This window comes from Chionomys nivalis, chromosome 21 (assembly GCF_950005125.1).
Source record: "Chionomys nivalis chromosome 21, mChiNiv1.1, whole genome shotgun sequence".
NCBI lineage: Eukaryota > Metazoa > Chordata > Mammalia > Rodentia > Cricetidae > Chionomys > Chionomys nivalis.
The window spans coordinates 43,412,501-43,543,794 of NC_080106.1; the positions used below are offsets into that span (position 1 = coordinate 43,412,501).

Genomic DNA, 131,294 nt, shown 5'->3' on the forward strand with positions numbered 1-131,294 from the left:
CAAACAAAAAAGTCAAATATACCAAACTGTAAATAGTTTAAAATATTTCTAAAATGTAATTTCCTTAGTTTGTCAATAATAATTTATTGTAATTTATTTAAAATAAATTGAACATTCATTACAAGCAAAAAAAAAAAAACACAAAAATATAGGCTGGGGAGCTAGCTTGCTGGATGTAAAGGCTTTGCCATGCAAAGACCTGAGTTTAGATTTCAGCATTCACGTAGACCCAGATGTGTTTGTGGGCAGCGGGAACCTCAGTGGTCTTACAGCAAGATGGGAGGCAGAGACCAGAGAATCCCAGAAGCTCATGGGTCTGGCAGCCAGCATGACTCTGGCAAGCAAATCCAGCAACAAGACTTCATCATTATGTTCAATAAATTCGGCAACCTTCCCTGAGCACAAGAGTCACTCTCTTTTCTAAGAAACTGAGGACCATCAGATGAGCTCTAGAGACCCCTCTCTTCATCCACTCCAAACAGACATTCTCCTCCTCTTCCTTCTCCCTGTCCCTCCCTGTTTGGGTCACAACCCCCTCAGGCTTCACTGTGGTTCTCACCAACTGCTAAGGAAGTTCTCCGGCACGCCTTCTCACTCAGTACCGTCTCCTAAAATGCTGCAGTTATCCTTGTTTAAGCCCCTTTCAGCTTGAAGTCAACAGTGTAAGTTGCTGGGCCATTTCCTTGTCCCATTTAAGCAGAATGATTCTTGAAATAGTGATCTAGACTCAAATAATCAATTCCTCCCCTCCTGCTCTGAAACCCACTCCTGCCTGCCTTTCCTTGTTTTAGCACCTTTCCTGGCCAGGCCTGCAGGTCTGACCCACTCCACTGTGCTGCAGGTTACCCTGAAAGCCATCAGGATCCGCATCTCTGCCAGAGCTCCCCATAATTCCCGAATGTGAGCTCAAGTGGAGTGGGAGCTCCTAGCTTCAGGGAGTCAACACTGCCTCCACCTCCCTTCAGGAGCCGCTGCTAAACTCCAGGGCTTATACCCTGGGTAAAATGTGACTCTCCACTCCTCAGTATTCCAGATAAGACAGTGGAATTCAGTCAACAGAAATGATACTGGTAGCTCCCCAGGAGCTGACGGAAGGATCAGTTGTGAAAGACTGTACATGGTCAATCCACAAGACTCAAGCATCTCAGTTCCATTTCTTACAAAACATGAGGTTTTTCCAAAGATCCTGGCCTTCCATGACATATGCAGGAACTTGGAGCTCATTCATTATGCCTCCCTGCATTTATGGATCAGTGAAGAAACGGAAGGAGACTCACTGACTTACAAAATGAACTGCACCTGAACCAACAGAGGTAGAAAATATATAGTACAAATTCAAAGTTTATGAATATTTCAATTACGACCAGATAGAATTAAAATACATTTAGGAAAAAAATAGAAAATATAATGACTAAGTTAGTTCTGTGTAATCCCAATTAGAATATGCTGTGTTGTACCTTCTTGGCTGAAAGCAAAAACACAAGGGCAGTATCTCTTCTTTCATTTGAGTGTATCAGAAATGCATGGCTGCCCATAATACTCAGAGACTAATCAATGTAATTCACCACAATGTTAACTTAGTGGAGGCTAGAAGCCAAATGATGAACTCAGTAAGTTGAGAAAAATCTCATGAGATTCAACTTAATAGTAACTCTCAAAAAATAAAAATGAAAAACCTAGATATAGAAAAGCACTTGACTTTATAAAGAATACCTTTAAAAATATTTAAGTAGGAAGTAGAGGCATATGCCTATAATCTCAACTCAGGAAGTTGATACAAGTGCATTTCCATGTCTTTGAGGCCAACTTAGGCTATGTCTGTTCTAGGCTAGTCTGGGTTACAAGGTGGCTGCTTATGTTAAAATAAAACAAAATAAAATAAAGCAATAAAAAATACCTACATAGCTAGTCACTCTTGGTGGTGACATATTGAACAGTTTTGCCCCCATTTTAGATGTGAAGAAAAGAAATACAAGACTGTTAGGTGATTCCTGGATTCTATTTGCCAGTGCAGTAAGATAGCCAAGCCAAAGAGAACTGACCACGACAAATATTGATGACCATGCGACGTCACGGGCAGTACCATTTCTCACGGGTGGAAGGATAAATAACCCAATCACCTTTGGAGGCAAAATGTCAGTTTCTTTAAGTTAGATAGACCACATTATATCCCATCACACATCATCTTCACTTCTAAGTGGAGAATAGAAAAGAAAAACACACACTCACAAAAACCTACACCCCAAAATGTTATAGTGGTTAAATTTACAGTCTCCCAGATATGTAAACAGTCCACTTTGACACAGAAAAGGCTAACTCACATGAATTTAAACCCCCAACATATATTGAACCCTGCATGTGCAAAACAAATCTAGAATAATATAAACCCAAACAATCTTTGCCTTAGTGGAGAGGTTATTTACCTGCAAATAGCAAATAGGTTACTGGAGAGGTTCCATTTATTTGAGTGATGGTTTTATGGATAAATATTTTTGGTAGCTATAGACTGAACTATACATGTAGGATGTATGACACTTCTATATGAAATATATACACTAATAAAATAAGTGTATAAAAGAAAAAGATAAGAAAGAAGAAAATAAATCAACCAAGTTTGTATATTCTATAGTTTTGAATGCCCTACGTATAAATAATGGAGTAAAGGGGGGAAAATATAACGGGAAAAGGGGGCGGGACTCTGGTAGTATTCAGTTAGCATACGTGCTTCTGATACCAGCTTATACTGGTATAAAAGTAGAAGTTTAATTTTTATCAATAATAAAAGAATATGCAGGAGAAACTGAAAATCTCATGACGTAAGAGAAAGAGAAAGACAAGGGGGGAGTGCTGGCCTGGGACTTAACAATTAAGAATAGTGATTACGAAAGGAGGTTTACAGTCAATAGCAGGGTGGTGTATGCTGTGGTGGAAAAGCAGAGACAGTTAGAGCTGACTGAGACATTTTCCCTTCCACTCCCTATCTTTCTGCCAATCAATAGACTTTAAGGGCTTGTTTGCTTTCTTTTCTCTTGATCTGGATAACCATCCCTTCATAAAAAATAACGTATGACCAGTACTATCAAATAAACCTCTTAGGACATGAGAGAGTAAAAAAAAAAACAACTTGGGAGGTCTTCTCTCTTTGGATAACATCTGGGTTATAAGGCTGTTCTCCTGTTACAGACTAAGCAGTTAAGGTTTGAACCATGGACTATTTGATACTGACCTCTTGATTCTAGGCAGGACACTCACCCTTCCTTTGAGAAATGAGCCTTAAGCTCATTTTGAAAGTGAGAGGCTGCCAGTGAAAATGATTTAATGGAGAAATAAGATCAGTTTAATATTAAAAAAATACATTCCTGTCATATTTACTTTTAACTTCAAGGCATATTTCATTTTGAGGAACAGATTTTACTGTTGGACTGCAGAGTTGGTTCCAGGAATGCTAACATGTTTGCACAAGAATCTTGGCCATTTCCCATCTCTGTTTTCCCATTTGCCTACAAAGGTAAAGAAGTTAGAGTTGATACATATAATCTTGGGAAAGTTACTTCAGCTCCTCGAGTTCCTTTTCCTTGGAAGTAAAAGTTGATGGACATGCATTACCAACCCAATACGCTGTTATTCTGAAATATTCAAATACCCTCAAGCCTCAGATTTTCACATAGAATAATTTAATATCATGATATCCAGAAGGCAAACTTCTGGAGACAAGGGGTTTTATGGAACGGAATTCAAATTAGGCAATGGAGCCATAATGTCATAATATGTTGAAGGCAGATTCTACTAGGAATTGAAATAAAGCCTGTATAAAAAAGGAAGGGCTTTGGAAAATGCTGTCTTTCGAAGAAAGCAAGTCCAGGATACCTAATTATCTCCATCTAAAGCAGCTGGCAATTAAAAAAATAAAACTTAAAAAGCTAAAAAGGCTTGGCATAGACAGGTAGACTGTATGACAAAATGCAGGGTAGTGCCACAGGGACCAAATGAACGGTTTGTTCGTTGTTGATTGCTGTTCATTCTTGTGCTTCTGTGCTTTAGACGCCAGGCCATAATTCTACAAATTTCACAAAGACTATTAAAGTTAGGCATTGCCAACCCAAATTCTGTGAGCATGAATAAGAGGAATGAGCTGCAACAGATAGAAATGTTAGGGACTGTGGCAGGTAGAGGATCTGTGCAGTCCGGAGGCTTCCTGGAAAGCCCAGCAAATTCTGTGGTGTATACAAGTGCTTGAGGTAACAACCTTGTTTAAACTGCCTTATATTTCCAGTGGAGCTCAGAAAGGGATGGGTGTCTCTAGTTTAATATTAACAGATTGTGGGGAGCCCAGCTCCAGTGAGTACATCCACATCATAGCTCCTTCATCTGTGGCTCAGGGAACACCACAGAACATGGGGTGGGAAGAATGCGGCAAAAATCTTGTCTAGAAATGGCTACATAAATAAGACCAGAACAATGACATTATCAGTGGATGCGTTAAAGCAAAAGAAGGAAAATTTTGAGGTGTTCCACACGTAGACAAAGCACCCCAGGCAGCTAACAACTTCTGGGAAAGGGAAAAATACCTCTCACAGGGATGAGCCTCCTTGTTGTTTGTCTAATGCAGAGAGGTCAGCCTTGAAACCATATATGCACAACCAATAAAAATAGACGCAGCCAGTTATATATATGAATATGTATACGTATCTGTATGCAGGCACACACGCTTATATTATTATTTGTGCTTACATATGTGCAACTGCCAGTTATATATATGTGTGTGTATACATGTATGTATATATGCACACATATATATTTGTGCATACAGACATGCATAATGTGTGTGTGTGTATACACATCCGTGAAAATACTAATTAAATAAGAAGAGGCTATCACCCTGAGAGTGGTGGGGCACGGAAGATATTGGTGGGATGAAGGAGGGTAAATGGGAGGGTTGGAGGAGGGAACAGAAGGGACAGAAGGGGGAAAGTCATGTAATTCTATTTCAAACAAAGCACAGTTTTAAAAAGGACTGTCATTAAAACAGTGCAATTTGACAAAAGACTGCTCTATCGGTGAGTGCTAAGCTCTGTCTTCAAAGTACTGTGAGTTGCATTCTTCAAAAATACAGGGAAGAAATCGGGCCAGAGGTCGGCGTTCGAGGTAGGAGTTGTGTCGTCGATAAGTTCGAGGGGTTTAGAGGTCCAGCCACAATGATTGAGGTGGTTTGCAACGATCGCCTAGGAAAGAAAGTCCGCGTCAAGTGCAACACCGATGACACCATCGGGGACTTGAAGAAACTGATAGCGGCCCAAACTGGCACCCGGTGGAATAAGATCGTTCTTAAAAAGTGGTACACGATTTTTAAGGACCACGTGTTTCTGGGAGATTATGAAATCCATGATGGGATGAACCTGGAGCTTTATTACCAGTAGACGGGAATTCCTTCTCCTTGCCTACCCTGCCTTCCTCTCCCACCCTCATTTGACACTGGTATAGACGTCCATTTTTAACAATTCACATGAATAAAAACTTCAGTGCTGCTTTGTTGCTGTCAAAAAAAAAAAATACAGGGAAGAGGCCGAGTACCAATGGGCATTTCTAAGTAAAGGGGACTTCACGTCAAAACTCTGTATCCTGAACGCACGGCTCTCAGTTCTGCACTAGAGAACGGGAGAATCAGGGAGTGCGAAATGGAGGAAAGCAAATCCGCTCCATCATTCTGGTGCTGAGAGCAGTATAACTCTTGGCTGAAACATGAGAGTGACCAAGAGAATGATGCGGGGCTCGCTGATCCTCGTGGAGATGCCGGGACTGGTCACAGGAAAACAGCAGACATTGTCACCATGGAGCTTGGTCTACAAGAGCTAGTTCCAGGATAGGCTCCAAAACCACAGAGAAACCCTGTCTCGAAAAAACCAAAAAAAAAAAAAAAAAAAAAAAACAACCAACCAGGCCTTGTGGAAATCCACCTATACATTTGGGGAGTTTTCACTTAGTTTCTTTTGAAATTTTTATTTATCTAAATTCCTTTGGACTCTATTTAAAACATCCAAAGTTAGTTCCCCTGGGCCCACCTGGAAGCTTCTCTCAGCGTGGTGGAGCTCTTTTCTTTGAGTTTATAATTCAGAAGGAAACTTCATCAAAGTCATGAATTCTGAACTTTTTCTTGACTATGAGTAAGTAAATGTTTTCTTTAATATCCAATGTATGCATATACAAGCATATGGCAAAAATATCACAACTCAATACTCACAAATCTTCTAAACGAAAGGCATGTTCTCACAACTATTCATCAGTGACCAGGAATTTGAAAGGTGCAGCTAGAGAGTTCAAAAAGAGACAGGATTGTGTCTGTGCTCTTGGGATGAGAGGAAGTAGGGCAAAGTGGGAACATTTGTTCTCTCTCCCATTTCTCTTCAATGTTCAGCAATACCTTTGGAAACACCCAGAAAGTATTTCATGATTACCTAGAAAGGGCAGGTAGCCCCAGCCTTTTTTGTTCTCCTGTCAGTGTGCAGCAGAGGGTCCAAAAGCACCTGCTTCAAGACACCCTCACCAACATGTGAGGCTTTGCTGTGGGCGGTCTCAGAGTCAGCTGCCCACAGGATTTGCCCTGATGGACTGTGTTGTGTATCATCACATAGCATGTGGAGAGACTTGGTAGGTGTCTCAGGAGGTTCACATTTCATCAGGAATAATTTTTAAATATGGGAAGGGAAAAGCACCGGATCTAAGACAAGGCAGGAGACACTTATGTGGTCATAAATGGAAGTAAAGAGCTGCCCATTGTGGGCAGAGCATCCTGAGAGTTTGATGGGATTGCAGGCTGTAGGTTGGAGATCATAAAAAAAAAAGATCTTAAGATAGAGGTTCTCAAGCTTCCTAATCCTGAGACCCTTTAACACAGTTCCTCATGTTATGGTGATCCCCAACTATAAAATTATTTTCATTGCTACTTCATAACCATAATGCTGCTGCTGTTATGCATTGTAATGTGGTTTTCTGAGATGCAATCCCCATGAAAGGGTCATTTGACGTCCCAAACGGTCATGACCCACAGCTTGAGAATAGTTGTTTCAAGGTGAAGCACCACCATCTTAATGAAGCCATAAGATAATCGTGCCCAGGTGTCAGCATCTTAGATCAGAGGGTGGAAAGGCGTGTGCAGGAATCCTGAGAACACCAAGAGCAGTTCAAAGATGCTGTGCCTATGTATATACAAGCTCCTGTCTGATGTGGGATTTCTCTCTGTATGCTTGATTACCATTAATGAATAAAGAAACTGCTTTGGGCCTATAGCAGAGCTATAGGAGAACAGAGCTAGGTGGGGGAAACTAAACTGAATGCTGGGAGAAAGGAGGTGGAGTCAGAGAGAAGCCATGGTACCACCGCTGAAGACAGACATGCTAAAACTTTGCTGGTAGGCTATGACCTTATCGTGATGCACAGATTAATGGAGATGGGTTAAATTAAAATGTAAGAGTTAGTCAATAAGAAGTTAGAGCTAATGGGCCAAGCAATGATTTAAATAATATAGTTTCTGTGTGATTATTTTGGGGCTGACCAGCCAGAAACCAACAAGCGGCCTCCGTATAAAACCTGTCCAGCTCAGCTACCTGTCAGATCACAAAGGGAAGAAAAAGCAATCCATGGTCAAGGGCTGGCATAAGAGGAGTGAATTGTATCTCAAAACTACATATCCTAAGGGTTTCTGTGAGTGGAGGAAATAGTCTTCTCCAGAAAGGGCCCTGAGTTAGCTATCCACTATCATGTGCTCAGCCCTGAAATCTTAGATACAGGTAATATCATACAGACTGATCAAATTTTGCTTATATATTTAGGAATAGCTTTATATGTATACATATATATTATATATATAATATATATATATGTGTGTGTGTGTGTGTGTGTGTGTGTGTGTGTAACAAGAATGTAAATAAAGAGGCCATGAATCTGAAAGAGAGCCAGGGAAGTACAAGAGAGCAGTTAGAGAGAGGGAAAGGAAGAATTGGTATAATTATAATTTCAAAAAGCAAAAGAAGTTTTTCTTAATTGGAGTAAAAAATTAAATTGTTATAAGTACATAAATGCCTATTTATCAATTTCTTGGACTGCCTAACATTTATTGAGAAGAGACTAAGCATTTTATCTATAATCTCAATCTAAATCCTCCATCTACTTCCGTAATTTTCTTCTTATGTTTGTGCTGAAAAAAAATCCTCACCCGATAATCTATAGATAAGGCTGATTCATTCTTCACAGTTCTAGAGGATGAAGAGTCCAGCACCAAGCTACCAGTAGATTCTGCTTCTCAGATGTCCTTACATGGCAGAGGACAGCAAGAAAAATGTCATATTTTGAGCTACCCAAGTCGTTTCTATGTAACATTAGTCTCGTATATGAGGGAGAACTCACAGAACTCACCCCAGAAAGGTCACACCCCTTAATTATGCAACATGTGAAAGCAGGTTCCAGCATTAGTATGAAAAGTGACACAGACATTCAAAATATAGCAGCAGGGTTCTGGAGAACAGCTGGGATCATCCAAGAGGAGACACCCGTTCCCTGTACATCCAGATTCAGAACATAGCATCAGGGTTCTGGAGAACAGCTGGGATCATCCAAGAGGAGACAAATACTCTTTGCACATCTAGCAATTGTGTGAGGGAATTTCTAGCCACACTTAAAGTGTTGTTCAGAATTTCTTCATTGCTCTATAAGCTCACCAATAATAAGTAAGAGTTAAAATCACTTCATGTGTGTATGTCAGAAATTGTTAGTTGAACTATGTTACATTTGCTACTAAACATTCTTTCAAATTGAGTTGTGTGTTTCAAATCTGTCTACCAAAGGAAGGCTATGGAGCATAGAATTTCCCTCTAGTCCTTTCATGATGATCTGAATGATTGCTGTTCTGGAGCATTGGCCTTACATATGTGGTAAATTGGTGGTCAATGGCAGTGTTTAGATGACCATAATAAGGAGTTTCTTGTATTAATCAAGCCAACAGAAGTGTGAGTTCTTTATATAGACTCAAGTTTTCACACATAGCTATGATATGAATGTTTTCTAAGGTTAAACAAAATAATTTTTTCATAGCATTAAAATACCATTTTTAAATTAAAGCATTTAAGAGGGCGTTCCCGGGATAAGAAATCGGAGCTCCAAGTCTAAATTAAGCGCCTATTGCAAATACCAATAGTTATATTTCAGTCTAAAACACCCACAAATGTTTGTTCGAATCATGGCCTTTGCCAGAATAATAGGCCATGTACTAAAAACAGGCAGAGATGTTGATGTGAGCGTTAAAAAAGATTATGTATTATAGTAAAAACTTTATTGTACTTTGTTAGAAAAATTGTTAAGGCTTAGTAGTTCTTTTTACGTCCATCTGTTGTATGCATGTAGTGGAGTAAATGACAAAAAAGGAGAGGCAAGGGATCATCCCAGAGCACATTAGAAATAGGACGATTAGCAGGAAGAAATGAGTGGTAGAAAAATATCTGTATTAGTTTTCAAAATTGGAGTCTATACTGAGGTACCAAGTTCGTTGGAAGAATAGAGTAAGAATACAAGTATCAATACTCAGAAGAGTGTCTCCCTGAATGCCAGGTTTTCTACTTACTCACTGATAGTGCTGTCTTATGTAGTCCTTTCTAGGAGAGACGGTGGCACAGTAGACATCCTGGTATTCTGGCTCTTACCGTCTTTCTGTCTCCTCTTCTGGGATGCTTCCTGAGCCATTGCAGGAGCTGTGTTGTAGATGTGTCCATTGCAATGAAATGTGATGGTTAGTGTCAGTTGTAAGTTTGACAAAGCATAAATCATCTGAGAATGGACCTCAGATAATGTCTATATCTTGGTTGTATTAATTGAGGTGAGAATACTCATCCACTTTGAAAAGCACCATTTCTTAGGCAGTGGATCCTGTACTAAGGGTAGAGAGAACATGCTGAGAACTAGCACCCAAGCATTAATTCAGTACTCTGTTCTTTATTGTGGGTCTAATGTATTGACTGTTTCGAGTCCTTGCACCTTGATTCCACCACAGAAAGGATTGTTGCCTGGAATGGTGAGCCAAATCAATCCTTAATTCTTTATTCAAAAAGTTGCTTTTTTTTTCAGGGGATTTATTACAGCCACAGGGAAAACATGTGAGACAGGAAAAGTCAACTGTTTCCTGGCAGTTTGTGTGAACACCACTAAACATTGCTCACTCTTTCAAAGAGTTGGAAGTGGGTATCAGAAGCCCAGTTGAGTAAAGAATGAAATAAAATGAAAAGCTAGAAAAATGAGGAGTAAGCATTGTTAATTTCCACCTAAGTATTATCTGGAAAGACGAGAGTTAGCTAACCCATTTTAACTCAAATAGCTCCAAAACAGAATCATTCCTAGTCATTTGGTTTGCCATCTAAACTGCTGACTAGGATGTGTTTTATTCTATGTTTGCAAAGTATCTTATTTTTTAACAGTCATGTTGTTTCACTATAATATTTACTGATTCTTGGTTCCCATTTCTAAAATGAGGATAAGGAACCATTTAAAGCTATTGGAAATCACCAGTCACCTCTAACTTATTTCAGCCCTAGGCTCTCAGCGTCTTGGCTGGAAGATATTGCCTCCCAAGCAATCAGCACACATTCTACACAATTGGAGAGTGGTTGGCTTGGCTGACTTCAGTAGGTTCATGGGGTTATTACTCAGTTTTGGCCAGCAAACGATGGTTGCAAGTTTTAGGATGTTTTCCTTCTTAGCAATAAAAAGAAGACTCGGGGTTCTTACAAACTGTCTTTTTCTGGCTTTAGATTCTGTAGAGATATGAGGCCTTGGGCAGAAGCTGTCCTCTGTAACCACGATGAATCTAAGGATGCCAAGTGGACTGTTGGGGGGCATTGATATTTCTGCCCTTGAAATCCATGCGCTGAAACTGTAATCTCAAATTAATGGTACCTGGTGGTGAGGACTCTGGGAAATAACTAGGAGAACTGTAATTAAATTTGTATTTATCATTAGTCATATGACCTAGATAAGATTATACTGAGTGAGGTAACCCAGGTCCAGAAAGACAGTGGACTATATTAGAAGAATCAAACATGAGCGCTCATAAACACAGTCATGTGATATTTGATAAAGTGGCAAAAGACACACTGGAGAAAAGACAGCTTCAACCAATGGTGCTGAGAAAATTGAATTTTGAATGTAGAAGAATGAAATTAGACTCATATCTATCACTCTTTACAAACAATAGATACAAATGAATCAACTATCTCAGTTTAAACCAGAAACACTACAGTCCTTGATCATAGCAACCTACAGTGGGCAGCTGGTCCACAGCTACCTCAAACACACTTCAGACCTGAAGGCACAGGTCAGCCACGAAGATCCTTCCATTTCTAGATGATTTTTCTGTCACTTGCAAGTAGGTGGGCTATATAGATACTGAGAAAGAAAGGATCACTAATATGTCAATGCAATCATCTGTGTTACAAATGAAGTCAATAATACAAGAAATTTGTAAATACTGAAAAGTTCCATGACTTCTACAGCTGGAAATAAATACAGTATCAATTACTGTCACACTCCTATCAAGGTTTCTTGTTTTAGGTGTGGGTAGACAAACTATAGTAAAGTTTTTTTATTTTATTTTAGTTTGTGAATATTTGATGTTTAAAACTCATTGTCAGCTTGGCTGAAATTATGACCACCTAGTAGATGCACATTCTGGTGTGCCTATGAGGGCATTTCTGTCTACCTTTAACTGTGCTTAACTAAATGTACCTATGAAATAGTCACACCTTCTCCGACAGTAATAAATTCTTTTAGAAGTATCCATTGAATAGGACTGTGTCAATGGAAAAATATCATATGTGACCCAATAAAATGGATGTGGGATTAAACAAACACACAGCGTCTCGATTGGTGAAAGTGTCTCCGTGTGAGAAACGGAGGCCCTGCAATAGGGTGATAGGATGTGGAAAATGCCATTCAAATGTCATGGGAAGTGAGGACTGTGTGGCTTGAGCTTTGAACTTCCTATTCACTGTGTTCTTGATGGCGGCAGGCTCCGGAGGGAATGAAACCGCAGGTGAGAGACCCAGTAGTTTGCCGCGTTAACTTTAGAACTAGAGATGACTCTGGATGACGCTGTTAGAGTAGTTGAGCCATCTGTCTGTAGTCACACAAGCAGCCCACAGGATCCTGATCGTTTCTCCATGTTTATCAAGACCATGGCTTGCAAAATTCATGACCATTGTTCAGTGGTTCAGTGGGCTCATGAATATGTGTTAATCTCATTGTTGTTTTACATAATTCAAAATGATTTCTTATAGAGCACACTTTCTTAAATTTTTCATACAAATCTATAGCTATAAATGTGTCAAATATTTGTATACATATGTTGTTTTATAGTATATGCTGTGTACTCTATAGAATACAAGCATTGTAGTCTCCAGGACCTGCCATTTAGCTTCTGGGCATTCATAGCTCCCACTTCTGAGAATAAATTCCTTCATTTCTCTCTCTCTCTCTCTCTCTCTCTCTCTCTCTCTCTCTCTCTCTCTCTCTCTCTCTCTCTTATGAGTAGAGTTTATCACGGTTCCACTAAAAAGGCTTCTCCTAGGATGCTGGCCAGTCTGTTTTTGTTTGTTGATTTGTTTGCTTTGCCATAGCTTCTGTTTCTAAACATTCTGTCCTGACTTTATCTCTCTTAATACTTCGAAGACTACATTATAAAGGACCTATTACTTCCCAACAAGTTGAGAGAGTTCATGCTCTCCTTGTTCTGGAACCTCAGGACCTCAGTAAGCATTTATTGAGAGACTATTGTTTTGTTAAGCAGTGTAAGGGATTGTTGCCACTTTGGATTCATTAAGAATAATCTGAATCACCAGTAATGCCTTGGGGAGCATTAGAGACAGAAATCAATAAAGCACTTCTCCTTGGTGTCCCTTAACTAAGAGTGAGCCAAGAGTTGAATTCTTTAGTTTGCTTTCCATGTGGCTTCTGTCCTGTCTGTGTGTTGTGTGAGTCTGTGTTTGCCTGAATACTGTCCTGTGACCTCGCCTGTGTCTGAGTGCCTGTCCCTCACAAAAGGGCGTTGCTCTGTGTTTATTGAAGAGTACGTAAAGCATCACATGGGTTAGAAATGGCACATTTTACAGATCTCTTTCATTGGGGTCTTAGAAGAGGACATAACTTAAGATTGCATCTATGCACTAACTTAGGTTGTAAAAGTTGATTACATGGAGAATCTAAGGCAAGTAAGATTGGCTATTGGTTGTTACATTGTTCTGTTAAAAGCAGGTTAAACAGACTGATTGAATACACAGTAGGATGACAGTGTTAGGTCTTTTTTCCCTTTAGTTTTTGGAGACAGGGTTTATCTGTATAACAGTCAAGGCTGTCTTGGAACTCGCTTTTGTAGATTAGACTGGTCTCGAACTCACAGAGATCTGCCTGCCTCTACCTCCTGAGTGCTGGGATTAACGGTGCACATCATCATTGCCCAAGGGATCTAACTATCCATTATTTGACTGTGAGGTCCAGCAAAAGTTCCAGTCTCTTAGAACATATTTTCTTCTCACACTGTGTTGGTCCCAGAGCTGGGAAAGATCTACTGTTAGATGCTGATCTCTTTCTGAAGGGGATGGATAGAGCACAGTGAACTCAGGCAAACCCTGCAAGCACTCAGACCTCTGATGCTGCTATGTGGTGTTTTGACACTGCCCTCAAACAAGCCCAAGCCTGCAGTGTCATTGGATCACTGACAAAGAATGACTGCAACTCTAACCTCTCTAGCATCCTTAGGGAAGTGTGTTTCTCTAGCATTGAACATTGTTAACTGGGTCTTTTTGTTGGTTCATTCAGTGACCAGCATCAAAGTATAAAATCCGAGATATGCTAAGAAATAAGAGGAAAGTCACAGGATTGAGTCAAAAGTGACAAACATTGGTATGTCATTCACAGATTCTGGGAAGTAAGGTGAGACACCTTTGGGAGGCCATTGTTGTTCTTACTATAGATAGAGAATATCATTAGTGATACGGATTACAAAAGACAAATTTCTATTGTCTTTGAAAGTAAAAGCATTCAACATAAAAATGTATAATAAAAAATTTCTTTAAAGAATTTATTTGCAGAGAAGTAGAACAGATCACAGGAACCAGAAATCATGTTTGGCAAACTTAAAAATGCTTAAAAAGATACACAACATTTTCACTGATGCAATGATATTAAATTCTAACTTAGGACAACAAAATATTTTCAAATAATCAAAGTCATCCACAGGTCAAAGAATCACAATGTTAACGAGACCAACTTGGCTGAGAAGTTAATGAAAGCAGTGCATTTGGATAATACAACCAGAGTCCCGGGAGAAAACTTTAGGTTTTGTGTCTACAATACAGAAAAGAAAAGGTATCAAACCCAACAGAGGGTCCACAGAGTGCCCAGTTTGGGAATTTTAAACAACTCTGACTGATCTGGTGAGAACTGTCTCGGTCTCTCTTCCTTTCTCTAATTATGACAGACTAGGCAAGTCTCTATATTGCACACAAAGTGGTAACTATACCTCACAATTTAACTGATTGAAAATTAAAGACAGAGGTGGTCATATTGACTTGACCTCTGGTGAGGATGTTGTGATGAAAACATCCCCATGGTAGGATCATAGCCAGAAAGACATGGTGAGGCACAAAGCCAGAGAACTGTTTTTTTTTTTTCCCAAAGCAACTAACTTATTCTCTTAAGAGATTAATTCTTCAAGATCAGTATTGTCCCCTCTGTGGGCACTCCTCCGATCCAACTATGATGCTGTGGGCATGTTTCTATTTCACAAACTGAATTCCAGAAGTAATTCAGAGAAACCAACATCATTTTCAGAAAGGGTTCCCCTCCTTACCATGACCACACTATATTTCAATATTCATACCCCTGGCAAAATATCTTAAATATTGTAAATCATAATAGATTTTAATGAGATAGTAGATAAAATCATAATGATAATGGATGCCACAAGTAGAGAGAACCAAATATAAAAAGAAAACAAAAGGAAATTCTAGCAATTAAAACCCCGAAAGTGAAGAGTTCCACAGATGGTCTTATTAGTAGGCTTGCCACAAAGAAAACATCAGTAAGTTTGAAGATGCGTTAGTGAAGGATTTCTCTTAAGGATGAAGGAACAGAAGAAAACAGTTTACAGAGGAGAACCCAGTATGCTAAAGTGGTGGAAAAACCATGAAAACATGATCTCTGAAAAAAAATATTCAGGACTTGGCAAGCGCTTCAATAGGCCAAGTCGAAGAATCTAGGCTAGGCAGCTCCCCTGTCAGTCTCGTCCCAGGCAGCTCCCCTAGTCAGCCTCCTCCCTGGGCAGCAGTTTAGTGCTTCTGGGACTTTAGGTCCCCCACTAATCCTGTAAGTTTCAGGCTGCCCAGACACCACATTTATTTACTTTCTAAGCATCTTCATCATGTCTTTCAGTTCTGAGAAAAGTGCTTTACAATAGGTGTGGGGAAAAGCAAGTAGTCCTCTGTCTTATAATTAGCCTTGTGTTTGCAGTGGACATGGGCCTCTGTCCTGTGATCAGTGGACATGGGCCTCTGTCCTGTGATCAGTGGACATGGGCCTCTGTCCTGTGATCAGTGGACATGGGCCTCTGTCCTGTGATCAGTGGACATGAGCCTCTGTCTTGTGATCAGTGGACATAGGCCTCTCTCTGTCCTGTGGTCAGTGGACATGGGCCTCTGTCCTTTGATCAGTGGACATAGGCCTCTCTCTGTCCTGTGGTTAGCCTCTGCAGTGGACATGGGCCTCTGACTGAGCAGTGGGCAATGGTTTCCACTTCCCCTACACCTTTCATTTGGATAAGAAGTAATGAAGACCCAGGCTACAGACTTTACCCTTCCTAACTTGGTTAGATTCCAGCAAGGCCTTTATCGGTGAGGCTGTAGTGATATGTTTTTTCTTAGAGAAGAGGTTTGTTGGGGGATACAATATACTCTGGCCATATTTGAAAATATCTATTTTCACTTCTCTTATCTGACACAAGAGAAGACTTTTCCTGTGTTCTCTATTCTGCCAACCTGGTTAAGTTTCTGTCACTAAAATCTTGAAAGATGCGAGATCAACCCCACTCCTGTGAGGCAAAAGCTCAGCTCTTTTAAATCTGTTGAACTGAATCCATAATTAATACCAAGAAATTCATCAGTTACACTTGAGATATTTACTGTGTTGGGTCCAGGCATCACACAATGATGGGGGACAGATTACCACCAAAGTCTATTAAACCAGAAGCAAGCTTTATTCTAGGGGAAAAAAAATCACCATAGGGCACATGAAGCTTATCAGTTACAGCTGTGACCACAGCCAGAGATGGGTTTCTGTAACTGTGACAATGGGTGGATTCCAATCACTCCTTTTTATAGCCAGGAGCAAAACATTTAGACATAAACAAAAGAATTTTTACAATCTTGAGGTAAAAGTCAGATACAAATTGATTTTTTTTTTTTACAGTTTCCATTAACAGGGTTTTTAAGCTAAGCTAGTATTTGTATTGTTTCTCTCTGGCACTTTCTGGTGGAGTTTACCAAAGCTCCACACTCCCCTGATACTGCCAGTTTTTCATAGCAAGGAAGAGTATGAGACAATGTACAACCAAAAAGTCAGTACATCCTGTCATTTAAAGGATAACTCAGCTCACATCAGATCTTGGTCACAAGAGGCCAGGGGTATCTAAAAAGCTGACCCTCAATTTGCAGAGAGCAGCTTCAGCCTTGCAGACAGAGCTATTGGTTATAAAGCAAAGTAACCCGCTGTTAACAGTTAATTCTTAAGCTACTGAGAAAGCTGCTGATTGTCTTTCATCATTCTCTGAGGCTTACAACTTTATATTCTTTGTTTTTTCCTTTCTATTTCTGGAACCTACATTTCTATATTCTTATTCTTGGTCTCTTCATTGTTTCCTATTCTTTCCTGGAAAAGTGTGACTCCATGTCGTCTTGTCTATCCAGTTTAGAGGAACTCGTCCCTTGACATCGATTCCCACGGTTGTCAGGCCTTGCTGGTCTTCAGTTTGGTCAGCCACTTTCACGTGAGGAAGAGTGTGACAGCTGACTGTAATCTGCAAGTTACAATGGATTCAGAAAGTCATTCCTAAGGTGTGCTTAAAACAAGAAGTTGTACATTGTACAAACAATATCTCCATCCGGCTCAAAGACAGGTTTGCATGAAATAATACAGAAAAGTCATTAATGAAGGGCTCTCACAGGCCCAAGCATGGAGAACATGGCTCTGGTGGCCTTGCTCTTCCCTATCCTCTCCGCCTTGCTTAGAAGTCATTAGATCGCATTCCTAAAGCCAGCCACCAAGGTTTATTCCCTCGTTCGAATAGTTCTTCCCTCTGAGGCTGACTACCAAGGTTTGGTTATCAAAGTATTGACATCCAAAAATCAGTGGCTTCCCAAACTAACCTGTCCAATCAAAATTAAACACCTATTTGTGACATGAGGTTTCTCCCATTACCTTGATAAACCACATCTATCTATGAAGCACATTTATCTTCTCTTTATCCAGACCCCTTTGTCCCTCTAGGACAAATACCACTTCCTCTTCTCCCTTACCCTCTATCTCCTGTCTCTGTCCTTAGTGCTGCCCTCTTCCCTGGGGAAATAAATTTTCTCTGTGCTGAAAATCTGGTCTTGGGGTGTCCTATGCCAGTATCCGACCTTTCAATTAACTTGATGGGTTTTCTTCCATCCTTACTGAAGGGTTTACATCTTCCCGCTTTCATAACTGAATTTAGGTTTCACTTCTCTAAGAGTGACAAAATAGGTTTCTCTCCTAACATTTATCAACCACACCCTTACATTTAGGGATGAGGGACAGAGCTCATACAAGGTCTGAGTAAGCCCCACAGTGTCTCACGGACAAATCCTGCACCCCCTGCCCCTTCTGAGTCACATTCAGACTTGCCCAATCTTGCTTAAGTATGTCCAAAAATGGTAAAACTGAAGCTCAGACAATTAAAATTAACTAGTATAACTGCTGCTTGCCTAACCAGTTCTGTTTGCGGTGACGAAACCGTTTGTGAAATCCTCCTAGTCGTGATTCAAAGGAGTCCTCTCAGAGCCAGCACCATTTTGTACAGGTGCTCGGCACCTGCGCACTGGTAATAAATTTTCTTTGTTTTTTTATTACTGTTTGAGTCTGGGGTCTTCCTTCAGCATTTTCTCGGACCCTTACCCTTCCATAGAAGATGCAGGCTGCCGAAGTCTGAGCGTGTATTTCATGCATGGTGTTCACTGGGACCCACTTGATCACCACAAGACCTGAGGTCAGAAAGCTAATTCAAATATCCTTATGTGAAGGGTGTTAATGGAACTATGAAGAATAGTGGGTTTGTTCTGAAGACTTGACTTAGCAGTTAAGAATCCTGGCTGCTTTTACAGAGTACGCATGAATTCTGTTCCCAGTTGGTGGCATGGTGGCTCTTAACAATCTGTAGCTCCAGTTCCAGGGGCCCCACCACTTTCTCTTAACCTCTGTGGGCACCAGGTGCACATATGGTGCACATGCATATTTGCAGGCAAAACCACTCACACACATAAAATAAGATATAAATAAAGAAGAAGAGTAACATCTTTTGCTTCTGACTTAGAAGTCTGAAATCCACCAGGATCAAAAAAAACTATTTCAGGCAAGCTTCTTTGGCAGTTAAATAAGGATAATCTTCTAGGCTTTCCCCCATTCTGAAACACACACACACACACACACACACACACATATGTATGCACGCAGGCCCACATGCAAGCATGCATGCATGCACCAAGAAATGCTTTAATCAGAATTATTGCTTTTACTTAGCTATATTCATAATGAAAGCCATTTGGAATCATGATACCCAACCAATTCTGAGATTTCCTGGAATGGGTTAATACTCTGAAATGTAAAGGAGTTCACACACAATATCACATGGAAAAAAAAAACCCTACAAATTATTCAAACTCAAATAGTAGAGGCAGAGAACAGCAAATCCTGTGTGTTTTTAGTTATGTGAAACTCTGTAGGCATCATAATTAGTTTATGGCTACAGAAATCACAACAGTGTGACCAGGCATTTTGATAGAAATGAGCGCTGTTTTGGTGAGTATGTTTTCCAAACAGATTAGAGTTTAAGTTGTATATGCAAGGTATCTGTAATTAATTATTACAGAAATTAGACCTTCACACATAATTAAAAACCTAAATTATAACTACTAGAAAATAAAGATTTGATATATAGACTTTCCAAACTGGAAAAAAAATCTAACTCAAGTCAACAATTACAGGAACATATAAAAGAAAAAAAAAATAGAATATACATAAACAAGCACAAAGGAGAGGCTCAGGGAGTCCCAACACACTAACACAGTACTAATTATACAACTAAACAGACACTTTCAAATTGTGCAGATAGCAACATAAATGCAAATATTATAATCTCATCCATTAACATTATGCAAGCCACTTCTATAAAATACTATGAAGCCAAAAGGATCAAAACTAGAGATTTAAAACAATGTCCCAGACAAATTTCTTACTAAAAAGAACACTTCCTGGTGATTTCAAAAAACACACATTTTTCAGTCAGATAAAATAAATTCAACATGACAGTTTTATATATTACTATAAGGCACAATATACCAAGCGTGCTATTATTCATGAATTTTATATGTGCCTGACACCATGGCTTTAAAGTAAAAGAAAAACCATTAAGAATGTAAGAAAAACCTGACAAAGAAGGTACAATTGTGTTTGGATGATTTAGCACAAAGAATAAAAAAGCAGTGTTTCTGGATTATTCTGTTAACATAGCACAATTTAAAAAAGGTCTTCTGATGTCAATTGAAAAGCTGAAAATTTCACTCATAATAGATCACAAAGAAAATTGCAATTACTTTCATGAAAATTTGTAGAGAAGCTATTGAGATTTTATACTGTTGATTAAATAAATGATAATAACTATAAGACAGTTTGATGTTTCTAGCAAGATTCAGCTTTGAAGCATGATTAATAAATCTCAGAGACTGATATTGGGGTTCATCCTGAAGGTCAGAAAAGTGAAACAGCCACTGACTCTTACCAAAACCTCAATCTAAAAATGGCAATCCTGTCTCCAGGAATCTCAGAATGAGACTGAGGGTGAGAGCTGTCTCTTCCCATTTTATAATCCTCTCTAGGGCTGGGATTAAAGGTGTGCACCACTGAAATTAAAGGCATGCACCACCTGGTTTCTATGACAGGCTAATATGGCTGCTGAGATGTGTGTTGCCACTGCCTGATCTGTAAGGCTGACCTGTGGGGTTATTTTCATCTCTAATCTTCAGGCAAGTTTTATTTATTAAAATACAAATGAAATGTCATTTCATTTTCCCTCTTTAATCTAAAATAAAAAGAAGTTTATAACTAATATAAGAAAAATCATATACAATAAGTAAAATAACTATATACAATATATACAGGCAATAAATACATCAACAATGTCTAGTCCATTGGTATTTGATAAATTCAGAGAAAATACTCCATATCTATCCTATCTTAATGAGTCCAAAGTTCTGTGCCTAATTTACTTCCTATCATAACGTGCTTTCTGTGTCAGGTAAACAAGGAAAACTATAACTCTAAATATCTAGTTTTCAACTCCCTTAGAGACCCAAGAAGGAAATAATATTAACTAAGTAAGCAGGAAGTGAAAGCAAGTGACTTCCAAAAAAAATGTGTGTGATGACAGAAACAGCTGGTTACCTGGACAGTCATCCAAAGTTCCTCATCAACATTGGGGCCTACAGACCTAGCATATCTGACAGACTTTTCTGTGAAGCAGGGTATTCAAGAAGCTGTCCCTCCTTGTCTTGACAACATTTGGTGGTCACTTTCTTTGGTGTCCTGGTTGTCCAATTAGGACAGCACACTGTCTGCAGTCGAGGCAAGGGCATTTTTTCCCCAGTACCATACTTTTGCCACAAAGAAAGTAAACTCGATGTGGAGTTTCTTCGATTCCCATTATCTTCTCTGAAGTAGATTGGTGCTGCCAGGAGCAGACATGTCTCATTGTCATAAAAAAGAGCCTATGTTATTAAAACATTTTAAATGCCATATTCTATAGATCTCTGAAGTGTTTGAAGATGACATGTCTTTCTCAAATATATCTCTGTTTGACCTGGAAAACATACCTAATGTGACTACAAGTTTGATTATATTAGGTGACTAATTACTAGCCTGCATTTCCTTATTATCCTAAACAGTTGGTAATAATAATTTTCAAGGACTAAAGATTTACATTACCATGTTAAATGAGATGTATAGGTACAATACCTTGAGCAAGATTAGAAATATATGTACAATATGTTTTTAACAAAATTAACATCAAATTTGTATTAATATACAAAATTTGTACACAATATACAAAAGTCCAATCCAATGTAAAGCATTTAAAACTAGCAGCTGCTTTTTAAAAGTAGATTGAATAATCTGCCTTTTTATTTTATCATATTTATATCCTCCATTTGTCTTTTCAGAGTAGATTCAATAATATACCCTTTTATCCTATCATATTTGTATCCTCTTTTTTCCTTTTCATAATAAGAACCTTGAATCTAATTTTCTTTGTGTGGCTTTTTTTCCTGACCATTATCCATAACAAATTGTAACCAACACACTAAACAAAGGCAACCATCCATAATCCATTTTTTGAGAATTTGGGCATAGTTGTCTAGGCTACTTCCTGCTGATTGGGGGCTCTGATAATCTTATGGGGACCCAAAGAAAGTTTAGGATTTTAGATTTTAGTGTACATGCGCCTATTGAGTTCGTATTGCCACCTGCCACCACACTTTGTATTTATGATTAGTTTGGGACTTTTTCCAAGACATAGAGTCACATATCAAATGCTTAAAAATATAGTTCCATCTAAAATCATCAACTTTATAACTTTTAAGACATCATGACCTGCATCTTAATATGGGAAAAAATAAAACCATAAATTTTGAATTTCAATTTAAATGCATTTTTAACTGTAGATTTGAGTTTAGAACATAACACAAGAGCAGCCAGAGTTTTTAACTGCTGGGTCGGGTCATCTCTACATACCTGACAACTCACATACTTTATAATCAGCCATGTCTTCACAGCTCAGTATCCATTTGAGGAAAAGAACAGACAATTTGAAACCGAAATCTTTGAGGTTCATTGCAGAAGTATCACAGAGAGTTATCAGCGATGTGGGTGTGCTAACTGGGCCATGTCCAACTTCACAAACCTCTATACCAGATAGGGTCATGCTCCTGTTCCCTCCTGTTCCATTGTTATCTGCAGTACTTTTCCATCGTCCTAACCCTGGAAGCTCAACAGCTTTGTAGAGCTAATGAGATCCTCTAATGGGTTTTAACATTATCTGGAACGGAAAATGCCCTGAGCTCCTATTTGAAACAGCATGACAGATACAAGACAAGAGCATGCTTCTTGGAAGTTTTCAAGTAGTCCTCCCACCCCACCTCTGTGAGTTTGTAGCAATTGACCAGGCACATTGACTCATGGCGTGGGAGCAACAGGGCTGAATGGGTTTGTTCATTCTGATAGGCAACTCTTCTGTCTTATGGGTGGATTCTTACATAAGAAATTATCACCTGTAGTAAGCAGATTTCAAGAATCATTACATTCTTAAGTTCTGTGTTCTTCATAATGAAAGACCAGGCCATCCAAAGTTCCAGCACGAGTAAGGGCGGGGCTTGTGGAGTCCCACCCATAGCTGAGGTGCATAAGCCAATTGATGGTTCCTCGGGTTGGGGAATACATTTTCTTAAGGGAGGCAGCCCTGGTAGATTGTCTGTGTGCCAATGGATGGCTCTCCACCCACACATATTCTGCTGGCACAAATTCAACGCAGTGGATTAAAACTGTTACCTTTGATTTGGAGGGCAGAGTGATATGGGGTATTGAAAGAGTAGGAGGGTCGGGAGTGAGGGATGAATTTGAGCAAAACCACATTCCCAAAACACTCAAAACTATTCACAAAGTGATAAAAAAGCAACATAGAGAAAAGCAAGCGATTTGAAGTGCGGTACACATGTGTATCTACTACTAAGTCCTAGGGATCAGCAAGACATATAAGTTCCCTGAACCTCGTTCTATGGAGTCTAAAGTTCAGCAAGTGTTCCCTGTACCTCACTGCCGAGATAGAGGATGAGAGTGTGTACAGATATTTTAAAGAGGTGCCTAGTGTATTTCAGATGCTCACTAAACATTTTCTATTAATATGATGTCATTTTGTTATGAGTTAGTTGAGTCTGAAGAAAAGTTTCAAAATGATGAGGTTTTGGTATATAAACATACATGCACACACAGAGAGACACACAAATATATATATATATATATATATATATATATATATATATATATATATATAGCAAATTATATGTGTGTTTGTGTGTGTGTGTGTGTGTAAGAAAGAGAGAGAGAGAGACCAAGAGGTTTTTAATTTCAAGCATGTCACCTTGTTAAATTAGGACATTGAGACTTAAACATTCCAGAACTAACTCAAACAGATCACAGTCATTTCTGAGTTTTTCATCTTGTTTAACACAATATAACATGTTTTAAAAAACAAATAGATATTAACCTTTGTTTATTGTACATAGCTATAATCCCCAAACAGTTGATTCTAAGCATTTTCAGAAGAGTAAAGTCCCAGGAAATTATGACCCACACTGACAATGTGTTAGCTTCTTAAGTGTTTTAACACTTTGTCTTTATTGTCTGAGACAGAGTCTCCCTATAACCTGGACTGGCATGGAACTTGCAGCAATCCTCATTTCTGCCCCCCAAATTCTGGTATTTATAGGTGTAAGTCAGCAACCTGGCTTTACACACTGTACAAATTCCACCTTATCAAAATAGCTTAACTATGTATATATCAGATTGCATTTGATAAAATTATATCTAGTATAATATTGTACTCACTTATATAAAGAATAAAGAACAAAACCTTTTCTTGAATCTTCCATATTTTCCCCACTTATTGCAGGTTCTGATGCTTTCTTCCCTATGTCCGTCAATTTTTCTTTCATTTCTCTGAGTGGAATAACTCTCTAAATCTGTGGTGTCCCCTCCTTTTTGCCAAAAGCACACCACCCCCTGGGAGAGAGGGAAGAGATGAGCCAGGGAGCCAAAGACTGCTACAGACCCAGATCCAGAAGCCGAAGAGCCAGCTGGTGGTGGGAGCTTGCGAGCTTGGTCCTTCTTATCAGTGGGCAGGGCACCTGTATTCGTGCCTTGCTTAGTATGTGACTTAAACATTAACCTCAAAACCTCTTAGTCAGACCATCACCGCTGTGTGAACTTCAGATCTGCCTGAAAGAGTAAGATTAGTGTCAAGTTTGCCTACCCGCGGCTGAATGACAGAAAAGTACCTCACTGTGTTGAGCGATCATCGTTCTTCCTGGGGTCTTTGACTTCAGCCAATGGCAAACAGAGCAGCTGTGTGACAGACAGCACAAAACTACAGAGGTCCGGTGTGACAGAGAGTGCAGAATCATTGCCATTGAGAAGGTGGAAGACACACTCCGAAACTGAGTGAAATGAACACGTTAGCACAGAAAATGGAAAAGCAATGGCAACCAACCACGATGCCCTTAAGAAAGCAGCCAAGTACCTAGACACCTGCAAAGGGACTGACGTCCTTCCAAGAAGAGTCAGAGCGCTGTGCTCTGTGTCCTGCCCACCTTCCCACCTCTGCCATGGGCCCACACAGAAGCAAAACCCCTTCATCTGGTCAGCATAGAAAGATTATTATGCTTTCTCACGGAGAATCTTTTTTTTTTTTATTGAAATTAAATCTGGTTGGGGCTGAGGAAAGAAGGCAGACATATAAGGAAGAAATCAGCCTAGGGTAAGGGGGTTGAGATACAATCACAGAGTGCAGTCTATCAAGAAAGACTTTTCCTAGTGGTCCATTGTCTTGGCCACGTCTCAACGTGATAGTCCGGGACTTCATATGCCCACTCAAGTCAAAAAGGATCCTTACGGAATGAGAACTCCACAACCGTCACACAAAACCACTGTTTCTAAGCAATGTTAAGAGTGCTACAGAATTCTAAAACATACCATAAGGAAAGCCAGAAAGTATTTTGGATGTATAAGACAGAACTAGCAATGTTACAAATTAATGAAACCTGAAGATGTTAATAGAAAATCTCTTAAGTCAAGAAAGGAGCCCAAGTCTCACAGGCAAGGTGCAACTGCCCACTGACTCAGGTTATGCAATTTGGTCAACTTAGAGCTCGCTCTGTCTCAACTTCAATATCATTCCCCATACATCATCCCTATACAACATATTTTGTTATAATGTTTATTAGCTGTAAGAGACTGTCACACACTGGGTGTATTTTGAACCTATTCATCCCCTCAACCCCTCCCATTACGCTGCTATTGTCCCTCCCATCGCTTCTCACCCAACTTGGAGGTTACTCTTTTAAATGTCCTCATCCCCCTTCTTCTCTGGTTTATATTGCCCAGTAAGTCTTGGGTTTGGTGTCTGTTCTGGCATGTCCACCCGGCCTACGAGAGTTTACATCATTTAAAAATAAAAGCAAACAAACTGACTTTTCCTCTCCCAGATTCCCAGATCCTCATGGCTCTTCAGCTAGGGGTGAGTTTTTTTTGTTTTTTTTTTGTTTGTTTGTTTGTTTTTTTTTTTTTTTGTGTGTGTGTGTGTGTGTGATAAATTTCCTGAAAACAATATCTCTTGTTCCCGAAATGATTAAACATTTGCTGGGCCTTGCAGTCAAGTTAATAACATGCTTTGAGATCACTTGGGACTATGCACCCAGCCCTCTATTCTGCTGTGTACCTAGTCTGTTTAAGTTCAACTTGCTTAAAGAAAACAATGTAACCAAGCTTCCTGTGCCTTGGATTGCCCATGTCATCCGCTTTACAGCCTAAGTTAAATGCATAGCTTTCATCATGTGGTCATGCCCCAACTCAGCCATGTGCGCGCGCGCGTGTGTGTATGTGTTGTAGCAATCATTTGCTGAAAGCAGCCAGTATATTGAAAGCAACCTTAAACAAAATAAGCAAACATCCCATAAATGTAAGCAGCATGAGAATAGAGTTTGATAATATCTGCGTGTGGTTTAGAATAGTACTTTAGGTTTGTTGAAGTCAGTGAAGTAATTCCTTCCCTCATTAAACTCCTTTAGAAATCTCTGTAACAATTATCCCTCATTCCTCTCCTATATCATGTTTCCTGTGATAGCCATTAAATACTGCAGGGACAGACAGATCAGACACACCTGACAGACAGGCCGGCAGCCGCACACTCCAGACAGAAGGAAGGCATGAACAGACACCTATGATGTCTGTTAGGAAGGATATGCTCAGGAGAGCATAGTTCATGAAGGAGGGTCTGAGATGTAGAAAGAATTGATGCACATAGGAGATTATCTGGGGAAGGAATGGTGGAGCTTCCATGGCCTGGGCAATGTTACATTGTACTACATGGTTATGTAATAATGTTACATATGCTACATACATCCATGTGTGCCAAATGCCACACAATTTTGAAAGCAGGTCAAACTCATCTAATGAATTTGGCAGAAAAAGTATTTCGACATAAGATACTGTGTTATAGCTACACTAGCCCAAAAAATTTACTTATAAAATAATGTCAGTTGGATGATAAAGACAGTTAATAACTAAATCCCTCTGCAGTTATCCATCTTATTGAAAAATGCTTATTTCTTTCCTATAAAGAATATTATTTTTCTAATTCACAGCTGTAAGAGCACTGAAGGTTAAAACAACAGAATCATTCTCAATAGAAACAATACCGGCACATCCCAAATTATTCTGAAAGAATTTTATTCAATTCGTTAGCTATTAGGAGAGTGTTAACAAATATAATATATGCGGATGGTAAGATACCCATTGGTCAAGAATATTTTAATTTAGATAGCGAAACTGTCTTACATTTCTGATCATTGGCACGGTACAGGGTCATGGTGCTCTCATAATAATATGTAGGTAATAATTTTTAAATTTTTTAAGATTTTATTTATTTTATGTGTTTGCCCGAATATATGTCCTTATACCACATGTGTACAGAGGCCAGAAGAGGGGGTCAGATCCCCTGGAACTGGAGTTGTGACACGATGTAGATTCTGGGAGGTGAACCTGGGGCCTCTGGTGGTTTTGACTACTGAGTCATCTGCTCGACTGCTATAGGTAACAGTTTTAACTAATACTTTATTAATAACTATGACTACCCTAAAATTAACCCAGTACATGCCAAAATACATATCTACAAAGATGGTTGCTATGGTGCCAAGTACAAAATGTTGCAAAAATGTAGTATTTCAAAATGTTCCATAAAATAATAGTACTTATTAAAACATTCTACTACATATTTACCAGGCATGGATTTTGAAAAATATTGGCTCATATGAGAGTGGAATGTTAATGCTTAGTGAAAAGGATACATATTATTTTATACTCTGAAAGTATAATATTATAATGAAATCCAAGTGAATGTTTAGAGTGTGGTCATCACAAGGAAAATTTTAATTCTTCTCTTAAGATTTATTATCTTTCAGTGCTGAGGTCACAACCTACTTCTATGTCTTTGTATATTAATTCAAATGAGGGGGACGGTAGGAAAAGGCAGGAAGAGAGATGGAGGAGAGGGGAGGGGGATAGTCTCTGAGCTTGCTTGGCTCACCATGAAAAGAAGAAATATACATATCTGAAATAGCCTGAAAAAATAATATATGTATGCCAATTCAAAACTGAGTATTTCAAGCAAGGACTTATTAGGAAGAAAGATGAGCAATGACTGCAGCCAGCACGGGAAGTCTCCCCGAAGGAGAGATGTCTCAGTAAGAGATAGGAGGGTTTGCTTTAATGCGTCAGCATGGACTGAGAAGTGCTTTGTGTCAAGGAAGACTCTGTCCTTTGCCTGAAGTCTCAGGAAGCAGAGAGCAAGACAATGAGCTCATTAGGATAATTGCAATTATATAAGATAAAAAAGAAATAAAATCTAGTAGATTAGCTAATGAGAATGTCTGAAACAGCCGCCAAGAGGTTATCTGTGGAATGCATCTTGTCTCTGGACATGACACGGCAGTTGCACTCTGGAGCTGACACCAGCTGTGCTGTCTGCACAAGGGCTACACTCTCCAGCTCCAACCAGCCCAAATCCCACATAGATGGGAATTTATTTCCTTTATTGGGTGGAGCTATTGGCAGTTGATAGCTCCTGGGAGAGGAAATATTTTTCCTTAGTGTAGCCACTGGTGGCTTTGCAGGCACCCACCCATTTATGGGCAGGTGTAATCAGACCTAGTGGGTTACAAATATAAAAGAGATGTGAAGTTGAGAATGGTAGGTGTTAGGGGTGCCAGGGAGAGTTGGGGGAGAGGATGTGGGAAAGGCATATGTAATTTAATTTCGTCATATGCATCTTTGAAATTCTCAAATGTGGTTAATTAAAAAGCATATATAGAAAACGTTTTACTGAAAAGAAACATTTTCCTCATTGTACTTGACAATAAAGCTAAGGGAAATTGTAGACGTAAAAAATGGTATGTTCAAAGATAATAGGGGTGGGTACCAGATTTTATGGACAATTCTTTAAAAGTTCAGCTGGGCATGAGGTTTGGCTTTACATTAAAACTGTAGTTTGAATTCATAAGCGATCTAGTAATACAGTTATGAGCGGAATGAGCTCTGAGCATCCAGAAAAGAAGTGATTCACAATTACTTTTGAAGTAATATGACAAAATTATTTTAATTGGGTGCTTTTTTTGTGATTGCTAACTAGCGTCGCCTCCAAGAGAGTATATAAAAATCTGTGTACTGTAGGGAAACACTAAGCAGAATTTAGGAAATAGTCCTCTATGCTATTTTTTCATACATATATTCATTGAATTCATCCAAGAAATCAACAAAGATAATAGACAATGTATATGTAATATTGTTATGGTGAAATTTAAAGTAAATAAAAAACTATGGGGCAATGTCTTTGGAAGGAAAGAGTTATGCATACAAACCCTGTGTTTACAGGCCCCGCATATACAGACCCTGTGTATACAGGTCCCATGTATAAAGACCCCGCCTATACAGACCCTGTGTATATAGGCCCCGTGTACACTGACCCTGCGTATACAGGCCCTGTGTATACAGGCCCCATGTATAAAGACCCCGCCTATACAGACCCTGCGTATATAGGCCCCATGTATAAAGACCCTGCCTATACAGACCCTGTGTATACAGGCCCCATGTATAAAGACCCCGCCTATACAGACCCTGCATATACAGGCCCTGCTTACATAGGCCCTGCGTATACAGACCCTGCATATACAGACCCTGCGTATACAGACCCCGTGTATACAGGCCCGGCGTATACAGGCCCGGCGTATACAGACCATGCGTATACAGAAGCAACAATCAGAAAAGAGGAACCAAAATGCTGTGATAACGTTAGTTGAGGTCTGTCAAAAGCCTGCTTTTATTCTATGGATCTTCTCAAATGTACTTAGCTATGAATACAAATGAGGGGAGATTTTAAGAGGGAGACCCGGAGACAAATGAGGGGATACGCGTGGAGAACAAGCAGCAAGGAGCTGTTATGACTTTGCTACCCAAGTTTGACTATTTATGTGCGGATGGCGGTGTCTTCAAATACACAGATTCTTACGGCACGTTTTCCATATTTTTACTGTTTGAACACAAAAGCCAGCTTTATGAACATAAGATTTTGCTTTTATGCTCAGCAATCTCATTTCTAATTCATGCTGCAAACACAATGAAAATGTCAGGCCTCTACTTTGAAAGCCATTTCTCAGGGAAATGGCCACTCAGTGTTTGGGTGAGTCTCTCTGTGTACCAACAGGAAAGGTTTGGATGTCTTTTGTTTTCTTGGGAAGTAGCACATCTTCTATTTTGTTTGGCTAAGAACGCAAATGCTATATCACCTGCCACCAATTTAACCTGCTCTTCAAACTACATCAGAGTAATTCTTCTTAAATTTTTAATCCACTACCAAGTTTTACAACAAAGCAATGTTATTTTCTATCTTACTTTATTCCCACACTATTTAATATCTATTTATATTAAGTTCAATTAAGAAATATTTTATTATCTTTGGTGGTGGCTTCTAGTGACATGGTCTCCCTATGTGGTACACACTGACCAACAACTCAAAGTCTCTCAGACTTAAACTTGCAAATGCTGAAATCACAAGCCTGTGTCATCATGCTTACTCTTTATTTTTAGTTGACACATACAAATTACACATATCGATGATGTATTACTTACTTTTCTGTTTATGTAACAAAATACCATGGCCAAAGCAACTGGGCGTGGGGAGAAAGGGTTCACATTAACTCATGGTTTCTGTAGAGTAGGATCCATCGTGGGTGTGGAAGGCACAGCAGGGTTGCAGGAGCAAGATGGCTGATCACATTTCATCTGTCCACGAAGCAGGAGTGGGGGCACTCTACAAATCCCTCAAAGCTCACCCAGTGAGATACCTTCTGAAAATTCCACAACCTTCCAAATCTTTGCCACCAACTAGGAAGCAAGTGCTCCAATGTGCAAGCCAATGGGGGCATTTTTCATCTGAACCATCAGGTGTACCATGTGATGCTTGATGTGTGTGTGTGTGTGTGTGTGTGTGTGAGAGAGAGAGAGAGAGAGAGAGAGAGAGAAAGAGAGAGAGAGAACGCCATTGGGGGCATTTCTCATTTAAACCATCAAGTGTACCATGTGATGTTTCATGCATGTGTGTATTTATGTATATGTATTCACTATATAGTATTTAAATTAAATTAAATTAATCAATCTTCCCCCTCCAACCACTATCACTTTTTCATGGTGAAGTATCCAAAGTCCTCTATTATAGTTTTCTTTAAGTACACAGAGATAATATGTTATCATCACCTGTAGTTGTCATTCCTTATAAAACTATCAGAAAGCCTTTCTTCCCTCAGACTGTGACTTAATTTCTATGGTTACGTTTTTCTCATCCCAGTTTCATTCCCAAACTTCTAGTAATCATTGTTTTAGTTTCTATTTCTAGATGAGCTTTTTGGACTCCTCATACTAATGGTATCAGGCGATGTTTGTCCTTCTTTGCCTGGATCATTTTACAGAACAAAATGCATTCTGTTTCTATTCATTTTTGTGGCAAATGGCAAGGTTTCATCCTTGCACAGATGGTGAGTATTTATCCATGGTTTCTGTACCATGTAATCTTTCAAATATACAACCTCCTTGCTTCCTTTTCTTAGTAATGTCAATAGTGATGTGAGAAGGCCAAGAGTGCAGACACCTTTCTCAGATTGACTCAATTTCTTTGTATACATCCCTGATCAGGGTTGTTGAGTTGTGTGATAGCTGTGTGATGTTTTTAAGAAACTTTTGTACTTACTCCACAATGGCTATAATTTACATTAAAACAACAGTGTGCAGAGTTCTCCACTTGCCCACAAGATCACTCGCATTATCTTTTGTCTTTTTAGTAAGAGTCGTTCTTATTAACATCACGTAATACTTCATTGTGGTTAAATTTGTGCTTTCCCAACTTTTACAGATAAAGAGCTTTCTTGTTTTCATGTACCTCCTGGCCATTTATGTGTCTGCCTTGAGAAAAATGTCTGCTATGATACACATTTATTTAAAACTAGGAACTTTGATGCCTGATCTATTGATGTTGAGTTGGACATTTTGGTTATTGACCCCTTATAAGACTGCTATTTTGCAAGTATGTTCTCCAAATCTGTGAATTATTTCTTTATTGATTCTCTTTTTCTATGTAGAAGGTTGTAAGTTTAATGGAATCCATTTGTATATCTTTGTTTCTGTTTTCTGTGCTCTGGAGATTTGTTCTAAAAAACTGCCTTGAAAAGTTTGTTATATGATTTAAAAAAGAATTTCATTGTGATGGTTCATTTTGGTTGTCATCTTGACTAGATCTGTGTAGGCAGAGGCTGCTCGTTTGTTTTTCAGCCTTCTAGACCCAAAATAATCACACAGAAACTATATTAAAACACTGCTTGGCTTGTTTGCTTAGGCTTTTTATTAACTAACTCTTACATCCTAAATTAACCCATTTTTATTACTTTATTTTTTACCATGAGGCTCATGGTTTAATGGTAAGATTTCGGCGGCATCTGTCTCCTTTTGCAGCTACATGGCATCTCCCTGACTCTGCCTTTTCCCCTCCTCTATCTGCTTGGAATTCCTGTCTTACTCTATTTTGTCCTGCCTGTAGGCCAAAACAGCTTTATTTATTAGCCAATAAAAGCAACATATATACAGAAGGACTTCCCATACCATTTCCCATTTTTTGTTCAAATAAAAAGGAAAGTTTTAATTTTAACATAGTAAAATTACATACAATGAAACAGTTATTAAGCAAGAATAATAGTTAAAATATTTAGTCTATCTACTTTTGGCTAATTAAGAAAAATATTCTATCATTTCTCCTATTTTTGTGAGCCTGAAGTTTTATATCTAATTTATTTTTTATAATTATAACTATCTTTTTAACTCCAAAAGGATATAATATTACCTAAGTAAACAAGAAGTGCATTGTAAGCAACTTTTAAAACCTTAGAATTAACAAAGACATCTCACTGTCTGAACAGTCACCCAAAGTTCCTTTGTAACATTTTGGGGGACCCATCTTCACCCTACAGGCTCATAGTATTTGGCAGATGTTTTTATGAAGCAGGAAATTTCAAAGACAGTTCCATCGATATCTGCAGTTTATCAGTCACTTTTTTCTGTGTCCTGCAGGATGTCCGGCAGACTCTATTATGAAGCAGAAACCCTGAAGGAATGTCTAACATTCTTTAGGCAACTTTAACAGTCATTTTTTTTGTGAGCCCTCCTTGTCCAGTTTATACAGCATACCGTCAAGCAGTCCAGGCAAGAGCAGTTGTTTATTATTGTTTGTTTGTTTGTTTTTGCCCAAATGACTAGCCTTGTCACAGTGTAGACAAATTTTATAATAAGTTTCTTCCATGCCTTTTAACCTCTTGGAAGTAATTGGTGCTGCCAGAAGCAGACATGTCTCACTGTCATGAAAAGTCCTAAGTTCTTAAAACATTTTAAATGCCACATTTTGTTACTTTTTGAAGGTTTGAAGAACACCTATCCATCTGAAAAATATCTCTCTACATCTAGAAAACCTAACTAACATGACTACAGTTTGACTATAATTAATTATAAATAATTATCTATTAACTTGTATTTTTCACAATAAATTACATTTTAAATGAGCTGCACAAACACAATACCTTAAACAAGAGCAGAAATACATATAACAAAATTGACCTTCTATTTGTATCAATAAACCAAGATCCATACCAATGCAAAGTATTTGTCTCCACAGCATAGCTCCCTTTAAATGTAAGCAATATTTATGGTGAGTTTAATGGAATCTGTTTATATATTTTTGCTTCTGTTTTCTGTGCTCTGGAGATTTGTTCTAAAAAAGAAAAACTGCCTTGAAGAGTTTCCCTTATGATTGAATAAAAGAATTCCTTTGTGATGGCTCATTTTGGTTGTCATCTTGACTGGATGTGGAGTTGACTAAGAGGCAAACCTCTGGGCTCCTGGTTTATCCCTTGATCAGTGTGATGGCCACATCTGCAGTTAACTGAAACCCAGGTGGCTGGGCATACCCATGAGGGAATTTTTTTTTTTTCTGGATTGTATCACCTGAGGTGGGAGACCCATCTTAAATGTGGCCACACTTTCTGGTGGCAGCCTACACAAAGGGCGTACAGGAAGGAAGCTCTTGTTCTTTGCCTGCTTGCTTCCAGTCCTCCACTCCCTGGCAAGTCCATTCCCTCACTGGTATTGCTGCCACTTCTTTGGGATTGGGACATACACTAAAAACCAACTGAGACATCCAGACTCCTAGACTGAAGGACTTTTGGATTCTTAGACTTTCCAATGTACGACAGTCGTTGTTGGAACGGTCAAGCCACAGCCTGTAAGCCACTCTATTAAATCCCATGTATCTAGAGAAACAAAATCTACAGTCTAGATAGTCCTGACTAATACAGTCAGGTTATTTGAAGCGGAAAGAGCCACCTGAATGTGGCACCTTCTGGTATGAGGGAAAAGCCTGGCTTTTCATCTGACTGCATTTCTGATTCTTTCCCATTGTTCTGCAAAGGTCATTTACCCTAATTGCTATTGCTGCTGCAATTCCTTTAGTAAGCTCTTAGCTTCTTTGGCCTTTCAAACATTGACTAAACACAAGTGACATGCCAGGATCTCCAAGATCCTAAGAGTCAGATGGGTCAGCTGAGGTAGGCATTCAGCCTAATACACCAAGCAGCTACTACCATCTCAGCTTCGTTAATGTGAAGATGGCATCGTTAGATTCATCTCTTGTGTAAGCCAATCTAATAGAACGTCCTCACATATATATTCCATCCTTTCTGCATCACTAGAGCAGCTGTTCTCAACCTGTGACCCCTTCGGCAAACCTCCTGCTCCAAAAAAATTTTACAGTGCTATTTTAACAGTAGCAAAATTATGGTTACAAAGCAGCAATGACAAAAATAATTTTATGGTTGGAGGTCACCATAACATGAAGGACTGTATTAAAGGGTCCCAGTATTAGGGAGGTTAAGATCCGATCTAGAGAATCGTGATTAATGTGCATTTAGTTACATAGTTTTAATTTTTTATATTTATGCCTTTGATGAATTTGAGTTGATTTTGGTATAAGGAAAGAGGGGAGGGAAAGGGGGGCTCAGTTTAATCTGAACGTAACCCCCAAAGCAGTTTTGTGATCATTTTGCTGAGAACGCTGTTGCTTGGCAAATCAGGGCACTGCAATGTGCTGTTCTCTTACCGAGTTCCAGATGTGTGCCTGGCATGTGCCCACGCCTCCACCCTCATCTAATAAGTAACAGCAACAAAATAAGTCAGACAATAATTTCAAGCATGTTTGTCATTGCCAACAAGTGTATGTGATGCAGAGTATTGAAATAAATGTCAACAATATCGATTTTCCTCTTTATATGCTCAAGTGAGAAATCTAGGAGGGGCAATTTATGTATTTTGCATTGGATTCTGATTGAGAAGGTCAATTTTAGAAGCCTGTTCAGAATAGGTCTGTTACCAAATGAATTCACACGCTGTTTCTATTTAAATCGCTTGTTCCTCCTGCATGTGTTCTGAGATACCTATGAAACATTCTGCGTCTATTCCTCCCCACCTTGAACCAGGTGTCATCTCTTACTTTGCCATGGATCCACCCAGATATCACACTTCAATACCGTTGCCCATCTGATTAACAACTAGCAGCAACCTGTCTGCCAGTGACTGTGTGCTTTTTAACTTTTCAGCAGCTCTCTGCCAGCCTGCTGTCAATCACTTTATTCAAATGACCCACGTTTGAAGCAGGGCTGCCATAGTCAGGGCACTTTCCTTACAGAAACACAAAGAGCTCAGCAGGTGGAAATTCAAGGCAATTGATGAGCATCCTCCTGCAGCTAAACTCCTTGAGAGAGCACACCTGTGAGGCCCAGGATTATTTCATCTCCAGCCTGTGTTTCAGAAGCAGCCGCATGCGGTTAACAGTGCAGAAGAAGCAGAACATAGAGGTCCGTTCTCAGGCTAGATATCTTAAGTTCACGACCTCATCAGTCAACTGCCATGCAATGTGAGGTGCATGGAAAAGAAAATCAAAACAGAAGAAAAATGAACAAAACAGTAAGAGAGAAACAAATACAGAATCACCCTCTACCCCAATGTAACATTGGTAAAATAAGATGGTAATCTCTAATATACCTCTGAATGTTGCTTATGAGCACACATGTGCTTATTTGTACGTGTACATAGAATTTTATAGTATATGTACCCCATTGGTGTGTGAAATGAAACTAAAAAATTTAAAAATACAGTGGGACCAGAAACACGGTGGAAGATATACAGAAGCAATAGTTAGCACAGCTCAGTTTCCCAAGGCCCTCAAGATGATTGAAAAATGAGCCCATCTTGACAAGCAAGTGAGATTCCTTACCTTGGGGGAGGTAAAGAGGGAGAGAGGGGAGGAGTGAAGGAACGAGGGAGGAAGGAAGAAGCGGAGAGGAAGGAGGAGGGAGGAAGGGCCACTGTATCTTTCAGGCTTGCACATTTTTGACATAATATCAAGAAAACTTGAGTTAGGACAGGCCACTTTCCAAAGACCAACGTATTCCACCCCTATTACTAACTAACCCTTAGGGGACTATAAATAATATAAAGGATAAATAAATCAGCTATGGGCTGATTCATTAAATCATATGAGCTAATATTTAACTTCTTTTTTTTACTCAAAAATCTATTGAAATTATAATTATTAAGTCATTTCTTTTCTTTTTTTTTTCAAGGCAGCGTCTCATGCTGTAGGCAAGGTAAGCACTGAACTTGTGGCTCAGAATCCTAAGCACTGGCCGATGGACACGAGCCACCACACTCATCTGGCAATTTATTTTAAAGATGACAAAGTTAATCTTCAGAGAACAACCAGACATTTTATTTAGCTTCCTAAACTCTGACTTCTCCGTTCATCCTCTGAAAATCGCTGCTCCGGCCGGCTCTGCTGGCTTCAGATTGTTGGCTCTCAGTCCTTTCCATGTCTTAATGGCCAAAGCTCTCCTAAGGCGATGCTAAGACTGTTTCATCAGCCTTGGTCTTTTCTTTTAATTTATGTGGTGGAATTTATTTGCTCACTGGAGTGAGTAATTTTCGATATCTTGCCAAACAGCCTGTGGCAAGTGAAAATACAGGCTGCATATATTAAAACTTTCTGTTAGAATAGAACGCAACAAAAGCAAATTATGCCGCGAAGTGAACGCCATTGGACTGCAGGCACTCGTGAGTAATTAAAAACTTCCTTCTTATCTGTAATTAAGAAAGCAAATTTGCCGTACGTATTTGAGAGGCACTAGAAGGACACAGTGTGCCCTGTGGCTCCAATGCTCCATTTGACTTTGTCATTGGCGTTATTTTTACCACGGATCTGCATAAATGCCTCATATGTCATCCAGCACCTTATTCAGAACCCACTGCGTACATCCACGGAGTACCCATATCCATAGACATCTCCATATGACATCCATGGAGTACCCATATCCATAGACATCTCCATATGTGTATGGAGTTAGTAGTTTTCGTCCGGTTTTACTGTTTTTATAGACTGAGATCACTTTTTAGATGAAGTGCTCTCTGGTTTCATGTAGTGTTATGGAAATTCTCCATTAGTTCAGAACTTTAACACGTGGTGACGGCTGCCGCTGTGAAAAGTGTCTTGTCAGGCAGGCATGCCTGGTCAGTCCTGGGGACAGTCAGCATGGCCTGGATCGCAGGACTGGTGGAAGTCTGACTGAAAGCAGCTGCCCCCGTGGAGCACACCAACAGAAGAGGACATTTTGGGATCTATTGTGTCTTCCGGTGGCAGCAGCATCTGGCTGTGCTAGGAGGCACTGGCTGTGGTCCAGGCATTGAGTCCTCTCCCAGCTGCAGAGCACACGGAAGCCATGAAGAGCTCAAGGGAGGTATGAGAAGAATCACCATTGCAAGAGCACACACAGCTCTGTCGCAAGTGGACCAAGCTGAGGCTTGGGGGAGTGACCTGCTGGGTCACCTCTAGGTAACTCATGCTGGAGTGCTCGCTGCGGTTACAGCCCTGGGATGGACATCAGTCCAGCTTCAGGCCGTTCTCAGCGCATGCTCATTTGGCAAAGCGGAGCTTCAGCTTACCGTGGGAAAAAAGTGATAGGGCTGGAAACTCATCGGCATTGTTCAAGAAAACTCGTTATAATGTTACATTCAAAATATGATTCCTCTATTTTGATTTTTTTGTTTTCTTTTTATTTATTTATTTTTTTATTGAAAAAAAAATTTTCCGCCTCCTCCCCGCCTCCCATTTCCCTCCCCCTCCTCCCGCCCCTCTCCCCCTCCCCCCACTCCTCTTCTCCTCCCTCTCCAGTCCCAGGAGCAGGCAGGGTTCCCTGCCCTGTGGAAAGTCCAAGGTCCTCCCCCCTCCATCCAGATCTAGGAAGTTGAACATCCAAACTGTCTAGGCTCCCACAAAGCCAGAACATGAAGTAGGATCAACACCCCATGCCATTGTCCTTGGCCTCTTGTCAGCTCTCATTGTCCGCCATGTTCAGAGAGTCCGGTTTTATCCCATGCTTTTTCAGTCACAGTCCAGCTGGCCTTGGTGAGCTCCCCATAGATCGGTCCGACTGTCTCAGTGGGTGGGTGCACCCCTCGTGGTCCTGACTTCGTTGTTCATGTTCTCCCTCCTTCTGCTCCTCATTAGGACCTTGAGAGCTCAGTCCGGTGCTCCAGTGTGGGTCTCTGTCTCTATCTCCATCCTATTTATCTTCCCTGCCTCCCCGCCCCTTCTCTGTGGGCACAGGTCAAGTGCAGGTACCTCAGGAGGCCAGAGCTGTTGGATCCTCTGGAGCAGGAGTTACAGGTGATTGTGGACCGTCTCAGGAGGGTCCTGGGAATGGAGCGTCAGTCCTCTGCCAGAGCACCAAGCATTCTCAACCACACTGGGTCATTTCTCCAGTTAGATTCTCACATTTCTTTAAATGCAATTTATAATGGTAGTAAAATTTTGAATGGTTGTAAAAATACGTGGTTTCACTTTTGATGATTATACTCAAGTTTGGTGTGATTGTTACCAAAACGTCTGTTAGTTACCGTTTCAGCTGTAAATGCCAAGATAAGCTTGTGAAAGCGAACTCCTCATAAAAATGATTTTATGAGGAATGCCGTGCAAGGCAATATTTAATTATTCGAATATTTTAGTTTTACCATTTTAAAAAAATAAAACAAAGAGAACATAGTTGCATTTTCAACTAGTTCTCGTCATTTCTCCTGGCTTTCTTAAACGTTTTGGAAAACCTAAGCCACTGGGGCTTTTCAGTGATTCATATGCTCGGAGGAGCCTGCAAAACTGAGAATCCAGGCTCTCCTGCAGCCTGCAATGGACTGGTAGTTGACGCTGCCCCATTGCTACAACCATTCAACTACAAATCAGGCTGGAAGAGTAATCCAAGAGGGGTCCATTTAGTGGAAGGTTACTCTCCTTTCCAAAAAGTCCCCCCAGATAGCTTCAAGTAAGAAGAGTTCAGAAACTTCCCTCTTCCTGACTCTGCAGCCGGTCAAGGGTTGTTCTGGAGGCCCGCCCATTCCAGACCCAATCATCCTGGTGCTGGCTGAGTACAGTTCTCAGGGTTTTTCTGGGGAAAGCCTTCCAGCCGCCCTCCAAGGCTTCCAGCCTTCCTCCAAGACCAGTTGCTGTGGGTGCCCGCAACCTGTGAACTCACGCCAGCTCCCTGAGACTTCACAGAAGGCCAAGGCGTTCCAGGACACACAGAGGCTGTGGCCAACTGCCCAGGGGGCGGGGAATGTTCTCTGCTCTCAGTTGCCCTTCAGGTTCTGTGCCCTGGGGGCCTGGCAGTGGCAGAATCATGTGGGCACCTGGTGCGGTGGCCCGGGAGCGAGTGCCCCTCCCGGAGGCTCCTCTAGGATGTTGATCTCGGACTCAGCTTGGGATCTTTTTCTTTCACTTTTCTTTTAGCTGGGGTTGGGACTCCCCAGCTGGAAAGCGAACTGGGAAACCGGGGAAACCCCAGCTGATTCGCCCCTCGTACCTTGATTGCTCACACTGGCTGCCGCCTCGCACCCTGCAGCCAGAAATCGATGGAGGTACAGAATGGGAGGCGGTGGTGATGGTGGTGGTGGATCAACAATGGAAGTTTTCCCGAAAGCCTACGCCCGGGGGCCCCTCCCAGCTCTGGCTCTGCTCAGGCACCCTTCTCCCCACCAGCTGCGGGCCAAGGCGCCCCGCCCTCTTGACCGAGACTTCAGTACTCAGTGGTACTATATGCAGAGTGTTTTCCCTTCTGTCCAGCCATTCTTCTCCGGGGTTCTCCTCTACATTTTCCCCTTGCAGAGTAGGGCAGCTTGCCGGTCCTCCTGCGAGTCTTACCAGCCCGCTGCGCCCTGCAGCTTGTGGTGTACCTCGCTCCGCGCTGCAGGGACCTTGCCAGGGCAGGCCCAGGGGGAGCAACGCGCGGCTGTCTGCCCCCGCCCAGCTGCAGAGTTGGACGAAGACAGGATCCTGCTGCTTGGAAGGCTGAGTTCCCCATCTATCCGAGGAGCTCAGAGAGGTCAGGAAAGGTACCAGCGCTTCTCTCCTTTCCACATTCCCGTTCCAAACTTCTGCTGGCCCTGGTGAATGGATGCATGCTCTGGACTCTCTCTCTCTCTCTTTCCATTTTCAAAACTCACCTCTTCCTTGATGAAGATGTGTATTCTAAGGGAAAGAAATGAGCAGGGATGGCCATAGGTCTGGGTCTGTATTAGCCACAACTTAGCTCGAATCACCTAAAGCTTATCACCATAGTTGTCTGTTTGTAATGTCATACCGAAAGGAAGCAATGCTGGAAAATTGTCCTGAAATCGAATCCGTACTCACGGGGGCGTTAGATGAAAACCTGGCTACCTTTTTCAAGTGATTTTGAGGCTGCAACTCTGCAGGAATGCGAAGGTCAAAAGAATTTCTATAACCCCGGTGTTGTTAAGGTTGTGCTGACTTCCCAGGACAAGGAAACATGTAAATACTGTAAACAATGCAGGTTCCAGACTCTTCACAGAGTCGTCAGAGTGGGAGTGGAAGCAAGTGACTGTCTGCAGCTGCTTCCACTGGTGACTTAAACTGATTTCTGATCTTCTCCTTGGCGGCAGGTCTCTGCCAATGCCTATCACCCACCCTCACCTTTGTCTGTAGCAGGAGAGGTCTGCTTGTACTTGCTGGGTTCTCTGTTTTGATTTGGTAAATAGTCAGATAAATAAGATTAGCCATCTTTCTGTGTAGAGGCTGCAATTTAGATCCTTATTAGCAATGAATAATTTAGAGGATTTCCTGAAGAAAGCTGGGTGGGCTTCATAAAGAAGGGAAGCTACTCCAGAAGGAATGCCTATAGAAAATAAAGGACGAGAGACAAAACAATAGTCATTTGAGGCTTTTAGCGTGAAAAAAATAAAAATCAGGAATTTTACTTAATGTCGGAGCATCAGAAAGTGCTTCAGGCGTGTTCTAAGTGTGTGAGCTGGTCCTGATTTTATGCTTCTTTCTTTTTTCTTCTGGGAGTTTGCAGTTGGACTCCCATGGGACCTCTTGCCTTGTGATCTGTTTTGGAACATGATAGGGGGTAGGTTTTCCCTAGCTCAGGTTTCTGACAGTCTTTTCATAGTTTGGATGTTATTGCTGGGGACAGCTTTACAGCGTGATGGGCAGCTAGTTCTGGTGGGTTAGAGGAAAAATGCTACCGGGCTTTTTTGTTTAAATCTTGTTTCAATGATAGAAAATGTCAGTATCTGTATTGCATGATATAAAATTTGTCAGTGACACATATTTTTATAAACTAATTTTGAAGATAAAAAATGGCTTAAGGTTATTGAAACAGAATTTGGAGACTGAAGAATTTTGACCTTGGCAAGCACTTCTGCTAAGGTGTGCGGCCCCTCAGCAATTTCAGGAAGGCTGAAAAGGAACTCTGCAGATGTAGATTTTCCGGAGGGAAATGTTTGTGATGCTAATCAACTCTATTGAAGGGCGTCTGATCCTAGCCTTTTAAAACATTTTAGACTTTAGACCCCTGCCTGGTGTCTCCTAGATTTCTCTGCTCTTGCATTTTGTCAACCATTCTTCTGAACGCTGGCTACTGACCATACGGGAAATATAGTCTTCAGTCCATAGCCTGAATCCTGTAGTAACATGCGTCAACGACTTAAACTCTAAGCTCTAAATATTGTTCTAAGTATACCCATGCTTAGAAAGTGTCACATGGAGCACCCAGTAAATATAAATAATTGTGCATTTAGTAATCACTCTGTAAACTAACTCCAATAATTTATGCAAGGAAACAGGGCTTGGGAGGCAGATCTCTTCTGACCCAGACAGACCTAAGATTGCAATGGTGATAAAAAATGAATTATTCCCATTGAACTATTTCCCACAGTTTGATAGTGACAATTACCACTTCATTTGGACCAATGTTATGATGTTAGTTTGGGTTTCAAGTTACTTCTGCAGCTGATACTATTAATTATATATTGAAAGATCATAATCAAATAATTTCTATATGTGTTTGATCCCTTGGAAAAAAAATTATGGTCCCTGAATGAAACTATCTGCTAGTGTGTATCAGTTTTTAAATAATGGCTCATAATGGGCAAACCTGGATTGATTTCGGTATCTCAATCCCTCTGCTTGTCGTTTTATCCATTCAGGTAGGAAGGTAGGGCTCAAGGAGAGACGGGAGCGGAAGATTCTCCTGCTGCATCATGACTGAGCATGAGTGGTTGTTCTTTGAGATGTCTTCTTTAGAAAGTCTAATGTGGTGGGGTTGGCAAAGAGTCAGGTTCCCTCTTCTCTTAGCCTCAACATTAGATCTTCTGAGCCTCTGTGCAGCTCTGGCAACAGCAGGGGTGGCTGTAACTCAGTGTTAGTGTGAGGGAATGTTCTGTAGAAGTGTTGAGAGAAAATGAGTGGGTTTTGTGAGAAAGTGGAAGGCAATTAATTAGTAATTATTTTATATTGTGTTTCATTTAACTAATATCAAAATTACATATACATGCACTTATGTATCTTACAGGTTTGAATATGTCCATGTGTGTTAGCAGTTATCAGCAGATAGAAGGACTATTTTAAATTATATTTGGGTTATATTGGATGGAAAAGCAAGGATACTCTAGATATCGTAACTGAGATACTGAAGTAAAAATTGTTAACGTGTTCAGAAGGAAGCAAAGGTGAGCCCGAAAGTTACCAACAGAAAGGCTCTGGTGTCTCCGGCACCATGTTGGCATGCCGTAGGCACAGCCCCATTGAATTCTAATGCGTTTCATATTTGTTCCTACTGTACAAAAAGGAAAAGAGCAAAAGGTGGTGCTTCCATGTCCTTCCATGTGGAGTAGGATCCAGCTAGCCAGGCATTGGTCTACTTAGGATCCAGCTAGGGAGACACCATCCCTGTGGAGTAGGATCCAGCTAGGGAGACATTGGTCTACTTAGGATCTAGCTAGTGAGATGTTGGTCTACTTAGGATCCAGCTAGGGAGACACCATCCCTGTGGAGTAGGATCCAGCTAGGGAGACATTGGTCTACTTAGGATCTAGCTAGTGAGATGTTGGTCTACTTAGGATCCAGCTAGGGAGAAACCATCCCTGTGGAGTAGGATCCAGCTAGGGAGACATTAGTCTACTTAGCATCTAGCTGGGGAGACATTGGTCTACTTAGGATCCAGCTAGGGAGATATTGTCCCTCTGGAGTAGGATCAGCTAGGGAGACATCGCTGAAGTTAAGACTGACTCTATCACTGCTGTTTTTGTGGGTGTCAGGCTCTTTGTGTTCAGTGCAGTGAGGTATAAAAACACATGTCTATGCCAGGAAGCAGGCATTGGCCATCATTTGAGTGATTGTTTTGCTTTGTATTAAACAGTGTTATCTCTTTCTAAAGTGTTATTTTGGGCCAGCAAGGTGACTTGTCGAGTAAAGGAGCTAGCTATGTAAGCCTGGTGACCTGAGTTCAAACCACGAAACTGCGAAAAGGCTGAAAGAGAGCCCACTCCGTGATGGACCAGGGCGCCTGTGACTCCGGTCTCCATCGTGCATACACACAGAATGATAATAAAAACTGATTAGAAGTCAGGTATTCAGTGCTGGGGTCAGAATTCGGAAGGTGGAGTTCATTGGGTCTGGACACATTCTCCAGAGTGGAGCCAGAGTGTTGAGATGCATGGGTTTGAAGTGTTCTAGCCCACTGCAGGGTAGAGGTCCATAGCCACAGTGTGATGGCGATCTATGGATCTGAGTGTAGATATGTGTGCTCTCTCCAAATGCTCGTTTCTTCTACGTCTTCAGGGGTTGCAGAACACGTTAGGAGGACCATAGAAATTATTGAGTCAGATGAAGAAATAGAAACTGAAAATAATCAAGGGTGGGGCTTGGGGAAGGGATGAGTATGGGGCTGGTGGGGGAAGGGAGCTGTATTCATTGTTGTGACACAGAAAGAGGCCCTGAGAAGTCCCTGGCGTCCAATAACATTGAGTCACAGTTCTTGGTAGACACTTTACTCCTGTGCTTTCCGCCTGAAGTGTTCAAAACGAAGCCGCCGTTGGAACCGCATGACCAAGTTCTGAGGTGATCAAGGAATCTTTCCCTTTGTGGAAAACCTTCATAGTTAAACTTATGTTTTCCTGATTTTGTTTTCTGTTTATGTTGGGTATAGGAAGGTGTGTGTGTTATTGTGTGTGTGTGTGTGTGTGTGTGGTGTGTTTTGGGGGGGATCATTCCTCAGGTATCCATCATTAATTTTCTCTTGAGACAGAATTTCTCATGGGCTTGGAACTCATTCATCAGGATGGGCTGGTTGGCTAGTAAGTTATAGAAATCTGCCTGCTTCTGCCTCCTCAGCATTGGTCGGATTGCAGTCTCAGGGGAATGTGCCTCACTCTTTTGAAATGTGTGTTCTGGTGATCACACTCAGGTTATCAGGCCTGTAAAGCAAACACTCAACAACTGGACTATCCTTCTCTAATCCTACTGTTTCCAACTTTTATTCTTAATTCTCCACAAGAAAATTAAAATTAAATACTACTACTGTTTTGGGATATTATTTTTAATATTTTTAGTGCATAACACAAATAACTCTTGTACTTTTGATAAGTAGGAACTAGTTATAAACCAAGACCATATTGGAAATATGTATCAAAGCAGTGGACAAGATACTAATGTCAAGGCTTTGACTGAAGGCATCTCCTCTATGAACATTTCTCCTGTCTGTGGCACCGTGGAGGAGACTCTGAGTGGGAAGAGTGTGCCTTTCTTTGCAAAAGAGGGAAAGGGTAATCGTGAAAAGGGAAGAGGAAAGGGAGAACTCAGGCTCATCTATTGAAAGCTCCTCTGGGTGCAGTGGGTGTGGCTTTGTGGGTTTGGCTTTTTAGTTCCTTTGGTACCTTGTGCCTCCCTCCCCTAGGCACAAGTCCGAGGGTAGGCGGGAGAGCTCTGATATAGTTCAGCCTTAACTTTACCCTCCCTCAAGCTTCTGGACAACCAGGAGAGTGGGAGTATTGAAGATCCTAGGTTGATTGCTATGGAGCATCCCCTGGTGATTTGGAACTGAGTGTCTGGAGGCTTGGGTAAGCTATGGTTCCTCATGGTACCTTCTAGACCCAGCTCCTGCCATGCTGCCTCTGCTTTTCCATGTACTTGTTATTCCACGTGCTGACTTCAGTGAGAGACGCTGTTTCAAAAGCAAGGGGGAAGGAGGAGGACATCTCATGCTCATCTCTGATTTCCATGTACATGTGCACATTCAGGCTTGTACACACACATGCACACACATACATAGCAACACACACACACACACACACACACACACACACACACACACTGATGGAACAGTAGAGTCTTTATGCCTAGCCAGGATCTGGCCATAGGGTTGATTTGTATTAACTTCAATAAGAGTCAACCACATCATCCAAGAGTTTGACGGCTGAACAAGGCTGTAGAGGAAATCAGAGACAGAAGCCATATGGGGAAAATGGCCAACTAAGGTGATAAGATAGGTATAATTTGGGGGTAGAATTAATGATGGAAAAGACAAATTAAACCTAAGGAAATCTTCTGGAAATTCAAGTAGTTAATTCAAGTGTGCTGTCTCTTGTCTGTTGTGGTCATTCAAGGACATAACTCTAGTAACCGCTTCGGTCCCTCTTCCCCTGACTTCTTTCTTCCTAGTGGACCTTCCCTATCACCTATGTCCTGATTTCTTCTATTAAGAAAAAATTATCCTAAGGTTTTTTGTTATATTTCTTTCCACTATATCTGATATTTCCCAACATATAAAAAAATTTCCCTATTCTTAGACTCTTTTAAAACAAATCAATTAAATTTTATGCTCTTGTGTGAGAAGAGTTTTCCATGTGGAGATACAACACACACACACACACACACACATTAGAAGCCCATAACTGGCCAAACTAAGTATACCCCAAAGTCCCACTTTTTAAAAATTGGGGTTACTTACAGAAGTATGGGTGAGGGCTGTTTTTAGAAGCAAGAACTACTCAAAGAGAGCTGCATCACCAAAGCTCACTTCAGCATGGGTGGACAGCTCACAAAATCTGCCATCCCGCTGGCAGCTCAAAGGGGTGGAGAGTACCCTTTCCAGGTGACTAAGTTTATCTGAGCCTGCTTCTTCCAGGCAGTTGGTCTAGTACGTTATGTAGCTTGACTTTTCTAAGATTATCTCTCAGCAGTCGTGATTGTTTATTATGGGAGGGAGGTGCCTAGCAAGTCTGGTGAGTCTCAGGGACTTCCTGGAGCGATTTTGAGTTGTTTACTTTTTTTCTTAAGGAGCTTTCCTTAAGGAAGAAAGAAGGTTTGGGATCTGGGAGGAGACTGCTACACAGCACATGCCCACTTCTCTGAAAGTGTACTTGTCTTGTTAAAGAGTCAAATAAACTAGGTGTAGTTGACTCCACAGGCTAGTTCTTGGCTCTCTTCCCTACCCAGGCCCTATCTTTACCATACTAGCAACCATTTCACGCGTTAACTAGTTGTTTATTTCTCAATGTGAAAATACAGCAAAGTCTGAGAGTTGGGCCCTTAAACCTGATCTCTACTTGGGCTTCCTGTCATGGTGATCTCATCCTGACGCACGGATTTTAATGCTTTCATGGGCTGATGATTCATAAATTTATGCCTCTAGTCATGACCTACAGCATGAACTCCAGACTCATATTCAAAGTCTGTACATCATCCCTGATTAGATGTTTAACACATTGGATTCTCAACTTTACTCCATAATCTACCTGTCCCAGAATAGTTTCTTGTGATATTTGGTGACAATCCCATTTAAGTTCTGTAAGTAACCAATGAGTAAATCAGTATGAGTTATTCTTAATTTCTGTTGTGCTTATGCTCACATTGACTTTGCCACCAGATTACCTTTGAATGGCATTCAATATCTAAATGATAGTAATGATGGACTTTGACATTCTTTGCCACCTCCTGTCTATGGCTTATTATATCACTGTTTGCAGTTCAGCCTTGAAGATTTTAAATTAGATCTTTAAATTATGATTACATATTTTTTCTCATGCTGTTTGTTCCCTGGGTGCTGAGATCTCTGACCTTTCTTCTGCCCCCAACATACAGCGACACGATATAAACAGGACAAATTACAAGAGAAGGTGCCATTTAAAAATAAGAAAAAGAAAAGCTGGGATAACCACTAGTCCATAGAAATTCTCAACCCAGCCAGGCCTAGTTCCTTGCTTCTCTCTGCCCTCAAAGCAGAAAGTGTGCCTAATAAAAGCTCATATTTGTTCCCAGAGAGTCAGAACAGAGTCCAAGAACGGAGTCCTGTGAAGGGAATTCTGAGTGTGTGAAAACCGTAACAAGACTTGCAATCTCAGTTTCTTGAGAACACAGAATTATTCTTGGAATCTACCTATGTGCTGCTCCAAGGCTTAGCATATAGGGGTGAGTTTGCTTCAGCTGTTGCTATTCATATAACTGTATGGAAATCGTGTTTGCCGCATGTAGCTTGTCCTTGACTTTGAATGTTTTACTCGGGTGACTCTTTTTAACCCTCGAAGTATAAATTGTCTGATGCCCTGAATAAAGTTGGCCATTGCATGAGACTTTAGGCCGCCTCATATTACGGCCTTGTTCTCACAGGTTCAAGGCTCCAACTAGAGTGGTAAACACCAGAGAATAGTCCTCTTGGCCTTTTATCTCCACTCTTTGGATATTTGGCTCCTTGGACCTTTTCTCTTCTTTCCCTAAGAAATAGCTCATATTCTCAATTAAGGTTTCTCCTTCCTCCTTTTAGAGTTAGACTACCTGTATATTCTTATATGTAGTTGATGGTGTTCTATTTTTGTTTTTAAGTTTAAAAATCTTTAAAACTTTGGGGTTTTCTTTGAGTTTTATTGAGGTCCGTTCCACTAAGAAGAAATACTGCACAATGCCTGAGACTGGCTGCTCTTTACTTTTCTATGAATCAGAAAATTGTAGAAGGAGCCCATGGGTGTTTTGGAGTCTTTTAGAGTGACTGGCAAGAGCTATAAGACGTGACCTTAAAACTTTCTCAGGTGTTAATGAGAGGTTCACATACACAAGCGATTTGTCTTTAACCTGAGAGTGCCTGGTTCTAATGGACCTCAGATATGAACTTTGCCCCAAGACCATGTGTTTCTTTGATAATTTGTTGTCTAGACAAGCAAGGAGGAAAATCAGTTTTGTTTCTAACTAGGCAAGGACTTTGTTTTTAAGACAGAGTGTCATGTAGTCCATGCTGCTTTGGAACTTTGCTGTGTAGCTAGACTTTTCTTACTTTGTGATATACCTGCTCTGCCTCTCCAACGCTGTGACTGCAACCATGGCCCCACAGCCAAGGTGAAACTCGCCCATTTTTCTGGTCCCATATTTAGTCTTAGCCTCAAAATTCAGCCAGTTGTCATTTTCAGAAGTCCATTTTTTTTCTTCAACATTATTCTAGGCCACAGTGCTACCAATAACATTCTGCAATGTAATGTAGCATGATTTGTCCTTTCTTTAGACTCCAGGAACATGACATCACCACCTTACTAGTCTTTACTGAGAGTGTCTTTACCTTTTCTCAACTGTCTATTGCCTGATCTATTAATTTCAGTATCATCAATCCCTATGTAAATTGATACCCTAAACTTATTATCATAAAATTAAAAAAAGTTTTTTTGGGGCTAAAGATCTGTACAAGGGACTATAGTGATGATTTTCTCTCCTTCAGTACTAGCATGCTCAGCAAGAATGTCTGTCCATTCAAGGCCCTGGTGGAGAAAGGCCCATCTGTGTGGAGCATAGTATCTGTTGCTTGGTTGGCTTAGTTGTTCCCCACAAGGCTTTCCCCTTGGCTGAGTGGAATGTCCTGACAGCAGGAGGAGTTCAGGATTGTCAGACTTGCTTTTGTTGTTGTTTTTAGTTGAAAAAAAATATTTTTTTGTACAATATATTCTTTTCCTGGTTTCCCCTCTCTTGGCTTCTCCCAGATCCATTCCACCTCCCTCCCCATATAACTCCATCCCTTTCTTTCTTTCCTTACAAAGAAAACAGACAGAAAAAAAAAGCCCACCAAACACAAGAAACACACACACACACATAAGGTCCATAAAAACACAACATTGGAATCCATACTATACAAGTAAAAGACCACTAAGATCAAAAATTCCCAAATAAAGTAATATGAAAAAAATCTACAAAAATACCCCTCAGTTCATTTTGCGTTGGTCATCTGTTGCTGGGTATGTGACCTCCTGTTAAATGTGGTAAACATACCATTGGAGAAGATTATCTTTTTCCTTTGTAAGTGGGTGTCAATTGCAGACATCTTCTTGCTAAGGGGTGGGAGCCCGTACCCACTTACATAACACTCAGCTTCTGTAAGACAGGAAGTAGAAACTGTCAACAGGCAAGGACTGAGAATTCAATTCTGACTGTCACACTTGTATCATTCTGCTGGGGAAAAGTACTTGTAAGGCCATACTCTACTCAAGATTAGAGGACAGAACATTATTTCTTGACAAGTAGCCCGACATGCATAGCCAGAGGCTGGAAGCCATTGCTTTATGCTACCTACTTCTGAAAATTAAATTCCACAAAGGGTGGTATTGTAAAGAAGCTACTTGGGCCATACTGCTGTTGTTTTCCAAACCCTCCTCTAACTCCAATAAAATCCAAGTTCAATTACAATGACTGGTGTCCTTGTCACATCTGTTCTTCTGGGTTCAGTGATTTACTATCACAGACACCTTTTCTATTTATCAACACTAATGCCACGTTCTTGCCTTAGAACCTTTAAACTTGGGGCTACTTTTTTCTCATGAATTCTCTTATCTGAGATATGACAATTCTCCTTAAGGTCTTTTGGGGTTTGACTCAAGTACCTCATTTACATAGACGTCTTTTGTGATTGATGGTCTTCAAACTGCATGCCCAGCAGTAGTGCCTGCTTCTCTTCTCTTCACTGCTGTTGTAGTCTGACATAGTCCCGTGGGTAATACTTCTGAGGCTTAGAGGGCTAGTGGGTATTGCAAATACAGGGCTAGTTTCCAGGTATTCAAAATTAGAGGGTGTCTTGTGGTGCAAGTGGCAACAAGAAAACTTACTCAGATACCAATTCAAAAGTGAACTTATTCAGATGTCAATTCAAAAGCAATTTATAAAAAAGTAGATACATATCTGTTCATGTTTTATTAACTGATGTGTAAGGTAATACTCAGTTTTCAGAGCTTTATTTATGTTCATAAAAAGGAACTCTGGACTTGGATATAAGAATTATTTAATGAGTTGTGAACAGTTCTCTTGTGCTGCAGAATAAAATGCAATGTAGCACATATTTTTGTGATTTTCTTCATTAACCAAAGCCTTGCCATTTGTTGGTTCTAGATTATGGGTGTTTCTAGTAGAAACTTGAATGCATGAATGAATGAGTGATGGATGGATGGATGGATAAATATATTGCTACCAAGGACAACAAAACTGTTAAATATAGGAAAGGCTAGGCATGGTTGCCTATACCTGACAATTCCAGTCCTCAGTTGACAGCGACAGGAAGATGTTGAGTTCAAGGCCAGCCTGGGATATATTATAAGGCCTTTGTTTCCAAAACCCAAGCAACCAACCACACATTTAACCAACCAATCAACCAGTCAAGTAAACAAACAAAAAACTACTGGGAGAAAAAAAGAAGAGTTATTTTCAGAGAGAATCTAATTGCTGACTTTATACATTAATTGTTTTCTTCAGTCACCAGTACTGTCAAGAGCCTAGAATGCATAGGCTGTATACTGAGCACTTGGCAGGTTTTGAGTCAGTGGGGCACATGAGAGAAGAGTTGGGGTGTTAACATAGTCGTCCTAAGAGCTAGGAAAATAAGAGCTAGGGATTCCACCTAAAACCAGAAAAGGAGAAACTGATTTTGGAATCTCCAGACTGTGGTTCTGCCATGAAGTTGAAAGTGTTAGTCACTGGATTCCTGGCGTGGAGAGTGGATAGCCTAGAGCGTAGCCTGTAAATTAGCAAGGGGAAAATGATCAGCCGTGGCCAGTTGTGAGACGATTCTCCAGGAGGCAGAGAGATATACAGAAGACACCAGTCACATACACAATGGCTGTCACAGAGCTGGTTACACGGGGAGAAGCAGTGCTCAGAGATGGTCTTCAGGATAGCCATGGTCAGTTGCAAGGTCTTCAAGAATGAAGGTGAAGTTTCACATACTCTTGCTTGCCTGCAAAGCTTGCTCTGCCTGATGTCTTCTGAAGCTCCTTCTATCTACCTATAGCGATTCTTACATGTCTAGCTTGAAAGAGTTAATTTCTAGATGAAGTTTTCCATGAAAAATCATACTTTAACACAATTTCCTGTCTTGCTCTTGGAAATTTGTTTACATTCTACCTTTGCAATCTTACTAAACAATTTTAGCACTTGGTAGGTAGAGGAAGAAGGATGCTGAGTTCAAGACCAGCCTGGACTACATTGATAATATCTTGTCCTCAAAACCAGACAACCAACCAACCAAACAACCAACCAACCAACAAAACAAGTACACAGATACAAACATCACACACACACACACACACACACACACACACACATAAAACTTGGAAATGAAGAATGGTTAAATCAAGGATAATTGATTTATTAATGCATATTATTTATTTGCTGATTTGTTTTTGCTTCAGAACTGAATGCATGGAAAAAACTTCAGATGATTCTTAATTGAATGGAAACATATTTATGTAGCTCCTCCTCTCAGGTACACAGGATGATCAGAACTGTGATGATCGGGTTGGAAGGATTGAGGTTGGGGAAACAGTGATTCCTTATACACCTGCCACCTTGCCTACAAGCTAGTAGGGCTTTTCAAATGTCATTTTTGTTGCCTTTAAGTCACTCCTCGTTGCTGAGTATCTGAGAAAATGTGTTCAGCTATATTTGACTAGTAACCTAATCAGATCGCATGGAAATTGAGAATTCTTCCCAGTGTACTTCTTATTTCCAGAGTCAAGAAGTGAACTGAAATTTTCTAGGTGCCTAATTTGAAAGAGGATACATATAGAATATTTGAATTCATTATTAGAAATGTGAATGTTTTAGAATCGAAGAAACAGCAGAACCAACTCAGGGCTGTTTAATATTTCATGCGTGTTTTCTTATTTTATTTCAGAGTGGATAATTTTGCAATGTCAAAGAAAACACTTTCATAAATGAAAGGAAAGTGAAATGTGACACACTCTAATCTCTAAATTCATTCAAGCAAGAGTCCTTTTGTTTTCTTAATTCTAGTTGCCAAGTATTTTAGAAACAATTTGGCATAAGAGGATGAGAGAGGTTTAAAAATCTAGATATATTTTTAGTGTAAGAATTATCTAGTGCCTCTTCTCCTAAGAATAAAAAGATCAAACATAAAGTCTTAGTATTATTATGCTACTTCTACGTCTATCTAATAATCAGATTTACAAATCGGTGTCTTGTGGCTTTAGACGCTACTCTTTTTTTTTTTTAAGTCTTTTTTTTTTAAATATTTATTTTTTTATTATGTAGACAATATTCTGTCTGTATGCCTGAAGGCCAGAAGAGGGCGCCAGACCTCCTTGCAGATGGTTGTGAGCCACCATGTGGTTGCTGGGAATTGAACTCAGGACCTTTGGAAGAGCAGGCAATGCTCTTAACCACTGAGCCATCTCTCCAGCCCCTAGACGCTACTCTTATAGAGCAATGTCCCAGCTGTTGCTCGAGAAGAAACTTGAGACATGGCTTTGCTGAAAATGTCTTGTTTGACTTGGCATGAATGTATTTACCTTATTAACCTTGGCCTTTCTTATCTGCAGCCACTGTTATTTACCAAATAGGTCTTCTAAGCCAGATTTCAATTCTGGAAGACTATCGGCAGGGCAGAAGTTGTGTTATACATTGTCCCTGTGTGCCGACCACTTCCTTTGGGCATGGTTCTCTACCAGCGTATGTGAGAGACAGAGTGACCACGAGATGCTCCAGCGACATATCATCTAATGAAAGAGTAAATAGTTGTATGTCTAGAGTTGAGTAGCCTGTGTGTGGAGTGAATGACTTTATACGCACTGTTTCCTTTCCTGGCCAGCAATCAGGACTCGTGGGGCATGTGCCATTTCATCTAACAGCCCCTCCTCCTGGCATATGGCCAGTTCTTCCTCCTGACACAAACCTGAGCCAGTGGCCTTAAAGCTTCCTAGGGGAATATTTCCATAAACTGGGTTGCGAATCTTTCACTCTTAGCTTCATTCGGTAATATTTCTACACATTTCTTTCTCCTCCACAGTGCCAAAGATCTTAATGTAATCAACTCCTCCAACTCATGAGGGCTAATTTCATATTCATACACTGAAGCACTATGACTCGACCCACTGAGTGCTCTCTGTGAGAAAGTGGTAGAAATGGGATTTGAACTCGGGTCTCACTTTAGATTCTGCATTCTTAATATGGAGACTATTACTTGCTAGTGATCCCCACTGGTAACAATTATAAAAATATAAAGAAGAATTTATTAAAATTTCATAATTTATAAATAAAAGCCATGTGAGATAATAGACTAGTAAAATTTATTAGAGAGTTCAGCAAGTTTACCAGAGAGGTATAAAAATAGGACATTTTCAATAGTGAATTATCATTGGCTAGTATAATACATTTAGTGAAACAAATCATACAGCCCCCCACAACAGGGACACCTTCTCAACAACAAATTGTGGTTTACTTGAGGGCGGAATAGACGACTCAGATTAAGAAAACCTACCTTGATTTTCTTAGTAATGAAAAAACAAACCAAACAAAAAAACCCTAGTATCAAGTGACAAGGAGAGCAAGAATGAATGCAGTCTTCAAAACTGGAGAACTCTGCATAATAAGTATAGCAAATGTTGAATTTAGTGCAGAAATGTAAAAAATACTCTTGGGATGTGATGAGTAGAACATCAGTTCGCCCTTAAAAGGAGCGCTGACGACAATGAGAACAGGAACGTGAGATAGAACGCTTACGGTGAGCGTGTTGTGGCTTGAGCATGCGCAGGGGAGGAAGCGCAGGGAGGAAGGGTGGCAACTGGCCACTTAGAAGGATCACTCTGCATCAGTGTCTGGTTCGGATCCTTAAGGAAGCTGTTAGCGAATCGTAGTCTGTGTTCATAGCAGGGCAGCAACGTTCCAGTCATAGCAGTGATGGTGTAAGACACTTCATTCTAAGACGTAAAACAGAAAACTAAAAGTCTGCTAATAATCACCTTTTTATATGCAGTCAATCTTGTGGAATTGCAAGCCAACCACCATAATTCTGGGTTATTAGGTCAAGCTGCATCTATCTTAGAACTGAAGTTAGTGTGGGCAAACTGGTATAATGCTCACATATTCGTGGTAGTGTATGTGGCGGGGGGGGGGGTGTTGCCCCAAAACGTATCGTTAAACCCAAAGTTTGCCTCATTGTGCAAATCTAGACTGCATTTGCAATCTGTGTATTTTCTCTTCAGGAAAATTATGGCGATAAGACCAAATTCCTGGACTGTTAAATCTGATATTCTGAAGAAAGAAAAAATATAGCTGGATTGAATACATGCTGTGATTGCCAACTGTGACCTCATACATGGCACTTAGATGCTGAATTAGAATCACCTCCACTATAATTTCCTTATTGCAAAGATAAAAGGTCAAAGGTCATGGAGCCAATGGAAGTCTGAACCAAGATTTGCATTCATGTTTCTTGACTTCCCGTCTACTTCATAGTTCTGTAAAAGTTTGGGAGAATCCAGATTTCATCAAGAATTCCCCAGCTTCAGTGTGATATGAACTATTATTGTTTTAGTAATTCAATGGGAGTGTGATAGCATGCATGAGAATGTACTAGAAGATGGTAAAGCCTCCACCATTGTTCACACAGCACATCCAAAGGCAGAGAGATTCTGCATCCTAGAAAAGAATTCTTGGCATACCATCAAACGTCAGGCATGTGCTGAGTGCTGTTCACCTAGAAAGCTGTGTTCTGCGCCAATAGGGAGATGATTTTATATGTTCTGTTCAGCCTGGTATATGTACTCGTAAGAGCGTGCTATAGCTTTTATTGTTTTGTTACTGTGAGAAACAGTGGAGGGAAAAAGTAAAAATTGACTTTGGCTCACAGTTTAGGCTAAAGTCCATGGTTGGATGGCTGTAGCGTTTCTCAGCCTGTGGTGAAGCAGTTCATGACAGAAACGAGTAGAAGATTGGAGCTCTTCTCATCATGGTGGTCAGGAGGCAGAGAGCATAAAATAATAGAAGGGACCAAATGATCTCTCCAAGACGTTCCTTCAGTCACCTACTTCCCCCAACTAGGACCAGCTTCCAAATTCTACCACCTCCACACAATGTATTCAAATACCGATATCAATTGAATAATATAATAATTATTATTATTATTGGATAATAATAATTATTATTATCCAGGGCCTCCAAGATCCAAATACTGCTCCCAAACTCCACCTGCAAACAGCATTTGCACTAGGAAGCACACCCGGATGACATGGCCTTTTAGGATATTTCAAGTCCTAAGTTATAGAAAAGCCTTTTTAGCCATCTTTCCTCCCAACCTGTGTGTTAAAGAACCTACTGTCAGTATTAGCCATGTAGGATTGTCACCTTCCTTATGTAGGGATTGTCCCGATACAAGAAGCGAGTTATCCACGTGCACCTTCTATATCCTTCAGTTCCCTCCTCAACCAAACAGTTCAAAACAAAACCGAAAGCACGACCCTCGAAAGAAACCTGGCATCGTAAAAAACAAAACTGTAACCACCTCTAACATCCTGTGACCAGCACTGGCGGGGCCGAGCCTCAGAGTGTAGCAAACTTGATTTCAAGAGGAACGAGTCAGTATTTGCTGGCCACTAGAAAACGCATTTTCTTTACAATGAATCTGAGGATCACAGAAGTGATAGAAAACAGAAAGGAAAAGCCAAAAATAATTAAGAAGGTAAAAGTACCCATTCTTAGTAGTGGTTGAATGCATGCTACTGTACCGGAGTAACAGTTGGTCTGTTGATAACTAGCTAATGAGACCCATGGAGAAAAGACGCAATTATGAGTTAAGTCTCCTGTCATGGGGGCTAGTGCCTGACTGGCTCTCCCCCAGATAACCACACACAACCCTATAAAGGACAAAGCAATGACAATTGACTGTATGGACACTGTCTGCTGTCCAGGTCAGGGATTGGAAAACCGGCAGCCACATTCACTGCACAGGAGCTCAGTAGTCTACTATGCCAACTGGCAAATAAACCCAGTTAATAGCAACAGCCTGGCTCCTCGCAGTCCAGCAAGCTGTGGCTTGCAATTATTAGATGCTTAGTTCCTTTGTCAGGGAGGGACTCAGCAAGTAAAGCCTTAGACATAATATTCCTGGGACCACTCCAGGAATCTGAAGCTACTCTGTTGATTCAGAAGTACAATGTAAACCACTCTGTACATTGCACAAAAGACAAGTATTCAGAATGAGTTGTGCCTGAGGTCTCATCAACAAGAATAATTAAAGCATAGAAGAATGGCATCCAGTCTTGGTGAGACTGTTCATAGACTGAAGGATCACCAAGGGATTTTGTGGTCAAAAGTACATCAGCGTTTAATAAAAGAACCGCTTTGTCCTAGATGGCTTTATTTGATCGTGTTAGTTCTGAGAACTGCGGTAACCCTGCTGCTGTGCTGCTGCGGGAGGCAATAGAAATATTTGCATCCGGGTATTTGCTAGAAGGCACTGTGCTGTGTCATTAAGCTGTCATGCCTTTTGACGGGACATTATCAGCAGGTAACAGCGAGTGCACGTCATTGCAACTCTCATGCGATACTTCCCGGGACAAACAGTGAGGTGTGTCTTCTGGGGCAGCCAAGAGTGATCACGCTGAGATTGCTATCGCTGGGCTGCTATAAATACAGCACACACATTAACACTTAAACAATCATCTCTGGTGGCAGAACTGGAAAATTGCTTAGTGATGATTTGCCGATTTTTATAATGAAGAATAAATTTTATATGGATCTTTTTATATAAATTCCAAAAGCGGGGGCCTGCATTTAAAATGCATACCTGGGAACCTCTTGTGTTTAATACATTTCTGTGAACTGGAGGGAGGTAGTTTAACAGCAAATCCCAAAAATTCAGGAAACAGCTTTCTATGGCTATTTCTACAGTTTGAAGCAGCATGCGTGTATAACAGTTATATAAAGATAATATGCAAAGGAAGGAAGGTGGTCAGAAGTGACCACTGTTAGAGTAAAGCCTAACTAGATCATTTTAACAAGACGTGGCTTGGCCTGTGCGGTGGAAAGAAAAAATCATATTCTCTAGGAGTTAAGAGCATAGCGCTTCCTTCCGCTGTCTCTTTCCACCAGCACGGCGGGATTCCTCTCATTCTGTAGTCTTGTTCTACTGCTGTGGTCCTTATGTTGTCTGAAACTTACCTTCAACTCTCCATCTTTGGGAACCTCCCTATTGCTGCCCCTCCTCTTCGGCTGTGAGGCTTTGCCCACCTCCTGATGGCATTTGAGAGCCTTTTCGAGAGTTTTGAAATCCTATCTAGAGGTGTGTCATCTCGGTAGACCATTGTCATCTTAGGTACAAACTTGCTTGTCCTATTAGATCTGATACTGAGTTCTCATCAGAGTCAACCCATCACCCTTCACATTTAAAGAAACAAATCCAGAAATAAAACCACAGTGCAAACACAATAATGGTTTCACGTGCTCTTTGTGTGCCCGCTTGTTGTATGGAGCTTACACGCATGACCTGAATTGCACAGCCCTTGTGTGAGGTAGGTATTAGCGCCTTCCCTATTCCACCAATGAAAACAGTGAATTAACTCATCCGGTGGTATTGCTAGATAGTGGCTAAGTCAGGTTTCAAACCCACGTCTGTCTGCAGGCGAGTCCTGTACTGAGCCTCCACCAGTGTTTCCTAGACCGTCCGCTGTGATGACAGCCACTGACCCCACAGTGTCTGACATAGCATGCCAGCATTTCCACACTTGAGATGCAGTTGGCTCCAGGAAGGGGAAGTGGTTTTCTGGTTCCCTTCTATTTGACTTCATTTATTCTCAGAAGGTCACATGGGGTTTGTGGCTATTGGGTTCGACAGCACAGCTTGTATACTTTCAAGATGTGGCTCACTAGGAACTGGAAAACCAGACACAGGAAAGGTATTAAGAGAAAGTAAGCATTGTTCACCATTTCTAGAGTTTTTCCAACAGGAAAACCAAAGCATCTTAACTGGTTACTTTCTTAGGAGAGATGGTGTTCAGTTAAATTCATTTCTCATTCCCTTGATTGAGACAGTGTTGGGTTTCCAAAGTACTCCATGACAGGGACATGGCTTCCCCCGCCAAGCATCGCCAGACTAAGTACCTTTATGGAAAAAAACAATATATTTCATAGTTGTCTGATGAATGTTAAATCAGAATATCCAAACCTCCTCTAACACTTTTAAATATCTTGCTATTTATTGCTTTCTCACATGTAATGCTTGAGTGTGTAGATGCATTTAAACGGAGATTTTAGACTTCAAAAGATTACACAGTGTTCTCCAGTTCCTTTCTTAGAATAGAAGCAGGTCTTTGTTTTCTATATATTTTCTCCTATTTTCACAATATTTAATTACCTAGTCCTATCCTGACATCTTATGCCCATGTCGCCCCAATCCAAGCCCGACCTGTAGATGAGAAGGGAAGAGTGCAGCCATATAGCATGCTTTCTAACCTTCTTCTGGTTCTAATTGACTTCAGCTAGAGATTTGGGGGATGGCAGAGGACTAAGGGGCTGAATTTCTCCCAGGTGGGGGTGGATTCTTTGTTAGGGGTGGGCTCTCCTTAACAGCCATAGCTCAGTGTTACAATGAGTGGCTGGTAGCCTCTCAGCTCTCAGTTCCTTTTCTTAGTCCTGCAATTGGTCATCAAATCGAATTACTTTGGTTTCTTGGGGTGATGGTTAGTTTTTGTCACCTCAGCAAAAGCCGGATCATCTGGAAAGAAGGAACCTCTGTTGAGAAAAACGCCCCACTGGCCTCCTCATAGGGGCATCTTCATGATTGATGGGGAAGAGCTCAGTCCACTGTGGGTGGCCCTACCCCTGGCCAGGAGGTGGTGGAAAAAATCCGGCTGACTGAACCACAGAGAAGAGTCCAGTCAGTAGCTTTTCTCCACAGCCTCTGTTCAGTTCCTGCCTTAAGTTTCCTGCCCTGACTTTGCTTCATGGTGTATATAAACTGAGAGCTGAAATAAACCCTCGCCAATCTAAGTTGGTTTTTTTGGTCATGGTCTTTGTCACAGCAGTAGGAACCACAGTAGGAAGCCAGGGGAAATACGGGAGGTTTTGCCGAGAAACACTGAAGGCAAAACCACTATCCTGACTGCTGAGGAAGTGGGATAATTTGTATTAGACAGCTGTGGGCATTGTCAGAGTAGTCTAGAGAACAAGAGGTGTAAACAGTAGGAATTTGTTTCTTCCCATTCTGGAGCCTGGGAATTTTAGGAACAAGAAGTCAGCTGGTTTGTTTCCTAGTCATGTTTTTTCCTGCCTCTGGCTATCATCTTACCATGTCCTTACATTGTAGGGGGTGGAAGGAGAGCAAAAGGGACAGGAGAGGGGCATAAGAGAAGAAGAGGGAGCGACTAGCACCCATGAGAGGTTGACACTCTAACAGGGATGTGCTTGAGCGGTGATGTTATGCTGCCGTGCCCTCACCTTCCTGGCGTTTAGTCTTCCGGACCAGAGATGAGGTCTTGGAGTGAGCTGCTGGTGTTACAGGCTAAATAGGAGAGTTTTCCTATCTGTGAGTCAGCCACAGAGCCAATATCCAAACCCTCTTACAAACTTGCCTGAAGGTTTTGGGCAACACAGTGTTTCTTCTTTTAATTTGTAATTTTTACTACCTAGTGATGATCAGAGTTTATCTAAGGTAATAGTCATGCTATAAACACGATGTCCCTCCTATCAATAGTCCTTCTGGAATGTGCCCAAGGTGTTGTATAATTATTTTAAAAGATAGAAATTATTATTTAACTCTTTTGAAAAGCATGAAATGCTGTACTTTCAAACAGCAAAATTGGGGTAGCCCATTTTAAACTTTTCTAACAGTGTAACCAAGCCCCCAAAGCAGATATACTTTATAAATGTCATTATATATACTATGTTTTAATTGCCTGAGTGGAGAATCCTAGAACAGGTGCATACCACGATCATCATCTTGCTTAGATTTAGTAATTGAATACAAAGCCCACAGGTGTTTTTTGACATCTTATTTGCTTTGAGGTATTATAAGAGTTACAGTCAACATGGGCATCAGTTATAGCCTGGGACATTTTGAAGACTTTAGGGAAGATTTATAAAACCAAACAAAACAATTCAGACCGATTTTTGAATTTTCTCCACACAAGTCTTGTCTTTAACAGAATGATTAGCTCTATAGCTAGCCGTAATTTTGAGGAAAAGGGGGTCAGTCAGTGTGTGATTTTATGTCTTTAAGCCCTGCCTTTTGCTCCTGCAGAGTCCATGCCGACACATGGCCCTCTGGCTCTTTGAAGCAGTGGCTCTTCGTGGTCCACGCTGGTGAGTTCCTTTAGAGCACACAACCCCTGTCAGCAGATAACCAGCCTACAGGAGGTCAAGTAAGCAAAAATTTAAAATTGTATCATGTGACATAACACTGTACCAAACAATAAATAGGGCATGGTTATGAGATACAGTTGTTTACACTTGAGGTTTAAGAAAAGGAGCCTGTTGGTGTAAAAAGAGATGCCAGAGTTTAGAGATGTGGGAGACGACAGGGAATATGCCACATAATAGAGGTGGCTGCTTTCTTTTACCTGGAGTCAGATTGGAAATCTTTTAGGCTATTTAATTTAAAATATCTCTGGACAGACCAATCAGCCCTGTTTTGTGGGTGGGTAGAAGCCTTGGGATGTGATGGACGTGACTGGCCCCAGCAGATCTTCCCTTCCAAAAACAGGTGACCAGTGAGATTTGACCTGTGAAGAGTGCTGTCCCAATTCCGGCACCCGTGTTGAACGAATTCTTCACCTCACTTTCTGCTCTGTTATTAGGAATGGCATGCTTCAGGTTATGCATGAAAGTAGTTCTGCTAGCCACCGCTCCATGGAGTGCTTAATGCAAGCAGATTAGAAAATGGCAGATTAGACATTGGCTTATCTAATTGTTTGATGAGTAATTGCAATTTTTTGAAACTATTTGAGAACAATGCCTGGCCAAGTTCACGTGTAGAGCTAAATAAAAACATTAAAGGTAAAATAATATAAATACAAGCTCTGTATTCTTCTTGAGAAATGCATATATTTCATTTTTATGCTCAGTTGTAATTTCTGTGTCACCTTCGGACAAGAGTCTATAAAGTGTGGTCAGTTCAAGATTGACAGTACAGGAGGCAAGGGGACGGGTTTGTTGAAGTTAGCTTGATTTGAAAAATAATCAGGCTAGCTAAAAGACAAAACAATTATATTTTTATAATATATTATAAGGGGGAAACTCACAAAACAGGAACGAGATGTCTAAGCTCATCTGTGCTGTGAGGGAAACACAGAGAAAGAGGTCACCTGGGCCACCCCATTTTTCTCAGGGTCCCAGAAAGCTACACCCTAACTTGGTCACACCTCTTAAAATAATTGGCTGTCAAAGATTCCCCATCACGGGTTATAGAAGTGGAGGTCTTTGAAAGAATCAGTAGAAAGGAAAGGTGATTTTTTTTTCTTGCTTGCTCATTTTCGCTGCTGAAAAATTATAAAGGTAAAAAATTTGAAAGAAAATGTGTGAAGAACCTGCCCTAGGCAATAATTAACTGTAAACAAATCAACTTAGTACCTTCCCAGGCTTCCTTGAAAGGCTCTCTTACCTAGAAATCTTGTTACAAATTCCCTGAACCCAAAAATCAATTTATGCTTAGTGTTTTGTTTTAGTCACACACATTTCAGGGACTGCTGTAGTAGGGCTCAAGGAAGAGGCAGGTTGGCATCCTGGATACTGTAGCTGTAGAACTTGTTACATTTTTATCAAAAACACTGTAGCTCTGAATTACTTTGTCACTACGGGATATCAATAGAAATAAGTAATCATCATAGGGTTTTTAAATTCCATTGTGATAAACTATGGTGGATGGGTTTTCTTTGATCCAAACTGCACCTGAAGGATGCAAGCAAGTTAAAGAGGACATGCCCTGCCCCATAATAACTAACACAATAACAAACAAGTCTTCTGAAAACATAAGAAAAGTGTCACCTGCTTCCCGAATTTATTTTTTTCAATCCCGCTCGGTTCCCCGAATAACTTCATTCTGGTTTCCTTTGTTTGAACGCTTGTGAACAGGACATTGGACTGGCTGTAAGATGGTGACCAAGGTCAACTTTTCAAACAATGTGAAGGAAGGCTGAAAATTTAGGCTGGGTAGAATTAGGGGCCTCAGGATTCTCTTTCAATTTGCATCGAAAATGCAGGCAGTCAAGTAAAATGTGTTCTATAGTAATCCTTGCTCTTAACTGTGGTAAAGCCCCAAGGATGCCCAACTTGAACAGGATTTGCCACCAATGAAGCATTTATTTTTAACACACAGTAGAGCAGTGTCGTAGGCCCTCTTGGGTCCATGGGGGTCGTGCAAAGATGGGGGCAGACCATCAAAGTCTAAAAAAATTGAAGCAAACTTTATTTCAGAAACCAGAGTCCAGGAAAAATAAAAAATAAATAAAATAAGAAATCTCCATGGAGGCACAAAAAGCTTATCAGCTAGCTGAGCCCACAGCCAGAGATGGATTTTGTAAGGAAGGCTGTGTCAAAGGCCCGTTTCTGAACCCACCTTCTTAGGTGTACTAAGCGTTAGGTCTGAACAAAGGAATTTTTACAATCTCGAGGAAAAACTCAGACACAGATTGCCTTACTTTACAATCAGAGTTTTTCAGTTAAACTAGTGTTTGTACTTAATCTGTTGTCTTTCTTGGTACTTCCAGGGGTTGTTTACTGAAGCCCTGTGTTCTCCCCTTTGACGCTGCCAGTTTCATATAGCAAGGAAAATGTGTAACCCAGAGGTCATATATTTATCTCCTAAAAGTTAGCTCAGCTCATATCTGTTGTTAATGAAGGATGGCCCGGGGTGTAGGCTCTCAGTTTGCAGAGAGATGCTTCGGCCTTATTAATAGAGCTATGGGTTGTAAAGCGGAGTAACCCACTGTTAATGGTTAATCCTCAAGCTGCTGAGAAAGCCGCTGACAGTCTGCTCTCATTCTCCTAGGCTTACAGCTTTATATTTCTTTATTTCTACGTTCTTATTTCTGCAAACTATATTTTTATATTCTTATTCTTGGACACTTCAGGCCCAACAGTAAAGAATCCTGGGCTGCAGTAACAGCCCAGTCTCGCCTGTAGTAACAGCCCAGTCTCGCCTGTAGTAACAGCCCAGTCTCGCCTGCAGTAACAGCCCAGTCTCGCCTGCAGTAACAGCCCAGTCTCGCCTGCAGTAATAGCCCAGTCTTGCCTGTAGTAACAGCCCAGTCTCGCCTGTAGTGATAGCCCAGTCTCGCCTGTAGTAATAGCCCAGTCTTGCTTGTAGTAATAGCCCAGTCTCGCCTGCAGTAACAGCCCAGTCTTGCCTGTAGTAACAGCCCAGTCTCGCCTGTAGTAATAGCCCAGTCTTGCTTGTAGTAATAGCCCAGTCTAGCCTGCAGTAATAGCCCAGTCTCGCCTGTAGTGCTTTTCACGCTATATAACTTCTTACACTCTGAAAATAAATGTTTGTATAAAGGAGAATTTCTGTCTGTGGTGTGTTGATCCGGTCTCTCCTCAGTGCGCTTTCGCTCCAAGCCTTCTCCTGTGTTTCAGTGAGGACCACAGCCTACAGGCTCTGGTGACCCTAAAACCTGTGTTAAACCCTATTTGGTGAAAGCTTTTTATTCTATTTCTCATCATCTTCCTGGTTTTCAAAATACTGTGTGTTCACTATCGTCAAAGTGATACCTATAAGTAAGTGTGAAATAGAAGACTTATAGCCAGTTATGCAATGGCTAAGAGATAATTTATTACAAGATTCATTCTAGAGTTAGTTCTACATGGTCTATGTAAGAAAACCATTTGTTTTGTGGCTTTGTGTGCTTACCAGAAAATTACGGCATTTCCTTGTGATACTACAGAAGTAAATATTACCTTAATGTACATAGTAACACAATTTAAAATGTGTTAAAAATCTATAGTTAACTTCCTTAATTTGGGTAGATATTGAAAATACTCAATGTGCGCATTTCTTTTGTGTGGGACTCTGTGTAGACTTTTAACATTTATTAGAAATACTTCTTTGGGGGTTGGCTGTATTACTCAGCCTTCTCCAGAGAAGCAGAACCAAATGAATATGTTATTACAGAAGATGACTTATTGCCTAACTCAGAGGATCCCAGAGGCTGAAAAGCCCCACAGCGAATGCTTGCAGGATGGAGAGCAACTCTTCCCAGACTGAATAAGGTGGAAGCCTCAGAATGGCAGAAGGGCCAAGGGAAGCCCCAGTCTAAGTAGGACCAGAGGCTTGGCTGTCCCTAGAGACGGGTTCACTCGTGCAAGTCTGTGGTCAATAACTAAAGAACCCGGAGTCTCATGTCCTTAGACAACAGCGATGAACAAGGGTGCTTGCCCAGAAACGGGAGCGTGAGCAAAGACTACTTTCCTACTTCTGCTTTCGTGTTCCATTTTTTCCCATGGTCTTTCCCATCCCTGGGGAATCCTATCTGCCCAGCTCCTTCACGTGGGAAACAGTCTTCTCAAAATCCCCTTCACAGATACTCCTAGAAGTGAAAATTACCAGTTTTCTAAGCATCTTCTCAATTCAGCCAAGCTGACAACCAAATTAACTGGCACAGATGTCTTAATATATTATAGGTGCTCACTAAATAGTCCAGAAAATATGTGAAAATTGACTTTCATCATTATCTGTGCGTCTTCCTAACGTCACCACTTCACCATCGCATGAACTGTTCTGGTTCCACAAAGATGGCACTGGTTAATGCCAAATGCTAAATATCTTTCTGGAAACCATACAAAGGACAAGGAGACCAGACCTGGTGGCAGGAGCTGGGAGACATCCACAAATAATTCTATAGCAAAACTTTAGGAGCATGGAAGACACTGTGAACTGCCAACCGTAGCATCTGTAGGCCAAGCAGTTGAGGTAGCAAACCTAGTGTGGGAACCTCTCCTAAGACAGCAAGAAAGGATGGGAACGTGGAGGAAACACACTGATACCCATGAACCACCATCAGAGGAGGATCCAAAAAACAACATGCCCTGCTGAGGGACAGGTATACCCAAGCGGAAAGCCTTGCTGGAAGAAACAGAGAAAGACGCTTGCATTCTATGCAGATCTCTGAGAGCTCATCTTTGAACAAACAAGAAAAGGGAAGGAAATGGTATGTTTCTTGGTAGCATCTTCTTACGCTGAAGCTGGGGTTGACAGAATTGGTACCCAAGTGCTCGTGAACTTCACCACAGTTAAGCAGGCAGATTCAGGCCTTGTCTGCATTGCTTCCTTTGTCCTGTGGAAACTTAGCATGCTGTCGCCAGTTCTGACCCACGAGGCAGTTATCAGCTTCACCCTCTTCTCTTCGCCTGTGACTGACTCCTTACAGTGCAACCTGCTTGGCTGTCTGTACTGGGAAACAGTCGGTCAGCTCTGCAGCTCTTCCCAGAACCGACTTGCCCGTTTCCTCTTATTTTCCAGTTCACAATCTCTGGATTTCCTGGTAATTTGTTTCTTATGTAAATACTCCCATGTTTAAAAACGACATCATTTTGTTCTTTTTTGCTTTTCTGATGTCTCTTGGGACTTCTACACTGGGCCACAGATTATTTAAACCTGTGGCGCTTCATTTTCAAGCAATTGAAAATTTCTTGTATCATTGTTTTTTTTTGCAACTTTTCACAGATAAAATTTCTGTCAATTTAATTTTGTGATGACTTACTTGATGGTCCAACATATGCTGAATTTTGGCAGTGTTGAGCATTATGGAAACTGCCACTGTTGATGAGCCGTGTCATTATTAAGAGCTGCACCATTGTCGAGTACAATGCACCAAACAAATCAGTGGGACTAACCTTAGGAATTCTTCTTGGACCCACAACACAGGTGCTAAAATTCCCTTTTATTGTTTGCTTTTAAAAGTGATGCTAGAACGAGTGGTGCAATTGTCTGTTTCTCCTTTCTGCATTAAAGCTGTGATTTTTAGGACATATACTATGCATTATGTTGTCTTCCTTGATATGCTGACATTCTCAAGCCAATGAAATGTTATACCGTCTCCTATTAAGGCTATTGGAGTTAATGTTGGCTCATATTAATATTATGTTAGGTAGCTCAGCTTATTTATTTATGAACATAAGTTCAAAACACGTTAGTAAATTAAAAAGAACCCAGTTGTTCATTGGAAGAATAATATATTACTACCAATTAAGGTTTTTCCTAGAAATCAAAGCTTATTAAATCTGAAAATAATTCATCATATCTTTGGAGTCAAAGGAAAATCATATGCAAATGTCCACAGTTGGAAAAATTCAGTTGAAAATAATTTAATCGTCTTTGCAGATATTTAAAAAAATAATCATAATTAAGGGCTGGCAAGATGACTCTGTAGGTAAGGATCCTGATGCATATATGTGAGGATGCATATTTTGATACCCAGCACCCATTTTAAGCTGGATTCAGTGGCCCACGTTGGTATTCTAGCACTGGGGTGTAGGCAAAACCAGGGGAATCCAGAGAACTCTTCAACTCCTTAGTCTTGCAGGATCAGTGAGCTCCAGTTTCAGAGAGCTAGGTAAAGAACCATCAGAGAAAACATTAGATGTTAATCTCTGGTCTCCATATGCACACAAACACGCTTGTATGTTCAGATGTATGCCTACATATACACAACCATATACACATGTATAGACACCATACAGATACATACACACACATACACACAATAACGATGACTCAACAAATTAGGTTATAAGCATTTTATTAACATGAAACACGTGTGCTTACACACACACACACACACACACACACACATATATAATATTAGCCCAAAGAGAATGTCATAACTAATGACAAAATTCTAGAAACAGTTCTGCTAGATGTACAAATAAGGTGGCTCTGCTCAGACCTGGAGTGTCCCTGTGATGCTGGATCAGTTTAACCAACAAAGCAGAAAGAAGAACTTGGACTCAAACACAAGCAAGCTGCAGTAAAGTTATTATATTTGATGAATTGCCACCTAGAAATCCCAGAAGTATCTCACTAGAAATTTCCAACTGTTAACTCACTTCCAGCTTCTAAAACAGGCATCAATCAAAACATAAGTCTGACTCACTGAAAAAATTTCCTTTGTTGGGAATAAGAAGAATCTGGAGAAACTGAAAATGAAAATGCTAAACTGGGGAGAGAGGGGATAGGTAGGAAATTTTTCTCTAATAGAAATCATGGAAATATGAATAGAGAAGGATGGGTACAAGGCCACTAGGTGTTCTAAACTTGCCTGCATTCTGCAGGGAGGTTTTAAGGATGAGCAAGAACTACTGGTAAGGATTGTATAACGACCCTGGGTGGAGCAGAATGCAGTTGACAGTCAAAATTTGGAAGGCAAATTTTTTATTTTTATTTTATTTTATTTTATTTTGTTTTTTTTCAAGGCAGGGTTTCTTTGTAGCTTTGGTGACTGTCCTGGAACTAGCTCTTGTAGACCAGGCTGGCCTCAAGCTCACATAGCTCCACCTGCCTCTGCCTGCTGAGTGCTGGAATTAAAGGCGTGCACCACCACCACCCGACGTTTTATTTAAATTTTTAATAAAACTTTCCTCTTTTCATTTTGCATACCAAACCCAGTTCCCACCTCCTCCCATTCTCTCTACCCCACCCCCACCCCATCCACTTCTCAGAGAGGGTAAGGCACATTGCTTTGAGGAAGGACCAAAGCCCTGCCTACAATATCGAGGGTGAGTAAGGTATCCCTCCAAAGAGAATCAGTTCCAAAAGGCCAGTATAAGCAGTAGGGATAAATTCTGGTGCCACTGTTCGTGGCTCCACCGTCTGTCCCCAGTCACACAACTGTCACCCACATTCAGAGGGACTAGTTTGAACCTGTGTTGTTTCCTTTCCTGTCCGGCTGGAGTTGGTGAGCTCCCATTAGCTCAGGTCAGCTGTTTCAGTGGGTGTCCTCATCATGGTCTTGACCTCTTTGCTCATATTCTCACTCTTCCCACTCTTCAACTGGACTTTGGGAGCTCAGTCCAGTGCTCCACTGTGGATCTCTGTCTCTGCTTTCATCAGTTGCTGGATGAAGGTTCTATGGTGACATGTAAGATAGTCAGCAATCTGACTACAGGGCAAGGCCAGTTTTGGCACCTTCTCCACTATTGCTTAGAGTGTTAGTTGGGGTCATCTTTGTGGATTCCTGGGAATTTTTCTAGTGCCAGGTTTCTTGCTAGCCCCATAATGGCTCCCTCAATCAAGATATCTCTTTCCTTGCTCTCCATCTCTGTCCTTCCCCCATCTCAATTATCCTGTTCCCTCAAGTTCTTCTTTTCCTTCCTTCTTCCCTCCTCTTTCCCTTCTATTCTCCTTTCTCCTCGCAACCCCATGCTCCCAATTTTGTCAAAAGATATTGTCTATTTCCCTGTCCCAGGGGGATCTATATATGTTTTTCTTAGAGTTCTCTGATGTGGGAGGGTCTTCTGTTTGTGTTGATTTCATTGGTTAATAAAGAAACTGCCTTGGCCCATTTGATAGGCCAGCCCTTAGGTGGGTGGAGTAGACAGAATAAAATGCTGGGAAGAAGGGAAGTGAGGTCAGATGCCATGGAGCCAGATGTGATGGAGCCAGCTGCCAGGTCAGACATGCTGAATCTTTCCCGGTAAGACACCACCTCATGGTGCTACACAGATTATTAGAAATGGGTTAAGCAAGATATGAGAGTTAGCTAAGAAGAGGCTAGATATAATGGGTCAGGCAGTGTTTATATAGATACAGTTTGTGTGTTGTTATTCTGGGGTTAAGCTAACCGTGTGGGAGCTGGACGGGACAAAAAGCAGGCCCGCTGCTCCTTCTAGTAATGGCGCCCAACGTGGGGCTTGAACCCATGACTCTGAGATTAAGAGTCTCATGCTCTACCCACTGAGCTAGCCAGGCAGGAGCCAGACGGGACAAAAAGCAGGCCCACTGCTCCTTCTACAGTTCTTGTTATTTAGCTTTTCTGGGGTTGTCGACTATAGACTCATTATCCTTTGCTTTAAAGCTAGTATCCTCTTATGAGTAAGTACATACCAAGCTCATATGTCTGAGTCAGGGTTGCCTCACAATGATTTTTTTGTGTAAATATACCACTTTTTTTTTAATCCATTCTTTGGTCGAGGGGCATCTTGGTTATTTCCAGGTTCTGGCTATTACAAATAATACTGCTATGAACATAGTTAAACAAATGTCCTTGTAGTATGATTGAGCATCATTTGGGTATATGCCCAAGAGTGGTATTTCTGGCTCTCAAGGTAGGTTGATTCCCATTTTTTCTGAGAAATCACCAAACTGATTTTCAGAGTATTTGTAAGTTTGAATTTCTACCAGCAGTGGAGGAGTGTTCCCCTTACTCCACATCTTCTCCAGCATATGCTGTCATTGATGTTTTTGAGCTTAGCCATTCTGACAGATATGAGTTGGTATCTCAGAGTTGCTTTGATTTGAATTTCCCTGATGGTTAAGGATGTTGAACATATCCTTAAGTGCTTTTTTTTGGCCATTTAAGGTGCTTCCATTGAGAATTCTCTGTTTAAATCTGTACTCCATTTTTAAATGGATTATTTGATATTTTGATGTCTAATTTCTTAAGTTCTTTATATATTTTAGAAATCAGTCCTTTGTCTGATGTAGGGTTGGTGAAGATATTTTCCCATTCAATAGGCTGTCTTTCTGTCTTTTCGACTGTGCTTCCTGCTTTACAGAAGCTTCTCAGTTTCAGGAGGTCCCATTTAATTATTGTTGCTCTCAGTGCCTGTGCTACTGGTGTTATATTTAGGAAGTGGTCTCTTGTACCCAAGTATTGAAGGCTACTTCCTACTTTCTCTTCTGTCAGGTTCAGTGTAGGTGGATTTATATTGAGGTCTTTAATCTATTTGGACTTGAGTTTTGTTCATGGGGATAGATATGGATCTATTTGCATTCTTCTACATGTTGACATCCAGTAGTGCCAACAATTTATTGAATATGCTTTCCTTTTTTTTCCATTGTATGATTTTAACTTCTTTGTGAAAACTTCACTGTTCATGGGTGAGTGAATTAATATTGGGGTCTTCAATTCAATTCTATTGGTCTACCTGTCTGTTTTTATGCCAATACCAGGCTGTTTTTATTACTGAAGCTCTATAATAGAGCTTGATGTCAGGGATGGTGATGCCTGCGGAAGTTCCTTTATTGTACAGGATTTTTTTTTTTTTTTTTTTGCTATCCTGGGTTTTTCGTTTTCCATATGAAGCTGAGTAGTGTTCTTTCAAGGTCTGTGAAGAATTGTCTTGGAATTTTGGTGGGGGTTGCATTATATCTATAGATTGCTTTTGGTAGAATTGCCATTTTTATTATGTTGATCCTATCTGTCCAAGAGCATGGGGAATTTTTCCATTTTCTCATATTTTCTTCAATTTCTTTCTTTGAAGACTTAAGATTCTTTTCAAACAGGTCTTTTGCACCTTTGCATGGTGTTACCCCCAGACATTTTCTGTTAATTGTGACTGTTGTAAAGGGTGATGTTTCTCTGATTTATTTTTCAGCTTCTTTACCATTTGTATATAGGAGGGCTATTGATTTTTTTTGAGTTGATCTTGTATCCTGCCACATTACTGAGGGTATTTATCAGCTGTAGGAGTTCCATGGTAGAGTTTTTGGGGTCACTTTTGTATACTATCATATCCTGCAAATAGAGAAAGTTTGACTTCTTTCTTTCCAAGTTGAATCCCCTTGATCTCCATTTGTTGTCTTATTAGTTTAGCTAAAACTTTAAGAACTATTTTGAATAGATATGGGGAGAGTTGACAGCCTTGTTTCTAATTTTAGTGGAGTTTCTTTCCCTTTAATTTGATATTGGCTATCAGCTTGCTGTATATTGCTTAGACATATGTTTAGATACATTCCTTGTTTCCCTGATCTCTCCAAGACCTTTATCATGAAGGAGTATTGGATTTTGTCGAATGCTTCTTCAGCATCTAATAAGATGATCATATGTTTTTTTTTATTTCAGTTTATTTATATGGTGGATTACATTGGCAGATTTTCTTTTGTATGTTGAACCATCCCTGCATCTCTGGGATGAAACCTACTTGGTCATGGTGAATGAATTTTCTAATGTGTTCTTGGATTCGGTTTGCCAATATTTTACTGAGTATTTTGCAACAATGTACATGAGTAAGATTGGTTTGTAATTCTCTTTCTTGGTTGAGGCTTTATGTAGGTTCAGTATCAGGAAAACTGTAGTCTCATAAAAAGAGTTTGGTAATGTTCCTTCTCTTTCTATTATGTGGAACAATTTAAGGAGTATAGGTTAGCTTTTCTTTGAAGTTCTTGTAGAATTTGGCATTGAAACCATCTGGCCATTTTCTTTGCTTATTTTTTTTTTGTTTTTGTTTTGATTGGGAGGCTTTTGATGACTGCTTCTATTTCCTTGCAGGTTATAGGTCTATATAAATTGTGCACCTGGTCTTCATTTTGGTATGTGGTACTTATCCAGAAATTTGTCTATTTTTTAACATTTTCCAATTTGGTGTAGTACAGATTTTTGTAGTATGACCTAGTGACTCTCTGGATTTCTTCAGTGCCCCCCTTTTCAATTCTGCTTTTGTTAATTTGGATGTTCTCTCTCTGCCTTTGATTAGTTGCATAAGGGTTTGTCTACCTGATGATTTTCTCAAAGAACCAGCTCTTTGTTGCATTGATTCTTTGTTTCTATTTTATTGATTTCAGCTCTCAATTTGATTATTTTCTGTCATCTACTCCTCCTGGGTGAGTCTGTTTCTTTTTGTTCTAGAGCTTTCAGGTATGCTGTTAAGTCACTAGTGTGAGCTTTCTCCACTTTCTTTATGTAGGCACTGAGTGCTATGAACATTCCTCTTAGCATTGCTTTCAAAGTATCCCATAGGTTTGGGCATGTTGTGCCTTAATTTTTGCTGAATTCTAGGAAGTCTTTAATTTCTATTTTTATTTCTTCCATGATCCAGGGTGATTCAACAGTTCACTGTTCAATTTCCACAAGATTGTAGGTTTTATGCAATTAGTATTATTGTTAAATTCTAACTTTAAACCATGGTGATCCAATAGGATACATGGGGTTACTCCAATTTTTTCTATCTGTTGAGGTTTGCTTTATTACCAAGTATTTGGTCAATTTTAGAGAAGGTTTTATGAGGTCCTGAGAAGAAGGTACATTCTTTTGTGTTTGGGTGGAATGTTCCGTGGATGTCTATTAAGTCCATTTGAGTCATGATATCTGTTAGTTCTCTTATATCTCTGTTAAGTTTATGTCTGGTTGACCTGTCCATTGTGGAGAGTGGGATGTTGAAGTCTTCTACTATTAGTGTGGGTTTTGATGTGCTGTTTAAGCTTTAGTAATATTTTTTTTTCATATGTGGGTGCTTTTGTATTTGGGGCAAAAAGATCTTCAGGATTGAGTCTTCATCTTGATGAATTTTTCCTGTGATGAGTATGAAGTGTCCCTCTCCATCTCTTCTGATTTATTTTAGTTTGAAGTCTATTTTGTTAGATATTAGGATAGCTACACCAGCTGCTTAGGTCCATTTGATTGGAAAAATCTTTTCCCAACCCTTTACTCTAAGGTAAGAGCTGGTTAATTGTTCCATGGATTGGCTAAGTGATTTCTCTAACCTCTATCCTGTTGCTTCAATATGCAGATTTAGAAAGATTCATAGAATCAGTTCAGTGCCAATGAGCTGCATTCTTTTCACCAAGTAGTTGATTTTAAGTTCCACTAAGTCTGCTTCCTCTTTATTATTTAATAATTCTTTTTCTATCTAAGAGTGTCTGTACCAGTGGATTCTCTTCTAAATGAACTTAGGAACACAGTGCAACGTCAATTTCACTTCCTCTATCAGCTCCTGTGTGTTAACTTGGCTTTCGATTTCATTTCTTAAGAAATAATTTGGGAAAATATAATATTATTGTAATGTGTAGTATTCCTATTCAAGGATTAAATCTGCACTTGAAATTATTTAACTGTCTATCTGTTTTCCAATCTGTTCTTGTTTTCTTTTTCTTACGGTTTTTCGAGACAGGGTTTCTCTGTAGTTTAGAAGCCTGTCTTGGAACTCACTCTGTAGATCAGGCTGGTCTCGAACTCAGAGAGATCCACCTACCTCCGCCTCCCAAGTGCTGGGATTAAAGCTGTGCACCACCACTACCCAACAGTAATACCAATCCAATAACAATACCAGTTGTCATAACCATTCTTAAGTACTGTATGATCTAGTGGCTATTGGGAGTTAGCTGTCTCTCCTATGGGTATGCTTTAGTGGCTACTGGGGAGTTAGCTATCTCTCCTACAGACAGCAAGTTATTAGTTTTCACTTATCACTGACCTTTTCCCAGACATATCATAGACGTTGATACTTTGATCTTTGTGGCACCTCTGGTCTTGGCTCAGTTTTGTTAATTGCATGGTCGTAGACGTCATGGCCTTTCCGTTTCCCCCCTTTAAATAGTGGTGACTGTATTTCCATAAACCTCTACGTGTTTAATCCTCACACAATTGAGTGGAGTGGATCGCAGGCCCTTAGATCCCCAGGTCTGCCACTTAGTTTTATATTAGAACCTCCCATATGCCTCTGGTCCTTTTATTTCCACTTGTGACATGGAACCTATCATCATATCTGCCTCACAGATGTCCTGGTGCGTGACAGATCCACAATCCTTACCCCAGCTTGCATGGCACTTAACTTGTAGCCTGATGCTTTGAAAGCCATCGTGCCTGAGTTATCATCAATTGAGATGGTGGCATGCTTATCTGCGGGACAACATAAAATGAGCAAAGAGTATGAACAAGTCAGCCTGGAAACCGCAGGAGCTCACTGTAAGGAGAGCATGTCTGTCCACCAGCAGTTTAACTCACCCCTGGTTATTTATTTATTTTTTTTTAATTCTCACAGTCTCCTTACTTTTAAAAAGGACACAATTTGTTCAGCCAGCATGATGAAGAAACAAGAACACCTCCTGCTTCTTAGGACTCGTTTATTCTGTTCGAGGAAGGAAGGGTGGAGTTGAATCAAACACAAGGTTTTTCGAATAACTTTGGCTTTTTTGTTAAATTCTCTCAGAGTGTTTGATAATGTGGGTGTGCTTACTTTTCTCTCGGTGCACAGAATGCATTGCTAGAACACTCTGGAGATTACTCCGCTGTGCATGGATATGAGAGAATGATCTTCTTCATTGCCATCAACCCCTGATGAGCTTACTTATTTAATCTCTCATTTTAGTTTGCTGGTACAGTAGGTTATTTTAATATTCTGTAATCTGGCATTGTTAACATTTTTATTATGGGCCATTAAGCTTTCTCTGCTGTCACAGTTAGTAAAGCTCACTTTACCAGGAATATAATTTGAGCTCTAAAAGGTTGTGGAGTGAACAATTTCTCTTTATTAATACACATTATATGGTTGTGTTTACACCTTTTTGTAATTTTATTAATGTGTTAAATGATTGTTTCTACATTAATGTCACATGAACCTAGCATTCCATGGCCACACTTTTCTTCAATGGAGGGTTCTTTAAGAGAAAGCACCGATGCTCTCCTGAGGCTAGCTGTCTCCCAGGCTCTCTGGCGTGCCAGGTTCAGCTTCTGTCAGGCTATCTTGCCATTGCTGCTCCAACACAAATGTTCCTCAACTACCTTTCAAGTTCCCTGTGAGTTTTGGCCGACATTTCTCTATTCTTTCCAGAAAGGAGGTCTCAGTGTGTTACTCCAACCTTCTTTCTGCCTGAGTTACTCCCCACTTGTTACACCGTCACACTGGTTGCTTCTGGACTGGGATGGCTCTCCTGTTGGTATTTCTGGATGCATAGTCCATAGTACCAGTGATCTTCAGACCACACCGTGTTGATGTCAGTTCAGGCAGGAGGAGTTAGTCTGTGCATGGTAGCTTCTGCTTTGTCTTGCTTTGCTGTCGCTCCCTCTTGGGAGAATACTAGAATGTATCACATTCTCCTCTTCTGTGGGACAGCCTCATGCTGAGCCTTTACTGGCAGGATTTCTTCTCTTTATATGGATAAACCGGATCTAGGCTAAATTTCATGTCCAAGGTTGAATCCTGAGGACCTACATAGTGATGACTATGTATACTAGAGATAACACTGGCTTAATTCTAAAGTGAGGCTGCCTGAATTCCCAGTCTGGTGCTGCTGTGAGCTGTGTAATCGTGCATTAAGATGTGTGCTGGCTGGATTAATGTCGACTTGACACAAGCTAGAGTCATCTGAGAGGTGAGACCCTTGGTTAAGAAAATGGTTCCGGCATAACAGGCTGTATATGCAAGCATGTAGGGCGTTTTCTTCATTAGCAATTGATAGAGGAGGACCCATCCTCCAGTAGGTGGTGCCACTCCTGTGCTGGTGGTCCTGGTAGGTTGAGCTAGTTATGGAGAGCAAGCCAGTAAGCAGCACCCCTCCACGGGCTCACATCAGCTCTTGTCTCCAGGTTCCTGGCCTGTTTGAGTTCCTGCCCTGACTTCCTTCAATGATGAACAATGATATGGAAGTGTAAGCTAAATAAACCCTTCCCCCCCCAAATTGCCTTATACTATTGCAGCAATAGTATAAAATAATCGGTAACTTCTTTATACCTCAGCTGTATTATATTTAAAATTATGGCATGCCCTCCTTTCAAAGTTGATGTAACATAAAAATTAGTAATAAGATAAAAATAAATGAGAATAGTGATGTCAGTAGTAAGCACTTGATCATCCTCAGCCATTGTTCATGCAGATTATAAGTAGAATATGGCAAGGTCATCCTCACATTCAAAGTAAAAGGGCACATGGGTACATATGTCTTCTTGTTGGAAACTAATGGGAAAGGAATTTGGAAATACAAATGCATAATTGAACGGGTCTCCAAAAGTTCATTTGAATTCAAGAATTGGCAGTATTACAATCATTACTTAACTGAGTGATGCTGACTAAACCCACCATCAGGAGTACACAGCAAAATCAAAGTATGAGCAAAATATGTCACAGGAATTCAACCACAAGATGCGCTCAACTCCAGCTGTGTGTCTTCCAGTGCCACGGTGATAAGGGAGAGCAGAGAAGGCTATCTAAGAGCAAAGAGGTCTCCAGGCAAGGACATTCTTGAGTGATGAATGGCTATTCTGTTAGCTTCAGGAGAAATGGGAGTTGCAAGAACAGGGTGTTGTAGCTGAAGAGATATTTTTTTTTAGATTTATTACATTTGAGATAGTAGTGGGTTATACAAATAGAAATACTCCAAAAGCCAAGAACTGACTAAGCCTTTTGGAAATAATGAGCTACTGTGTATTTTAGTATTTGTAGATGTGTGACTTGTGTTCTGATTCTAATTATTTATATAAATACATAATGTATACACATTAACATCTTTAATATATATTTGTACTTTGCTGGGGATCAGCCTCGACAAAAATACCACTTGCCATGGTAGAGGCGTGCGGACCGGAAATACAAGTAAAGAATACGAAGATGAGAAAATAATAAAACAGAAACCATAGAACAGTATCGAGAGGGAGTTCCAGTGAATACTGAAATCTCCTGCGTTTAACTTCCCATACGCTTTTAAACCCCAACACAAAAGGGGGAATAAAGCAACAAGAGACTTCTTTAACATGATACAAAGGGCAGCTTGCACAGTTAGTTGCTTTAACACGTTGAGACATCAAGTCATTAGCATTCTGTGTTGAGGCAGTGATGCCACCCTAGACCGAGTAACTTGAAGGGGCAGCCACTCCCCAGGTAACATCACATCATGAAAGAAGAAGCAGGTGTACACTGGCACATCCTGACCATCTCTCAGGATGCAATGGATCTACTTGTAGGAGCCATCTTAATGTCCAAAGAACCAAATGACCACATCCTGAGTCAAGTTATGTAGCTAGACTTGTTGTCAACAATTTCGAGCAACCTCCAAACTCTCTGACCATCAGACAAGGTGGAAATTGGCTCACACTTTTGGGCCTCCGCAGTACTTCTTCCCTACATTTTGAATTATGAGCATAATTTAAAATATATTACATATAACTTAAAGTAAAATTGTAATTTTAAAAGTAAAAATATAGTAATTTAGTACATATATTGATATCTTAAATAAGTATAATATATATTTAAAAATACAAATATATACAATGTTAAAAATAAAAGTATGTAATATTTCATTTCAAATGTAATAAAGTTATACATACATTAAGATATAATTTCATATGTGATTAAGAGATAAAAATGTGGAAGAAGCCAAATAATCTCGACTTGTTTGTCGTCATCTCCTGTATCTATTGCTGGAGGGCAGCTGCTTGGTGAGATGGTAGACATCTGGCTCTGGATTAGTCTCTACACAGAGGTGACTTTAAACATCAATTTATCAGTCGGCAGTGGTGGTGCATGTCTCTAATCCCAGCACTCAGGAGGCCGAGCAGGTGGCTCTCTGTGAATTTGCGGCCAGCTTGGTCTACAGAGCTCCGAAGCTAAAGAGAACCCCTGCCTCGATTAACCAAAAAACAAAACAAAATAAAAATAAAAACCCATCTATTTGTCTATGGTTACTAGAGAAGTAGCATTGCTGCGGTATGAGGACAGTGTGAGGGCAGGTTGGGGCTGCTCTGCTGAGCTTGCTTCTGACTGTGAGAGCCGGGCTCAGCCAGGGCGCCTCCATTGCCATGCCCTGCCCTGTCTTTACCTGCTCCCTCCTCTCACAAGGCCGTTTTCTTCTCAGATGGAGAACATAGAAATTAAGGCCTTTCTCATCCTTTTCTTCCCCTTTCCAAGTCATAGCAACTAAAAACAGCTTCCAGCTAATCCCCCTACTCCCTTCTTGCAGCTTGACTTAGGAAATTCTCTTTCCTGCTTTACTTGCAGGGTCCTGTGAGTCAGCTAAGGGGCCAGACAAGCCTAGGTAAGTCTTCCCCTTCAGTCTGTTAGCAATGTCTCTGTAGGCCTTGTTTTCTAGTCTTACTTATGCAAAGAAATCTTAAAAATTCCCAGAAACATTCCTTGGCTAACCTTGCAATCAATAAAATCATGTTAATAAAATATACTTAATTTCTAATATTTCTGCAAATTAAGGAAACAAGTAAATGGACTCATTATTCATGGTTAATTTAAGAAACTTCTGGTTAGAACGGACAGAATTCCAGAACTCAAACTTTTTTTAAATATTATGTAAAATGCATTTGCTTTGGTCAATATTTAAAAGAATGAAATTGCCATCCCTTTGATGACCAAAGTACACGAAGCCTAGCCGGTTGGTGAGTTGGTGCCAAACTGTGCTTCGTGCAGCCTGGCCAGTTCTAGCTCATATGGTACTGCTCATGTGAGCCAAAGGCAGTGTGCTCTTTGTTTCTGCAGCACCCAGGAAGTCAAGCATTATTCTGTGATAATCCCACAGGCCGACAAAATTAGAAATTTTCTGATATTATCCTGTTAAAATAAAATCAACATTCAAAACCTCTGGGTTAATTTGGTTGACCTACTTTTATTTATAATTGATAGACACCCTTAGAAGACACTTCATGCCTCTGATAAGAAGGGAGGGAAATTTCGAGTCTATTTCTGGACAACCTTTGGCAGAGAAGTCATCAGTGACTTTTGAATGCTTAACCCTAAATGGGACACCTATGTTAACCCCACCAAGGTCCAGGTAATGGTACCCAAGAGAGGACAGAAAGGTTGTAGGAGGTGGGGGAAAGGAAGGAGTGCTGAGATTTCTATAGAGATCAATTTTTTCCAATACAGCCTAGAAATTATCTTATTTCTTTTTACATAATATTTCATTTCAAATAAGTTTCTAAAATCCATAGTGCATTGTTTTTGTATGTATAGATTCTCAATTTAGGTCATAGAGAGTATTTTTAAATATATATTGTTATTTCTCATATTTTTGTTGGTTGATGGCATGATTTATTCTTCTTCCTTAGACTTATTCCAGAATTTATCATTTTCATCTGGGCTCTTGGAGGTGGCAGTAGTCTGAAATTCTGTGCTTCCTCAATCTTCATTGTTCCATCCCAATTTTCTTTCATGCCAGCAGAAACATGCAGACAGGGACAGAGAGGTCAGACCCTTTAGGTCCTAACCTCAGAAGTCACATATGTTTTTGGTCATAGCTAGTCATGTAGAGAGAGGGCATATGATGAACCGAGGAATGAAGTAGAAAGTCCACCTTGATAAGGGAACTTTGGAAAAGGCATATGAAATAAGAGAGATTGTTGTAACCATTTTATCCCACATATATATGGGGCAGATTTTAATTTTCCACATAGTGAAAGACAAATTTTTTTCTATTTATGAGTGCCAACAATTGTGTTTTTCATATTTCATAACCACCAGTAACAAATAATAATAAGAAAAACAGGCCACCATTTCAGTTTGGTCTGGTCTGGAAGAAGTTCTTGTCTTGTTGACTTGTGGTTTTGGTTAACTGTTGTCTAATGTGTCACAAGGGAAGGATTTATGTCTGTGAGAAAATCTAGCGGTTTGAGGGTTTCAAAGTCCTGCCCATTGTGCTAATTCCAGTGTTAGTAAGGGTAGTAAATTTTCTTTCTCAGTTGCTGTCACTTTCGTACCTCTATGACAAGATCAGTGTGGTTCAGTTTTGTCCTTGATTCCATGTGTAACCAAGGGCTAGAAAGCAGAGGGAAGGGATGACTGTGCCTCTGCTCCATCCTCTTGTCTTTATTTTTACCAGTGCTGTTCATGAAATCTAGGGCCTTGAACGCGCTAGGCAAGTGCTCTGACCACTGAGAGATGCTTGCAGTTCTTTTTCTCCATTTTAAAAAGTGTTTTTGACATCATTTATAACCAGATAATATCACTTTTTAAGCCTTCCCGACAGAAGGCTGCTGGGTTACGCTGTTTGTAGTTTTAATGACTTTATAATTAAGAGCTCTTGAAATATGTGACAAAATAGAAAACACAGTTATCCATTTGACAAAAACAGAATTTCAAACATTTGCATAAAAACAGTAACAGTAAACAAAACATTCAGTGTATAGCCTATTATGTATGTCAGTCAAAGCATGTCACTGTATCAAATATGGTTTTGTATATCTTGACCTTTGGATGTGCTTCCAGCTAAGCTTGAACCCTCCTCAATGAGTGTCTGCTTGCCCTGAAGGTCTTATTTGTGTATCAGTACCAATGAGTTTGGACATTGAGAACAAGAAGCATGAAATGATTTGTGTGTTTGTTTGTATGTTTCTTTATTCATGTGTGTGTAGTGTAGTTGCAATTGGTGACATGTTCTGCCTCATAAGATATAACATACATAACACTGTCTTATGGATAGCGATACTCACAAGGCCACTTCTCAGGCTGTAACTATACAACCAAGGGTGCAATTTGTCATGCTTTTATATATTACTGTACATTTCCCTAGAATATCAAGCAACCATAGCCACCCAAACTAGATTACTTCCCTTGTCTTTGGCATGTTTCCTCCTCACCACATGCCCTGGGTACAAATTCAGATGATTGACTTTGACACGTTTTGTGAGGTTACTTGGTTATATTATTGTGGATTTCCTACAAAGCTTTAATTTTCATCACACCAACCATAGTATATCTAGGATATGAAGTTCTAAACATATGAAATACAGCAATAATTTTTGTCATAAATGATGACTTATAAAATAAGTCAGTAACTCTGAACTTTTGGAAAAATATAAAGTTACTACAGTCACATCTTAGACCCTTTCTATGCATTTGGATATACCTACAAAACATTCATACACCTAAGACTCAGGGAACATTGTGGAAGAGGTGTCAGAAATATTGTAAAAGTCAGAGGATCAGAAGTTTCCTGTGCAGTTGTGTCTCTTAGTAACATCAAAAATTACACCCCAAAAATGTCACTGACATGACTGTCCTAATGTGTGCTGGACAAGGACAACAGCAATAGATATGCCAATGTAGAAGGGGAAAGCCATGAGACAACACTACTTAAAAAACTACAGACAAGTAAGGAATGTTGAGAGTGGGAAAAATAGTCTTCTCCAGGGAGGTACACACCAATGGCTACCCAAAGAGTTCCACAATAGCCCGGAATGGAGTATAGCAAAGATTTATTTATTAGGGGATAAACTCACAGTAATCATAGTGAGCTGCAGTTTTCTGTATGTGCTGGGAACAGGAACCAAACCCAGCAGCCAAGAGGCCCATACATACCTTTCGTCTGCAATTATAGTAGATGAGACCACACCTTTAAGATATCCAAAGGCCAGTATCTTAAAGGCTATTGGCTGAAGGAGTTCCCACAGCACTTCCTACTTTTGTCTAAATAAAAGAGTTCTAAGCCTACTACCAAACAATATACAATAAGAACAAACATCAAGTATTGCCCAGGGAAAAGAAGAGGCAAGAACATACATGAAAATTAGAATTACAACCAGCATGAACAATATCAAACAAGAAACATATGCTATGCATGCCTTGTCTACAATTCTTTCTAAGATGACCTATTCTACCACTATTAAAACATTTGGTATTTTGATGTCTCTTCATACATACCTTTGAAAATTGCTTCTCCTACCCTAGCCTCAGTATTATAGTTAAATGACTCAACACTGGCTGTGTGCAGAATCCACTCATCTATTGGTGCTGATTTGATCTTTAAGGGCCCAAATACCTTTTTGTATTCCATGTTTGCATTTTTAAAAGACAGAGATTCTATAAGTACTCATCTATTTTCTGAATCTGCTACCCCTATTTGTACAGATTTAGTTAATCTTTGTAAAAAGTGACTAAAGGGTTCTCTTGGGCCTTGTGTGACCTTAATATATCATTCAATTCTTCCTTCTTCCTGTCCTTGAATACTATCCCAAGCATTCAAGGTTGCTGTATAGCATAGGAACAAAATGTATTTGTTCATTGGAAATAGCTTGACTCTGTGGATCAGCCTAATGGCCCTCACAATAAATTTGATCTTGGGAAGCCTCAAATCCTTTGATTCTACCTTGATGTTTCAGGCTTTAGCTTCTTCCCTCCAATAGCACTTCCACTGTAACTGCAGTCTATCTTCTAGCAGTGCTAAGACTAAGCCAATCATGTGGAGCAACTCTATTGCTTGAAGCCCATACCTTTACCATCTCACTAATGAATGCTGAATGTGCGCCATAAGATACTACTACTTGCTTAATTTCTTTTAGATCTTTTATACCTATAGGTTTCCATTTACATTCTGTATATCTATCTGGGTATTGAGTATTTGCTGGTTTTTCAGAGGTGTAAGTATCTAAAACTCTTGGTAAGTTATCTTTGACTCTGAGAGGTACTGGTGATATTAAATCCTTTGCCTGTACCTCCTCTTTTTGCTTATAAGTTCTGGCAAGTTCCTCAATCAGTTCAAGTCTTTCCATCACTGCCTTTTGAAAAGCCTGAATCTCTTGACCAGTGAATATTTTCAATAATTTCATCAAATTAATTAATTTCTGGATCTCATATTGCACATGTAATTCAAACGTTTTAAATTTTTCCTTTAATGATATCTTCTCGTCCTAAAATATTATTTGGATGGCGTGTAGACTGCTTTCCTGAAGGGATGTTCTATATTACAGCTTATCATACCCTTTTAACAGAATTTGGTTGTCAATTTCAACAGTATGAATCCTTTCAGATAATCTCTCAGTACCCTTTTGTAAGGTTTCATAGTCCATTGCCATGTGAATTTTGCCTGGTAAGGTTATCACTTTCAATAGTATGAATCCTTTCTACTAAATATTGTATACTTTCTAAAAGTTTCTCTTTCTTGACTCTGTTAGCAAGTCATTTCTTTAAGGATATAAAGGATATAAAGCCATTTCTTTAAGGATATGAAGAACAAAGCTAATAACCACCGTGGCCACAAAAATATATGTACAAAGTAAGTCATATAGCTCTTACAGAATTCCATCATAGTAGAAACAAAAAGGTTGTTAAATTCCTGGATGGTAATATTGTCTGAAATTATTTTGGGGGTGCTTTACAATTTTCAAATTTATTTATTTATTAATCAAATTAACTTACCTCTTAAAATTTTCAGAGAATTGTTGTATATGTAATAATCTTTATTGGCCAATGGGTGTCACAGTTGTGGCAGTAAGGCAAGTCAGAAATAGCACCTGAGACTTAGAATTAATAACAAATTTATTTAAATACTTAAAAGCAGCACACCACATATGGAGAAGGTTTGAGTTGGACAGGACAAGAAACCCAGAGCTTGCAGGCAGTGGCGAGCCATGAGGTTACTGGCCAGAACTTGGGCCAGGCTTTCACGGATCGAAACTAGGAACACGAACCTGTGTTCCAGGTGCAGGGTTGGAGCCTCTGTTCTCAGAGTCAAAGTTTGACCTGATCAGAGCAGGACTAGCAGAAGCCAGAGAAGTCACCGAGGAGTTGCAGCAGAAAGCAGCTGGCAGCAGTAGGTGGGACCAAGCCACATGGGCGTGGGCTGCAGCAGGAAATGGCCAAGTCAATGAGGTGCTCCCCCAGTGCCCCAGCCAAACCATATGCAGCTGTGCACCAGAGAGGCAGTTTAGCTGCAGGAGGGTAGTTCAGCTGTGTGGGGTGGGAGAGGCCCCAGATGGGGTCAGGGTCTGGCAATGACGTGGTTTGCAAATTTATTGATGTACAGAAGTGTGCCAAAATAGACCATAATGGAGTATAACAAAGGTTTATTTATTAGGGGATAAGCTCACAGAAATAGTAGGAATCCACAGTCCTCTGCATACACTGGGAACTGGAACCAAATCCAGCAGCCAAGTGGCCCACACACGCTTTTTGTCTGCTTTTATAGTACATGAGACCACACCCAAAATAGGCTGGTATCTTACAGGCTATTGGCTGAAGGACTTCCCACAGCATCAACCCTGAAAACATTCATAAGTAAACAATATTATACAGACCAAGTATGCTATGTTTAGGAATATTTATGTATACATGCAAAGGCAATGAATGAAAAAATAGGCCATGAATTTGAAAGAGAGCCGGTAGAACTACACAGTAGGGTTGAGGAAGAACAGCGAAAGGATAAATGATGAAATTGTAATTTAATATCAAAAATATAAGAGAATATAACTTATAAATAAGAAAACTATGACCCAAAAAATGTTCTATATGCATAACATATATAATCTCATTAGCTCTTATCAAATCATTCAATCTCTCAAATAATAATAAATATATGTATATATACTTATTATATGTGTTATATATTGTATATTTATACTTAAAACTAAATAAGTGTAATAGTTATTGTATATATTTTCTGAAACACTTGTAGTGAAACATATTGCTATATAAATTACCTTTTTATTGCTGTGTAAGAAATCGTGAAGATAGAGGCTTAAAATAGCATCACAGTTGTTTTAAATAACATCACAGACACGTGGGTGACAACTTCGTCTGCACATTCAGTTGCATGGGTGTCAAGTTTATCTGGGCATTCTCTCAGTTCCATGGGTGTCAAGTTCATCTGAACATTCTCTCCATAGTCTCTTGAGGTAGTAGAAAGCAAGGCATTTGCTGGGCAAGCTCTTATCTGGACACACTCAAAGCAGTCCATTGCCTGGCTCATTACAGTTCGTTGGTGGAATTCTGTCCTTAAAAGTTAGGAATGAGGTTGCTGTTTCCTCACTGGCGACCAGCAAAAGCTGCTTACCAACCTGGAATCTCTGGTATTGTATTTCATGACACTCCTCCATCTCATAGTTACGTAATGTACAAAATTTTGTCTGATTTTTCTAAAAATTTCTGTCTCTCTGCTTCCCTCTTTTTGCAGCAACTGGAAGACATCTGCCTTCTTTTTCTTTCTCTTTCCTTTCTTCTTTTATCTTTCTTTCTTTTTGTTCTCTGTGGCTAATGTAATTATGTCCCTATCCAGCAATGTCTCCAGTAACCTGTTCAGTAGGACGTGGCATAGTCATGTGACCCACCGCATGCTCTGGGATGATATTGCACCATGCGTCCACCTCCCGTCATTCTCCCACTTTCTGGGGGGAGCATAAATCTGTGACCCACAAAGAATTGGCAGAATTAATGGTAAAGCCTGCAGCAGGCTGAACTCCAGGGCTTTGTCCTTATGCCACGTTCACTGTAGGGCTTGGTTTTTATTGATGGGCCTTATGGAAAGCAGCCATCTAATTGTACAGCCAGGCTGTGTGGGCCCCAAATACTGCTGTAAAATGTCCCACCTCAGAGGGCTCCAGCGCAAGCTTCCCACTTCCTCATCCCATAAAACAGCAGGTCCAGATGGTCAAGCATCGCATAAATGATGTTTCGTTATGCTCTACATATTTTTTGATTTGTTTGTTAGCTTGTGTTTGTTAGGGTAATCTGCCCTCGCTTGTCATTTGCCTTCATGCCACCTTCTCCCCTCCATCTCGTGAGCACATTGAAGAAATGTGGTCACACAGTGTTGTGGCCAAACACCCATGGAAACGACAGTTTTTCTACCTCCTTGCATTTTTCTCAGTTAATTGAGTTAAGTGGCTGTGACTCTCCTAATAAGGCATCAAGGGAACTGCAGAAGATGCAAAACCAGTTGAGAAGATGTTAGCCAGGCACGGTGGCTCTTGCCTGTAATCCCAGGACGTGGGTTTCTGAGGCAGGTGGGTTGCCATGCATTTCAGCCTCTTAGTGAGTTACAGGGCAGCCTGGTTACAGAACGAGACTCTCTCTCTCTCTCTCTCTCTCTCTCTCTCTCTCTCTCTCTCTCTCTCACACACACACACACACACACACAGACACACACACACACACACACAGAGGCCAGCCTGACTACAGAATGAGACCTTGTCTCACCACACATACATGTAGCTTAGTCTGGTTACAGAATGAGACACAGTCTACCGACACATACACAGAAAAGTAGAAAGAAAGATAAAGAAAAATATAAAAGGAAAATCATATCTGTAATAATAAAATACACAGAGATAATTAACTAGTGATCACAAAAAGTCACACGTACAAAAATGACCCAATGCTGCCATGACAGGAGAAACAGATCCGAGGGTTGTCCCACTGATCTTCAGTAGAGTAACCATGGCATGTGTTTCCTGGGCAGTAGGATATAATCATTGTTTTCTTTTCCGACAGCTTGTCTTCATGCTGACAAAACAGGGAGGTACCTTTCCTCCTGGCATTCACCAGCCCAGAGCTAAATTCCCAGAGTCAGCTCACAGATTCTAATAACCTCTAGTGTGTTTTGAATAGTGTGGATTATGGGTTTAACATCTTAAACCGCGTTTACTTGCTTATTCTTTAGGGAGAAGTCATTGCACAGCGCTGGGCTACAGCGTTACACTTATAAATCCAAAATTTCTCCAAATGACACAAGAATAATTTATAATGTGCTTGAGTCAATATCCCAGTTGTCAAAAACAATCTGGACTTGACTAATGAAGAATCTTTTCCTGGATCTCGTAAAGCTAGGAAAATCCCAGGTGTGTGTGTTTAGGTCCGTGTTCAAACAAAGCCTGGTGGAGATCGGGTGGGACTTGTGTGCGAGCTCCAGGGCTGATTTTTTCTTTAGAAGTCTTTTCTTAAAAGATCCCTGTATTCTCGAATACACGGCTCTTTATTCTTTTGGGCCAGAAGTATATTTATCTTGGATGCTACATCTCTTTCAACTTTTACTTGATTGCATTTTAAATGAGACACAATATTTCTACTATTCAAGATAGGTTACTTGAAGTACAAAAAAAAAAAAAGCCAAACATAAAACTGTGGAGTACAATTAGTGTGGACACATATTGTCTTCTGAAGAGTTGGCTTTGCCTTTTTCTCTGTACTATGTTATGAGAAGCATTGATGCTGTCATTTTGATGGGCTCTGCCCGAAATGGATGGCTCAGTTCTGACAAGTCAAAGCCTCCATATGACATTTGAAAGTGTTAAAGGAAATTAAATGAACAGTAAAATTGTAAATGGGGACTTAAGCCATAACTTCTCTCCCTGGAAGGGAGGATATTAGGGGTAAGATGCACGTAGGGAAATATTTTTCCTGGTAATAAAATTAAGACAATAACAACCAACACAGAGTGAATCTATTTGCATTGCCATTTGGCATAAAAAGAACAAGAGGAGTCTTCACCCTGCAAGCACCTCTCCTGCTAGGAATCTGCAATGCTGCCATAGTGCAGGGGAAGCAGCTGTTCATCTGTTTTCATTTTGTTTTGTCTTCCGTCTCTATTTGCCATTCTGTCAGTGCACCGCTCCATAAAGTTGTAGGCTTCTGTCAGGGAGACGACCGAGGCCGCGTGCTTTGGAAGCTAGTGTGCCAATCGTCTAGCTTGCTAGTGTGATGTTTTCTTGTAGCTGGAGGGGGAAGTAGGACTATGTGTGTGACACACGGGGAGGAATGTGCTGCCAATACCGTGTGCAGAAAGTTTGCTCTCCTCAGTCTGTGTGCGTCCTTCTGGGGGATAAATGTCACGCCACTGCTTCCATTTCTTTTGTTCCAATATCTGAGACTGGTCAAGTGGTGGCTCCTGTCACACTGATGGAAAGCAATGCTGTAAAGCTGCTTCCTGGAGAGGGATTTATGTCTTGCTTATAAAGTAAACTTCTAGAAAATTTGATCGGAAAGCATCTTTATGTGTTGCCAACCTGCTTGCTGTTAACACTCAGCACCGAGCTTTCCTTTTACTCAGGGCTGTGTCTGTCTTGTGCGTTTGCACATATCCTTCCCCTAAGCATGGCTCTTCACCTTCAGGACAACTTGCCCACCAGTCTCCTGTAGAGAAGAACTGCACAGTCCACCCAACTTGCCTCCCTGTGTGAGGAGACCAAGCCTTTGGGTATCTCTTTTTGGACATTTGAAACAACAAGGGCCAAATGTCATTTAGCAGTTTTCCCTTTCCTACCCCAGGCATAGCTGCTGAGACATGTTTCATATGAGACGGTCCTCAATGTCATGGAACAGCTTGGAGATTATCCCATTGCAGCAACTGTCCTTTCAGTTCAGTTCTGCCTTGTTACAAACTCTTGTTTCAACTTTTTTCTTTTCTTTCACCATATGGGTGCAGAGGACTGAAGTCAGACTCGGCTACAAATGTCCCTACCCACTGATGTATCTCGCAGGTCCTCTCTTTACTTCTTATGGTCATGGATTTGTGTTCTTACCTGTAGGAGGAGTGGGCCACAAATGGTGTAGGAGGTTCTTCTCTTTATGTGTTGCTTTCATTGGTTGAATAAAGAAACTGCCTTGGCCTTTTGATAGGGCAGCATTTAGGTAGGCGGAGTAGACAGAATAGAATTTTGGGAGGAAGAAGGCACTGTGGCAGATGCCATGAAGCTCTGGCTTGAGACAGACGTAGGTTAGAATCTTTCCCAGTAAGCCACGACCTCATGGTGCTACACAGATTATTAGAAATGGATTACATGAGGATGTGAGAGTTAGCCAATAAGAGGCTAGAGCTAACGGCCAGGCAGTGTTTTAATTAATACAATTTCTGTGTGATTAAGCTAGCCAGGCAGCGAGACACAACCCGCCATTATTACTACTCTTACGTGTTGACATTTGTGATATTTGGTGGAGCCAGCACACATCTGATGTGTCCTGTAGTTCAGGATGTGTCATGTAGTGTTTCTCTTTGATATTAACTGAATGATATAAGATAGAATGCCTATATTCCATTACAACATGGTTTCTTCCCTCCCTCCCTCCCTCCCTCCCTCCCTCCCTCCCTCCCTCCCTCCCTTCCTCCCTCCCTCCCTCCCTCCCTCCCTCCCTCCCTCCCTCCCTTCCTCTAGCCTTCACTCTTATCTTCCCTTCCTTCCTCCATCCTTTCCTTCTACCCTTCCTCTCCCTCCATCCCTCCCTTAATCAAACACTTAAGCATTGTTGCTTTGAATTCTTTTGTGAGATGAGTCACGAAAACTTCTATACCTTTCAACTTTTCTTAGGAGTTGGCATGTGTGATTACCATCCACAGAAAGGATCATGAATTCTTTAAAGGGGAATAAAGTCTCAGTAATCTTTCACTTAGTGTGGAAATGGGTTTCTTGGTGTATTAGTTATAGTCACTGTTTCTGGGATGTGGCATGATGACCAAAAGCAACTCAGAGAGGAAAGGGTTTATTTGTCTCACATGTCCTGAATCACAGTTCATTGAGGGAAATCAAGGCAAAAGTTCAAAGCCAGGCAGGAACTAGAGGCTGGAGCTGATGCAGAGCCATGGAGAAATGCTGTTCATAGCTTGCTCAGCCTGCTTTCTCACAGAGCCCAGGATCATCAGTCCAGGGACAGCCCTATTCACGGTGGGAAGGGCTCTCTCCCATCAATCATTTATTAAGAAAATGCCTAAGGGTTTGCCGATCTCCCAACTTTTTTTTTTTTTTTTTTTTTTTTTGATTTTCGAGACAGGGTTTCTCTGTAGCTTTTGGTTCCTGTCCTGGAACTAGCTCTTCTAGACCAGGCTGGCCTCGAACTCACAGAGATCCACCTGCCTCTGCCTCCCAAGTGCTGGGATTAAAGGCATGTGCCACCACCGCCCAGACCGATCTCCCAATTTATGGAGACATTTTCTCAGTTGAGCTTCCCTCCTCTCTGTTTCTTTTTTTTTTTTTTTTTTTTTCAGTTTTTCGAGACAGGGTTTCTCTGTGGTTTTGGAGCCTGTTCTGGAACTAGCTCTTGTAGACCAGGCTGGTCTCGAACTCACAGAGATCCGCCTGCCTCTGCCTCCCAAGTGCTGGGATTAAAAGCGTGCGCCACCACCGCCCGGCCTCTCTGTTTCTTCTTAAAATAAGGAGACAAATAAAAGAGCAGCTAGTGATTATTTGTGAGTTATGCCACGAGCCGTACCGCTGCCAAAATGCCACCTGTGATCAGGACACAAACATTCTTTCCCGCTCACGTCATCGGCTTGGTAAGATTCCATTCTCCCCAGTCCTTAGTGGCTGAGGGAGCCAGAGGGAGGCAGCCAGATTCTTAGTGCACCTGTTGCTGCTCTGTAAGTTATGTGCCTTCTGCTTCTATTGGAATCAGAGGAAACCTTCTCCCCAGAGAAGCCCTTGACTGGTTTCCTAGGTTCAAGAAGACTCTTTTTCAGCTAGATGTGCACAGTATTTCTCTGTGTGCCCTAGCCAAGTCAGTTGTTGCCTTGACTAAGGGGCTGTTTCTGTGGGGAATTTTCTCTGTAGGCCATGTATAATTTCCAGATACTTAATGATCCATTTTGTGAATGCTGAGGTCAAGTATCATTATTTTCTGCTGGTAGCATATTGTCTTCAGACTACAATTTAATATACAAATTTATTGAAGTAATAGCAGCCGAGGAATGAGTCTAATAGACAATATTTCTAATTCTATATAGTCAGCATAGGAACAACTGAACTATTCTTCTGTATGGAAGCGATTACTAATGTGGGACTTTGATCTTATGTGTACTTTCCTCTTTCAGAACCATTTTGCTGAGATGTATTTTTCCTAAACACTTGTTCATATACCAGCAAAAACAAGCTTAACTATTATCATCACATATAAGTTGCTAATAAAGCCATACCTAGATTTGCTGCCTTCTTATGTATTTCTGAATTTATGGTATTTGGGGGTGGTGCTGGAGAGATGGTTCAGCAGCCACCAATGCTTGCTGCTCTTGAAGATTACCCAAGTTTGGTTTCCAATACATAGGTCAGGTACTGCACAACCACCTGTAACCTAAGTTTTGGGGGGGATCTGTTGTCACCTTCTGGCATCTCCAGCAACTGTGTTCATGTATACCCGTGCATAATTAAGGCTAAAGTAATTTTTTTTTTAAATTACAGTATGTTTTTAAGAGAAAATTTAAGATCTAGGAAATCTTTAATAATGATTTTTTTCTAATTTTATTAGATAATGTAACCGGGAAATATTGATAGTTGAGTTCTTTCTTCATATACAAACATATCAAGAATTATATATTTTCTCCATCAAACTTTTAATCAAAGCAACTTTAATCACAAATTTCTGGCTAGAGTATATTTTTCCGAAGTGCTTTTTATGAATCAGTGGGTCAGTAATGCAAGATGTGCAGTTTCATATATAGGCTCTGAAAAGTAAACAATGTGACTCTTTCCTTTGGCACAGTAGCCCATACCGAGTAGAGAGCCAGTCTCTGAAAGTTCTGAGATGTTCAGAGGCGGAGACAGTGTGGTGTAATAAACTGTTGATAGAGCGGAGTGCAGATAGCCTATCCTCTTGACTGTTCATCACTGCAGGAAGCTGGAACAAGTCATTCAAGCACTTTAACAACTCCTGGCTCACTTCCCTCTTGCCCGAAAGTTGACCCTTTCCTAGGCTCAACACCAGGATCCAAAAGCCGCAGATCAAATAGGTTTTGGGCGAACATCTGACCATGGGCAGAATTTTCTTCTTGTCATTATTTCTTGAACACTCTAATATATTCATCTCCACTGCACCAACACTGCATTCAGCTCAGCATTATGGGTAATCTAGCGATAATGTAAAAAAAATGAGCAATTATGCTACCATTTTGTACAAGAAACTTGATTATCAGTACAGCTTGGCACCAAGAGTAAGGGGTTTTGAAATCAGAAGCAAGAAGGGGAAGGAGAGGATCCCATTCCAGGGCGTTCTTGTTTGGTTCTCTGCATAACAGTTGGATAAACATGAGAAGGTAATGCTAAGGAGAGAGAAGCGAGCTTTAGGTGGAAGAAATGGTTTAAAAGACATTTTCAGGAAAATCTTTTCTGCTTTTACCTTTACTGAGATTTCTAAAGGTGACATATATGAGTCAGAAGTACCGAGAACGGATTTGTGAAGAGATTTATATCTAACTTCAGTGTGGAGGTCAAGATGCAGGAAAACATGACGCAGCAGATATCTGAAAATTCAGATACGGAAGCAGCAACCCAAAGCCATCCTGATAGGAGCTTCTTTCATGCCTCTGTTTGAGGAAATGGAGAGAGTTCATGTGAGGGTCTTGGTTGGTAGTGACTGGCCCTGCACTTATGGACTTAGCCACCATGTGACCGCCATATGCAATCAACTCAGTTCTCTTACTTTTAGCACCGATAGCCTCTCGAGCATGGACAACCAGAGTTGTAAGACAACTCATTCAAGCAGAAGGACTGTTTATTGCATTTGAACCACAGTTTATCTAAGAAGTAAACTCCTGGACTGAGTTTTTATAGTGGCTGAATTTTTAAAATGCCACATTGAATTCCTATCAAATGAAACTCTTGCTCAACACCATTGTCTAAGGAAACACTTGTCTAGAAAGTCCAGTTGGATTCCTCAGTGTGGTTGTGATAGTCATAGACAGCATGGCGTCAGGCTTCCTGTCCACACGTGTATCTCTTGATTTCTCTCAGTGTTCTTCAGCGCTTCTTCACTGAAGGATCTGTTGATACCCTGGTTTCATGCACTAACCCCCTTTCCTATTCAAAGTCTATCCACTTTTAATATCTACCCCCACGGCCCCTTGGTTACAAAGCCTCCTCTAGTTTGGGAAACATGTATTTGATATTATGTATTACTCTTGTATCCATGATCCAGGTGCTTCTCCCACTCCCATCCTTAAATTTTATTGCATGTGTATTCATAGTTAATATATTTGTGTATATATTTGCAATGTATTATCTTCTTCACAATAAATTTGAACCCACCATGGTAATGATTGTCATTATTTTTCCCCTGAAAAGAAACAGGGCAACAGACCTAATCAGGCAGAGAGTTGGGAGACAGGTCTTTGCGTGGCTGCGTGGAAACATGCCTAAGTATTAGCCCAGGGGATCGATTCATGTTTCTGCAATGTTGGCATTCATCCAGTTTTTCTACAGAAAGGAACCAATGGAATGACTCACTATTGCAGAGTGGAGATATCATCTTAGTTCAGACAATTAGAGCTAGGGAGCTCAGTGAACTCCACACACTGTAGAGATGACTGCTCAGTTTGCATGCCCAGCAGTGACAATCTCAGAACGAAGGCACGAAGGGTTCCTTTTAAGTCCATGTTGGAAGACTGAAGGTCCAGTGTCACGGTAGCATGGCAGCATAGCAGCAGCAGGGTAGGTGTGTTCACCAGCAGAGAAAGAAGGCAAACAGACATAAGGCAACTTCGCCTGCTTTGGGGGAGGGTCTACCATCTTCCACTTCTCCTTAAAGGAAAGAATCTTCCATACACTTGTATAGGCATTTCTCTTAACTGACTGCAGGCTAACCAAGTTGACAACCAAACTCAAACTACACAGGCTCTCCAAGAAAGGGAATCTCAAGTGAAGAGCGAAATTCAAACACTTTCATACATTTCTTTAGAAAGGGAAAAATAATCACGTATGCCAAGTATTAAAAGCTTAAAAATACCAATTAACACAGAACCCTATTACATTTAACTTCCTGATCAAGCTTTATGATATTTCCTTCCTACCATTTTAAAATTTTATTTATTGATTGATTGGTTTTGATTTTTCGAGACAGGGTTTCTCTGTGTAGCTTTGGAGCCTGTCCTGGAACTCACTCTCTAGACCAGGCTGGCCTCGAACTCACTCTGCCTCCTGAGTGCTTGGATTAAAGGCATGTACCACCACCACCCAGCTCTTTCTTGGCAATTTAAAGAGTGATTATTACTTGTAAACAACATATGTAATACATGTCTACATGGGTACGTACACTGTGTGCAGGTGCTAGAGGACAGAAGAAGGAATCAGGTCCCTTGGAGCTGGAGAGAGAAATGACTGTGAGTTGCCCAACATAGGTGTTGGGAACCAAACGTGGGTCCTCTACGAGAGCAGTTAGTACTTTTAATGGCTGAGCCATCTCTCCAACCCCCTCTATCATTTTTAAATACAAACACCCAGTTTTCATACTTCATGTGTTAATGATTTTTCTACTTTTACTGTATGAATAAGATACATTTCTTCAGAAAGGTATATCAGTATTTCTCCTAGTGGCTGACGGTTTTAGGAAGTAGCTATTATTAGGAAGGGCACACATCTGACTTCCTCCCTGCTGGAGGCTCAGACAGTATGGTGGAGATAAGACTTCCCAGCAGCCCTGCTCCCTTAGACTCTTCTGCCTGGCCTGCTGAGTTGTCCCACTGTGTGATGTGGTAGGGAGGTGTGGGATAGGAGGAGCTTAGGATGCAATGTGTTTGCATCCTTAGGGTTACCAGCCAGTCTAGATCCTCCAAGACATGAGGTGGGGTCAGGCTGTCATTGGGAGGTGGGCAGATGGAAGGAAATGTTGATGGTATGCTTGTCACTAAATCAGGATGACTTTTAGTCAAAGTGTGAGCATCACTGTGGGCAACCTGCACACCTCTGCAGCAGGCCTGTATGGGGGCTGCAACCTAAATGCCCGGGTGCCTTGGCGAATCTGCCTCCATCTGAAGTACACATACTGCATGCCCTCCAGGATGCTGTGGCGAATCTGCCTCTGCCTGAAGTACACATACTGCTTGCACTCCAGGATGCTATGGTGAATCTGCCTCTGCCTGAAGTACACAGTGACTGCATGCCCTCCAGGATGCTGTGGCGAATCTGTCTCTGTCTGAAGTTCATATGCATACACTTTTATTTTCCTCTTTCCCTGACAGATAGTTTCTAAGTCATTCTCAGAACTAATTGTAAATGTTCTTTTGGCATATGTACTTTGGCTCAGGAGTAATTCTGCATCTACTTCCTTCAACCCTCTGCTCTAACTTTTGCTAAAAGGGAGTTTTAAATGTGTCTTACCCAAGCAAACTTATACTTACTGCTTCATTATTGTATTAGATTGTCTTGCCGTAAGAGTGCCCATTTCCTCCATTCATGAACGTAGCTGTGTGGCTGTTTTCCCCAGGAATAAAGACCACTTTATCCCAACTGCTGGGTCTAAGGGTTGTTAGACCCCCTAACAACCCCCTAAAGATTCCTCTTCCCGCTTCCCCAAGAAGACACACACTTTTCAGGGCCCACTTTCTTCCAGTGCACCTTGAGGGTGAGAGAGGGAAGAGCATGGATGCTCACCAAATGTTTCATCCTGTCTCCTAAAGTGGAAGAGTGCTCAAGGGCCCTCTCAGCTTCAGAGTGTGTTTTAGCTATTTTCCCTTCTCCTGCACCGACGGTCCTGAAGCCAGGTCCATTGTACAGCATGTGCAAAAATGTGCTCCGGAAACCAGAAATGCCATCCATTTTGTAAAAAGCACAAACAAATCTCGTTAATAATAGCTTTTCTGGGAATGATGGTGTAGGTCATTTAGAATATGCGACCCTGTTTCAGAAACGTCCAGACCAAAGTACAAAATGCTGCTTGCGTTCAGGAGAGCAGGGGCTCGGCGTGCTCGGGAATGCGGTAATTGCTCGCTGTCCGGTGTTAGCTGGGACCAACAAGGCAAAGCAATGGAGTTCCTGTGCTGTTCTTCTTTCCTGTGCTTTCTGTCCTTTCCCTCGCAGTGTCTCCCTGGCTTGTCTTTTTGGAACTCATGGTTTTAGGCCATTGTACTATGTTTTCACTCCCCCCATTCCTTAAGCTGCCAAGACCTATTCATGTCCGCTGGAACCTGTTCTTTTGGGTCCTAGTTGTCGTCTTCAGAGCATATTTTGACTTCCATTTTTAAGAATTTATGTTAACTTATCAAGTATTTTCTTTACCTACAAAGCCAAATAAATTACTTTTCTCCTTTGGTTTATGAATACAGCTGATGGCATGAGATGTCTCAGATACTCAGGGATAAAAATCTATTTAGCCCATTTTCATTGTTCACTCGACTTACTTCTGGGTGAAATTGGCTCCCCCTCCCGCCCCTGAACAGTTTTCTCTTGATTCTTTCAATTGATCAGCATGAACATAAGCTTAAAATACCCTAAATAAAAATGATAACCTTGGAATGCACTTATGCCTTCCTTTCTTCACACTTTGTCTCCCATGGCAACCACCCATGCCCTTTGTTTCCTGTTGTTGTTGTTGTAGTAAGTATTCATGGATAAGTCAGTAGGGCCTCACATTAGAGCCAAGGATGGAGCACATGAGGAATGTTTTTTGTCTTTATAATATGGTATCTGTTATAGTGGCTGTGATGGTTTTATGAGTGTATATAATTACCAGAATGCTGCATAAGTATGCGACAATCTTGTTGTCAGAGGTTTCTGTCCTGCCCGGTTCCCGCAATCATTAAGTCCCCCCAAAAATTACACAGAGGTCTACATTATTTATAAACTGATTGTCCCATTAGCTCAGACTTCTTATTAACTTTTATAACTTATATTAGCCCATTATTCTTGTCTATGTTAGCCACGTGGCTCAGTACCTTATTCAGTGAGGCAGTCACATCTTACTTCTTCTGTGGCTGGGTCACAACTGCAGAATGTGTCCTCTTCCCAGAATTCTCCTGTTCTCATTGCCCCTCCTCCGCTTTCTGCCTGGTTGCCCTGCCTATACTTCCTGCCTGGCTACTGGCCAATCAGTGTTTATTTAAAATATAATTGACAGGATACAGACTATTGTCCCACAGCACAATCTAAGTACCCTTAACCTCTGCACCATCTCCCCAGCCCCAGTTCTTACATTTTCTAAGGTCTGACACGAGAGTGCTTTGCTCACCTTCTCCCCAATGAGCACTGGTTAAGGTAGGATGCTGATGTTGAAGCTGAATTTCTTGGTCTTGTACAACATCATCAGGCCTCTCTGCTGTTTGCCTTTAAGCAACTGGCTGTGAACACACATATCCTTTAAATTGCTTATTGTTTATTTACCCCTTTTATCTTCTTTCAGTGTGAATGCTTGTTCTTTGTTGTTTTTTTTTTTGTTTTTTTTTTTTTTCTTCCTTGAAGTTTCCTATTATGGATTTTTGGTTTCTTCATCTTTTCCATTCTTTCTGTTTCCTTCGGAACTCCTTTTAGGTGATATATTATAATTTTTAGCCCTCTCCCATAATTTCCATCTTTCTTCCCACGCAGAATGCCTTGGCACAATTTCTTCTGCCTTTGTGAGGGTTTGAATAAAGTGCTTTTAGTGTATCTCTGGAGTGAGATATCCTAACGACTATTTCTGGACAGTTGGTTAAGTTTTGTTGTTATGTTTTTCTAAAGAATCTGTCCGGGGTGTCTGGCCACAGAATTGGTTTAGGTGGAATTTTTCAAGAACACTTATGAAAGTAGCTTTTGAAAACATTTCTGATAAATATCAAAAAATAAAATAAACCTAGACAAGCCCACTTATCATATGCCTCCTGTGTATGCTGTCTATTGTAAATGACAAACTATCTAAAGTGTTTTATATTTATTTTATATCAATTTAAAGTAAATTTTTGTTTAGTTGTTGTTTATTGGATAGTGCTTACAACTGTGCGGATCCAAACCTTATGCTTGTTACTGGGTACTTCAGTCTTACATGGGTAATGTTTATCCTGGAAATAATTTTGTTAACAGAGCAGCTGATCTAGTTTTCATCATTCCCAAGAGCCTTAGCTTATTTTATTAATACATGTGCATATGCCCATGTATCTTTATGTGAAGTGATATTTTAAAAGCATGAAAAATCTTAACTTGTCACTTATTTTTGCTGTTTTATGATGGACTGTAAGATTTAAAATCATGTCCCAGTCTATTTTCTGTTGCTATCGCAACATCCCTAAGGCTGAACACCGCTAAAGAAAAGAGGTATATTTGACTCACTGTTCTAGAGCTGAAAGTGCAAAACCAAGTGGCCTTATTAACTTGGCCTTGGTGACGGGGCCACTTGGGTTGTATGTGGCTTCACCATGGTGAAAGTGCACACAAGAAGGATAGGGCACATGGTGAAACCGGAAGCCAGGCTGACTTTTTCATAAGGACTTACTCTAATGGGAACTGGGTAGGTTTCCTATAGAACCCCACTAATCCTTCCCAAGGGCAACTAGACAACAGTTATTGCTAAATTGCCAGTGTAAGGTGCGCCAAGACATCCAAAGACACGACTTTCTCGGTTGTGTTCAAATGAGGATGGAATAAGGGATCAGCAGGAGCCAGACATTGCCAGCAAGCCAAATATTTGTCCATCAAGAGGGTGTTTGGTGCGTCAGAGGCATCAGCCACCTAGTTTGGTAATGAAGCTGAGTTGGGTTGCAGCCAACCCCGTTCATCATCTGCTCCTGCTTTCAAGCAGTAGTGGATATTGATGTAATTCGGACCAAAAGTATAAAACTTTAGTAGGAGCTACTTCTTGCCTGGCCCTTGGTGGAAAATGACTCTGATTTGTACTGCAGTTACAGCATGGCCACTGTATCGCCCTCCATTGCGCTGTTAGGAAAATGACTCCCTGCTTTGTGAACACAGTGGTCGGGTGCACATGTCCTCGCTCAGGTGACTTTCCCAAGGTCACACTATTTCAGATGTCAGCAATAAGCCAACATCTTATAGAATTTTCAAGCTAGGATCAGAATGACACTTTGCTATGAAGACTTGCAGTATAGAAAGAAACAGCCCATGTGTGTTATTTCACATCCCGTAACACGTACAAGCTTCTCACTCCTCTCTGGTCTGCTCTTCCAATAGCCACTTACTTGCCGTGCACAGTTTCCAATCGAGCTCTCTGTTCCAGGTTGTCTGTCATTTGCAGGTTACCATGCCTGGATCAAACAGACAGAATAGAATAAGCTCCTGTTATTAAGGAATGGGAAAGGTGTGGTCCTTAGCAAAAAGACTACAGTCAGAACACTTTCCCAGATAAAGAACAGCAGGAGAAGCGAGGAGAAGTTAATCAGGCACTACTGAGGTATAGGTCAGAAAGTAAAGACAAGGGTTCATTGAGGGTGACTGGGAAGACCTAGTAAAGACAAGGGTTGACAGAGGCTGACTGGGAAGACCTTGATGCCTCTGGAGTCTTCCCTGCTTATGCTTTCCATGTGGGTCAGGTGACTTAGGTTTTGAGTGCAACTATCAGCCATAGGTGTAAACAAGGCTCAGCCTTTCTAGTCCTTGCACACGCAAGCTTAATATATGAACTATAGTTGGAAGGGAAGGCTAATGCCAGAGCCACGTGGACACTGGGTCAAGACTGCACAGAAACACGGCATTGCCCACACACCTCTAGTATCTTGTTTTATGTCCCAATAAATATTAGTTTTTTTTTCCTTTTAAGAATGATACATTATCATTATACAGGATGACAAGATGGGTGGGTAGGTGACGCTACTTGCTGACAAGCCTGATGACCTAAGTTTGATCGTAGAAACCCAAGTGGTGGAAAGAGACAGGGAACCTTACAATTTGTTCCCTGACTTCCAAACATGCACTATGGCATGTGCATAGTGCATGCATAGACACACACACAGATACACACACACAGAGACACATACACAGAAACACACAGAAACACACACAGAGATACATGTAGACACAGGGACACACGCACACAGATATGCACAGACACACATAGGCATACACACACGATGTAAAAATAAGGCTAATAATCTGTGCATAATTTACAGCAAATATTTACACATTAGGAAGCATCTTTAAAGTATAAAAATCAAGATAATTAATTGTGATAAATTATATTATATTAACCAAAGATATTAACATTTTTATCGGCAAGTTCAATTAATATATATCAATTTTAAGTCTAGGAAGACTGTCTACATTTGATGTATTTTGAGTTTGAATATTTTAGTGAAATGGAGTTCAATGGGGATGTTTTACCATCACATGTTCCTGTACTTTGATTTAGTAAATAAACACAATTTTGTTATTTAGGAAATGTGTAGATGGTGTTCCAATTAATTATTTTGAAGAACAAACCTAAGATCTATTTGAAGCCTGCAGATGTAGCTGTTACTGTAAATTAGATCATCACCTGGTAGCTATTTGAGTCTACGTATTTGGATGTCTCTAACTCTAATTGCTATGGCCCTGAAGTTTGTTAGATCTGGGACACAGTGAGGAAGACAGGGTTTTGGTCTTTGGATTCAACAAACCTGGTCTCTAGTTTGGGTAGTCATGAGGCCAGATCAGGTTTCCCAAATACTCTCAGGACTGTTTGATGTGATGTGTGTGTTAGAGCATCTCCTTTCTAAACATCAGGTCCTTCTCTCTTTGTCCCCGAGTTGCCCGCGTGTGTTTTGATTGTCATCCTTTACCCTGGTTGTGTTCCAGAAGGCGTTCTGCATGGATGGCAGCTGGAAGCCCATCGCCATAGCCAGCTCTTCACCACTTAAGCAATTACCTGGGCATTAAGTAATGAAAATTTTGGTAAGGAAAAAGCAGACAAAAATAGCATATTTCTTAAAAGGTCACCCTCATCTCAACTAGATTTTATAATAAATGGTATGATTATTCTCTAAACATCTCTGGCTTGGACAGACATCTGTTTTCCCACGGTTTGTCTTTATTTTAAAGATAAGTAATGTGTGTTTTTGAACAAGACTAACAGTCCGCCCGTTCTCTCCATGCCATTGGTAATGCATTATTTTACTTGGCTCAGTCTCTCTTGTTCTCTGAGTGTCTGTTTACCACAGAAGTTATGCCTTTGAGGGCAAGGTCTGGTGTTATGCATCTTTTCAGCAGAGACTAAATAGAACACAGTCTTCTGGTAGCTGAGCTATTGGCTGACATTATTCTCTGTAACTATAAAAAGCTTTGAAAATACTAAAGAGTCAGGTCAAAGAATCAATTCTGGGTTTGTCTCAGACAAACAAGTTTCTAATTAACTAGGAAAAGCTTTTATGTCAGGGCCGTTTTAGTGGGAAAGGATACACTTCTTGAGACAGGGTCTCATCACTATGTAGCCCTGGGTAGCCTGGAATTCACAATATAGACCAGGTTCGACCTCAGGATTTCATGTCCTCTCTCTCTAGTGCCAGGATTGATGGCATGCACTATCTGGCCCAAATAACCTTTACTGGTTTCATCATTTCTATCCAGTTTTTCTCCATGTGATAATAATATGTTTTGATTTCCATATACTTTCATGGACTTAATGTACAATTAGTGGCTTGCTATTGGTTCATAGTCTTAATCTGGGCTGCATGTACTGTGCTAAGAATGTCAGTTTATCATTGACCTTCAGCTGGAGAAATATCTGCTGGAGAGTCTGGAGATTAGAGTAAAGCAGAAGATTCACTGAACTTTCACTGTTTCTGATAAAGATTATTGATTGTGAAAAGGTAGCGCTACAATTTTGCACCTAAAATATGACAAAATGCAGTCTTACATGTTTGCACCTAGAGATATTTCACCTTATCATCTGCAATTATGTTTTCCAGAAACCATATATGAGGAATACATCCATCTCGTGCTACTTGTGTTTCCTGCTAAACAGTCATTTCCTAACTGAGGCTGGCATTCATGTCTTCATTTTGGGGTAATTTCCTCTTTAATTATAACTGTTACCATGTCAACAGCACGCTCATTTGTCCTTGAATTTCTTCCTGTTGGAACGTCACTGTGTTCTGTTTGCTAGTGTAGAGGTCTTCACCATTCAGGGTTGGACATGCCGGTGACTGTGGGGATGCTTAGGGAACTTAACTAACTGAGGATTTCTGTACCTTGGCAGTATTCCATGTGTATATTCTATCCCCCAAAGCAATCTAGCTTCTTGCTATAAATATCCCATTTACTGATATCATGCATGTGAATTGTTCCCCTTAAACAGACTCTCATTGGCCGACATACTTTGTTCATGACCCTTCTGTGAATAACTGTGTTTCCTGAGGCTTTATGAATCACTTCACCATCACTTCATCAATGTGTCTTTTATTCTGGATATTAAATTTCAGTTTTAATCAAAGAGAATAAACTTGTGATCATCCATCTTATATTAAGTCTTCAGTGACTCTGAAATAGTCCTAGCGTCAGAATAGTGTGAGCACACTGAAAGAGGCGTAGTTACCAAGCTGTAAGGGACATTTCCTCTCACAATTGTCACATGGAAAAGATTAGTGCTTAAGGGTTTACACTTACTAGCCCCCAAACTCTCATGAAACTTGTACTTCAAGAACATTTATTGAGCATGCCACACATCCGATGCTCTTCCTATTTCACTGTGACCAACTGCATGTGGTTACAAATGATCTAATTAGCCTTTTTCTAATCCTCAAGGTTGGACAGTCCTCCTCGAATTGGCTCAGAGTATCAAAGTTGTACTGTATATTTGATGTTTCTATTCATCCACTGAGCGGTTGAGTGCAGAGACAGAAAAAAAACCTGGCCTTTTCCCCCGAGTGGGAATATAAATGAACTTGGCCATGCTCTTGCTTAGATACTCAGTCGGACAACAGCATCCTCTCTCAAACGCCTGTCTTTGTGCTCTCTTCCAGCTGTGCCAGTGTAGGTCTCCCTAAAACAGAGGCCAACTGGAGGGATGTGCTAAGTGATCTAGAATATATTGAATCTCTTATTAAAGTGAGTATTCATTTTCCTTTTCTTTTTGTTTAAAGTTCATATTTGATATCTCTTATTTGTATAGTGATTTTTATTCTGAGAATTTCATACATGAATATAGTAAAATACAATCATTTCTACTCCCCATTTCGCTCATCTTAAGTTCCTCTCTTCTATCTCCCCACTGTGTCCATGTCCTACGTTGTATATTTTTTTCTTGATTTTTGATGACCCACTAAGTCCAATTAGTGTTGCCGTATGTACATGGCTATGTGGCCTTCCACAGGAACACAGGAAAATAAGAGTGAAAATGCCATCAAAAGAGAGTAATTCTCCCTCCCCCAGTAGCTACTAAGTTCCAACAGGTCCCATGGAAGCAGAGCCAGGAGAGCGCATCCCCGTCTCCAAGCTCATCTTGGCAGACTAGATCTTGTGTAGGGAACAACATGCTGTGAGCTCATGCATGTGGCAGCCATGTCATATCCGGAAGACAGTGTTTCACTGTACTCCTCTTCACCCTCTGGCTTTCAGATTTCTCTGCCTCCTTTTCGTCAGCATGCTCTGAGCCTTGGCAGGACAAGGAGTATGGCTGATGAAGGTATCTCATTTAGTTCAGGGTAATTGATTTCTTCTTGGTAGCACTTTGACTAATTATACCTCAGCACGGGTTGCTTCCCACTGGAAAAAAAAGTCTCTGTGGCCAAGGTTGGTAGGATACCAAGCCTGTGATTACAACCATAGATATATAAAAGGTAATTGGATAGCATGGCCATTAAGAAAATATCAGTAGCAGGTTCTACCCTAAGGTGTATGACCTACCAGACATGGGCTTTTGATCAGGGTTTTAGTTCCAGGCATGAGGTTTCTTAAAATCTGTTAGTTATCCAAAATAGTCTTGCCACAGCCATATCGTGCATGGCTGGTTGCTATTGTGGTATGTAGGAGTCAGTGCAGGAAAGATAATTGATGTCATTTTTCCCCAGAAGAACATATGATGGCTATAAGGTATGTGTCTCTTATGTTTTGCTTTAAGTTCCCATGACATAATACCATTTGAAATAATACTTGTGAAGAAACACATGAACTTTGCAAAACCTTCTAAGGCATTTCTTTCAAGTTCGAATTATTGTGAAAACTTATACCTTTATCAAAGTTAAGAGCCTGTGGCTAGACAGGCCCTAGACTCTGGTGAAGAACTTGTTACTATCATTCTGCTAAATGTATAGCATGAAAATGACGCCTAATGACTTGTCATTAAACCCATAGAGTAGCGCATTCCCAACCCTCATGGGAGAAGCTTCTTTTGTGGTAAATGGTGATTACTACAGAGATCCACAACTGGTCAAGGAATAGAGCGTGAGAGACAACAGAATGCTTGGCCCTAAACACAACATCTGTATGATGCACCCTCTTCCCCATAGGATTCTTTGAAGAAGAGTTATTGGAAAAATTGTAAGAGTCCGAGGCAGGAAAATGACTATAAGGAAACAATGTTTTTCAACACAACAGAGCAGCTATCCATAGGAACTGATAGCAGTTATGATAGCATCCTCAAGACCCACACAATCCCAAGCCAAATAAAATCCCAGCCATAAGGGCAGAGGTTGACATGAAGTTCACTCCAAGCTGAGGAAATACTAGCAATTAGTAGTTGCTGAGAGCGGGAGAATGGGTTTTCTTTAAGGGTGGGTTCTGGAGGGTCATCCAGCTCCAGTGCAGGGTCTCACACCTAGCAACAGTATATGGGCGGCACTTCATGGGGAAAGGAAAAAGAAAAAAAAAGATGAAGACACAAAGCTGGGTGGATAGGAAGGGGGTGCGGACATGGAGGGAGTTAGAAGAAGAGTAAATTTCATAAAAGAATACAAAATTTCCAAGGAATTACTAAAGGATTCAAAAGTCAATGCAATTTCTAAGTAATGCAACTAAGGAGCTCCATTCCTCACAAATCAGAAACGCTCCTTCCTTATCTGGAAAGCAGATTCCATGAAGGGGACCCAACATGACATTAGCTCTGGAATGACATACCTTTTCTGGGCATTGTAGATGTTCTTCTCCTGCCTAGAGGCAACAGGTGTCCTAGGAGCAGGCTCTACTGAGGCTATTCAGGAAAGTCAGGAATATCATTCTAACTGACAGTGCTGGGGGTATGTGTTGTCCCCATGGGCCAGTGTTTTCCAACAGAAGCCAGGGAACCTAGTCTGAAGAAGTGAGGAATACAATGGAAGGTCTGTAGAGGTCCTGAACACTAAGATGCTGTTAGGATCATAGCTCACAGTAGCAATTCAGACTGCAGGCAAAACATCTCAACAGGTGACCGACTGCATATTCAAATAGAGTACTTAAGTAGGACAAGAATTGCCCAATATAATAGCTATCATACCCAGCTACAAGGAAAAAATCATTAATCATACCAAGAAGAAGGAAGTCACAATCAAGACCATTATGAGTCTTAAATTAGTATCAAGTAAAGCCAATATGATGAGAAATATAACTGCTAATTCCAAGAGCAACATTAATGACAAAAGAAAATTCATGAAGAAGAAATATTGATTCTTAATATATATGCACTGAGCAACAGAGTCTCAGAATTCGTGATACAAAAATTTAACAGCTCATCTCTGTGAGTTCGAGACCAGCCTGGTCTACAGAGCTAGTTCCAGGACAGGCTCCAAAACCACAGAGAAACCCTGTCTCGAAAAACCAAAAAAAAAAAAAAAAAAAAAAAATTTAACAGCTCAAAGGAAAAACAAATTTATGATTACAGTTGTAGATTTCACTGTCTCCAGCCCAATAACTAACTAAACTATTAATCAAAAGATAGAAACCATGAGTCACAAACTAATAGGATTTACTTTATGCATGAAACATTCTACTCAATGGCATCAGAACAAACTTTCAGTAATTCTCATAGAATGGGTACCAAGACTAAATAAATACATTCTCAGCCACAAAGTCAGGTTCATGAAACTCACCAAAACTGATCATTCAGAAAGTATGCTTAAAACACAATAGAATCAAAATGTAGATGAAAAAAATGAAAAAAAAATACATCAGTGAAGTTCCCCAAATTTACAAGTTACATAATATATTTCTAAATAGCAGAGGGGTTGAAGACTGATTCTCAAATATAGGAAAAAATGCATAAAACTGAGTAAAATGAAGTCCCATCTATTAAGATGTGAGCTGCTAAGGATGAGGAAACTTAAAAATTAGATCAATATGCTAGAAATGAGGGAAAGTGCTAAGATCAAAGCAGCAACCTAAGTTACATCTCCCCAAGTTAGAGGAGTCACAGAATAAATTCAACACAAATAGAGGGAGGAAGAGAGTTGATCTCAGAGAAGAAATTAATGAAACTGAGATCAGGAAAGTGGTGGGCAAATCAGTGAAGCAACATCTAACAATAAAAGAGAGGAAAGACAGCGCCAGTGCCAGGGGTGACTGATGGCTCGTGGCATGGAATCTGTGGCAATCAACTTCATTATCATTTCCCTTGCTATCTTGTTATAACTTCAGATTGTGCACCAATGACCTACAGAAAATTGGCCTGTTCTTCAAACACAAACTCCCCAAACATAGCAATAATGAAATTGATGGTTCTAGTAACCATCTATTTAATGAAGTTCCTAGTCTCTTCCAGGGCCTGGGAGGAAGGAAGCCCCTCTCACTCCGCTTGGGAGACTGATCTTACCCTGATGTATAATATGATACCAAGACAAGGGACTCTCATACCCTTAGTATAAAATTCCTCAATTAAAATATTACCATTCAGATCTATCAGTGTATCATATAAAAAGAATATCATCAATATAGGGATTTATTCTAAGTATGCAAACATTTTCATTATTTGAAGATCAATCAATCAATCCAACCTGACACATCAGGAGCCTAAAAAGAAAATCATATCAATTGATTTAGAAAAGACGTGATTAATATAGCACCTCTTGTATAGAATGGATTTCCCTTCCTTAATTACTGTCCACAACCCTTAGTGTGATTGTCTTTTCATACAGGATCTTTAAAGCGCCATTTAAGTTAAAATAGGGTCATTAGGATGATGTGAATCCAATCTGGCCAATGTCCTTAGGAAGATGGAAAACCATGCAGTTACCCACAGGAGGAAGATACCCTGAGGAGATTGAGAGAAAACAAGATGAGCGTTGATGAGGCTACAGAAGACGACTTGGGAGACCATTGCTGGCACAGCCTTCTGAGACTGATTGCCTTCAGAATTTGAGAAAATTACATGTCTTTATTTAAGCTGTCCAACTCATATGAAATTCTAACAGTTTCAGTGAACTGCTATAGAACTAGTTCAAGACAAACTATCTCAGCAGAGAAGACACGGAGGGCATCTTCTACTCCTTGCTAGTGAGTGAAAGACAGCTTTTCCCCAGGACTCAAAACAAATCTCTCACCACTTTTATTCACCATGGGCTTCATTTTGGTGCACCCGTAAAGTCAAGTCTTATCCAGTGACAAAGAAGTAGGATGCCAACCCAAAGAAGCAAACACCCTGAGAGTCCACCATATAGTGAACAAACTGTGTTTAAGAAGGCGAGTAAAGAGGCTTCCTGATGTGGGAATCCAGCTGCTTGTCCTTGTGACAAGATCACAGAACAAATACAAAGATGCCTGGGCCACAGGGTTTAGAAAGGAGAGAAGGGCCAGGTGGTGGTGGCACATGCCTTCAATCTCAGCACTCAGGAGGCAGAGGCAAGTGGATCTTTGTGGTTTGAGACCAGCCTGGTCTATAGAGTGAGTTCCAGGATAGGATCCAAAGCTACACAGAGAAACCCTGTCTCAAAAAAACATAAATAAATAAATAAGAAGAGAAGGATGAGCAGGCAGAGTATGGTTTCTCTGTAACACAATACAACTCCAATGTGTGTTATCAGAATGGTGGATACCTGCCACTGTATCATCAAAGTCCATTATATATGTACACTATAACTTTTCTCTATCACAGTGATAGTGATCAGCGTATCACTACTATAACAAAATACACCGAGATAATTAATTTTAAAACATAAAGGGTTTCTTTTGACTGATGGCTTTAAACCAGTGATTTGGAGCTCTCTGGTGAGGCTGACAGCTTCTAGTGGCAAAGCAAGCTGCTCACATTTTGTCTAGAAAGTGAAATGAAAGAAAATTGAAGAGGTGAAAGTCCTAAAGAGCCCTTAAAAGTCACATCCCGGGGCCCTGTGGTCCTCTCCTGGATACTTTGGCCAGAAGTTTCAGTTCCACCGTGGAACTAAGAGGTTCAGGGGATTAAACACCCAGATTGTAGTAGCTATGTACAAATGTTCACTCATCAAGCATAACAAATGTACCGAATATCTGAAGAATATTACCAGTGGATGGAACTGGAATCGATAAATGTTGGAGGAAGTCACTTGTTTGTCCCAGCCGCCCAGCTAGCTTAGACCTGAAATAATCACACAGAAACTGTATTAATTAAAACACTGCCTGACCCATTAGCTCTAACTTCTTATTTGCTAACTCTTGAATATTAATTTAACCCATCTCCATTAATTTGTGTATCACTATGAGGTTGTTGCCTACCAGCAAAATTTCAGCACGTCTGTCTCCAGTGGCAGATCCATGGCATCTCTCTGACTCTGCCTTCTTCCTCCCAGCTAGTTTTCCCCACCTAGCTCTGTTCCCCTATAGCTCTGTTCCTACTATAGACCCAAAGCAGTTCCTTTATTCATTAACCAATAAAAGCAACAAATAGACAGAAGGGCCTCCCACATCAGATAAAGGAGCAAGAGACATTCTTCTGGTTTTTTCCTATAACACAGTTTCCCAAAGCATTATTTTTTAAAAAGTCAGTTTTATAAGGTTGCATTCTTTATTATTCTAATTCTTTTGCATTCTAGAAATGATAAAAGTATAGGATTGCACAAGAGGGTAAAACTGGTAAAATCTGGTGAAGCAAGGAAAGACCAGCAGGGTGACAGAGAGAAAGGGTCAGAGTGCCTTACTATCTGTTCTCTTGCAACTGCTAGAATTTAAAATTATTGCAAAATACAAAATTAACTTAAGGGCCTGAATTTATTGTTTACGGAAAGTTGTTGTCTTACCTAATCTTTCATATTACCCCCTTTCTCTTTCAGTCTGTCCATATTGATGCCACTTTATACACAGACAGTGACTTCCATGTGAGTATGGTTAGGTTTTCAGAATTGCTGTATTCCAGTTATCCCAAAATGTCACTGAAATAGTTACAATTCTAAAATCTTACTCACAGTGGGTTCTCAGAGTATTTGACCCATGACATTTCTAAGGGATCATTGAATTTGTGGGACTTAGGACAAAGAGCTACATAAATGCTACTTTTGTAATGGTGCCAAATGAAAATGGAAAAAAAAATACCTTTTCATCAATGTCAAACAAAATCTTCTGTTTGTTGCTGTGATGCAGTTAGGTAAGCATAGGATTAGATGCTAGAATTACGCTAAATAATTCAATCTAAATGTCTCCACGGTACCATTATTCCTAGTGCTGTAGTATGTTACCAAATTCAATAACGTATACTGCAGCTTGCTTGAGGGTATCTATGTTGTGTGTTTTGTATGAATCTCTACACTTGTAAGAAGTCCTTTCCTTATTTTCTGTGTGATAAAAATGTAATTCAAATAATGTACTAGAAATTATAAATGACAACTAGCTTTATCAGAATGATGGTTGTTGGCAATTTGTCATGTGGTTCCTTCTTTCACTCTAGACTGTCCCTAAAGCCAAGGGATAGATCTGAAAGACACTGCTTGGAATATGTGAAAGTGAATTTATTTTAAAATGTTAACGAGTCACAATTTAAAGTAGCCTCATAAGAATATCAATGAGTTTTGCCTGAGGGTATGTCTATGGGCTATTTTTCTTAATCTGGTTGACTGTTGTAGGAAGATCCACTCCTAATGTAGCAGTACCACTTCACTGCTGTAGGAAATCCTACAGCCAGTAGCGTTTGAGTTACCCACCCATTTGGGTGTGGCCTCTTAAAGGCTACTGGCTGTCGGATTTCCTACAGCGCTTCACCTGCAGGACACTGGACTGAGGGCAGAGAAGGCCAGATGGGCACATCGGCAGCATCTCTGCCGCTCAGAACTGACCACGTAAGCTCCTCATGCATTGGTCTTCTTGCTGACAGACCATAACTTGGATTTGTGAGCAGGAAAGACATCCTTTCAACCTGAAGTTTTTCTTTATCAAAGTATTTTATCACAGTGACAGAGACAGAAGTGAAACTGGAACTAAAACCAAACTGCCTATTGTATGTTCAAAACCAAACTGCCTACTATGTGTTCAAAACTGTCAAGTGCAACTTCTCTGAGGTGGAAGGTTTGTGCACCCTGCTCTCGGTGTGTTGAGGAGAAGGTGGAGCCTGGAACTCAGACAACTAGATATTCCCCAAACACATGGGTGACCCCTCTGCTGATTTTAGTGTATTTTCTGGTTTTCTCTGCTTTTTTCTTTTGTTTTTTTTTTCCCTCATCAGAAAGCCCTCAATGAACTATTCTGACTATACTTGAGATTCAGGCACACCCTAATATAAATCACTGTTGAATCCCATTAAGTGTTTTCCTTTCTTTAGTTCTATTTATTTATTTATTTATTCATTCATTCATTCATTCATTCTTTTCATTTAGGGTTTTGTAAAGTAACTGTTACAGGAAATATATTTTCCTGTTGCTCACAATCCCTTTCTGGTTTGGCCAGCCCATGAGTAGGTACTGCCTTTGCTTTGATTTTATTTTTATCCCCCTTGAGTTTCTTGGAATTCGTTCTGCAGGGAACTGTCGGGACGGTATGACTGGCAGTTATCTCCCCTTCAAATGTGAGCACACAGTCTGACGCCCAATGTTTCCACAGATGCCCTGTCACTCTTAGACTGCTGTGTCACCCCCAGAGAGCAAGAGGCATGCTCAGTGAGGAATGGTGGCCTTTGACGCCTGTTTTCTTCCGTACAATAGTGCCATCCTTCTTCACTGTTGTTGGTTTTAGTTTTGATTTTAAAACCAAGTGGGAGAAAAGTAGCTTCCTACATAAATAAAATCCTTTACTAGTACATAGACAGAAAACAATTGGGGAAGCAAGTCTTTATTTGGCTTACAATTCCAAGTTATCATTCGTAATTATGGGAAATCATGTCAGGAACTGAAAGCGTCCAGTTAACAGACAAGAACAGAGTCAGGAGAACTTGCTTGCTTGTTGTTAGCTAACTCTCTTCACTGTAGCAACACTCAGGACCTCCTGCATAGGGAATGGTGTCACCTGCAGTCATTTGGGTCTTCCCCCATGAATTAACAATGAAGATGACCCTATAGGAACATGTAGGTTAACCTGTAGATAATTCCTCATTAAGGCTGTCTTCTACGTTGCGTCAGGTTGACAGTTAAAACTAAGGAGTACGGTTATTATGTTTCTTTGTAAGATAACGAGATGAGATTGATTTTTTTAAAAGTTTTATGAATGTGAAAATCAAAAATGGGAAAATTATTTTGCTTGTTTGTTTCAAACTGGCTCTTTGCAATTCTTATTTTTTTAGCCCAGTTGCAAAGTTACTGCAATGAATTGCTTTCTGCTGGAGTTACGGGTTATTTTACATGAGTACAGTAACGTGGACCTTAATGGAACAATAGAAAACGTGATGTTGCTAGCAAACAGCTCTCTGTCTTCTAACAAGGTGAGCTACCCACCCGCCATAGTGAGCTGCATCTGATGGTTTGGGATCATTTGGGATAAGGCATTTATACATAAGCAGATTCTCCTATGGGGACCACAGGAAAGAATCTGATTCCAGCGCAGTGGCCTTCAGAAGTGGAGTCAGAGCTGCCACGCACAGAATCCCAAGTTCGTTGATTCCCTTGGTAAGCAGGCATTTTTGAGTAGTGGCAGCCGGTGTGCTTTAGTGCAAGAGTCGTGCTGGAAAGGCAGGCAGGTGCGTGGGTGCAGTGGGAGACGTCAGTGCAGTCAAGTGTTTAACATCAGAAATGGTAGCTCACATTTACTGGGTTAGTTCTTAGTGTCGCTACTCTGTAGTCTTTAGATTGATAAGGCACGAAATCCTCAAGGTCAGTCTTTGAGAGTAATCTCGCATTTTTTCATGTGTAGCTGTCTTTATGTCTGTTTGAATGTGGATGTGCTTAGAACACCCCGTACTAACCACGGGTCCCAACTTGTGCAGCTAATGGCACAAGAGCTGTGGCTCTGCTCCAGCTTCTGGCTTCTCACCTTCAAAAGTAGTAAAGCATGAAAAATTATAATAATCAAAAGTGTTAATGAGTCAAGTGTTCTTTGGAGCATCCTAGACAGCATGAGCAGGGAGGGTCATGAGAAGCAAATACTACCGACTCTTGTGGTCGGCTGAGGGGTGCGCTGTACAAATGTCCTCAACTGCATGGAATTAGTTGTGGCTCGAATGGCGCAACCATAGGGTGAAACAAGGTGAAACCAAGACACTCTGTCATCAGAGCATGCGCAGTAAAATTATTTCATCTAGTAAGTACTTCAGCACACGGTGCTAAAGCCTGGAGTCCTGGTTATGAAGCAAAGAGGGAAGTGAATTAGTCATTCAGGGAATGAATGAACCAGCCAGTTGGTCATTAAGTACAGTAGCAAGAAAGGAAGCATATATAGGGGAACTAGGGTTCTGGTGTAGGGAAGGACTAGCCAATAGGCTGGTATGTTACACAGAGCTTCAGGAATGAGTGCCGATGACCCTTAGGGAGCATCTTTAGGCAAATACAACTGGACACACAATGATATGGAGATGCTTTGCTCCTCCTCCCTCCCAAATGCTGGGCTGCCTTTAGTGTCTGCTCAGACATCACCTTCTCATTGATGTCAGCTATTTGCATGTGACACGCTTTCTCCATGCCATCACCCTCCATCCCTTTCTCTACACATCCCACACTCTGAAAACCATGTAGTTGTCTGTTAGTCAGCTTCAGAGCATATACGCTTTCTGGGTTTTTGGATGTTTGATTACGATTCTCAAAATATACAGTTCTTACAGATGTTCATCGCTCTGGATACTTACCAAGTGAATCTCTTCATGGTTAAACTACTCCTGTGATATGTTATTACTATTTATTAATGGTGGGAAAGTCAGAAGGTAACTAGGGCAGTATCAGTGCTGAGCTTTAGGCTGCATGTTGGTACCACTCCCAAGGTGACAGCTTGGCATATCTCCTGGAAAAGTGAACAGGACTGCATGCTTGGGAGACCGGTGCAGAATTTCAGCTTACAGTGTCTGTGAGGATCTTTGCTTCCCCTCCGACATGGTTCTCAGGACCAAGTCCAGAGCAGTAGAAGCCTATGACAATGTCTGGCATACAGTCTATGCCTGATGAATATTGGGGAATCTGATCTCTAAGAGCCTAATGGATATGAAACCTAATTTTGATATTTGCTGCCACAGTCTTCACAATTCAGAAGATCTCTAAAAATCTTTATTCATGATTGATACACTTGTAATGTTCTAGTTGTCCCCGAAGCTGTGTTAATGGCATTTGTCTAAGTGGTTCAGATCAACCAATAACATTCAGGTAGCTGTTTGTAATAGGCCTTGTGCTTACTGATGGGAAACAAAAATATATGGTTATCCTTTCTAGAAATGGTTAGAGAATAGTAATATAAAAATACTAAAAGTCTGTGATATATATATATATATGTGTGTACATATAGTCTATATATACACATATGTATATATGTACATATATATGGAGTATAAAGGCAAGTATTCTCTTGGTGTCTCAAGGTCAAGGTCATGGCATTCAAGGCCATTGAAAGATGAGCTAGGTAAGGACACATCACAGAGGTCATGGAGCATTCAGGGAAGTATGGGCTTCAAGATAGAAACAAATAATCCACTGATGGGCTTTAAGCAGGAAGAGCACAGTCTAACATACATGGCCTATGCACTTGCAGAGTTCTTAACCCAACGCTGGTAAAACCAACCTCTATCAAATCTCTTGATTCTTTCTCATAGCTGCTCTTAACTTCATATTAGTTTGACAATGTCTTCATGTCTGAAGACCACATCATGTGTTTCAAAGAGTATAAGAACCCCAACAAAGCAATGCATTCTGCTTGCCGATCTAATTCTTCCTTCTTGCTTGCAGAATATAACAGAATATGGCTGCAAGGAATGTGAAGAACTGGAGGAGAAAAGCTTCAAAGAGTTTTTGCAGAGTTTTAAAAGCATTGTCCAAATGTTCATCAACACTTCGTGATTGTCGCTGATGCTCTCCAGGGTTTCTGTTATTACCACACTGCTCCCTGCTGTGCAGAGGCAGCGCCGCTCTGTGCATCTGAGATCCGCTGGGGAAACAAAGCGGCCGATGAACCACTTGGATCAGATGAACTCCGAGAGTCTACCGGAGGGAAGGAACTCTTCTCAGGCTTCTTTTGTTCCTTTTTAATTTATTACTGCACTTGTACATATTTGTAATATAACAGAAGATGTGGAATAAAGCTCTTTATATGCCTTATCGATTTAGCTTTAACTTAATTCACCTTTTATGGTTAGTTTGTCTTTGGCTGCATGTGCCGTTTGTGTGTGTGTACATGGTTGTCTGTGTGTGTCATGCAGTGCGCACATGTGCAAGTGTGTGGCAGCTGGAGGTTGACCTCTGGTGCCTTGCTTATTTTCTACCTTGTTTTTTTTGTTTGTTTGTTTGTTTGTTTTTGTTTTGTTTTGTTTTGTTTTCGTTTTTTGTTTGTTTTTAAAACTGTGTTTCTTCCTTGACCTTGAGCTCAGTAATTCAGTCAGACTAACTGGCCAGTGAACCCAGAGATCCTCCTGTCTTTATCTCCTCAAAAGTGGGGTTACAGGCAGCTGCCACATACCCAACATTTTACATGGGACCTGCTGATCTGAACCCAGATCATCACGCTTGCCTGGCAAACGTTTGCCCCGTCATGGCAACTCTCTACTCTCTAACTTATCTGTTGCAGAAAATTAAGGGTCATGTTTGTTTGTTTGAGGGTGATCATCCTTCAAGGAAAGTGCACAACGGGACACAGAACGCCGATGTTTACATTAGTGTATCACTTTTCCCAAAGACTGCTATTTTATTCTCGCAATTTTTAAAGCTATACTTGTTGAATTTTTAAAGAGTGCTTATTTGTTGGACTCTGTTTGCTGTGACAAAAATGCAGTTGCTCATAGGTTCTGGGGAGATGGCTCAGAGGTAAGAATATTTCCTGAATAGGCGAGAGAATCCAAGTTTGCATTCCCAGCATCCTTGGAAAACTGATCATGGCCATGCCGACCCTGCGGACGAACAGGACTAGGACTTGTGGGCCACCAGTTTAGCTACAGATACAGTGCAGTGCACCGTCTTAAGATGATCTGGACGCCCCCTTTCCCTACCACCTGTGGTTGCATGAGGGAGCTACCCTCCCCTTTATCAGCTACAGCACTCGAAAAACTGCACCCTACACCTTGCCTGGGCAGCACAATACAGAGCTGCCTATGTTTGCAGAGGCATGGGTGGGTGAGCTGGCCCTCAGGGTGTGAGACTGAGATAGTTGGCCTCATCTCCCTCATCTGCCATGTGGGGGTGAGGGCAAGGGAAAGATATCCTTCCCCCCTTGCCCCTGCCACCTGTAGTGGGCAAGGGAGTTGACCCCTCTCCCTTACCAGCTGCAGCACTGGGGAAAGTGGATCCTGCATCTCACCTGGGCAGCACAGTAGAGCTCTGATGGTCCAGCTGTGAAAGAGTCAACTCTGGGTGTGAAAGGAGACCTGGCCCCATTCCTTGCTTACTGCAACAAGGGCCCAACTAGCTAGGGCAATGCTGGAGAGCTCACCCTGGTGGTGAGAAGGGAGGAAAGCTGGTAGGCAGACCACGCTGCAATTATTCTGGCCCAGTACCAGATTTACATGTTGGCCCATCCCAACATTCACCCCACCTATGATCTGTGGGAGCACATGAAGGGCTAGTCCTGCAGACCCAAAGCTGCAGAATCTTCATGTCACAGGGCAACAACAGGTTATCCAAACGTGTGAGTCCAGCATCAATGTTGTAGCAGAAACCAGAGGTCTCGATCAGACCAATGACTCTTTGCAATGAACCCTTGCACCTAAAGATAGATGGGCAAAAGGATTTACTGTGTGGCTCACTGTGTCACACTATAGCCTCCGTGACTAGGTTGTTGCTATTTTTCTGTTTTCTTTTTTTCCTCTTAATTTTTATTTTAATTTGGGGGTGCTATAGTGGCAGAGGGAGGATACAGAAGGACAGGGAAATGAATGGAATCGAGATGCATGATGTGAAATACACAAAGAATAAATAAAAAGAGAGAAGAACGTGGAGGAGAGGGTTAGAGGAGGCATCCACACACGTGTATATCAACATGTGATCAACACTCACGTGCAACTTAAGAGTAATATATTTTTATGATTCTTATCTTTATAATTTTTCATTTTACTGGATAAAATTACTAAGTTTTCTAGCATCTCTATTGCTAAAAAGTAGGAAAAATGTGCCATTTTTAGCTTTAATTTTCTAGTCTTATTGCTAAGAGAAGTTGGTCTCCATCCAGTATTTATTTGTCTGAGGAAGGGAGATCAAGATGACAGCCACATTACCACGGTGTTTCACAGTGACTAATAATCCACTTGCATTGTATAAACAAATGCATGACGGTTTCAAATTTTGGAATGTTCCAGAACTCAAAGTTACTGTCTCTGGAATGTCACAGGACACAGCCGGTTTTAGAAAACTCAAGTCTATGCATCTTCAAATCATTTAACTTGTCACAAGAGATGAAATAATCAGATACAGCATCTTCTAGTTAATATAAGAGATTGAGTGATCATGTGCCATCATCCAAATTTAGCTTTATGTGTTTCTGCTCTTGAAGCCAATCCTTTATCTCTATCTCAAGGTCCACGCCCTCTTCCCTCTCCCATTGGCCAGCCAGTGTTATTTTCCTGGGGGATGCCTTGTTTGCATCTCACCTGTTGCACTAATTGTTTACTTATCATGTATTACCTCTAATGAAAATTATATGTATAGCACAAAATCACATATATAATGGCAAATGGACAAGGTGAACCAAATAAAAATTAGATTGATAGACCAATGTCCATTGACAGGTATCTTCTTGCTTTTTTAATTATTATTTCAAGTAAAGAAAAGATGTACGAGAGGGTATTATCTGCTCATTCTTTCCGGCAATAAAGCAAAGGGACTATAAGATGGGGACACAGAAACACAAGCAGAACTAATAAGTAATTTGTGAGCCAAGAGAATTCTATAACCCAATTACAAGTCTAGTTTTATATAATCTCATTCTTTATCCGGGACGAGTGAATCAATAGAATTACCTGCTTCTGCTGCTGTTGCTGTAGTTTTAAAGAGGGAATTACATGTTTTGATGTTGTAGTTTATGGCTTCCAAATTCAATAACTTATAAAATCAAACCAACATATGCAAAATGAAAACCAAGTAATGTGCTGTAACTCCTTTCTGTCCCCAAGCAACAAGAAATCCTAGAGAGTGTATTCCTCTTTCTTCTCTTCTGTGACTTCGTATCATGACTGAAGCCATCTGCACTTACAGGCAAATCACGCTCAACATATGTCTGCAATGGGTAAATATTTTGCCCAGAGGAAATTCCATTTCCAAGGAGATTTGGTTCAATATTCCTGAATGTGTCTAGTGACTGAATTGTGCTCCCCCTAAGGGATGTGTTATGTACGGTGCTTAGCTGTGTGAAGGGTCCCTTGGTCCTAATTGTGTACTCTACCTGACACAACATAGAAGAAAAATTAATAAAACAGAGGCGTGCTTTTGTTCTATAATTTACTCTTCAACAATGAATTTTGAAACAGGAATTAAAGGAATGAAGGAGATGATTACAACATTAAGCAGACTTGAAAACTGCTACATTTAGCCTTTGGAAATAATGTCAGACTTTTGTGACTATTGTCATGGAATGCACCACCCTTGCCAAATTGTTTGCCTTCATTGTTGTGATCAACTCTTTTGATTAAGAATTCACCATGTCAGACTTACCGGAGCCTTAGCTATTGGAGATCTACTCTGGGTGACTGTTTTGACAGATTCTGTTAGAAAGCTACAGCACTGGCCTTCAGGAGCAACCAGTAGAAACAGCTCAATACCAAACCCATCATCCGAGTTATTATTTGATCTCCATCAGTTTTATGAAGGTCACGAGGGGGGATCAGAGTCATTCAAGGTGTCCTTTCAAAGAGAGTCTCTTGGGCAAAAGTGACAGGTGAGCTGAGCCGTCAGGGAGTAGGGACTGAGCTAGAGGAGAAGGCAAGAGTGGCAGCGTTCCAGTCAGCAAGGACGGGGTGGTCTCAGGGCAAAAGAAAATCTGCAATGGCCAGGATGGCCAAAGACTGAAAGGAAGGTGTGGTAATTGAGGAGTTAGCTGGCTCCGTGGGCTGCACTAAAAACTTTCCAGTCTGTTCAAGAGAAAGAAGTGTCACATTGTAGCACAAAAACTTGATGTATTCTTATTTTGATGTATTCTTTACGTCCATGTCTCCTTTAAGTCAATGTCTCCTTACAGATAAATACCAGATTCCTAAAATGCATTCCTGCCTGAGAGTGCCATCTCTATCATTTGATGAGTTCTTGAAGTGCTGAATGGATTATACCATGAGTAATCACTCAATGTGGCAGCCCTATAGCCAGCATATGGGCCTCGCAAGCCGCAGGGACATCTGTACAAGTGGATCACAGGACTGGTTCTCCAGACTCAAAAAGGTCTCTGGAAAAATCTTGAGACAAAGAAGTCTTTTTGAAATGAAGATTTTTCTAAATTACCCTTCGCTGAAAACTGTGTGGGAAGCTAATTGTTCTCGTTGAGATAAACCAAGTAGAGGAAGTCCCACGGAATGGCAGCTAGGAAGAGCTGAAATGAGAAGAGGGGAGGGGTGACAGGCCTGGGCAGAGGGAGAACGTCTGAAGTAGAATTAGCAGCGTGTAACATGAGGGACAGCTACAGAAAGGCTCAGCAGAAGTACAACGTGATGGGCTTGAGGGGAGGAAGACAAAACCAGTCTCTCAATATGTGACGGCAAAGCTCCTAGCTGGGGATGGGGGATGCCTGAGCGGAGATGGTTCTATTTGGCAGGCACCATCCTTCTCAAAGGATTTAAAGATCACTGGCCTTCAGCCAAGCCCAGTTTCCTGCGAGGAATTGATAAAGTCAAGCTCCCAATGCGTCTACGCCCTCCTCTCAGGACGCACCAGGCGGAAGGTAACAATAATAGTTCTCTTATATATGCATGACTCTTCGAAGTTCACAGAGCGCTTTCATCTATGCTATTTTATTTGGTGAGAGTGTTTGTCTTTCTTAGGCACCGATTCAAAGGGAAACAGCCAGGAAATATTTGACTTTTTTTCAGTGATATGTAAGAAAAAACAGTCCAGCAAGAAGCGGCCTGCTATTTTGTCTGAGCTCAGGTGTGCATGTTTTTATGCCACTCATGTTTCTTTGTAAATAAACATGAGTTTAATACTTGGTGGTGGGAAATTGTGTCTTATTCAAGAGATCAAAATAACATCTAAGTACATATTTTTGGTGCATGTTTCGATGCTATTTATATAATTCTGTTCTGGTGCTTTCTTTGCTCATCCTACGTGGCAAAGGTACCTTTAAGTTTATCCATCCTGAATTAATTACTTTTTTATAGTAAAAGAGGATGCTTTCCTTTGACAAGGAAGATGTTTGAACTATATTTATAAATAAATAAAGGCAGCTGCTAGACAGCATTATTAATAGCATGGCTTCAAACATTTCATCTGAAAAGATTTCCACTCCGTTATTTCACAAGAACACCAGTCGTGGGTGTCCCTGGGGTTGTTAAGGTGTGAGAACCTCAGAGTAGTACTACTTCTGTGAAGCCCTCTGTTCAGAACAGCAAGCTCAATGCATGTGCTTGGTGGTCATTCTCTTTGGGGGTCCCTTGGCCTGGTTCTTCAGTGCTTTACCCGGAAGAGTAAGCCAGCAACACAACTCTCCCGTGTAACACGCTGACAGCCACAGGTTGCTATCTGAATGGCTACAATGACACTGGTTACTCACACTTCAGCTCAATGACTTTTGATAGATTCTTTGCTTTGATCAGAGAGTGTATTTGCCAAACAGAACACTTCTTGTTAGCCAAGACTGCTAACCGTGGATCCAGGAAAGGGTCATGGTGCCTGATCATGATACCAAAGCTGTCTGAGGTTTCTGATTGGCATTCAGACCTCTCCTTCAGATGGACAATTCTCTACCCCGGAATTCTCTGGTCCCTGGGTATTCACTTTGTGTCTTAGTCATGTTGACTTCTAAAGAAGAACACAGGCTGTGCTCTGCTGAATTTATATTTGCGAGCAGTGGCACCAGGGACCAGCGACAACATTCCCAGGTGTAGAATTCAGGGAGGCACTTCTTGGCTGTTTAAGAAGTTCAAAACAGTTGTAAAACTGAGGAAAATATCTGTCTTTCTGATGTCTGTATAGCACCAATCATTATGTGGAAACAACCCTACTGCTATGATTTCCTCCGCCCCACAAACATGATTTTCCTAAATTTTAATCAATTGCTCAGACTGCCGTTTATAAAAGAGTTTACATGTAATATACTTTCCACGCTGGTTTGGAGTTCATCATGTCTTAGCAAGCATGCTAGCATGGAGGCAACACATGGCTAGGTTGACCATGCACAGGACTTAGGAGGTCTCACTGTTTCACAGGGTAAAGAAGGTGTGAAAAGCGATACCCATAAAGTCCTTTTCAAAAATGGGTCCACACCGTCAGCTGACCCTTAGCATTTGCCATGACTCAGCAGAGTTTAAGAACATCTGGAGGAAGACTGGAGAGATGACTCAGAGGTCAAAAACGTGCACAGCTCTTGCTGGGGATCTGAGTTTAGTTCCAAGCACCAAGCTCATAACTGCTTGCAATCTCAGCTCCAGGGCCTTGGACTCTCCCGCCCAGCCTCTGTGAGCAACGGCACTCAAGCAGACAAACCCATACCCACGCATGCATACATGCAATAATTGATAAAATAAAAATACATCTAAAGAAAAGAATGCCTCTAGGAATTCCTAGATCTTCAAATTAAGACAATGGTCAGGTAACCATGTCTTTGTAAAACTCAATTGTATGCTTTAATGTGTGAGCAAGAATCCTACCAAAACTCACATTCTTAATCCCGTAGATTTGGTACTGGTAGCAGGTTCTGAGGCGACAGAAAGGTTTTCATAAAATCTGACATCAAACAGCATTCATCTCTTGAGTTGCTTCAGGAAGCCATAGCCATGACTAGAGAGATGCCATCCAGAAATACGGGAGTAGATGTGCTCTTAGTCACCTTATTTTGATCAAGTCACTTAACCACCTTGACCTGTGTGTTTCAACACATCACAAAAAGCTATGCTATTGCTGACTAGCCAAACTGTTGTGAGTTGAGATAGATACCAGGATCTAGATCGTGAGTAGGTGGTTCTCTTCCACTTTTCCTTGACTCGCTTTCCTATTTCCTGTGCCTCTAGGGGAGGATTGCACTTTTCCCTTTCTGGGCCTAGCCTCAGGTTGAAAACCAGCACAGAGCTATCATGTCTAGAATTCCCTCGGAGAACCTGTCTTTGTTTTAGTACTTCCTGGTTCCAAGAAGGATCCGAGTGGGAAACTTTCCTACTTTTCAGTGCTCACTGATAGTCTTCCCAACAGATAATCAAATGCTATTGGTGTATTTGCTGGTTGCCTAGCAGAATAGTGCCTTTGAGCTGACCTGAGCCCTCCCCTCACCCATTCTGCCTTCAGTGCTTACTTGCACTAGCTATTCTGATTGGCCTCTTCTACAGTGAGGACAATATTCTCCAACTCCTGCTCTCTCTCCAACTCCTTTTAAAGCTATGTTGTATACTAGAGTTTGTCCATCTCCTTTTCCTGGTAACTGCAATGTTCTTACCCTGCTACTACTGCAGAATTTCACGGCTTACATTGTTCATACAAGCTAATGGATTATGACCCTGGGCACTTCCCATTTCAATGTGACCTTCTCTCATCAGTCAAAATCAAATCTATGGAGCTTGCATTGTAGTCAGGCCTAACTCAGGGCCATCGTTAGCTGTTGTTTCTAATTGAGACAATGCTATGGTTACAGTTAGCGTGGAATATTAATTTGACTCTACTGTTGAGTTTTCATCATTGACAAAATTGAGTAAGCAAACGAGTTAGAAAACAATGGGGCTGATTTATAAATTTCAATTCCCACAGTAGTTACTTGCGTGAATAGGTCACAACGTAGAACGAAATGGAAAGAGTAGGCTGTGCTCTTCTTCATGACAGTTAGACTCAAGGTTACCAGGCAAGCATAATTCATGTTTAATTCTCCCATTACCGTCAAATCCTGTTTATGTCAGGAACAGCATTAATAGAATGTCACTTCGGATCACAGAGCCACTCAGACAGGCACTGTAATTTACATGAGCTAGAGGATGACTAGTCTTCCCTAAGCACTCCTGAGCTTGCAAGTACATCAAGAGGTGATGCATGTAGCTCCCAAGTGCTCCCTGGAATTCACAGCTGTCTTGATGGGCACCAGCCAAAACAGGTAACCTCCTTCAAATGCTTGTGGGTGGCCATGGAAAGTAAAGTACGGCGGATTACAAACCATCTGGGGACACATATCCAGAAGAGCACTCCCTATAGAAAACAATCACCTTCCTGGACCTAGATAGAAGTGGGAGGACCTTGGTCTTCCTGTAGGGCAGGGAATTTGGACTGCTCTTCAGTATTGAGAGGGAGGGGGAATGGAGTGGGGGGAGGAGAAGAGGAGTGGGGATAGGGAGAGGGGAGCGGGGGGGAGGGGGCAATATGTGGGAGGAGGGGGAGGGAAATGGGAAACGGGGAGCAGTTGGAAATTTTAATTAAAAAAGAATAAAAAAAATGAGAAAAAAATAATTAAAAAAAAAGAAAACAATCATTCTTTTTGTCACGATAAATATGCCATTGATGTAGCAAGGGTACAAGCACTGACTTGTCATTAGATGGCAACGACGAAGCCAGGGCTTGCTCAATAGTCACACATTGCAGCAGCAGAGCAAACTTTGATTCCAGAAATAACTAAGCTCTATGGAAGCCATTGCTAGGAAGCAACAAATTCAGGCAATAAATTTACCATCTTAGGGGTAACTCACCATGGGAGGTGCTTTGCAAATTTAAAGAACAAACCCCTTCCTGTGGAAATATGATGTGCACCATGACTATGTCAGAGCTCATGGGCGGGCGGGAGTGAGGCAGTAGAGTCCTGGGTGAAGGGCGAGTCTAATAACTGGAAGGTTCTGTAGGACAGAGCATTGCATAGGCTCTGCTCCATGTTTGTCACTCTCCTAACACACCACACCACACTCCCAGATCACCTTTTAGAAGATGATTTTGCCTACTGTGGTGGCTCAACTGTGCATACACTGGATTCCCCTAGAAGCTGGATTGCTGGACTCAAGCTTCGGATGTAATCTGAAGAAGACAAACTATGGTTTGCATCTTTGACCACACCCTGTGGATGGCTTGGCTTCTCATAAACGTATTTGGACCAGTTTCCTCTAGGGCTCTCACCACAGTATCTTCCTTGTGAAGGAGAACGTCTACTTCATGACGGTAGCAGCTCTTCTTGCCAATGTCATGTGTGATTACACGACAGAAGGGTGGCACACAGCATCACCCTGGAAGATCTGTGTTCACAGCTGTGTTAGAGAGGCCATAAGGAGCCAGTGGGAGACAGAACATTGCTCCTGAAGGAGGTAACACAAAGTGGCTGCGGAGTATTATTCCATGAATTTTCACTGAGCTCTGGAATTTTCTTTTTTTGCAATTGCACCAGCCCTCACTTTCACTTCCTGGGTACCATCTCACTTTCTTGTTTGCATTTATCTCACTCCTCGCCTCTTGCAGAGGAAAATAAATACAGCCATCCTGCTCAGTGCTTCCTATTCTCATTTAGGTTCTGTAGGACAAAATTATGATCTCTGACCTGAAGTACCTCACCTGCTGCTTTCTCCTAAGGAAAGGACAAAATTATTTATCATTTTCTCCATCACCACTTTCCTTAAAACCTAGAAATTTGACATTGTCTGTGTAGTGCTTTCCCAAGTAACTTAATAACAAAATTGTTTCTTCAGGTGATTTTCCTTTAGGGCCCCAGAAGTCACATTGTGAAGAGCTATCAGAGGTGACAGCTGGTGTCTATAAAGGAGGGCAGTGTCCGCATGGATTGGTCCTCAGAAGATTGCTGGGGAATTCTTTTGGCTCACTCAAAGCGAAGGCTGTCATGTTCTGAGAGGAATCATCAAGGGGGCATTGCCACGGACACTTTGGGTAGTCTCCGAGTGTACCTTACATTTTTTACGACACTGCACGCACATTTCTGAAAGATTCAAATGACGTTTTCAGGCCACACTGCTCTTTGATAAAACACTCAGCCTCCCCCAGGGGTTTTCAGTCAGTATGGAAGGACCTCTATAGCACAGGTCTCACTGCCCACAGAGCTGTGTACCGCTCTAGTTCCTGCAGTCATTTCCTGAAAAAGCATCAGATGTCTGTGTTACCTACATCCCCTTGAAGGGCCGTGTCAGAAACTCTGGATTTACCACAGAAATTCAGTGCCCTCTTGCCAAGAGGTCTCTGAGAAAGATGTGTGTCCAAAGAAGAGAGCGGACAGCAACATTGTCTAAACAAATTTTCTAGCACACAGGACTCCTCTGGGGCCCAGCGTGGCACTTTCTGAGCTATGCTGAGTCCTGTGAGCCATGTTCTCTGGTTCTTCTGGACTTGAGTGTTTTAATTCAATCTGTCTTCTGAGTCTCAGTCAGTGTCAAGGCCAATGGAGAGAGGAACTCCCCAGCTAAGATAAAAATATGGTAAAATATTCCATTAAGCCATAGAGTATGAAAAGAATGTATTATAGTGCCATGAATCCTTGGAGTGTCTGCGTAGTGTTTATATTACCAGTCCAAAGACAAGAGAAAGATCTTGAAAGAAAAGAGAGTCCAAGCACACACACACACACACACACACACACACACACACACACAGAGAGAGAGAGAGACAGAGACAAAGACACAGAGAGACATACACACACAGAGACATGTGCTCAGACACCCCCACAGGCGCACACACACACACACAGACACTCAAAGGCACACACACAGAGACTCACACAGACATCTACTCACACACAAGCACACAGACACCCACCCACACAAAGACATACATATTCAGACACATAGACAAACACACAGAGATACACACAAGACACACACACACACACTCAGATCTTCATTTTGATCATCATCACATAAATCTACACCTTTTTTTAGCACAATGCTCTAATACAATACCCCTGAAGGAAGGCATATTTTACTGTTGGGTTTCTGGAATTTTGTTGTCTAACTGGAAAAGATATTTGATCACAATTTACACAATTCCACTTAGTAGTTCTGGATGGTGACTCATATCACCTAGAATGGTAAAACGGAGTCAGCTTTAAGCTCCGCTAGAGTAGCAAACATTGGGCGTCATAGGAAGAGCGCAGAAGAGTGATAAGGACTTGGATTACTGAATTTAAAGACTTACAGTTGGCTTTGAAATGGAATGGCAATGTAGTCAGTCTGGATCTACAGCTGCAAGTGTCTCACTTGAGCTGGATAACCTCATGACTCCGTTTCTCCGAGGTTTCTTTGCGCCTCTAATCTCATCAGTCGAGCCATTCTTTCCTCTTTACAACATCAAATTTCATTTATTCAAAAAAAAAAAAGTAAGTATGATAAGTATCTGCTCTGCGATTCTCCAAAAATCTTCTACCCTTGTAAGAACTGGTCACCCCATTCTCTCTAATCAATGGTGAAGTCATTCCCAGTGACACTTTATTACCTAACCTATGTGCATGATTGAGCCATTTAAAGCAGGCATAATCTGTTTTCCCCAAACACATCAAGTGTTTAGGAGGTTGATCTCAAGGAAGTCCTCTCTTTGTGGCATTCTATTGCTCTTGTAACTAAAGGAGCAGATAATGAATTCGTAAGTCTCCAATCTTGGCTTATTTGACGTTTGTGATAAACAGCACAGGGTCAACTAAGAAAAGTTAAAGTGGGAAACACGTTAAAAGAAATGCACTCCAGACCCACAAAAGCCTCCCTGACTGGGGTGCTGGGAGGGGCAGTCTGCGAAGTCCACACTCTCCTAGTTCTCGGATTTCGGACATAGCTGTGCTCAGCATTGTCACCGGCATAATCGTTTTCCTTATCTTATAGAAACCCTACATGTTTGTGATGGGAAGTTAGATAACTCCATGACCTCCCAGAGATAAATGCTAATCAGTTTTAGCACATCTTTTCACTATTTTCCGCATAAAGTTTTAAATTTGAAATATTTTATATTTTAACTTTTATTGTGAGCCTCATTTTAGTAATCGTAGAACTACTATAGTTTACCATATCAATAAAATATACATTATTACTAAAATGTTTTTTAATATCATTTGTTCCCTATTTTATTCCTGAGTGAATACCCTGAGGTAAGACTTCCTAAAGATACGTGCCTCTCAGAAAAAAAAAAAAGAAAAGTAAGTATTTAAGGACTCAGCAATGTCAAGAGGGACTTCTCTTCTTAGACTTCTGAAAGTCTGTCCCTTCCCATGGCTTTATATTTAGAACATGTCAGAGAATTGCTTTTCTCTTCACTATAACTAGATTGCCCCAACTAGAGTGGCTGGCCTGGACCACAATTCTGTCTCTTAATTGTTGAGATCTTTACAGTGTCTGGTTAGAGTGGGTCATAAGTTCCTTGTGTAAGGTTAAAACATCCTCTGTTTCTGTCTGAGGCATACCCCCAAAGATTTCCATCCTTCCAGCCTTTTTCCAGCTAGGAATCCTCTGTACACTTAGCTTTAAACGTAACAGAATTAGATTTTAACGGAAATCTTAGCTGGAGAGATTAGTCTGTGGTTTGGAGCACTTCCTACTCTTGCAGAGGACCTGGATTTGGTTCTCAGCACCCACATAACAATTCACACCTGTGAGATTTTGTCTGTACTCTATAAAGAAAGCTTACCTGAAGACCAGAAGGAGGGGCTAGCTTTTAGTTAACCATAGAGATTTGGAGGTCTGTACAGACAGACAGGAAGTGATATGGCTGGGTAGAGAGAGGAAGTGATAAATGGTGTGAAGATAGGAGATCGGTCTCTTTGGGGGCCGAGAGTTGTAGAGGTAAGATCTCTAATGGCTGGCTGTTCTGCTTCTCTGATCTTTTAGCTTTTAAGCACTAATGTCTGACTCTGAGTTTTTATTACTATGACTAATTAGAACTCATGCAACACACATGCATCCTCTGAGCAGAGCTGCTTCAGTCTTTGTAAGTCCATGTGAGCCCTGCTTAGTTGATTCAATGGACCATATTCTTCTGGTATCCTCCAGGCTGATGCTAGGACAGAGGGTCTTTCTCGGAAAACTGACAGTCTTGCCCCATTGTGGAGGACAACTTCCACACAGCTCGTGAAAGGTAGAAAAGTTGAGCTGTTGCAGGTTTGGAGCCTTTACTCCCAAGTTCGAGTCTCATTAGTGCAGGAAGGTACTCTGCAGACTACAAAAGGAGAAACCTGGGCACCAACCCAGTCACAAAATCCTTGACCTACAATCTATCCTGCAGACAAGATATTTTGAAGCAATGGTGGCTCAGAACTTGTGAGAGTGGCCAATCAAAGTTTGGTTTCATTTATGGCCTACTCCTCAAGAGGAAGCCCACGCCCTACTCTGCTTGGATGGCCAGGAACCAGAGGCTGGATGACCCAGAGAGCTAGGGTAGAACCAAACATGACTGGAAAAAAAAGAAAGAAGGAAATGATTCCTAATGATGCTGTACTCCCAGACTGGTGCCTTGTCCCCTCGTCGTCAGAGAAGCTTCCTCCATCAGCAGATGGGGGCTTCTGCAGAGACCCTCAGCTAGATATTATACAAAGAGAGAGTCTAAACTGAAGGTCTCCATCAGACCCCTCCCCTTCAGAAGTCAGAGAACCCACAGAAGAAGGGAAGGAAAGACGGGAGTAAGCTTTTGTTCTTCAACTTTGGGATGAGGGAGAGATGACGCTTTACCAATGCCTGGCCGTCCCAGAAGGCCCCAGTGAGTCTCAGTCATAAACTTCCTCACCTTCTCCTTGGTTCTCTCATTTTCACAACCCATTTACTGTCCGTTTCCGGTAAAGCAGACAGCCTGTGCTGTCTCCCCTCCCCCACATCGCGTGCTTTCCCCTCTCTCCCCTCCCCCACACTGCGTGCCTTCCCCTCTCTCCCCTCCCCCACACCGCGTGCCTTCCCCTCTAACGTTATGACTTCTTATCCTCTGAAATGTTGCTCCTAATGCTGTTTTTACCTTCATCATGCATAAGAGAGAAAGAGCATTTATTTGGAGCAGTCTGTTGTTTGTGATCATCTATGCCTGGGAGCTAGTATTGCAAAAGGAAGAACATTTTAACGTATTCATGAAGCTGTTTGCTCCCTGCAGATGGCTCTCCCTCCCTTACTTAAAATGAAAGTGCTACATCTCACTATTATTCAAAATTGAGAAATTATATTTTGGTGCAAAATGCGTCCAGGAGAAAAGATAACTGTGCAATGACCAGAGGACACACACACACACACACACACACACACACACACACGAGTTATGCTCTATTAAATATGTGTCCTGATTTTAATCAAAATCCTCCATATGCATGACTTTCTTTCACAAGGCAAATAACGAGTGCAAAACTCTGACCTATGCCTGATCCACCTGACTTTATTGATTTTTTTTTTTTTTTTTTTTTTTTTTTTGGTTTTTAGAGAGACAGGGTTTCTCTGTGGTTTTGGAGCCTTTCCTGGAACTAGCTCTTGTAGACCAGGCTGGTCTCGAACTCACAGAGATCCACCTGCCTCTGCCTCCCGAGTGCTGGGATTAAAGGCGTGCGCCACCACCGCCCGGCCTGACTTTATTGATTTATTTTTAATTCTAGACTTTATTGATTATTCATGATTAACCAATGGATAAGAATTTTGCACCCTTACTTGCACCCCATCCCACCATGTATATATGTTCCCATATTAATGCATCTGTACTACATTGCTGTTTAAATTGCTATACAACATGCCATTGTTGTAGGTATGGATAATGATCCCTGGTGACCCCATAGTGTCCTGTAGAGTAGGTTCTTTCTGTTGTCACTTGGGAGTGTCTATGATCTGCACTCGTAGATAAGAGGTTGATGCTGATATGTTTCAGTAGTCATATTGTCACTCTGGACATACTGTTTTGCAACACACAACACTTTTTGTGTGTTTGTCACATGGAACTAGCACATAAAAGAGCAGGGGAAGAAGTTGCCACCAATAACAGGAAAACGACTGGATTTTCAAGAATTATTTCTTTAAAGTAAGTATGCCAGGAAAATTATTTAGAAACCCCAAGCATTAAGTATACAAGGGGACACAATGCTATTGATCATATTAATATAGGACTTAATTTGCCCTCCCCTAGCCCAATGGCAATCAGGGAACTGTGAGAACTCTCTGAAGAGACTCCTGCCTAAGGCAGTCTGGTGGCCGCACAAAAGGGCTGGGAGGCGCTCTCTCATCATCCAGGCTTGGTACCCAAGGTGCAATAGCAGGAGCCTGGATTTGCTATGGACAGAACTGTCAACAAGGCTCTTCTGTGGTGTGCACATGTGCGACCTGCTGAGATATGATGGTGTCAGGAAGAAATGAGATACTGCAAAGAAGGGAAAATAGAAAGTGATGTCAGCCAGTCATCAGAGTGACATTCAGGCCACCAAGCATGTGCCCAGGCCTTGTACTGGAGACAAGGTGGTGGTGCAAACTTTCTCAAGAGCATGAGAATAGACTTGCATCTGCCATAGCAATGGCTTTGAACTGGAATATCGAAGCAATTCAATGGAGAAGTCAATATCTTTTCAATAATAGTGCTCAAAACAACACGTATTCTTATTTATAAAAAAAAAGAGCACCTTATAAACAAAAAGTACTTTGAGATGGGTTATACTCTTCGACCTCAAGCTAAAATTAAAGAACTTCCAGAGGGTTAGTAGTAAAATATTCACTACCTCTGTTGAGCAAAGCTTTTTGAAGTAGTTCAGAAAGTAAAACTAAAACCTGAAAACTAAAATTCAACAAAACTGAAATGTGTATGTAAGAAAGTTCACCATTAAGAAAATAAATTGAAGCCAGGCATCATGGTGCATGCCTTCAATCCCAGCATAGGGGAGGCAGAGGCAGGCAGATCTCTGTGAGTTTGAGGCCAGCTTGGCTATACAGTGAGTGAGTTCCAGGACAGCAAGGGCTATATACAGAGAACATATATCAAAATAAAAGAAAACAAACAAAAACAAAACAATGATAACAAAACAAACATAACAAACAAAAAAAGATATAGACAAACTTCTGGAAAAAATTAGTTTTAACACAAGTATTTGACAAATAATGTTTTCTCCAGAACATAAATAAGTTTTATAATTCAATTAAAAAGACAGATAAGCCAGTGGGCATAAGACAGCTACTTCCCCACAGAAGATACATGAACAGCTAATAAGTATATGAATGGGGACTAAACATTTAATCTACAGGGAAATATGGGGATCTACTCGGCAGATTGCAACCACAAAGATTAATATCATCAGCTGTTGGACAGTCAATTGTGATTGTCTACTTGAATGGATTTAAGTCACCTAGGAGATTAACTGAGGAAGGGGGGCCCACTCTAAATTTGACTGGGTATGCAGAATGGATGAAGGAGATAAAGGGGCAGGAAGGTCTGGTGCCCACCAAAATTTGTCTCTTTGCTTCCTGAGTATGGCTGGGATACTCCAGTTGCCTTCCTACCGTGATGCTCTATATCACCAAATCAGATGCCAATACAAACTCCTTCTTCCCTAAATCAATTTAGTCATAGCAATGAGAAAAGTAACTGACATTAGATGTGGAGACACTTGACTTCCCATTCCTTCTTTCTTGGAGGTCAAATGTCCTAAGAACTTTGGACGCAATAGGGAAATGTCTTCAGCTCAGGTATACTGAGACACAGCTCAGAAGCTGTGCTCAGAGCTACAGTGATTTCTTTTTAGCCTTATAGTTGGAGTCTTCATCATAGCCCCAGACTAGAAACAATCTGCAGTTAAAATAATTGGAATTAAACACCCACCGTAATAAAACGTGCAACCACAGGTAAGTTTTGATATGAACTGGAAATTTACCAATATTTACACTGAGTGAATATGAAGCTGAACATGACATGAGAATCAAGAATATGGAAAACAAATCTGGGGTGTTTTCTCCAGATAAGAGTTTACCTGGCCCAAGGTAAATTACTATGGTGATGATACATTCAGAATGTCACTTACACCGAATTCCATGTTTACTAAAACCTTCAACATGTCCTTGTGAAGTTTTTGTTGACACCACATATACATTACCTTCAACAAAAACATATATATCCTAAATTTTTAATGATTTTTTTCAAATATACATGGCCCAGTACCTTTTCATTCTACATGAAGTCAATATTATCTGA

The 131,294-nt window shown here is 40.8% G+C and overlaps 2 protein-coding genes across 7 annotated transcripts; both read left to right on the forward strand.

Moving 5' to 3' along the window:
* The first annotated feature begins 5,124 nt into the window (after nucleotides 1-5,124).
* LOC130863872 (ubiquitin-like protein 5) lies at nucleotides 5,125-5,529 on the forward strand. The gene has a single exon (XM_057754201.1). The coding sequence runs from the start codon at nucleotides 5,196-5,198 to the stop codon at nucleotides 5,415-5,417; it is 222 nt and encodes a 73-aa protein (XP_057610184.1). The 5' UTR covers nucleotides 5,125-5,195; the 3' UTR covers nucleotides 5,418-5,529.
* Nucleotides 5,530-39,456: 33,927 nt separating this feature from the next.
* Nucleotides 39,457-114,186, forward strand: Il15 (interleukin 15). Of its 6 annotated transcripts, XM_057753864.1 has the most exons (9): nucleotides 39,457-39,750; nucleotides 39,998-40,224; nucleotides 60,684-60,804; nucleotides 100,468-100,563; nucleotides 101,577-101,674; nucleotides 102,630-102,714; nucleotides 108,816-108,860; nucleotides 111,248-111,385; nucleotides 113,826-114,186. In XM_057753864.1, the coding sequence occupies exons 4-9, from the start codon at nucleotides 100,552-100,554 to the stop codon at nucleotides 113,934-113,936; spliced, it is 489 nt and encodes a 162-aa protein (XP_057609847.1). In that variant the 5' UTR covers nucleotides 39,457-39,750; nucleotides 39,998-40,224; nucleotides 60,684-60,804; nucleotides 100,468-100,551; the 3' UTR covers nucleotides 113,937-114,186. The 6 variants fall into 6 exon arrangements, with proteins under 6 accessions (XP_057609847.1, XP_057609848.1, XP_057609843.1 ...); XM_057753865.1 differs by lacking the exon at nucleotides 39,998-40,224; XM_057753860.1 differs by lacking the exon at nucleotides 39,457-39,750 and having other exon boundaries at nucleotides 39,901-40,224.
* Nucleotides 114,187-131,294: the final 17,108 nt, after the last annotated feature.

Bases quoted from the DNA above. Each gene is read 5' to 3' on its own strand.
- LOC130863872 (XM_057754201.1), top strand. From the start codon at position 5,196: ATGATTGAGGTGGTTTGCAACGATCGCCTAGGAAAGAAAGTCCGCGTC.
- Il15 (XM_057753864.1), top strand. The intron at 101,675-102,629 runs GTAATTTCCTCT...GCTCTCTTCCAG, and splicing joins ATTCATGTCTTCATTTTGGG to CTGTGCCAGTGTAGGTCTCC. The intron at 111,386-113,825 runs GTGAGCTACCCA...TCTTGCTTGCAG, and splicing joins GCTCTCTGTCTTCTAACAAG to AATATAACAGAATATGGCTG.